Source organism: Pteronotus mesoamericanus, unplaced genomic scaffold, assembly GCF_021234165.1.
Source record: "Pteronotus mesoamericanus isolate MK-2021 breed Mesoamerican mustached bat unplaced genomic scaffold, CSHL_Meso_final scaffold_705, whole genome shotgun sequence".
Taxonomy (NCBI): domain Eukaryota; kingdom Metazoa; phylum Chordata; class Mammalia; order Chiroptera; family Mormoopidae; genus Pteronotus; species Pteronotus mesoamericanus.
The window spans coordinates 5,807,095-5,914,384 of NW_026555326.1; the positions used below are offsets into that span (position 1 = coordinate 5,807,095).

The 107,290-nt window shown below is 41.0% G+C and overlaps 4 protein-coding genes, 1 non-coding gene and 1 pseudogene across 8 annotated transcripts; 4 read left to right on the plus strand and 2 right to left on the minus strand.

The window, feature by feature from the left end:
- Positions 1–792: 792 nt before the first annotated feature.
- On the plus strand, positions 793–53,028 carry DSTYK (dual serine/threonine and tyrosine protein kinase). The gene is made up of 13 exons (XM_054563255.1): positions 793–1,117; positions 20,754–21,142; positions 32,510–33,179; positions 36,607–36,839; positions 37,236–37,319; positions 38,063–38,239; positions 38,808–38,937; positions 39,304–39,460; positions 39,888–40,020; positions 41,589–41,702; positions 46,105–46,219; positions 48,224–48,358; positions 48,712–53,028. The coding sequence occupies exons 1-13, from the start codon at positions 853–855 to the stop codon at positions 48,897–48,899; spliced, it is 2,790 nt and encodes a 929-aa protein (XP_054419230.1). The 5' UTR covers positions 793–852; the 3' UTR covers positions 48,900–53,028.
- Positions 43,991–44,752, minus strand: LOC129062337 (WW domain-binding protein 1-like; annotated as a pseudogene).
- A 16,523-nt stretch (positions 53,029–69,551) lies between the features above and the next one.
- RBBP5 (RB binding protein 5, histone lysine methyltransferase complex subunit) lies at positions 69,552–103,398 on the plus strand. 4 transcript variants are annotated; one of them, XM_054563303.1, is made up of 14 exons: positions 69,552–69,703; positions 77,970–77,995; positions 79,796–79,968; positions 89,378–89,518; positions 90,302–90,464; positions 91,577–91,686; positions 92,734–92,853; positions 92,942–93,095; positions 93,192–93,263; positions 94,103–94,220; positions 95,389–95,458; positions 95,851–96,080; positions 96,833–97,024; positions 101,499–103,398. In XM_054563303.1, the coding sequence occupies exons 1-14, from the start codon at positions 69,685–69,687 to the stop codon at positions 101,525–101,527; spliced, it is 1,617 nt and encodes a 538-aa protein (XP_054419278.1). In that variant the 5' UTR covers positions 69,552–69,684; the 3' UTR covers positions 101,528–103,398. The 4 variants fall into 4 exon arrangements, with proteins under 4 accessions (XP_054419278.1, XP_054419280.1, XP_054419279.1 ...); XM_054563305.1 differs by having other exon boundaries at positions 96,833–96,910; positions 100,870–103,398; XM_054563304.1 differs by having other exon boundaries at positions 96,833–96,910.
- Positions 82,577–83,158, minus strand: LOC129062357 (deubiquitinase DESI2-like). Its single transcript, XM_054563306.1, is given in 1 exon segment — positions 82,577–83,158. A coding segment is annotated over 1 exon segment (582 nt).
- On the plus strand, positions 99,018–99,121 carry LOC129062489 (U6 spliceosomal RNA). The gene has a single exon (XR_008528280.1). It is a non-coding gene; the product is annotated as a U6 spliceosomal RNA (small nuclear RNA).
- Positions 103,399–104,538: 1,140 nt separating the features above from the next.
- On the plus strand, positions 104,539–106,037 carry TMEM81 (transmembrane protein 81). Its single transcript, XM_054562888.1, has one exon. It carries the CDS (start codon positions 104,913–104,915, stop codon positions 105,696–105,698), a length of 786 nt encoding a protein of 261 aa, XP_054418863.1. The 5' UTR covers positions 104,539–104,912; the 3' UTR covers positions 105,699–106,037.
- The last annotated feature ends 1,253 nt before the right edge of the window (positions 106,038–107,290 follow it).

The window sequence follows — 107,290 nt, forward strand, 5'->3', positions numbered from 1 at the left end:
TAATTGTGTTCAGGGCTCCTTGGCAGTCTGTATGAATTCAAGTGTTGGCTTCAAGAAGCCAAGTTAAGGTCATCAGAATCTGTTTAGAAGGTTCAAACAGGCTACAAATCTTAACTTCCCCTTAACCAGCTGGGTCATTCTACTTCAAGAAACCAAATGAACGTCAGGTTAAAGTTCTTTAATGACCCTTTTACACCCCGCTTTTCCACACTTGGAGAAGGAAAGTCAGAAATGGAGGACGACATACAAACCCAAGGGATTTCCCTACTTCCAGGGTATTTTTAGCCAGTTCCCCAGTATCTACCGTATCCGGAATTCAGAGCCATTAGTGTAACCATGGAGATATCACTGGCCTCTGTCTTGTTTCCTTCCTTTTCTGTGCCGTTAAAATCTTTCACTCTGATTTCTGTAAGGCACCCCATTTCTGCTGGCGCCTTGGTCCTGCAGCTTCTTTCTCTGTTCAGGGACACTTATGCAGGGAGTAGAAACTCCGTTTTTAAGTGAGGAGAGCGTGTAAGCACCAGGAACGCGTGAGGTGTATACAAAAGGGGTATTAGCCCCATCCACAGTCTTCGGGTTCAGACTACAAGTCCCAGGAGACACCGCGGCCACAGCGCGGTCCAGAGATCCTTCCCTCGCTCTTCTGGATGGAGGAGATAAAGGTTCCGAGGCGCACTGCAGGCTGGTCTGTTTTTAACCGCGGTGACGGAGTTGGGAGCCCGGGGGATTGCGGGCGGGGACGTTAGGAGGCGGATTCCTCCTCTCTCAAGCACCCGGGGCTGGGGGTGGGGAGGAGAGAAGCCGTGCCAGCGGGTGGGGGACCGAGCGCCAGAGACAGAGAAGGCCGAGGAGATGGAGGGCGACGGGGTCCGGTGGGGGAGCGAGCCGCCATCGGGTCCTGGCCCGGGAGGCGGCGGAATGATCCGGGACCTGTGCCGGAGCTTTGGGCGCTACCGCCGCTACCTGGGACGGCTGCGGCAGAACCTCAGCGAAACGCAGAAGTTCTTTCGAGACATCAAGGGCTCCCACAGCCACAGCTGTCCATCCTCCCCCACAGGCGTCGGCGGGGCCCAGCGCGCCCCTGCCGGCGATGTCGCCGAGACCGGGCTGCAGGCGGGTAAGGAGGGCAGCCGCTAGGGAGAGAGGGCCGCAGAGGCGAGCCAGAGGGTGGACCGCACCCGTGCCCCGCACAACCCCCCTGGGAAGAGGTGGAAATGGGAGAAGGGCCGAGCCGGTGGGCCTGCATCGGCCCAGTCCAGATGCCTTGGCAGGGCATCGCTCTGGGTGGGGGGAGAGGCAAAGGGGCGGTGAGGGCTCGACTTAGGGGGCCCGGGGGCTCCCGAAGGCAAGGGTTCCCCAGCAGGATTCCGGCCAGGGGCTGTGCGCGGGCGGGCGCGCGGAGGCCGGCGTTTGGGGAGGGCGGGGGTCAACCCGGGGAGTGGGCAAAGTGGCTCTGGGTTGGGGGCTGGGTAGTGTGGCTCTGAGTCCCAGTTTAGGGATGGAGGGGTGGAGGAGGGGCCGGAGGCAGGGTGCCCAGGGGCTCAGGCCGGGGAACCGTGGTGGATTGCGCGCGTGTGTTGTGCGTGTTTGATTGTGTATGTGGAATGCTTTTGCACCATGACTCATGAGGTAACTCTGAAGAAGTAAGGAATGTGCTCGCAGTGGGTCTGGGGTCACTGGAGGAAATGATAGTTAATGGGCCGCAGGGGTTGTCAGAGCCGTTGCTTGTGCTTACAGTGTTGGAGAAGTTAGAGAGGGTAGGGAGCGGTTTTGGTCCTGAGACTTCTCGACAAGGTTCCGTCTGGGATGTGTTTAGAGGCCCTATGGCACTTGAAATCGTGCAAGGTCTTTGATCCTTCCTAGGTTCGTGATTCCTCGTAAACTGCGTGTTATTGATGGGGAACCGGAGGATTTGGTTTGTTAACTACTGTGTTAATTAGGAAATCAGCTAAGTTGAAGGGATCCCATATAGACATATACCTTGGGGATAACACAGCAAAGAAGTCAGTGGGTTTAAATTAGTGATTCTCAAACTTAAGTATGTATTAAAATCAAATTAAAATAAAAAATTTGTTAGGCTTTCTTCTACAGATTGAGTAGGTCTAGTGGGTGGGTCCTAAGAATCTAAACAAAAACATTTCTGGGGATTCTGATGCAAGTGGTCTGCAAACACATTTTCAGAAACACAAATTTAGAGTCTGACAACAGATTTGAACATGAAGCTCAGAATGGAGCGAATTGGTAAATTCATTGTGGTTTGTGTATTGGGCCCTTCATTTCCCAAGTTGCATGTTTAGTACCCTAGATTTGTCTGAGACTTCAGAAATGGCGATAAAAATAAGATCGTAAGATTCTGATATGGTCCTAAATGATACTATTACATTTAGTTAGCCTATATGTAAATAAAAACGCTTTTATTTTACTTCATGGGATAAGTGGGAAAAGGAGGATGACTAGTGTTGGGGAGAGGTAGAATCCGCCCCCTTCTTTAGTTCTTATGGCTGGACTCATAATAAAATAATTGACTGAATGGGGGAAAAACCAGCTTAATAGGTGCATGTGGGAGAATGATAATATGATGATCCGATCATAAAATGGGGCTCAAAGAAATGATCCAACCAGGCACCTTTTTGTACTTCTTAGACAAAGAAACAAATTTGTGACAAATTAACAGAACAAAGAAAGCACTTATTAGAAAGGAATCTAAGCAAGGTTTGGGTATTTGTCAGTGAGGAATCTAAGTGAAGTTTGGACTTGAGCAGTAAGTTAGTAAAGGCATTACAAGACTTGTTTATACAAGCTTTTGACTGGATTTTTTTAACTCTTGTGATAAGGTTGTCTTAGCCCTCTGGAGCTAGGAGGGCACCTGTCACATGGGAGGTTTAAAAGAGGGCAGAGAGGTCAGGGTTTTCTTCTTACACAGGCTGTTTCCTAAGTAACTTTATTTCAAAATACTTGCTATGCCATTGTGGGATCTCTTGGGTTGGCCTGCCTTGGGCCACGATACTATCTGTTCTGAAATTGCGATTTTGACGTCTTATGCCCAGAGATTTGCTGGTCTGAAAATGGAGCTATAGACGGGACGGATTCCTGTAAAGTTATCAGAGAACAGCTGGTGAGAAGAGCGAGTGTTTTTAGAGCTGACCCCCACAGGACGTGTGTACCTTCACCCCCTCTCCCTTAGCTCCCTTTCCAGGGGCTTTTCCCACTCCCAGGGTTTTCTTGCAGCTTACCTCAAACAAACAAACAAACAAACAAACAAAACCCTCTTGTTGTTATTTTATAACAACTATTTAGTTTTGAATTACCGCTGGGAAAAAAAATCAAGAGAGTAGATTCACCTCATTTTCAGAGTACCTTGGTTGGCTCTTGTTTTTATTCTTTAAAAGCCAACTTAAGAATACAAATGCGCCTTTGTATTTTGCCTCATTGGCTTTTCTAATTGACTTCATCATGAACTAATCTTAGTGTTTTTTAAAAAGATTTTATTTATTTATATTTTTTAAAGATTTTATTTATTTTTAGAGAGAGGGGGAGGGAAGGAGAAAGAGGAAGAGAAGTATCAATCACTTGCCTCTTGCACGCCCCCAACTGGGGACCTTTTGGTTCGCAGTCTGGCTGGCACTCAATCCACTGAGCCACACCAGCCAGGGCTCATTTATTTAATTTTAGAGAGAGAGAAAGGGAGGAAGAATGAAAGGGAGAGAGACATCCATGTGAGAGAGAAACATTGATCAATTGCCTCTTTTGCGTGCATGTCCAGGGACTGAACCCACAACCCAGCCATGTGCCCTGACCGGGAATCAAGTGGCAACCTTTCACTTTGCAGGACAATGCCCAGCCACACTGGTCAGGGCTAATCTTAGCATTTTTTTTAAACTCCCTTCACCTTCTGTCAGTCTTAGCATTTTTAACTCCCCACTTTCTTTCCACCCGAAATAAAAACCCAGAGAGGTGCAGGTGACAGGACTAGGAGCAGTTTGACTTTGTTCTGTGAAACGCTTCCATTCCTTTCAGTGTGGAGAGTATTGTCTTTGGAGGGGAAAATTAGTGAGGCGGCGCTTAATATGTATGTTTTTGGGATGCCATTTTTTTCAGCTGCTTAGGTAATTGTATTAGGAAGTAGAAACCACTGCTTAAAAGACAACTAGCTTTTGTTCTCTCCTTTTACAGGCTATCTTTGCAAGGTCATGTTCACTCAGAGACTGTCTCAGCTTGCTTTTGTGAATGTTGGTAGGAACTGGCAACCAGCTTGCTAATTTCTAATTAGTAGGAACTTGGAATGTTTAGAGAATGGGCACTCAATTTTTAACCTAACAGACCTCTAGAAGGTTGTAAGTGTCCTATCAGGATGGAGTGTGCTTCTCTGGGTTGGATACAGTATGGTATTTGAGCAACTGAAAATCATGGGATTTACTCTGTTTTTATTTCACTTTTAACCACAAATTAGATGGAAAGGACTCCCCCAAACTATGTTTTCTTCTTTTGACAATTTTGGATACACTGGGGGCAGCGTAGAGAGTACAGGGTGGGGCCAAAGTAGATTTACAGTTCGTATAGAAAGTAATATTCAATACAATAATTAATAAATAATAATACAAGACTAAACTCTTGTGTTTTACATAGTCACAACTGTAAGCCTACTTTTTCCCCATGTTGTATGAGATGCACATGATGTTTTAGAGATTAAAAAGTAGATGGAATAGATATCTACACACAAGTAGCTTGGCCTGTAACAAAGAAAACTGAATTATAAGTGGAATACCCTTGACTGAGCTCCTCTTCTGCCTTTTTTCCACTTAACTACAGGACATGAGAGCCCTTCTATCTGTCCATTTTCCTGTCAGAGGGCTCAGAAGTAATGAGATAAAGGCTTCATGGGCGCTTCCGGAGAAAGGCAGAATGGACTTTGACAAAGTAGCAAAGCAAAAAGTATCTGTCTTGCTTTTAGATCCACTGGCTTTCATAGCTTGTTGCAATGTATCCCAAACCTCTGAGTTTTAAGAAATCAGAATGACTCAAATGGGTCTAGTTGGAATGCTCTGGTCCTCCTGCATTCCCTCAATCCTAGTCCCCACTCCTTCCTGACTGAATGACCTTGGGCAGATTACAGCCTTGCTGGGCCACAGTTTCCTCATCAGGAAGTGGGGATTAAGATACTAGTACTTGTCTCTAGGACTGTTGGGAGCTATATGTGTTTAGAACAGTGTCTGGTACTGCTGTGTGAGTATTTGCTGTTATTCAGTGAACACTTGAGTGCCTGATATGGGGGATAAAGAGTCAAGTAACGACAATGGCCTTGGCCTTGGGTTAGTGGAAATCAGTTTTTCCCTTTTATACTTTTCTTCTAAGAAAGAAAAACATGTATATATAAATAATTATCAACACTATTGTGTAGATCATTTGTTTATGTTGGACGAGGGATGCAAAGGACCTGGAAGACCTCTAGAAAGGTCTAACCTAATCTCAACCACATACAATTCAACTCGTAAAGCAGAAAAAGAATTGCAGCAAGCTGAGGTATGGTTAGATGATAGGCATTTTATGTGTTAAAATTCTTAGGCTTTTAGAGCTCTTTGCCTTTGGTGAGCCAACAGCTTGATTCCCCCCACATTCTTCACCTTTTATTTTTTGGTCATACCTAGTATAAACTGGTTACCACAATTAAAAAGAAGAGGAAAAACACGAGTGTGCTTATTTAGAGTAGACATTTTTTCTTGGACTCTTTAGGCAGAAATTTGTATGGATAATAAGATTTTAAGTGGCAGAGTGACATCTGCGGAAGGGACAAAGTTGGGAGAGAAGAGATTCTTTTCAGCCTGGTTGCACAGAGCTGCCCCTTCATGGGGCTGAGGGTGGGGAGAAGTTGGGGCTGTGGTGTGGAACGGACAGAGACTGGCGTGGATGTGCTTTCTAGTCGTTTGCCGTGGTCTGTTTAGAAGAGCTGCCTCAGCATTTCAACATAAGCTCAGCAGAGATGGTGCTATAATTGTCGTTCTTATTAACTTGTATTACCTTAGGTGAATAAACCCCATTTCTCAAAGTATATCTGAAACTCTCATTTTCTCCCTCAGTTTTCTTCCTGCATGGAAGCAGCTTATAGTGGTCAAAAGCATTTGCATCAGATCTGGGATCCTGCTCTAGTTCAGCCTCTTATTAACTATGTGACTTGGGTCAAGTTACTTAACCTATTTGAGTCTTAAGTTTCTTCATATGTAAAATATGAGTGATATAAAATGCCACATGTTTTATGATTCCATATATATGAAATATCCAGAATCGGTAAATTCATAAAGATAGAAGTAGATTAGTGATTGCCAGGGGGTGGGGAGAGAGGAAAACGAGTGATTGCTAATGGGCACGGGATTTCTTTGGGGAAATGCAAATGTTCTAGAATTAGTAGTGACGGTTGCATGATTTAGTGATACATGAATTAGCTAAATAAATAAATGGGAGTGATAATGTCTGCCTCAAAGTTGTTGTGACCTATAAGATAATATACATCAAGACTTCCAATCACGATGGAGGTGTAGGTAAACATGGCTCACCATCTTGTACAGCCACAGCAAAAATGATAACTGAACTACAAAACAACTATCACTCAGAACTATCAGAAAATCGAGCTGTATGGAAGTCCGACAACCAAGGAATTAAAGAAGTCACATTCATTTAGACGGGTAGGGCAGGGTAGAAGTGCTGTTCGGGCTGGTCCCACACCCTTATGGGGTGGGTAGAAATCAGGAAGGATATCTTGGGAGGGAGAGATACCAGACCACACAGCCCAGGGTTCCAGTGCCAGGAAGATAAGGCCTTGTCACTTCTGGCTGTAAAAACCAGTGGGAGTTGGGGTGGCGGAAGAAACTGTGGGATTCTCAGGCATCTCCTCTTAAAGGGTCTGCAGCAAACTTAGAACTTACTCAGACTCACTCCCTCTGGACTCCAGCTTGAGGCAGCAGCTTGAAGGGCACCAGTGGCCTACAGGGAGGAAGTGAAGTGTCTGGCGTCGGGGTGAGAGCTGGGGGACAACTTCTTCTCAGACAGAACTCCAGAGGCCAGGCAGCAGCCACTGTCCGTTTTCTGAGCCCTCCTCCACACAGAGCCCCAGAGCAGGGGCACCATCTCTGAGACTCCATCAACCTGGTTCACAGGGGTTGCCGCACCCTGCTGATTACCTGAGGCTCAGCCCCATCCAGCTTACTTGTGCACTTTTCTATAATAAGCCACGCTACTAAGAAAGGGATTCAAAGCAGCTTTACCTAATACACAGAAACAAACACTAGGGAGGCTGCCAAAACGAGGAAACAAAGGAATATGGCCCAGGTGAAAGAACAGAACAAAACTCCAGAAAAAGTACTAAACAAAATGGAGATAAGCGATCTGTCAGATGCAGAGTTCAAAACATTGGTTATTAGGATACTTAAGGAACTCATTGGGTACTTCAATAGCATAAAAATGATCCTATCAGAAATGAAGGTTACACTAAGTGAAATAAAGAAAAGTTTACAGGGAATCAGCAGTGGAGTGGATGAAGCTGAGAATCACATCAATAATTTGGAACATTAGGAAGAAAAAAAAACCAATCAGAACAGCAAAAAGAAAAAAGGATCCAAAAAAATGAGGACAGGGTAAGTAGCCTCTGGAACAACTTCAAGTAAACCAACATACATGAATCACAGGGGTGCTGGAAGTAGAAGAGAAAGAGCAAGAAATTTAAAACTTATCTGAAAAAAATGAAAGAAAATTTCCCTAATTTGGTGAAGGAAATAGACACACAAGTCCAGGAAGCACGGAGAGTCCCAAACAAGATGGATGCAAAGAGTACCACACCAAGGCACCTCATAATTAAAATGCCGAAAGTTAAAGATAGAGCAAGAATCTTAAAACCAGCAAGAGAAAAACAGAGAGTTACCTAGAAAGGAGTTCCCATAAGACTGTCAGCTGATTTCTCAAAAGAGACTTTGCAGGCTAGAAGGGACTAGCAAGAAGTATTCAAAGTGATGAACAGCAAGGGCCTACAACCTGGAATACTCTGCCCAGCAAAGCCATCATTTAGGATCAAAGGGAAAATAAAGTGCTCCCCAAACAAGGTGGAGCTAAAGGAGTTCATCGTCACCAAGCCATTATTACATAAAATGTTAAATGTTTTCTTCATTTAAGAAAAAGATCAAAACTATGAACATTAAAATGGCAATAAAATCACAACTATCAATAATTAAATCTGAAAAATAAACTAAGCAAAGAAGCAGAACAAAAACAGAATCATAGAATAGATATGCAGATCATTTGGATGGTTACCAGTTGGGAGGGGGGAGGGGAGAAGGGGGCAAAAGGTGCAGGAATTAAGAAGTACAAATTGGGCCCTGGCTGGTGTGTCTCAGTGGACTGAGTACTGGCCTGCAAACCAAAGGGTCGCCAGTTCAATTCCCAGTCAGGGCACATGCCTGGGTTGTGAGCCAGGTTCCCCAGTAGGGGGCATGCAAGAGGCAACCACACGTTGATGCTTCTCTCCCTCTCCCCCCCTCTTCCCCTCTCTCTAAAAGTAAGTAACTAAACTCTTTAAAAAAAAGGGCAAATTGGTTGTTACAGAACAGGGAGGGGGACGTTAAGAACTATAAGAGATGGAGTAGCTAAAGAACTTATATGCATGACCCATCGGCATGAACTGTGGAGGTGGTTGCTGGAGGGAATGGGGGGTGCTTGGTGGAGGGGGGCAAAGGAGGAAAAATTGGGACAGCTGTAATAGCATAATCAAGATACATTAAGAAAGGTTATGTATATCAAAGCACTTAGTATAGGCATGTAGTTCTAAATATATGGGGCTGTTTTGAGTGTGTGGTGTGTGTGCTGGTAGTTGGTGAACATTAGCTTAAAACGTTGGAACATGGTGGATTAGGGGAAGAGTAAAAGAGAAGCAGAAAGATAGAATGTGGGACAAAACAGTTTTGAACAGGAACCAGATTTAAGCCCAGGTCTCTAAGCTCCAGTCCAGTTCTGCTTCTGTGACTCCTCCCTTGTTCTTTTCTGTCCTGGCCATGGGAACACAAAATGCACCCTGGCAGTGGAGAGGTTTTATTACAAATGAGTCATAACCCAGGCTCCATAGCTTGTCATGGAACCATAATTTACTTCAGTGGGAGACTTTATCTGATTGAGTGAGTATAATGTGACACTACGTACCCGCACCTCTTATTTCCATGTCTAGTCCCTGACACTTGGGGTGCCAGGCCCCTCTTTGTTGATTATGCTACTTCCATGTCCCTGGGAGGATATGGCCTCCCCAAACACAGTGGCTTTTAGCATGCTTTTTCTTTTCTTTTTTCTGTGTGTGTGTGTGTGTGTGTGTGTGTATTTTATTGATTATGCTATTACAGTTGTCCCATTTTATTTTCTCCCCTTTATTCCCCTCCACCCTGCACTGCCCCACCCCCCAGCATTACCCACCTTAGTTCATGTCCATGGGTCGTACATATAAGTTCTTTGGTTTCTCCATTTCCTATACTATTCTTAGCCTCTCCCTGCCTATTTTGAACATACTATTTATGCTGCTTATTCCCTGGACCTTTTCCCCCTATTCTTCCTGTTTTGCTGTTCATACTTTTTGATCTCTTTTTCTTAGATAAGTCCTTTTAACATTTCATATAATAAGGGCTTGTGATGATGAATTCCTTTAACTTTACCTTATCTGGGAAGCATTTATCTGCCCTTCCTTTCTAAACAATAGCTTTGCTGGATAGAGTAATCTTGGATGCGGGTCCTTGCTTTTCAGGACTTTTGAAAATTTCTTGCCAGTCCCATCTTGCCTGCAAGGTTTCTTTTGAGAAATCAGCTGACATTCTTATGGGAACTCTTTTGTAGGTAACTGTCTTCTTTTCTCTTGCTGCTTTGAAGATTCTCTCCTTGTCTTTCATCTTGGGTGATGGAATTATGATGTGTGCTTTGGTGTGTGCTTCCTTGGGTCCAACTTCTTTGGGAATTTCTGAGCTTCCTGGATCTCCTGGAAGTCCTATTTCCTTGGCCAGGTTGGGGAAGTTCTCCTTCATTATTTTTTCAAATAAGTTTCCAATATCTTGCTCTTCCTCTTCTCCGTCTGGCACCCTATGATTCACATGTTGGAACGTTTAAAGTTGTCCCAGAGTTTCCTAGGTCTCTCCCCATTTTTTTTTTAAATTCTTGTTTCTTCATTCTGTTCTGGTTGAATGTTTATCTCTTCCTTCTGCTCCCAATCATTGATTTGATTCCCAGTTTTCTTCCCTTTACTCTTGGTTCCCTGTATATTTTTCTTTATTTCACTTAGTGTAGCCTTCGCTTTTTCCTCCATCTTGCAGCCATACTCAACCATTTCTGTGAACATCCAGACTACCAGTGTTTTGAACTGTGCATCTGATAGATTGGCTGTCTTTTCATCACTTAGTTCCGTTTTGGGAGCTTTGATCTGTTCTTTCATTTGGGCCATATATCTTTGACTCAGCAGGCTTGTTACAGTGGAAGGGGTGGAGCCTTAGATATTTGCCAGGGCGGGGCAATCCAGGTCTCTGCGTTATGGCGCTGTATGTTGGGGAGGGGTCCAAGAGGGAACAAGGCTGTTTGCTTGGTTCTTGGCTGGCTTTCAGTTACTTCCTCTGCTACCCACAAGCAAATTGGGCCCTTCTGGTGCTGATTTCCTGGGTGGGTGGGTTTGTGTACGTTCTAGGACCCTGTGGGTCTCTCCAACAGACTCTCCTGTGAAGCTGGGAGTTTCTCCCACTGTCGCAACCCCCACAGGTTTTTACCTGCAGAGGTTTTGAGGCTTTCTTTTCCTGCACTGGAACCCTGGATTGTGCAGTCTGTCTTGCTCCCCAGCTGTTCCTCACAGTTTATCCGCAAGCAAATGTGGGACCACCCTGTCTGCCAGCCTCTGCCTTGCCACATGTCCTCTCTACCCCAGCTGCCTGTCTCTGCTGCTCCTACCGGTTGGATGAGTGTTTCTTCTTTAGCTTCTTGGTTATCAGACTTCCATACAGGTCGATATTCTGGCAGTTCAGGTTATTTTTTGTTTTTAAATTTGTTGTTGTCCTTCTTTTGGTTGTGCAAGGAGGCAAAGTGTATCTACCTACACCTCCATCTTGGCCGGAAGTCTGAACTGCACCCTTTTTCTTTAACACCTTTCCCCTTCCAAGACTTCCTTTCCTTGGAGAATCTGTTTTCTATGGCACAAGGAAGCCCACTATTAAAAGGGTTGGGATAATTCTGCCTGCTCCTAAAAGATTACCTTAAAATTATTATCATTTGCTATGTTTAGGTTATTCTTAAACATCATTACTGATTTCAGTATGGTTAATTCTTTAGCCTTGTAAATAGGTTTAAAGAAAGCACGGATTTAAATAAAAATCTATTCTGGTCTTTAAATTTTGTTTTGCTCTGTCCACTTTCCCAGCATCTTCTTTGTTTCTTCTTCTGTTACCTGTCTCACTCGGTTAAGGGAACAAATGATCTTCCTGCAATAAATGTGCTTCTCAAAACCAATCTTTTGAAAGCAAAGCCTCAAAATTATATTGTTGAAGTAAAGGGGAATGTGAATTTCACCTTATACCTACTGCTTAGTTCGTATCGCCTCTGGACATACAGCTTATGCTTTTATTTATTTGCTTGTTTGCATGGTAGCTATGTATGTGTTTATCTTCTCCTGCTTGCTAGATTGCAAACCTCTAAAAGTGAAGACTGTTTTATTCATCCTTGTTTCTCCTACAATTGTTACCATAGTGTTTTGTATGTAACAGACAATAAATATCTTTCAACTACATCCATGGCTGGTAGATTTTGGAATAATGTTTCTACTTCAGAAGGACATCTTCATGAAAGATAAGGCTTTTTGTAGGTTTGCTCCATTTTACTCTCTGGGCCCCTAAAAAAGAATAATAATGTACATTCGATAGATGACTGATTAGGCTAGAGTTGCATTCTTTGCCAGTATCCTAGAGAATGATTTTCAAGTTCCAAAGAATGAGTTGCATGCAGATACTTAGTACACCAGTGCTTCACCATGGCTTGAGAAGCGAACCCTTAACACTCATTCACTCAACAAGTCTTTACTAATGCCTGACTGTACTGGGTACAGGACACACAATGGTGAATCGCTGTCCAAGTAACTGACATTATTAGCTCCAAGTTGATGTTATTAAAGGATTAATATTTCATCATGTTCCTTCTACTGGACTTTCTACAAATTGGTCACCAACTTAATTTAGCCATTAGCTGTTTTGGAGGGAGTGGGGATAAGGCATATGGGAGGTTGTAAATTAACTGGCATTGATAAAATAGGAGTTCAAATGCTTTATCCACTTCCTGAAATAATACAAGAAAATTAGCCCCAAACTGTCTGATGGAGTAATTTTAGCTGTCTTGTTTGTATGGTTCAAAAGCAGAATGCATTCATGAAGATTATTATTAGAGTGTTTCTCATCTTCATATCTTCCTCAGAGGTTACTCACAAGGAAGCCACTGTGAAGAGTGTGAGGTATGTGGGTGCATATGGTTTTTTCCTAATGGTTTTTTAAAAATTTATTTTTTATTTATTTTTATTTATTAATTTGAAAGAGAGAGACAGAGACAGACATTGATTTGTTGTTCCACTTATTTATTTATGCATTCATTGGTTGATTCTTGTACGTGCCCTGACCAGGGATCGAATCTGTAATCTTGGCGTATCAGGACCATACTCTAACCAAATGAGCTACCCAGCCAGGGCTTTCCCAACGGTTTTAAGCCCTGAGGTGAAATTTGCTCCTTACTTCTCATAGGAAAATAGTTCATCCCTAAAGATGATAGGTTTTGCTTCCTACATAGCCTAGGGAATCTGAGTGGTGTCATTTATATAACAAGAGTAGAGGGGGTAACTCCATGTGGAAGGTGAAATTTTTTGTTCTTGACCTTCAAAAGTCTGACTGGAGTCCCTGTGGGATTTTCAGTCTAAGTATAGTCCACCTCAGACTTGAAAACGGATTCTTCGCCAAATGGGGAGTCTGGTAATCTCAGGGATCTTGAAACTTGATGTAGCCGTAGCTGAGAAATGGGCCCCCTTGCTTCGAGCTATAAATCAGCCATATATAATATTATTCCAAAGTCCAACCCAAAACTGAAGAAAAGTTGGTCAGCGCATTAGGACCCATCAGTGTCCCCTGTAGACTCACAATTGAAGTGCCTGTCTCATCATAGTGCAGTAGTGCCTTCTTCTGTCTGTAGTAGGCAGTCTGAGTGACTCATTCCCCAGCCTTGTGCCCTGTGGCTGTGGAAATCTTTCAGTTACAATTCTCTTCAGAGTTGGGCTCTACAATGTGCTTCCATTCCCTGGTATGGTGTTTTCTGGGCAGAAAGATGGGAAGTAGGACTTGAGGGTTGTTTTTCTTCTCACTTGTTAAATCCATCAAAACTATCCCAAAGAATTATGTAGTCATAAAAACTTTTGATTTTAAAATAAAAGCTTGTCACTTCTTTTTAAAAATGCTTTTATCTCTTTTCTTTAAGTTAGATATAAGATAGGCGTTAACCATAGTGGCTTCATTGGATTAAGAGCTTTAGTGACTTATTTATGCTGGACAGATTTTAGCTTAGTGTATTTTTAGCCTTTCTAGTTTACATAATGGGGAGAGAATTACATTTCCCAGAATAAATATAAATATATATATATATATTTTTTTAATCAGGACAAACTTTTCAGAGCAAAGACTAAGACTCTGTCATAAATGTAGATAGATTACAAGGCTTATTTGAATAAAAGCTTTCTTTTAAATTAGAGAGTGATTGAACCAATATGGAGTTTACTTTTTAATATTCTGTGCAACATACTCTAGTCTTAACTTTTAATATTATGGAATATATATGTACAGGAAAAGAATATAGGGGGAAATAGCTAATAGGAGAAAAGTCATTGTTTTTTGATAAGTAAGAACCCCACTAGCAAAACCCATTTCCGATTCCCCTGACCGCATGCTCTGCAGGCTTTCATTCCATGTGGTGAAGTTTAGTTCCACTCCTTCAACTTGGAAAGTGGTTTGTTAGTATAAGATAGAAGTAATTTGTTAGTATATGGTAAAGAGGAGGCATGAACTCCAGAAGAGGTGGGGGTGTATTCCCTACCTCTGAGTAATCAAAAGGGGCTACGTCGGCAGTGCAAAGTCAGGCTTCTTCTGGTGGTTTCTTTTTTCTCTCTCTCTCTCTCTGCTGTGTCTGCTGTCTCTCTCTCTCGCGCGCGCGCTCTCTCTCTCTCTCTCTCTCTCTCTCTCTCTCTCTCTCTCTCGACACGTCAGTCTGTTCTACTTATTTTTACTTATGCATTTATTGGTTGATTCTTGTATGTGCCCTGACCAGGAATTGAACCCTCAACCTTAGCATATTGGGACAATGCTCCAACCCACTGAGCTACCTGGCCAGGGCTAGTGGTTTCTTGTTTTATTAAATGGATGGTTATAGAAACTTTTATCAAAGCGTCCTAACTTGGAGCATGATGTTTGTCTATACTCCTTAGTCTGAGGATTTGGGTTCTAAATCTCACCCTGAACTACTTATTTAGGTTTGTGCCTTAAACTCCCCAGACTCTGACCCGGCAGTAGTAAACTATCACAGGAGGATTGAGGAGGCAGAAAGTAACATTTGGGGTAAAAGTGCAGACAGTGAAGAAATTTACTGTTTAAATTCTATTATTACTGTATTTGATGTATTTTTTACCCACTGTTTTTTTTTTTAGTTTTGTTTTTGTTTTTGTTTTGTTATGTCAAGTAAAATTATGTTTCTCACTGTTTCTCCTCTGAGATCCAGGACTGGATCACTTTGCTAGGTATCCTTTTGGCTCATTTTTTAAAAAGTATTTTGAAATAATTTCAAACTCACATAAATGTTAGTTTGAAGAGAGCTCCCATACCTACTTCATGCAGATTCGCCAGTTAACATCCTATTGCATTTTATTCGCTCCATCACCCCATGTCTCTCTCTCTATTATGTCTACTCCTTTTCCGAACAGTTTAAGAGCAGGCTATAGACAGGTTGTTTTAGCTCCTGTAAACACTCCATTATACATTTCTCCCAAACAAGTACATGCTTCCACATACCAGCACACAATTCCCCGAATCAGGATATTAACATTGATTTAGTATGACCGCCCAGTACACAAATCCTATTCAGATTTTGCTAGCTGTCCCAATAGTATTTCTTTTTCTTTTTGATCCAGTGTCCTGTCTAGGAATACATGTTGAATTGAATTGTCATGTCTCTTCAGATTCCTTTAATGTGGAACAGTTCTTCTGCCTTCCCCTGGCATTTACTATGTCTTTGATAGGTTTAAAGAGTAGGCTTTACATTCTGTAGGATGACCTGGGTCTACCTGTTGTTGCCTTGTGTCCAGATTCAGGTCATGAGCTCTTAGCAGGATTCGGCAGAGAAATGACACAGCGTACATCACATCAGAGTTACATGGTGTCAACCCATCCTACCCTGGAGATGTTAAACTTGATCACTGGTCGTGTTAGTATCCTCTAGGTTCTTCACCTTAAAGTCACCAGTCTTCTTTTTTCAATTGGTTAATCTTATGTGGGGAGGTTTTCTAAAATTGCACTGATAATTCTACTCCTGAAGTATCACTGGATGTAACATCTACTTGGCCTTGGTTTTGGTCTTCTTGGCAACTCCCATTTGTCTCAGTGGTCGTGTTTAGAGCTATCGTTCCTCCTGGATTTTGTTCTTTTTAAAATTCATTTTACAAAAGAAAGGGGGAGGGAGAGAGAGAGAAACATCAATTTTGTTCCACTTATTCATGCATTCATTGGTTGCTTCTTGTATGTGTCCTGACTGGAGATTGAACCCACAATCAGTGTATCAGAGCTCTAACCAACTGAGCTCTGCCTGGTCAGGGCCTCCTTCTGTGTTTCTTAGTTGACATTCTGTGTTAAAGAAGAGCTCTCCTTTTCCTTTGTGGTTTCTTGTTTGTTTGTTTGTTTGTTTATCTATATCAGTGTGTACTTGAGAATTTTTTCAGTGGATTATAATCTATTATCATTAAAAATGTATCATTACTTTTTTTAAGCTTGCATTCTTGTTTCGGTCAGTGAGTCCCCATCTGAGCTGGTTCCTGTGTCCTTTTGACACATTCCCATCATTAGATCACTCCTAATGGTTTCATTGTAAGATGCTGCCTTCCACGTGACAGAAACTAAGCCCTTGTAAACCATATAAATCTCAATTGCCCGACTGCCTGTGAGTCTTATATTCTTATGGGACCCCGGTACTCATATGCAGTTAGCCTTGTTAGTCTGTCCTATGTTGATTTGTTAGACTAGCCAGCGAATCTAGAAGGGTGGAAGGAAAAGTTTTCCTCCCCTATGCTGCCTGCCCCTGAGATCTAGGTATAGCTCCCGTACTGCCCTGTACGCCACCTTTTATTTGCTTAGATACAGGGAGAAACATGGGCGCTTTTTTTTTTTTTTTGAGATACCATTTCTAATAAATTCCTACTATTATCTATAAATGGGGATAATAATAGTCATTCTCTGGTAGAACTGTGAATATTAGATGGCATGGGACAAATAAGGTGATGTACTTAGAAAGGGCACAGTAAATATTGCGGGGAGGAAAAATAATTTTTTTCCTACCCTTATAGGTTCTTGGCTGAGACTTCCCTCCCCATTCCCATAATAAAAAGACATTACCAGGAGAAAAATGAACAGAAATTTAATAGTACGCGTACCTTCTGTATACATGGGAGATACCCAGGAAAACTGAGTAACTCTGAAATGGCCTAAGGTATTCCTTTAAATATCATCTCCGGTTAAAGACAGATGTTGTTGGGGGGTTAGTTATGGGAGATTACCAGGAAAAGCACAGTAAACCAGGGTTAGATTGTTATGCAGATTTAAGTCTTTCATTTCTGCATTGATAAAGAGTTTCTAAAGATTTAGAGTCATCTTTTTCCTGGTACTGAGAAGGAGACACCCTTACAAAGGGCAATTTCCCTCATAAATGTTTCTTACTAAAGGGTAACTTCTGCTCAGGTTTCAGAGCTTCACTTGTGTCTGCCGTTTATTAAAAATAACCAGCTTAAAATAATCAACATGCCAGATGTGTATTTTGGTGTAGTATATTTTGCTCCCCTTCATTATCTAAAACAAATAAACAAAATGGATTACTACTTCAGTTGCTCTTCTCCTTCTAGTTTGAAACCTCTGTTCAGAAGTACAGTTGACCCTTGGACAACGTGTGTTTGAACTGCATGGGTCCACTTATATGAAATATTTTTCAGTGGAACTGCGTGGGTCATTTGACCTGACATTTTGGACCCATGTTGTTCAGGGGTTAACTGGCAGGTGGGAATCCGTGCATACCGAGGGCTGACTAATTTTACAGGAATTTTCTACTGTGCAGGTTGTTGGAGTCCCTAATCCTGACGTTGTTCAAGGGTCAGCTTTAATTGCAATCAAGATAATCTGTATTTAAGAACCATCAAGAGAGGGAAAAAAAAGCCTTGGTTTGCACTTCAGACAACTTGAATTGACTTTTCCTGCAGCCAGAGTTGGCAGGGTTACTATGCTCCAGCTGAGAAGCCCTGCTGTTACCTTCTGGAAGCCCATATGCAGATGCTGTTATATTAATTACAAAAGAAAATCCGATTAACTTAGAAGTCCTTTAACTGTCAGTGGGGCCAGCTGCTCCAGTTTTGAAGCAGGTTTTCTTCCTTCCTCCTGCCAGCCTCTAGTTTTTCATCTCTTCTCTAGAGAACTGCACTGTCGGTCCTCAGAGCCCCTGGCTAGTTCAGTCACCTTTTTGATCTGCAGTTACAGTGGTAGCCCAGGGAGAGCTTGCATAATTAAACTCACATACAACTTAAGGTAAAAACAACCAAACCAACCACCCGTCTTCTCAATTACTTTTCCTTTAACAGTTAAAACCTGATGGCACCCTGGAATTTTAGAGCTGGAAAGGATGTTAAAAATGATCTAATCCAAGTCCCGTAGTTCAGCGCTGAGAAACACAGGCTGAGAAGAATCGAGCAGATTGCCGAAGTCCCAGAGCTAATCAGTGGCGAAGCCTGGGGTCAGAAAACTGCCCTCCTCTCCAGTGCCGTTGCCACTTCAGTGCTGCGCTCCTCCCTCGCTGAGCCGGGAGCCGCTTGCCGAGTGAAGCAAGGAGTGAAGCAATCTAGTTTCACCTTCATTTCTCCCCGTGCCCTTGTTCAAGTCTTGTAGGCATGTTGGAGATCAATAAAAAAAGCTAAGGGCTTGTGGGAGAGGCAAAGGGCTTGGATAATGAGGTATTGAAAAACCAACGGCGATATCTGTGTTGCAGAGCTTTCTTCAGCGCAGCTGGTTGCACACAGAGCCGTAGCAGTGCGTGGGCACAACTGGAACTGGGTTCCGTGTCAGCGCCCTCCCATTGCACTGGTCTCTGGTTGTTTGACACCAGCGGATTTACTTGTAGTGACTGTTTTGTCACTACACAGATGGCGGGGGTGATAATTTGGGTCAGATGAATGGGTGTGTCTGTTGTGGTTTTTAGCTCATGCAGAGCATGTTTTACTGGCTTTCCTATAGTTGACATTGTCTCGAGAGATGTTGAGATCTCTCCCTCTGGTTCTGAAAAATGGTTAGCTTGTTTTCATTACCTATTATCCACTCTTCTAGCCAGAGCAGCAGCAAAACTCATCTTGGTTTTATGTTCTTATTATGTACCAACTTCTGTTTTAGGAGTTAGGAAGTTTGTCAGAGTGAACTTAAAACTTACCGGAGGACCTGAGGAAAGCTAGCAAGTGTAGATGAGAGTGAATCTAGTTGGACTCCACGCTGCTCAGGCTGAGAGGTAGTTACGTTCTGCAAGGTGTTTGGGGAGGTCCTGTCCTCTTGTCCACATCTGTTCTCCCTGTTGAGACGAAGGAGGATTTTAGAAATGGTAGTTGATCCTGAATGATTCATCATGGTCCTGGAGTTTTCTGAGTCCTTAGTGGAACCATTTACAGCTTTCTATATAGACAGCATTCCACGATAAATGGATTCTTACACGGAGCAAATGAGTATGTAACATAAAGTACTTGCTGTCTTAGTCGTTGTGTTGGGTGTTTCAATAATTATAAACAGATAACTAGAGTAGACTGTGATAGTGTTTACTCGTGAACAAGATATGAAGGGACTCGGGACAAGCTCGTTGCTTCTTGCTAAGTGGTTTCACAAGAAGTTGGCTGTGTCCCATTGCTTTTGATTGTAGGTCAGAATTAGACCAGTGGTCTCTTGCTTTACTCTTATGCTTAGTAAATACCTTACACAAAATTAGGCACTTAGTTAGTGCTCTTTGCTTTTTTAGAGGAGCCCGTCTCTCCCCCAGGAGAATAGATTTCCTTGTTTCAGTGCCTGGTGTTGCTGATGTGCATGTGCAGGCCAGGCAATGCACTTAGAGACAGACCTGAAGAAAGGGCTCCATGGAATGCACAGAGGGATCTCAGTGAGAGCAGACGACTGTAAACCTTTGGTGGTGGGGGCCTTTGTGGGAGAGAAGGAGGTTTGAGGATTTGAAACAGTAAATTTGTGGCAGGATAGGTCCTCTCTAAAGTACAGCAGCCTCTTAATGAGTCTGGGCTCTCTTCATTTAATAGGAATAAAATAAATGGCTAATGGGTGGTTGAATAGAGCTCCTGGTTAAGTGACTAAAGCAAAAACTGATTCAGTTGGTACCATCCCAAATTTCAATCAAGGTGTAAGATCAGCCTTCTTTCAGCCGAGGAAGCGTGGTTTGTGCCTTTCTGAACAAATGCACAGGCTGCCCGAATCACAGACAGAGGCAGGCTCAGCGCTGAACGAGTTGGGGAATGGTTGCGTTCAGAATCTGAGTTTCGGCCAACTAATTTCTGGTTCCTTTTCTCAGACAGAGGCTTTCATACTTTGGGAAGTCTTTTGCTCTTTTTTGAATACTGTTTAACTTGTTTGTGGAAGTGTGGTTGTCCTGAAAGAATGTTTTTGAGATCACATCTCTTTCTAAACTTGCCTGGATTTCATCCTGACAGGCAGTTCTTCCCCTTTGTCTCACTCAGGGTTTTGCCATCCGTTGGCCGGAGGAGTGTGATTGATTAGGAGATACTGATCTTAATTGAGCACTAAATCCTTAAGAAAACAGTTGACTGTTGCCAGCTCTCAGAGAGGTGAACCAGAAAAGATTTTAGAGCTTATGTAAACTTAAGTTTTTATTTCAGTATATGTGTGTTTAGAAATTAGCTCATACATTTAGTTATAAAATATGTCATGTCATAAAAGGGGAAAATAAGCCAAAACTTCATAGGGTGGTGACATTTAAAAAGGCTGAATATGTTCAAGTATTAGGTCTTCTGTCACAAGGAGGGTTTTCATTTTGACATATTCATGTAGAGTTTCTCCTTGGTCTCACATCCCAGTTAGTGGCTTTGTCAATTTAATGATTTTGTGATTATGACTGAGTCCTTGTGAACTTCTTAGGCTGTCCCTCCACTGGATGAAAAAAGGAAGGGGGAGGGTAGATAAGGTCACCACCACCTTTCTGAGTAGAAACAACTGCTTTGGTGATGAGCCAAGGAACAGAATTCTGTTTGATGTTTGAGGAGCCTTTTCTGATTGAGGTGTTTTCCTGATACGCCCTTCAACCCAGAGCCTCCTAGAAATTTCATCTCTAGGACGCTGGTATCCTAATGGGGTCTCTGTGTGAGTCTCTCTGCCCTTCCTCACTCTTCTCTCTGTCCTCCTTTCCCTTTCTCCACCCTCCCCTTCCCCAACCAGGCCAGCTGAGCTGCATTTCCTTCCCACCTAAGGAAGAGAAGTACCTCCAGCAGATTGTGGACTGCCTCCCCTGCATCTTGATCCTCGGCCAGGATTGTAATGCCAAGTGCCAGCTATTGAACCTGCTGTTGGGGGTGCAGGTGCTTCCTACCACCAAGCTGGGCAGTGAGGAGAGCTGTAAGCTTCGGCGCCTCCGCTTCACCTATGGGACTCAGACTCGGGTCAGCCTGGCACTCCCCGGCCAATACGAACTAGTCCACACTCTGGTTGCTCACCAGGGCACCTGGGAGACCATCCCTGAGGAGGACCTGGAGGTCCAAGAGGACAGTGAGGATGCTGCCCATGTTTTAGCCGAACTGGAGGTAACGATGCACCACGCTCTCCTACAGGTACCAATCTCATATTTATACAATTGTACACACGTATACCAGCTTTTCTTGTGTTTGAGCTTTCTCAGAAAGTAATTTGGCATTATGTACCCTGGGCTCTGAGCATCAGCTGATGAAGTCAAAGGAACATTGTTTAGGAAGTTGAAAACAGACGAATGGTTGTAGCGGTGCCCATACCTGCCTCTGCTATCATGCTGCGCAGCCCTGAGCAATTGGCTTGTCTCCTTGCCTCCTACCTCCTTTATAAAATAAAGGGAATGTGATACTTGTATCTTGACGTTTTACAGAATAATTACGATCAGGATTAGAAATCTTTTTTCCTTTCTTAGCAGGAAGGTGTTGCTAGGATTGTCCCTAGTCATCCCTTTCTAAAAGGAACAATAAGATGATGCATAATTTATGTTCTTGTTAGAGTTGAGATGAGTAAAAAAAATTGTGAGCTTTTTCTTGGGCTTAACCATTACTTGCTGAGCTTAAGTGGGACAGATCATGTTTTACTTTCTAAGGAACTTGGGAATGTGAGGACAGGCCTGGCTCCATGTTACGAGATCTAGAGATCCCGGCACCTGAAGAATATCATTTGCTCCTCTTTTGCAGTAAACTTCCAAAGAGAACACAGGTCTTGTGGCATATCCTAAGAGATCATGTTGCCTGTTGGGTATTCCTGTCCCCGCTTAGGAAGGGCTCATCTTTTGTGCTAGGCTTTCTTTCCTGCTGTGTAGCTGGGACTGGGCTATTGGATTAGACTGAATGGGGATCAGCAAAGGATGTGACTATGCCGGAGGGTCAGGAGGGGGTAGGAATAAAAGAATGGAGACACTGTGAGAAAAGCGTCTATCACCTTGGTTAGCTGTGCCAGGAAGAAAGCTCTAGTTTGGCAAGACTAGGAGAGTCGTTTCTTTTTTCTTAAAACCTCTTCACTTACCCTTATTCTAAAAGACTTGATCTCCCAGTCAATGAAAGAGCCCTTGGGCTGTGGCCATGATCTATATAACATTCTTGAAGTAGAAACTGTCATTTCCTTCCAGAGTCCAGGTTTATTTTATCTTGATAAAAGCCAACAGGGGCTACATATACCAGGGGAGGAGGGTGCAGGAAACCCAAATTTATGTATAAAAAATTATGTATTTATTCTTATATGTTCAAACTTTAGTCACCTTCAAAGGACTCTCCATTTGATGCAGTACACTTATAGAGATGTTTTTTCCAGGGCTCAAAATAATTTTTGATCTCGTTGATTTTGATGCCTTTTAATGCTCCTGCCATTTTTTGTTTCATCTCTTCCACATCAGCAAAACATTTTCTTTTGAGGAATTTTTTCATCCAGGGAAACAAAAAACGTCACTCAGGGTGAGGTCAGGTGAACAGGGAGGGCGGGGCATGGGGGTTATGCCCTTTTTGGTCAAAAACTGCTGAACACTAAGCGCAGCGTGGGCAGATGCACTTGTAAACCACCCATGATGAAATGGGCAAACATATTGAAAGACTCTTCAAAAAAATTTTCACTGAAGCCAAATGCAGGCTCTCACAACAGCACCAGTTGGTACATCGATACAGGTGGGCTCCTAGAACACTCATCTAGTAGGGGAAGCCCGTACTACAAGGGGCAGCCCTCCAGAAGATAATTCTGGGTTTTTGGGCAACAAAATAAGGCAGCATCTTCTTTCAGGTCAGTTTCAGTGGTGGCTTTCCTGTTTTCAGACCTAGAGCTCACACTTATTATTAGCTCAGGGTACTGTGAGAGTTCTTGGATAACTCTGAGAGTAATTCTCGTATATTGACTGAGGCTCCTCAGTTGACCCACGAACTGCTTCACAGTCATAAGTATTTGATCCACACACAATCTGTCTGTAGTACACTGCCCTGGTCTGGTTCCTTCCAGTTTTCAGTAGCTCAGTGATTTTCATACTTTTAGGTTTTAAAACACTGTAAGAAATAACAGTTTATAACAGGACCCAGTACATATATGCACATATACATTTGAAATAAAGTTTCATGAAACAATACTTTTACTTCTTGCAAAACACACCGATATTTTCCTTTTTATTCTGTTGGACTTCATGTTGAAAAACTGAATGGTAGCAACCACTAAATTGATGCTATGACTTAATACCTGTGACCTATTTAGCAGCTTACACTGTTAAATAGGTGAAATGACTGCGCTAAGTTGCGTAGTGACTTTTCCTGTTTTGCCTTTTAAAAACAGTTTTAGAATGTGAGCAGAACATGTTGCAGGAGAGGCAAATTACTTGATTGATTTCTCTGTGCCCCTTCATTTTATTGGTTTTAGTTTTTTAATGTTTATTTATTTTATGGGTTTCCCTTTTTCATGCTCATTTACTTGTGTTCCATGAATTGAGGGGCACAAAGAAGGAAAGCGAGAGCCTTGTCCAGGCGCACACCTGAGCACCTCTCTCACCGGTCAGCGTGCCCAGGCCCTGCTCCTGGATGCATGCTGAGCTAACAGCTGAGGCAGCCATGGAGCAGCCTACCTGATGGGGAAGTTGAGATGCCAAGTCAACTTCCTCTCCATACAGTTGAAGTATATATTCTTTCTTAAGGAATAGTCTTCTCTTGAGGAATTCTCTAGTCTTTGGTTCTGTTTCATGTGGTTTCTGAGGCTTCCTTAGCCAATGTTTCTCCAGATCTGCTTTATTCTGACTGGTTTTGATGTCAAAATAGCAACGGACCCCAACGGTTCCCAGTTTAGAACCCCTCGATGCTGAGCCTCGGAGCGGCCTCCGCAGCCTTTGTGCAGCTCAGGCCCTGCCCTGTGTCTCCGTCGGGCTCCTGTCCCCATTAAATGCATCGGCCGTGCTCAGCTCACTGCTGGGGGCATTTCATGGCTACCTGGGAGATTTTTTATGACAGTGAGAAAGATCTTTTTGTTTAGCTCCCTTTATATTTAGGACCAGTGAGTTAGCTCTAAACAGCCCTTCAATATGGTGTATAAAAGGGGTGGTAAAGAAAGGAAACATTCAGCTAAAGGAAACCAAGATTGAATTAGGGGAAATGGATGTTCATTTTCAACTGTCAAATTATCAAAGCAGAACTTTTCCCTACCCTCTTATACAATGGTCATTCTTCTAATGCGTCGCTTTAAAGTCTTCATAAATTAGCCATTTTCAGTTTTTCTGTAATAGGCCAACTCACATGAACCCACAGTACTTGGTGTTCTCAGCTTTTTAGTTCTGGGTCCCCGGAGATTCTTGGTTCATAATTCAATATTAGAGGAACATGTCAAGCCATTAATTTCTGAAACCTTGTTTATTGTTAAGTTTAAAACATAATCATTTTCCAATGGGCAACACGTCTCACCATTCACCACATGTGTTAGTTCTGTCTTCGTGTACAGACATACTTCCCCTTCTGCAGCCTCATCCCCTTTCTGCACATAAATCTTCCCACCTCCTTTTCTCTTTTTTTCCTGTTATAAATCTAGTGCCATACAGTTGTCTGCCCTCAAAGTTGTCTTAATCTGATGTATGTGGTGTATGTGTAGTTTTTTTCTTATGAGCACCTGTAAGAAAAGGAGTAAGAAGAAGCAGAAATGATTAAACTTCCTAAACTTGAGGTGAGATTCCTGCATCCCAGCAGCAGCATTTTATTTCCTGTGGCAGTTCCTCTCCATTGTTCTGCTCTTATCGATAGCCTGTTTGGGGTAGCCAGGGATTCTTCGGTCCCTTCGGCAAATGTACACGTCACCTGGCAGCCAGACTGCCATATGCTGGCATTGTTTTCGGCTCATGGTGACGTCTGGTATGGTATATTTCAGGGAACTGAAGTAGATTGATGTTTCCAGAAGAGATCTAATACATTGCGAATAAACCTTGTTTTTTTTTTACTGTTTGTAACATTAACCAGTTGGAGTTACAAAGTTTTCTCTTTAAAACGCTCAACCATTAGCTTTCAATGGAAAAAAATCTGTTTTAAATGTTGTACAGACATCGATATTTTTAATTATCAACAGTTAACACTTTCACAAACCAAAACCATTATAAAGGATCTTACTTAAAATGACAAAAGTTTATGCAAAATTTTAAATCCAAAATGGTTTTGAAAAGTTTTTTAATAGTTTATCATCTATTGTATTTTAGTTACCAGTTATCCCCCTTATGCCTTTTCCACCTCCATCCGCCGCCCTCTGCCCCCGCCCCCCGCCCCCCGCCCCCCGCCGTCGCCACGCTGTTGTCCGTCCACGAGTCCTTTCTCCTTTTCGCTCGATCCCTCCACCCCCCAGCCCCTTGTCCAGAGCTGTCAGCCTGCTCTCTGTGAGCCTGCCTCTGTTTCGCTCGTTAGTTCAGTTTGTTCTGAACATTGTTTGTTGCTAGAAGGTTAGCTTCTCTCAATTTTTGCCTGGTTATCGGCATTTACTGCGGCTCTTTAGAGAAGTGAATTTGTTGTGTGTTACTTACCTTCGGTTAGATAACATACCTTCTCTTGAATGTATCTAAATTGAAAGGTAATGGTTGATTGGTAAAAAGTAGGAAAGAAATCTGAGTGAGGGTTCTCAAGGCAAGAAGATCCTTTTAGGAGAAGAAAGTATATGAAATTAGGCCAAAAACGGCTATTCCCAGGCAAAGGAAATGAGGTTGGGATAACATATATAAGGCAGAGAAATAAGGATATTCAAAAGACATTAAAACAAAGAAACCATGATTTTCTGGGGAAAAAAGAAAGGGAAACGAAAATGATATGTTAAAAAAAAAAAAAAAAAAGGAGCCCCAGTTGGTGTGGTTCAGTGGATTGAGTGCTGGCCTGCGAATCAAGGGGTTGCTGGTTTGATTCTCAGGGCACATGCCTGGGTTGTGCGCCAGGTCCCTGGTGGGCGGTGCACGAGAGGCAATCACACATTGATTTTTCTCTCCTTCTCTTCTCTCTACCTTCCCTTCTCTCTAAAAATAAATAAATAAAATCTTTCTTTAAAAAAAGAATATGGGAGGTTCAGGCAAATGCTAAACTATAAATTCCTTCTAAGCAGTAATCCTGCATCCTTTGAATCTAACGCCTCCCTTGCCTTTCCCCTAATGCACTCTAACATATGTAGAGAAATGTAGCCATCCTGCATACATTGTTCTTTGCCAAGAAACCTGGGGATATTTATTATAGGTTAACTTACCTGCTAAGGGTATGCGTAGTGTAGAGACAATATTAAAAAAAAAAAATCCCTATGCTCACTAGAGAAGCTTTGATATCTCTTAAGAACAATTTTCTCGGTTCACCTCCAGTGATTAATTTTTGGCCTTCCTAGGTCAGCTCTTGGAGAGAAAAATCTGTCCAAGATTAGAGTCTTTATCTTCCTCTTTCACTTCTCCCTTTTCCAGGATTCTGCCTCCTACCTGCACCAGATGCCTTCTTTCTCCCCTGTTTTCCCTGTCTCAGAAATCTGGTGTTTCCCTTTGAGTAGAGGATGGTGGGGGTAGGGGGTCTTGCCCAATTCAGAGAGGTTGGAAGTACTGTTAACATGTAGAAACTGTTGTTGGGACTATGAAAACTATTTTCTTTGGACTTCTGTGGTGATATTTCCCCCAGTCCTTGCAGGACTGTTTCATAGCAGGGCCTCTAGTCTGCAGCCAGCATATACTTAACATAGAACGCAAGGATTATTAGGATCCTTGAAATCATCCTTTATCCAGCCTTTATTCTTCTTTCAGAACTTCCCTAACAAATAGTTCCTGACATACAGTGGACCTCCAGCTACTGTTTAAACATGGTATTTGTAGTCAGGTGGACCTGGGTTTACATCCTGGCTTTGTCACTTAACTGGCTCTGGGACTCTGGTGCTCAGTTCCCTCTTTGATAGGAACGGAGTAGTTAGCCATATCTTTTAGGACTGGTGTGAGGCTTAAATGAGAAAGTATGTGTAAAGCACCAAGCACAGTGCCTGGCACATAGAAGTCAGTTCCCTCCTCCTTTTGTAGAAATTAACCAGGGTCCTCAAGAAGAGAATTGCTTATTCTCTCTGTCACCCATCCCTTCCCTGAGAACTATCCACACTGGAACTCCTTCCTTTTGACAAACCTAAGTCCTCCTGGTTCCAGGTTACTTACAGTTACTACTCTGCTCTAATTAGAGACCGAGTTCTTCATAATTCATTATGAAGTACTTTTGTAATAAAACGAAAGGAGAGAAATGTTATAAAAAGGCAAATAATACAAAAGATAAAGTCATAAATTTAAAAGATAAATTAAGTCTTCCATTCCTCTTTCTCTCTTCTGCATGCCACTAGTGTGTGTGTGTGTGTGTGTGTGTGTGTGTGTCTTTCTCTCTCAGTGAATGCAGTAAGTGGTAAAAGAATAAAGCTTCAGATTCCTACTTTATCTGTATCTGTGGATGTTTGGATATCCATAGGTAGAATGCATAGTATCTATTCAGTACATTTTTATTAACTTGTCTGTTACCTGATTCATCCAAGTGTGAAATACAGAGAAGGTAGTTCTGATCCTTAAGGGCTTCATGCTTATCAGTTGAGATGCAGAACCCCTGTTTTGGGGTGTTTGGGATTGTAGATATATTCCCACCTTTAGTATGATGCTTTCTGTGGCTAGTTTAGGGATTTGGTTGGAATCGTGTTTTTTCCCAAGTGTTGTTTCTGCCACCTGAGTTACCACACTGATAATTTTACTAGGTGGGGAGATGAGCTTGTATCCATTCCATGCTGACTGCTGCATAAGCTCTGGGTTGGCTTCAGACTAGTCCCAGGTGCTTAAAAGACAGGCATGTCATAGCCCTGGAGTGGCAGCTCCCCTTGAGAGTGTTTGTACCAACAAGAGTCAAGGTATTTTCTACAATGTAATAAGGGTAAAGAGATATTTTCCTTAGTATGTAAATAACATTTGAGAGTGATAGTGAGTTCAAGGAGCTATATAAAAATGAAGAATTAACTGTGTAAAAACAAACAGGAAAAACCTTTCAGCCGCCCTGGGAGAACTGCAAGGGAGAACTGACAGTAAAAATAGGGAGAATTTGGGGCAGGGATGAGGTTGAGGCTGTATCCACTGGGGAGCAAGGCAGGACAATTATATAGTTGTGTACTTTTCTTTTGTGTGATATAAACCTGAGGTTTCAGGACTGCAGAGAAAACAAAGACAGCTGTGACCTACCTGAGTACATAGCTGTCTTCTGTGTGAACCAGCAATCAGTGCAATCATTCTTCGCTAATACTGAGCGACAGTCATGTTCCATGAGTGTGGAGTAAGGAGTGGTCATCAATGAGAGCCAGTATTCTTAGGATGTGGTCAGGCTTCTTCAGCAATTGAGTGATTTCTTCTTGGCATTTAATACAGTGTCATTTACATCAAAAACAAAACCAAAGAGGTGAATTCTGGTGTCTGCAGAGTAGCAATCTCCTTTCTATTGCCTCTCAATCTTGGCCAAGAGAATTGACGGTAACATCAACTTCTGTAGATTCCATAGATTTGTACAGAATGCACCCTACAAAAGAAATCTCTGTAGGAATCTACTGTGACTTAAAATGGAATTATGGGATACTCTCATGCTTCCCTGAGAGTCTTGCTCCTTGATTGAGTTAGAAGCAGAATGCTTACTCACTGCTTCATTCTTGGAGTAGAAGCAAACAGCAATTCCAGATAAATGTGTGGGATACGGGTTGAAAGAAAATTTTACTCATGGTTAATTGAAAAAAAAATTTATTGATTGATTTTAGAGAAATGAAGGGAGAGGGAGAGAGACATCAATTTGTTGTTTCACTTATTTTATTCATTCATTGGTTCCTTCTCGTACGTGCCCTCAGCAGAGATAGAACCCACAATGTCGGCATATCTAACCAACTGCCCTATCTGGCCAGGGCTACTCATGGTTATTGAAAGTGGTTTTGAGCAAGTAGTAAAGGCATCATTTATTTATGCATTCCTTTCACATTTATTATGGAATGCTTACCAAGTGCCAGGCACTGCTCTAGGTGCTGGGAAGGAATACAGCCTTCCATGTTACAGGCAGTCTGAGGTCAGACTTCCCTCGCAGGTGGTTATCGTAGGGCCCAGAACAGGTCTGGCTCATCCTCTAGCAATTATTTTTTTATTCCCTGTCTCCAGGAGACAGTGCTGGCTTCCTTTTTGTTTATAACTGTGAGGCATGAGTCATCCCTTCACCGTAAGTATTGCAGAATCTCATATCACTTTCCAGTCTAATTTGTAATGCTGCCAGGGGCTCAGCCAGCAGCTCTTTTCTCCTGTCCTTTAGAAGTTATGATAGAACAGGGAGACCAACTGTACAAGTTCATTAACTGAGGAATGGGGAAGGACATGGTACTTGTTTCCTATCCATTTTTGTTTAGTACAAGATATATGGAGGAATAGACAAGTTCTTTCTGGGTGCCAGTATGGCAGGCAGTACCTACCATTACAAAACCTTGAATCCATTTAAAACAAATGAATTTGCATATCTGAGCAAATAAAGTCAGCTGTGTCTTAGAAAAGGCTATTGAGTCTACAAATGGACTTGGCAGCTTTGGCCAATGGTTCTATTACACACACAAAATGGTCCTTTGAGGAAAACCTGAAAATTTATTTTAAAATTTTAAGAAAATCCATCGAATAAACAGCAAACAAAAATTCTTCCTGAAAATTTTCTAAACAACACTTAATTTGGTTTTGAATAGTTACGCTTTCTGTCCATAATACTCCTGATACTCCTGTAATAAGTTCTATTGACCTATATTATTTATTTTTTTAAAAAGATTTTATTTATTTATATTTAGAGAGAGAGGAAGGGAGGGAGAAAGAGAGGGAGACAAACCCTGATTGGCTGCCTCTCAAACACTCTCAACCTGGCACGTGGCCTGCAACCCAGGCATGTACCCTAACTAGGAATCAAACTGGTAACCTTTTGCTTCAAGGCACTACGCCCAGCCAACCTAGCCAAACCAGTCAGAGCAACTTATATCTTTCAAAATGTATATATTTAAGACAGCTTTGCAATTTTAAAATAAATATTTTTTAGAACATTTTCATTTATAATTCTTTACCATATTATATTTTTATGTCTTGGGATTTTCTTCTAGTCTTTTTCTAGTTATATGAAATTATTATGTTGACATTTAGGTAGTTGTATGTTCTCTTTTACACATTAGCAGTTCTTACCCACTTTTTGAATATGTCTCATGAAGTGATTCATACTCTAGCAGGGTGACTCAGTTCCCATACTCAGGGTAGTGAAAGTGGGTTTGCTTTGAACAGCATGGTGAGTGTTGGATTAATCTTCCAATCAGAAAACATTTCATACAATTCAAGGCACAGATGAAGCAGCAGATTTCTTCTTGGCCTAGGCTTGGATAGAAAATAGGTGGATTTATGTGGTGTTTGCTCAAGTATAAATGGTGAGATACTAAAAGTACTTTTAGCTTTAGCGAGTTGTAAGTGGCCAGCCAAATGACATTTATGTGACCTACCTTAGAATAAGACTTGCTAGTGCTTTGTTGGGGAAGGTGACACCTTTGTGCTTTGCTGGGAATGGGAAATCTCTCTCTCTCTCTCTCTCTCTCTCTCTCTCTCTCACACACACACACACACACACACACACACACACTATGTGAAACAATAGGCTGGCATTTCTTAGTTCTTTCTTACTTATCTAGAGAAGGAGATCAAAAAAAGCAAGAGGTCCTAGGTTTTGATTTTTAAAAAATCTTCCTTCAGAAATACTTGTTGCTCAAATAAAGTAAGGAACAAAAACAGAATATTAATCTGAAAGAAACTAAACAAATTGTGTATTTTTTAGATTTCAAATAGAGTAAGATTTCAACATCTGATAACTGTTAAGGACACAAACTTGGGCAGATTTGGGTTGAGTTCTTTTATAACTCAATGTGCTAGAATGTTCTAGAATGCACTGGAGGATTGATTTGTGAGTTTGTAGACCCCTGAAGACATCGGGAGTTGGTGGGGCTCCAAAGGTGAGACAGGCGTGAGTCTCCAGGTCAACCCTTAGGTTTGGAATGCCAGGCACAGTGGCCAATTTCAGAGATAGAGAGGAGCAGCATGTGGTGGATGGAAAAATATGTTCCGAAGTGCGTCAAGGTCCTCAGGAAAGAGGTAAAATACAAAGCAGAAAGTGTTGGCTAGGAAAAGGACCTGTAGCAGGTTTGTTTCTAAACTAAAGGTCATTCTTGAAACTTACTTTAGGAACTTGGTAAAAGACAGTCAGAAAAGCAGGGGCGTGTTGAAATAAGACACAGGGTAATTTTTTTTTCTTCACAGAAAACAAGTCTGGAGCTAGGCAGTTTAGGGCTTGTGTGGCAGCTTCGTAGTCATGAGGTTTCCAGGTGCCTGGTTTCTTCTTGTTTCATGATCCTTGAACTCTGGCTTCCACACTGAGGTTTGCCTTATAGCTGCTGTGTGACCACTTCTGCTCTAGATATCACATCTGTGCTCCAGGCAAGAAGCGCAAGGCCAAAGGCATACTTCCTGGTAGAATCAAATCTCTAAAGAGCTTTCCTGGAAGACGCAGGTACTTAATTGGATACCCTGTCTGAGGAGGACATTGCCTTCCCAAATAACGCAGAGGCTGAGTATTGGATAGACAAGCTTGAGTCTCTGCTATATCAAGTGATCATAAGAATAAAGGTATTTCCAAGACTTAAATGGCTAAGACTTTGGGATCCCTACAGACTCTTACAATAGGACAGTAGTAATGTTTGGCAAACCTGGTTTTAGTTTGTTGTAGCTTGATCGCCTCAACAATATTGAAGACTCACTGTGTGGTGGACACTGGAGTTAAACTCATGAATGAGATAGACATAATCGCTGCCCTCACAGAGTTTACTGGCTAATGGGGGAAAATGTGTTTTAAATAAATAAATTATAGATGTGTTAAACAGTAAGAAAAGGAGAGGTAGAGAAAAATGCTTTGGGGTTATGTCATAGGAAAGCCTCTGTAAGGGTATGGCATGACATATGCATCAAGATTTAAAGGATACTTGGGAGTTGGCCAAGTTAGAAATGTGGGGATGGGGGCATGCGAGGAGTGCGGGGGGTGGGGGGTGGGGAGGAATGTTCCAGGCAGACTCACTCTCAGTCTGATAACTTCCATAATAGTTCTTTCTTCCATTATTTGTCTTATTTCTTCATCAAAGAGAATCATGAGAGTTTCCAAGCAACAAAGGAAGGGACTAAAAAGTATTCTTTTCATATGAAATGGCTAAAGGGACTGCCATCCTTCCTACTTACTTGTTTTTTCACTCTCTCTAGATAAGTATTGGTAACTGATGGAGGAGGTGGACAGATGACTGGGGCATACCAAAGTCCCATTGCCCCATTATAGATCTGCATTTTGGTCTCAGTGTGGGACTTTGGGGAGGCAAGGATTGGTTGACTCTGAAGTGCTGATATGACCTCGTTACCCTTCCAGGATGTGGACATTGTGGTAGCGCCCTGCCGAAGCCTCCGGCCCACAGTGGATGTTCTGGGTGACTTGGTGAACGATTTCTTGCCTGTGATAACCTATGCACTCCACAAAGATGAACTGTCCGAGAGGGATGAGCAGGAGCTTCAGGAAATCCGAAAGTATTTCTCTTTTCCCATATTCTTTTTCAAAGTACCGAAGCTGGGCTCAGAGATAATTGACTCCTCCACCAAAAGAATGGAGAATGAGAGATCACCGCTTCATCGCCAGCTAATCGACCTGGGCTATCTGAGCATCAGTCACTGCAACTGTGGGGCTCCTGGCCAGGACACTAAAGCTCAAAGCATGTTGGTGGAACAAAGCGAGAAGCTGAGACACTTGAGCACATTTTCTCACCAGGTGCTACAGGCTCGCTTGGTGGATGCAGCCAAGGCTCTGAACCTGGTGCACTGCTGCTGCCTTGACATCTTTATTAACCAGGCCTTTGACATGCAGCGGGACCTGCAGATTACTCCCAAACGTCTGGAATATACGCGAAAAATGGAGAATGAGTTATATGAATCTTTGATGAACATTGCCAACCGAAAGCAGGAGGAAATGAAGGACATGATTGTTGAGACTCTTAACACCATGAAGGAGGAGCTTCTGGATGATGCCGCCAATATGGAGTTTAAAGGTAGGTCCCAGAAAACTTGGTGGGTTGCTGGGACTACAGGAGCCTCTTCCCTTTCCAATTGCAAATGGAGAAACCTCAGGGTTCTCTCATCTACGCCACTGTCATCAGCAGGCACCTCCTGGAAATCATTTAGCCAAGGTGGCCTCTTGTTCTCAGAGACCTACCTGGAAGATACCGCTGTCATTCCTTCCTGGGACTGTCAGCCCAACTGCTGATAAATGCATCCTAAAAGTGCTTTTAAATCTCCAGTGTATATCGGGATCCCCTTGACCTTCCTGGAGCTGGAAAAGAACTGCATGAAAACTAAGTCATTCTTTAACCTTGACTCCTTTGGCACAGCTCATTCTTTATTGGTTCTTTTTGTGTGTGAGTCTCCATTTTCTTTTCAGGCTGCTTTTGAAGCCTGACTTAGGAGGATTTCCCAAAGTAGCGTTTTTAGGTTTTCTGGTGGTCCCATTCTTAAAATGGCTACTAACAAAATTGGACCACAGGGGTTAGTCAGGTCTTTTGGTATCTGAAGTTCTAGATGCTGCTGACTTTGTATACTGACAACTTTACAAACTCCCCTGAGCAAACATTAACTCTAGTAATCACTCTACTACCCATTAGAATGATATGGTTTGCAAGTTATGCTTTAGGTTCTCAATCATGGCTGTATATCCAAATCACCTGGGAGGGTTTTTGAAAACATAGATGCTTGAGACTCCTATTTCCTCAGAATTTTTGTCCTGGGACCCAGCATCAGGTTTTTTATTTGTTTTTTTTTGTTTGTTTTTTCAAAAACCACCTCCCTAGGTGAATTATACTTATTGCCATTTTCTAGATGAGGGAACTGAGGCTTAGACAGGTTAAGTGATTTGCTCAAGGTCACACAACTCCAAAATAGAAGAGGCAGAATTTGAATCAATGTAGTCTGATTCCTGAGCCCATACTCTTTTTTTTTTTTTCCCATGCTTCACCGCTTCTTAATCTGTTCCCAGCTACGTGATGCCACTGTCTGCCTTGTAACCAGCTTCAAAACCTCAGCACTGTCTTTTAACTGTTTTCTTTCTCTTATGCCCACATCCATTTGTTTGCCAGGTCCTGATGAGTCCTCTTCATATTTTATATCTGCCTTTGCTTTTCTATTCCCTCTTCTTTAGTCTAACTGAACTATTGTTACCTGATTGAGCTCACAAACATCTTTTTTCCTTTCTCCAGTTCATCTTTATTGGCTTCCTGTTCCTACAGACTAAGTTTAGACTTCTTCACCTAGTATTAAAGATTTTTCCAAAGTGTAGCCCTTACCAACTTTTCCAGTCTTATTTCCTACTATGCACCTTCATGTAATTTCTGTTTCCCTTGCTCTCAACTGTTTGCTTTCTTCTATATGCTCCTTTTACTTTTTCTTTGCTCATGCTGTACCCTAAACCTGAAATGTCTTTTATCGTCTGTGAATGCTGCCTACTCTTCAAGGCATCTTTCAAGTAACATTTTTCATAAAGTTGTCTTTAATGTTCTTAGATAATAACCATTGCATTCATCCTAACTTCCAAAGCATTTCATTTGTAATTGAAATGTCTGACATATTTCACTTTTGACCTTTTACTATAGTTATTAACAATTACATTCCTCTGTTTTCTAAAATCCTAAAGATGAAGGAGAATAGGATCTGGGCCTTATTATATCCCTTGCAGCAAATAACAGTCTGCTACAGTATCTCTTGGAGAATGAATGAGTATGACAGTGGTGTTAATTGACATAGGCTGTTAAACTTACGGATACAAAGGAAATATGGTTGGCTTTAGCAAGCATAGGAGGCCTCATTTCTTACTGGTTTTTGTAAAGATTAACAAAATTACGTCTTTGTAGAATTCTTACAGTATGGAGGAGTTGCTGAGAGATGCTCAGTTGTGGTGGAAATCCTAGGAAGCCTTCTGAATAATTAAAGACACTGGAGTGGCAGCACTGACATCATAAGACTTATACACAGGGCAGCTGGGTTGGGCAGACAATGAAATGTTGATTGTCCATCATGTGCCAGGCACACCATGTTTGGTATAATGTTAGTTTAATATATGTGGGAGTAACTGGGAACAAGTAGATCACATATCTGGCCCTGTTAACTACATTGTGTTTTGTGGATCTACTTACCTGATTGGCTATATATTAGACACAACTTACATATCTGCTTCTTACCTTGTTCTGTGTCTTTTTCGGGTATTTTTGAGGCAATGAGAAATAGATTTAGAAGAGATCTACCACATATTCTGCGGAGCCAGATTTCTCTTAAATGGTACATGGTACTTAACTCAAAAGTATGAAGATATTATCCCCCAGGCATCCGGTTTTCCTCCACATCTACTGCCCTTTGCATTTTCACTTAATTCATATCTTAGAGATCTTTTCATAAGTGTGCATACAAATTTGTCTTCCTATAATGGCTATACCTGAATATATGTAGCTGCTCCCCTACTGATGAACATTTAGGCTATTTCTTTCTTTATTTCTTTTAGTTATTTATTTTCTTGCTATTACAAACTGCACTGCATTGATCATCATTATACATCTCTATCTTTGGGACTTGTAAGGGTATATTTCTAGAAAAATAATTTCTAGAAGCAAAGTAGTTAGGTCAAAGGTTATATAGTAGTAGTTGTTGTTGTTGTTGTTTAGCTCAGAATTTTGATAGATATTGACAGATTTCCTCCAAAGAGATGATACTGAATTTCTATCAGTAAGCACAAGAGTGCCTTTTTAGGAGTGCAGTTTTTGCAGATAATTTATCTTCTGTTAACTTCTGTCCTCTGGCTTGCAAAACAGGGTTTCTAATCCTGAGAAGAGGTAGTGGCATGGAGGGGACAATCAATGTTCCAGTTTTACTTTTTATTTATCTTGTAATTGATTAGAATTGAATTCCTGACTCTGGGATTTTTCCCAGTATGCTAGGTGGTATCAAAAACTACAAAGATCAAAGGCTTTGAAATTCATGAGCTTTGGGTTCAAATACTTCCTGACTGTACCATCCCTTCCCAGTGGCCTACTGTGTCCTCCCTTTGAGGCTGTTTCCTGATCAATAAACTATAAACAGTAATACCCACTTGACAAAACTATTGTGAGGATAAAATTAGACTACATGTATAAAATACTTACTGTAGTGCTTTCAAAGAGTCTGCTCAATAAATGTTCCTCCCCTCTTATAAATATGACCCAAAAAACTAGAAAAACAATAGGCTTATTCTAGACATAATTTCTCCTTCTTAGGATTCTTAACTCCCCTAAGTAGTTGAGGGTTCCATGGCCCCTGATCATCGTGAGGGTCAGAGTTAATGAGCCAACCATGTGTTTTGTAGCTGTTGTGATAGCTCCTTGGCTTGGGAGATGCTTTTATTCAGTGTGTCTGCCCCTTCTCCTCACAGCCAACTAACTTATTTCTTTGTTCCCATAGGCATCATTGTCCCTGAGAATGGGGAACCAGTAGGCACCAGAGAGATCAAATGCTGCATTCGACAGATCCAGGAACTCATCATCTCCCGGCTGAATCAAGCGGTTGCTAATAAGCTGATCAGCTCAGTGGATTACCTACGTGAGAGTTTTGTCGGAACGCTCGAACGGTGTCTGCAGAGCCTGGAGAAGTCTCAGGATGTCTCAGTTCACATCACCAGTAATAATCTCAAACAGGTACTCAGAGAGTTTAAGGCACCATGTCATAGACAACACATGAAACAGAATCCACACAAAAGCCCAACTTCAAGTCAGCCAACAATTTCCCTTTCAACTTTTTGCTGATCCACTTAGAATTTCGTTTTGTTTTCCTCTCATACGAGCATTACCTATAGGAGGTGCTTGCGCACTGTACAAGTGCAGTTAAGGCGGTGAGAGCAAGAAGAAAGTGAAGAAAAGGGGCCCAAGTAGTCACAGAAGAGATGGTCAACTTGCATTGACTCTGCACGTATATTGAGGGATGGATTTGAGAACCTTGAGACCAGACTATGTTCTTGAAGTAAATATCATTTATTGCATTTTTTAAAAAGCCACTCAGGGCATACTGACTTTCTTTTGTGTGTACTCTTTCAGATCTTAAATGCAGCCTATCATGTCGAAGTCACATTTCACTCGGGGTCCTCAGTTACAAGGATGCTGTGGGAACAAATCAAACAGGTAGACACTGCTTAGAGAAAAAAATTTTCAGTCCTTAGTTGGCTCAAATGAATGTTAGCCACTCTCATAGTATCTTCTATTAGTGTGAGGTGGCCAGGTGTCCTTGTTTTTCTTCCTTGGAGAATTCTGGTTCATGCTTATTCTGACGTAATTGTTAATATTGCCACCCTTAACTCCTGAAAGTGGTGTGCTTAAATGCTATTTTATGGAGCCGTAAGACTGCCTCACTAGCTTCTTCATATTTTTTTGTCCCGACCTAAATTTTTTCTCAGAACCAGGCTTTGTTGCCAGAGGCTATGAGTGTGGTTCCATTTCTGGAATTTGATCTGCCTCTTTTTTTACTAATCTCACAAAGGGATTTGTCTGGCACACCCTGGCACTGGATATAGTGTATTGAGAGTCTGTGAGCACGTAGACTAAGCCTAATATTCTTTAATGCTTAAAGAATATTTACTAATATGTGGAGTTATTTACTAATCTCACAAAGGGATTTGTCTGGCACACCCTGGCACTGGATATAGTGTATTGAGAGTCTGTGAGCACATAGACTAAGCCTAATATTCTTTAATGCTTTCCTTTGGGCCAAGCCCTGATCCTGAGGTAGATGGAATTGGAGAGGAGTCTTAGACTTCATATGGCTCCTGTCTTAAGAATGGATAACCCAGAGAGGAAAGAGCATTGGCACTTTCTAGTGGTTTTTGTCTCCCATCTCTCAAGTGTTCTCAATGTTCCTGTTCTGGCAGATCATCCAGCGCATCACATGGGTGAGCCCACCAGCCATCACACTAGAGTGGAAGAGGAAGGTGGCCCAGGAAGCCATTGAGAGCCTCAGTGCCTCCAAGCTGGCCAAAAGCATTTGCAGCCAATTCCGGACCCGGCTCAATAGTTCGCATGAGGCTTTTGCAGCCTCTTTGAGACAGGTGGGTATGTAGGAAAGGAGATACGGCTGGATCAAGCAGAGAAAAACCTCATCCACTGGGTTATGTTTTACTCTGCTCTCCACTTAATGTTTTAAAAATCAGTAGTATATTTTCTGTTCCATTAAAAGATAATATCATGTCACAGAAAATTTCATCAATAAATTTTTCTTGTTATTTTTTAGTTAATTTCTCCCCATTTCATTGAGTAAGAAAAAAATCAAGGGGCAGGAATTTTATGTAGTATTTTAGGAATGATTGACGGAAAGAGATCACTTTCCAACTTCCATACTAGTTTGCAGTTATATGACATCTGCTTGTCCTTTTTTGGGGTGTGTGTGTGTGTGTGTGTGTGTACACGTTGGTATAGATATGGTATGCATACAGGAGGAAAAATTATTACTTGTTGAGAGCTCATTGTGACTAATCTCTGAACTGAATAGGTTACATACATCTTATTTAATGTTCACAGTCATCTTTATGAAGCAGATATTGTTATTCCTAGATAACAGGGGAGGAAGCCATAGCTAGGAACTTAACAGGTCATGTCTTCTTTTCTGTGCCCTCCCAGCTGGAAGCTGGGCACTCAGGCCGGTTGGAGAAAACTGAGGATCTATGGCTGAGGGTTCGGAAAGATCACGCCCCCCGCCTGGCCCGGCTTTCTCTGGAGAGCCGTTCTTTACAGGATGTCTTGCTGCATCGTGAGTCCTTGCTTTCTCACAAGTAAATTGGAGGAAGGTTCTCCTGTTCCGCTTGGGAGGGTCCCAGTGCACAAAGCTGCTCCCTTCAGAGTCTATGTAGTACTTCCTGATATGTTTTTGATTTCCTGAAGTGTGTGTGGCTCTGCTATTTATATAGTTCAAATAACATAACCAAAGTTGATTTAAATCAAACCAGTTAGGTTACTTTATGCTGGTTTAGAATGACATCAGAATCCACCCCCAACCCCCCACCCCTACGTAATTATGACTTCCTGTCTCTAGGCAGGTCCACAGCTAAGAATCTTAGGGAGGTTGCCCAGCAAGTTCCCCTTCTTCCTTGCCTTACCTCTGTCTCTGTACTTGTAGGTAAACCTAAACTGGGACAGGAGCTGGGCCGGGGCCAGTATGGTGTGGTGTACCTGTGTGACAACTGGGGAGGACACTTCCCTTGTGCCCTCAAGTCGGTGGTTCCTCCAGATGAGAAGCACTGGAATGACCTGGCCTTGGAGTTTCACTACATGAGGTGGGTAGGGTCTCATTCACCTTTGTGGAAAAAGACCCAGAGAAGAAGCCAGAAGCCTAGCATAAATGTTGTAACAAGAGCTCCAGCATGCCTTGTCCTTCCACACCGAGGTCTCAAAATGTTGTAGACCCAGTATTTCTGTGTCTGGCCTAGAACTGTTCTCTTCAAGGCGTTTACTGTCTCTGCCTGCACCTTCTCAACATCCTGATTTCTCACTCATTCTTTCATTTGACTTTCTTCCTTAGTATAAATGCCTATCAATTTTTAGATTCCATAATTATTTGTTCTTGTTTGAGAACCCATTCTCTTTGCCCCCTTTCTGTACTGAGGGCAGTTACCTGTGCGTCTGGACTAAGCATGGTCTCAAGGTGATTCCTTTGCACGTGGTGGCCTGCACTATGGCCCAGACCTCTCTCCTCCTCATCAGGTCTCTGCCGAAGCATGAACGATTGGTGGACCTCCACGGGTCTGTCATCGACTACAACTACGGTGGCGGCTCCAGCATTGCTGTGCTGCTCATCATGGAGCGGCTCCACCGGGACCTCTACACTGGGCTGAAGGTGAGGCGAGGCCGGGAGAGAGTCAGAGCCAGCTGGCGCCCAGATCAGCACATTCCTGTCAGGCCTTGCATCCTTTCTTGTTCATTCAGAGCTTCTAGCTTTTATAAGACATTATTGGAGCAATCCAACTTCAATACCCTTATTTCCAAAAAAGTCTTAAATTTTTTCAGAATTTAATTTTTTGATGTAGTTCATATCCAGAATACTGTAACTTATCATTTTACCTCCTGTGGTGGTAGGAAAAATCTAGACTGCTCAGAAGCGCAGAAAAGCTTCCTGTAACCCTGCTGTTCTCTCTCTCTCTCTTTTTTTTTTTTTTGCTGTCAATGTATAAAGCCAGTTTTTGTTTTTAGTCAATGTGTATATTTATTACATGTGACTACTTTGTACAAGGCCCTGTATTAAGGAACATAGAGGGATGTCAAAAACTATAATTGCCAGGAGCTTTAAAGAGAATTATAGTCAGTGAATATTCCATGAAGGTGGGGTGTTTTGAGTTTGATAAGTACACATTGATGGCTAAAATTTGGGCAGTTGGAAAGAAGAGGCTATACCACGGGAGGAAATAGCATAATGCCAAGAGCATTGGAAGGCCATTAGGGACACTTGTCACCGTTGGAGCAGCTGGTTCATTTTGGGAATGGGGGTGGGGGGGGCGGGCGGATAACATGCCAAGAAATGTTGGGAGCAAATTAGAGAGGAATGAAAATTTTAAGAGTTTCCATAAAATTCAAATTCTGTTATAAGACAATGAGAAGCTATCAAAAGATTTTATTCAAGTGAAAGTGAAATACCCTCAGTTGAATGCTGCATTTCCCTCATCTAAAATAACCACCAAAAAGGAAGTAGAGAAGTTTCTTTTGTCTGTTCACTGGAGCCAAGTAGAAGGGGGGAAACGCTAACCCCAGAATGTCTGGGCAGGTCCCTTTTCACAGATTTCTCGTGTACTAGTTTATTTGAAAGCCTTAGAAATGCTTTCAGGAGCCATAAGAAATCAACATGATAAAGAAAATGACTCTCCAAGTGATTTTCCTTCTTTCCAGAGGAATTGAGCTCAGCACTGTTTGATGCTTCTCCACAAGTGGGCTAGAGTATGTCTGAGGCTTGGTAGAAGTAAGATGAATGAACGTGGTATTTGAATAAATAAAACCCAACTTAGCCTAAGTAGGCCTACAAACCAGTGGATGTAAATCTGCCTGAAGTACCCAGAAATGATCCTTTGAGCCTTAAGGGCAGTTTCAGAGTTGGTTTAGGGGTTAGAATGAGCTCATGCATTTACTCAATTGGTTGCACCTCTTCTAGTCACATTTGGGGGTTTTTCAGCTGGTTTAAAAGCAGCCTCCAAAGGATTTTATCTGACCTGGAGAGCTTGCCTTTCCTTGCTTTTTCTCTACTTCCCTGTCCTAACTGCTTTCCTCTTTTCTTTTTTCCATCCACTTTTCTATCCTTGTGTACCCTAGTACAGTCAGTCTTTTAGACCCCACAGAAGGAACTTTTAGTTGGTGTAAGCAGGTTAGATTTGATGACCTGTCGTGTGAGTGACATACAGGCTCTTTTGTTTCCCCAAGGCCGGGCTGACCCTGGAGACACGCTTGCAGATAGCACTAGATGTGGTAGAAGGAATCCGTTTCCTCCATAGCCAGGGACTTGTCCACCGTGATATCAAACTGAAAAACGTGCTGGTAAGTAAGAGCTCTTTCTCCAAAATAACATGCTGCCTCTGGGTTAAGTGATCTTTCTAGGGTACAGTTAAATGTGAGTTTGGTCACAGGAAGAGACTGGAGGAAAAGTAATAGAGTTAACAGCAGAATAGGTGGATGGTATCTTGGACTTAAAGCTTAGGGAGGAATTGCATCGTAGCCCTAGTTCATATTGCTTAAGGTTTTTCTCTCCCAACGCTGTTTTAAAAAAGTTAAACTTACAGAAAAGTTAAAGAGCAGTACTGTGAAAGCCCATGTATTGTTCACCCAGATTCACAGTCTCAGTTTTTCCTCGTGTGGTCTGTCTCTCTCTCTGTGCACACACACGCACACGCACAGTTTTACTGAACTGTATAAAAGTGAATTGCAGATAGCACATCATTCCTAAATGTAGGCATACCTTATTTTATTGTGCTTTGCTTAATGTGCTTCACAGATACTGTGTTTTTTACAAACTGAAGGTTTGTGGCAACCCTGCCTTGAACAAACCTGCTGGTGCCTTATTTCCAACAGCATTTGCTCATTTCATTTCTCTGTCACATTGTGGTCATTCTTGCTTTCAAACTTTTTCATTATTGTTGTATTTGTTATGGTGATCTGTGTTCAGTGACCTTCGATGTTCCTATTGAAATCATCGTGGGGCACCACAAACTACGCCCATATAAGACGGCAAACTTAAGATAAATGCTGCATGTTATTTTGACTGCTCCACTGATTCCCTGAGACACAACAGTCTTGAAATGAGGCCAGTTAATAACTTCACAGTGACCTCAAAGGGTTAGAGTGAGAAAGGAAGAGTCTTAAGTCTCTCACTATAAATCAAAAGGTAGAAAAGATTAAGCTCAGTGAGGAAGGCACGTCAGACATTTCTTCTGCAGCTCCCTGACCTCTTAACGCCAGTTAGCCAAGTTGTGAATGAAAAGGAAGTTCTTGAAGGAAATTAAAAGTGTTACTCCAGTGAACGCACAAATGATAAGAAAACAAATCAGCCTTATTGCTGATGTAGAGAATGTTTTAGTGGTCTGGATAGAAGAGCCAACCAGCCGCAACATTCCTTAAGTCAAAGCCTAATCAAGAGTGTTGACAATGTTCCTGGTCACCCAAGAGCTCTGGTAGAGATGTACAACGAGATAAATGTTGTTTTCATGCCTGCTAGCACAACATCCATTCTGCAGTCCATGGAACAAGGAGGAATTTTTAATTTCAAGTCTTACTATTTAAGAAATACATTTTGTAGGGCTGTTGCTGCCAACGATAGTGATTCTTCTGATGGATCTGGGCAAAGTAAATTGAAAACTTTCTGGAAAGGATACTCTATTATGCCATTTGGAACACTTGTGGTTCGTGGGAAGAGGTCAAAATATCAACAGAAGTTTTGAAGAAGATTCCAACTCTCATGGATGACTTCGAGGGGTTCAAAATTTCAGTGGGAGAGTTAGAAGTGGAGCCTAAAGATGTGACTGACTTGCTACAATCTCATGATAAAGCTTTAATGGGTGAGGAGTTCTTCTTATGGATGAGCAAAGAAAGTGGATTGTTGAAATGACAACAAAGGAATCAGAATATGACATAACTTAGTTGTTAAAGCAGCAACAAGGTTTGAAAGGGTTGACTTCAGTTTTGAAAACAGTTCTGTGGATAAAATGTTATCAAACAGCATCACATGCTACAGAAAAGAAGAGTCAAATGAAGCCCTGGCCAGGAAGCTCAGTTGGTTAAAGTGTCATCCCCATAAGCCAAGGTTGCAGGTTCAATCCCTGGTCAGAGTATATACAAGAATCGGCCAATGAATGCCTAAATAAGTGGAACAACAAATTGATGTTTCTCTCTCACTCTTCCTGCATCTCTCTCTCTAAAATCAATTAAAAGAAGAAGAAGAAGAAGAGGGAATGGATGCTGCAAACTTCATTCTTGTCTTACTTTAAGAAATTTACTACAGCCACCCAGCCTTCAGCAACCACCACCTTGATCAGTCAGCATTTGTCAACGTCAGAGGCAAGACCCTCCACCAGAAAAAAAGATTACAACTTACTGAAGGCTCAGATGACGGTTAGCATTTTCTTTTGGTTTACATCTCTTTAATGAGCTCAAAGGCTCCTGTGTATGTCATTGTGGGTAGAGCTAGCACAGTTGCCCAAACATGGCCCCTCTCCTCAGGACTCCAGCACTTTCGTGCAGATTCTAGGAGGGCGGGGACAGGCCAAACTCAAGGAGTTGGAGCCAGAGCTATTTCTAGTGGGCAAGTGACTCATCTACCCTCCCAGAAGTGCTTATGGGATATCTCCTTCACTGGGAACTAGCCCCACAGAAGAAACTTGGGGTATGGGATCTAGTGGCAGTGTACAAGGGGAGTGGTCCCCCAGATCTGGCCAGATGGCACTAGCCCTCACCTCCTTGACTGGCTTGCTCTCGCCTGAGTCAGGACAAGGGCAAAGCTTGACACCTAAGTCACCAGTCAGGCGGCAGTAGCCACAGGAGGGGAATGTGGAGGTAGGGCTCACCCACCTGATGAGTGGGGGGCACTCTGATGGGAGGAAACACCTTCATAGTGGGCAGGGCAGCCTGAAGTGGAGGAGCAGCAGATACATGCCCTGGAAGCAGTCACGGGGCAGCAGTGTAAGGAGGTGGGGGTGTGCCTGGGTGGCGAACCGCATCCTCATAGGCTGGGGGTTGAAGGCGCCGAGGAAGTCATTGTTGAGCAGTGAGCTGGTAGGAAGAGGGCCAGCCCGTGGCGTGCCCCGTGGTAGGCCAACAAGTCGATTTCACGCTGCCGCACCTGGAGTTAAGCTCATCGATGACGGAAGACACAGCAGCAGCTGAAGAGGGTAACAGTCCAGAGCAGCCAGGACCACCAGGGCTCAGAGCAGTAGCTGTAGCAGCCGGCCTCGCTGAAGCAGTGAGCACTGTGACAGAGGTGGGGCTGGTTGTTCACCTGGGCAAAGTTCTCAAAGCTGCTGTTGTGACACCTTTAGTGCTGCCCAGGCTTTCTTGCTGCCGTTCCTGCTGCTGGCCCACGCCATGCCTCCACCTACAGCCCCCTGGAGACTACAGCCTTCTCTCTACCAGCGGCCGCCCTGCCCCTGCTGCCTCTGCTGCCACTGCCATGGTCCCCGCCTGGCCCATCTTCGCTGCCGCTGCCCTCGCTCCATAGCTGGAGCTCCCATCCCAAGGGTTAACGTTTTTTAGCAATAAAGTATTTTTTAATTAACGTATGAACCGTGTGTTTTGGGGTTTTTTTAAAGATATAATACTATTGCACACTTAATAGACCACAGTATAGTATAAAATAACTTTTATGTGCACTAGGAAATGAAAAAATTCATGTGATTCACTTTGTCGGCTTTATAGCAGTGTTCTGAGACTGTACGTGCAGTATTTCTGAGGTGTGCCTGTACTTCAGCTCGTGTCGACTAAAAAAAGGAACATCTTCTATGTAATTAAAATGCCACTACCACACCCAAGAAATTTAACACTGATACAATCCTGTCAGTTAATATCCTGTCTGTATTAACATTTTCTAATTGTCCCAAATATGTCCAATTTTGCCAAATGTGGTCTATTTGTTTGATCCCAAATCCAATCCAAGGATCATGCAGTGTGTTTTGTCGTCATGTTTCTTTAGCTTCCTTTAATCTAGAATAGTTCTTCTGCCTTTTTTGCTTTTGTGACATTGATATTTTTAAAGATTCCAGGTCTTGTTATTGCTTAAGGTTTGATCAGAAATCCTGGATGAAGACTGAGATGGGTAAATGCACATTGAAAGGTCTTGAACCTACCAGGTCTGTTAATGTAAATTATAAAGAATCTTTTGACATACTGCTCTTGAAAATATATTATTACTGAGTTGTCTCTGGCATCGCTTAAGTGATGTATAAAGCTACAGCAAATTGGAGGAAAGGAAAGATCTTCCTGAAATTAATAGGCTGAAACCTGAGAGGCTTATCAATTATCAAATGACACACAGATTTATTCTCTTGGACCTTTAGGGAAGGAAACTACAGGGAATTTCAGAAACTCTCTTTAGCCGACCAGAGGACCTCAATCTTCTTCCTTAGCACTTTTCTGTCCTGAGGTCTGGAGGCCAGAGGAGAGTGATTGGGAACTGAAATGCTTTCCTCAGTGCTCTTCACTTACTCATTCTTCCAAGTTCTGTTAAGCTCCTGATAGTGCCAGGCATTGTGCCCAGTGCTGGGAAGCCAAAGATGGAAACGGCAGTCCTGCCGTCAGGTTGCTCACAGGAATGAAGTTGGAGACAGAGAGGCTGGAGGCAGGATTAAGTACCGCTGTGGGGTAGACACCTGCTTGTGAGCTTGGGGATGCAGCGGAGCTGAGTGCTGTGTGCAGACTCAGATGCACGGCGACTCTTACCCTGCTTTGTTGGCAGCTGGACAAGCAGAACCGAGCCAAGATCACTGACTTAGGATTCTGCAAGCCGGAGGCCATGATGTCTGGCAGCATTGTGGGGACACCCATCCATATGGCCCCCGAACTTTTCACAGGTAAGCTCGAGGGTAGGGAGTGGGTTTGGGCGGGGCTCTATACTGTAACACTGAGCTCTACCCCTTGAGCTAAGAGTAGTGTCCACAAGTAGTGCTGGCTGATCCAGCACAGACAAGGGAAAAAACAGTACAGGGAGAAACTAAGACAAGTAGGGGGAAACGTAGACGTAAAGGGGTCAGAAAGAAAAGTGCAAATGGGAGCCACCAACTATTCTTTTAGATATCGCTCTGGGCCTTAATAGTCATAAGCAACCAATTATTTAATCATAAGGTATTGATCAAATAACTCCTATACTATATTAGGAGTTGTCCCCTATCATTTAAGAACTTACAAATGACAAAGATATATTAATAGAGGTAAAATAATTAGGAGGATGGTACAAGACAACATGTGATAAAGTGGTAAATTAAATGCTACAAAATGCAACATTGATATTCAGAGAAGGGATAAATGAAGAAGTTGAAATGTTTGATGGTTTTGTGGTAAAGGTAAGATTTTAGGTAGAACTTGAGTCCAACCTGGAAAAATTAGTAAGTGGGAAGGGAATTCTTATTTATTAAGTATATTCTTTGAGCTAGGCAGTATTTTTTTTCCATATATTTTATTCCATTTAACCCTCATCAGAATTCTGTGGTGATATTGATTCATTTTTACATTTCTATCATGAATGAAGAAGTCAAGGCCAGATTACTGAAGAAGCCCACCCCAGAACACTGAGCTAGAAGTCATAGAGCTAGGCATGGAATGTTGGTGTTTTAGTCTCTAGTGTCTAACCATGTATCATGAAAGAATGAAAATTCTGGAAGCTGGAGAATGGGAAATATGAGGAAAATTGGAGAATAGAAATAAGCGTGATAGGAAAGAAATCCATATGGGGAATAAAATGCAGTGTGCTTGAAATTCACACAGAGGAGTGAAAGCTTAATGTAGAAGAAGTAAGGTGTTATCGTGCTTTTGAGCAGATAAGGAATAGAGAATGCTTATGGAAGATTAGGTAGAGGGAACTTGAGTGGCAAGAACCAAGGTAGAGAAATGGTGGCTGTCTTCATGATTAGGTTGGTGGTGGTGCTAAACAAACAAAACAGTGACAGATTTGAGATAATTCAGAAGAAGAATGGGTAATTTTTTTTAAGTTGATAGGAATGATGAAAGGATTACTGAACAGTGGCTGCAAGGTTTTGAGCCTGAGTAGATGTGAGGAGAGGTTGTCTGGTTGATGGGGAAGATGGAAAGGTAATCACAGGTTACTCGTTAGTATTGGTAAGAGTTAAATTAGCAATATATTTGAATTTCTCTCATTAGCCTCATGCACAAGTCCTCCCCCAACCCCTCTGTGTGTGATCCATGTAAGAATTAGGAGTTAGCCAGAGAGCTGCCCCACACACACTGGAACAAAGTACACAGTCATCACTTTTCTTTCTCTAGATTTACTTTTGTTAAATTAAACTTCTACTCCCCCTACTACTATTATTATTTTTTTTTTGCTACTTCATATTTAAATTGCTTCGATTGTTTCTACTGCAGTTCATTTTAATGCTGTCAGAATAACCTTTCTAAAATATTTTTCTCCATGTCACTCCTGCTCTAAAACATAAATAACTTCTGTTGTCCACTCAATTTTGACTCTTTTGTCTGACTTTAAAAATCTTTATATTCTGGTTTCAACTTGCCCACCCACCTGTGTTTCCTACCTGTTATTTTCCTAATAAGGACCTTTCACTGTTAATCTTTTTGATCCTTTAAAATAAGAGGGCTGTTTTCCTTCTCCTTTGTCGGGTTCTAGTCTTGGCTCTCTTAATAGTAGGTTTGGCCTTGGATGCCATAGTTCTTTTTATTATAAAATGGGCATTATGAATGTGTCCTGCCTAATCAAGTTGTAATGAGAGATAATGGATGTTGCAAGCTTTAGAAAGAACACGTAAAGACCTCTGCAGACGCACGTTCGTGGCGATGCCGTTGATTTCTGCCCCTTGCTCACTGAATGTCACCCCTTCTTGTTGTAGGGAAGTACGATAACTCCGTGGATGTCTACGCTTTTGGCATTCTTTTCTGGTATATCTGCTCAGGTTCTGTCAAGCTCCCTGAGGCATTTGAGAGATGTGCCAGCAAAGATCACCTCTGGAACAATGTGCGGAGAGGTAGGAGCCACAGACCCCGCTTTGTCCCAACTCCCCGGCTGAGGGCAGGCCGAGACCAGGGACTGCAGCAGGGGCCTCCCATCAGGCCTTCGATTCCAAGCAGCATTGTACTGAGCTGCCTCAGTAAAGCTTTTTTCTTTAAAATTTCCAATTCTTCAAGTGTGTTGCAGTTTATCATCACTGTTACTATTAGATTCTAATCTAGATTTTTTGCGGTTGAAGCCCATGCTTATTGTATTCTTCAGCATCCCGAGCCCCAGCAGGGTCATTAGCCCAAGAGCTAAGCATGCCTGTTGGCCGTACTGGTCGCTCTCTCCCTGACTCTGGCCTTATCTCCACGCTGCTCTCTCTAGGGGCCCGCCCAGAACGCCTTCCTGTGTTTGATGAGGAGTGCTGGCAGCTGATGGAAGCCTGCTGGGACGGTGACCCTTCTCAGAGACCTCTCTTGGGCATTGTCCAGCCCATGCTCCAGGGCATCATGGACAGGCTATGCAAGTCAAATTCTGAGCAGCCAAACAGAGGACTAGACGATTCTACTTGAAAGCAAAGACCTTTCTCTTTCACTCTCCATTTCTTTCCTTCCCCTCATCTTTTGGCCATGGGAAGAAGTTGACAGTTGTTCATTACTGAGAGCTCCCAGGAGAATCGATGCTTGCTGGGCAGCTGGAGACCTCCCCAGGCAGAGGCGTCTCCTGGGTGGTGCCGTTGGATGGCTGATCATATTCAGCAGTTCACTGATGCCTCAAGCTGTTTCTTTAGCAAAGGATTGCCTCGGACATGGGTAAAAGGATGAAGAAGGCCATGTTCTGGCCTCAAAACTGAAAAGGGGGTAAATGTTACCAATGTCTGTTCATTGTACGTTTCTAAGACAAGGGGACACTGCCGTGGCAATAGTATTAAAAACTATAATTTTCATAGTTTCAGCTCTAGCTAGGAATAGTTTGGTTCTATCCAGTTGTCAGAACTCTTAGAAAATATATGCTTAGTTCTGGAATTGTGAAAACATAGGAGCAAAAAAATAGCTTGAGGATAACTCTCTCCTGTTTTCTGCACCCAGAGATCTCAGGTTGCAATATAGCCAGAGGCCCCAGTGATGAAGCTAGAAACAAAGCTATCTGTTCTTACAGTACCAGTGTGTTTACATTTATAGGACCACATAGCCCTGGCTTCTGAGGGAGAGTTTCACAATTCATCACCAAGAGGCCGCAAAAAGAAAACCGTGTGTGCATGTGTGTGTGTGTGTGTGTGCCGTTGGATTTTGAGTTACTGCTACACGTAGAACAGACTTTTTTCTTCTACCCCTGTGTCTTTGTTTTCTTTTTTTCTCTATTTGGCCTCAAAATGGGGAAGCTCCAGTTAACATGGTCGTTAGGGGTGAGTGTCTGAGTACAGCTGAGCAGTGTGAAGTATTTGGTGAGACCGAGAAGTGGACAATGATCTGAAGGCCATGGGCCTCCATACAAACCCACTAGAAGCATACTAGTTTCTTTTTTAAAACTTAAATAAAAATCAGGAACTCTTCTTTTGTGTTTGAATCTAACACACTGGTGTTTTAAACTTGACCAGTGAGCTTTTTAACTAAGCTTTTTTTGCCACTCGTCCCTTCTTTTTACCTTATTTTAAATACAATGGTAGAAGAACCAGATGAAAGAGAAGAACACTCTTTGTAGTTCTCTGTGTGCACCTCATCCCTGTGTGGTAGTGTCTGGGAAGAGTCCTCTCTCTTGGATTGGAAGGCGGGGGGGTGGTCTTTTGGAGAGTTTGTCATGAAGTGTATATAAGAAGGTAAATTCCTATGCCAGTCAAAGGAAGGGGAACAATTTAAACACTGGTGCACCTCAGATCTTGACTGTAAGCCTCCCTCAGCCAAAATGCTCCATTAGATTTAGAAAAACATGTAGGTGAAAGAATGGACAGTGGAGGCAAGTGGCTTCCTCCATCTGCCTAACACCCAAGCCCTGTTGTCTGCCCCCTGCGCCTCGTCCCGAACAGGGAAACAGGTCCCAGAGTCTCTAGGTGTATGAGATAATGGTCAGATTTGCTGCTAGAATTTTCTAGGGTATTAGTGATAGAATGACCATCTCTTAAATATTAACAGGGTGTAAATGGAGTCTACAAAACAATTTTCCATATAACTTTTAAAGTTCAATTTTTAACTTGGCTATCCTTGGCTCTGATCCTGATCTATACAAGCGTAGTAGCCCCCTGAGGACTTGTAGCTCTTCAGAAACGTCATATAATGCTAAAAAACTTCCTACTTGCAATAGATAAGTTTACTGACCCAGTGTCTTTGGGTTCTGTGGGCTCCAGCCTTGTTTTGGTGGAATGTTCAGTTTATCTCTTAGAATTTTTAACACTTAGCTTTACATCAAGACACGCTATTCTGATCGGCATGAACTTGTCGCCCTTCTGGGGACTATGATGGGCCTTCTAGGAAGCCATGTTTCACGTTAAAAAAGTAGAAGTGAGTAGTCTCTACTTGACAAAAAACCAGTGCAAGTCTTGTTCCGTATGAAATTTCAAGAAAGCTTTTATATAGTTCCCTTTCCCAGACTGTCTCGGTACCTCTGGCTATAATCAGGAGTCAGTGCTCCCACTATAGAGACCACATTCCTAACATTTTTGGGGAGTCTTAGCTCACACTCCCATTCACACATGGAAGGTTAGGTTTTTCTCCACCCGGAGTCCCTTTTTGGTTTATCACCTGTGACTTAGTCTGCTCTCAGACATCAGTTTTCTAGGAGATTCCCACATTTTTTGCCTGAGAAGGGAGGGGCTCGTGGATGAGTAGTTGTGTTATAGTTCATTTAAAAAAAAAAAAAGATTCTGAGAAAAGGTGGAGAATATTCCTGAAAGTCTGCAGGCCAGCCAAAGCCCACATGTAGACATTTGGAGGTGTTATTTAAACACTCAGCAGGCTGAGTGCAGGAATATATATCACGTGTATACTTTGCTTTTGTTTTACAACATTGTCAGCAAATTTTGGATTCTTTGTTCCTTTGGCAACCATTATTATTAAAGTGATGGAATGCCATGAAATGTACTGTATTGTGTATCACTTGGGAAGATACTAGGTTATTAAAGAAGTTTGGTGGCACTTGGACTATCAAGGGCTCAGCAAGACCAAAGTCTAAAGATTTTACCTCCTTGCTTTGGCTGTATGTGCTCCCTAGCGTTGAGGTGAGATCGTGGCTGGGGGAGGAAGAAGGATGGGATGAAAGAAATACCCTGTGCTCTATCCTTCTGGTCAACTTAATTAGGGCAATTTACCCCAGCCCCCAAATGATCACCTGGCTACTTTTAATGCACTTGAAGCCTGATCACTTATGTTGCTTCAGAACTGAGTGGGGGACCTTCCTGCAGTGCAGTCGGAAGATGGTGGAGTCTGGAGCCAAGAGCAGCTGACCCTGTGCCTAGGGTCAGTCACGGGCGGAGGGATGCTCGTTTGGGTAAGGTTTCCACAGGCATGCCCTTGTTCCCTTGATCCTCTTGCAGAGAGTAGCTCATGGGTTGAGCAAGCCTTTCACTTCTCTGGAAAGGAGGACTGTGCTGGTTCTTCCCAGACCAAAGAGAGTCACTTTTGACTCCATCAGTTTCAGGGGGACCGAGCCTAGGCAGCAGCTTCTCCTAATTTTTAACACTAAAAGTCGAGGAAACAGTGAAGGAAAGGATACATTACTACCACAGATAGAAATAGGGGAATAGTAGAACACTCAGAGTTTTTTTTGTTGTTATTGTTATGGGAGAAGTGGTTTAGGCTGCAACATGATAACTGCACTGAACGACACTTTATTTTTGTTTTAATTCAGCACTGACAAGCCAAGGGGGATTGGTGGTTATAGTAGCACTTGGGGGAATAGAGACTCCCTCTGGCCTTGCTGGGTGTTCCATCTGGCTAAACAGGGACCTCCACACTCCACCGTGCGTCAGAGCAGGCTGAACGGCCCTCCGAGAGTCCATTGCCAAAAGGGGAGTTTTTCTCTTTGAGATTTCAAAGCTTGATTTTGGGATTTGCTGGATCAAATAACCCACTTTCTCTTTAAAAGAAAAAAAAAAGGGTTTATCTTTCTAATGTGGAGGTGGGGTGGGTTAGGGCTAGTGTGGATGTTAATAGGTAAGGAGGGAGTAACCTTGAAAAACTTGTATTGCAAACTCCCTTGGGGGTTTCAGATATAGCACTACTGTTCTTACATGGGTTTTATTTTTAACTTCATCTGCTTTGTTAACATCCAGTCCAATTGAGATGATCGCAGAGACTATGTGAACACCTGGGACTGGGTGGGCCTTCATCCCCAGAGGGTTGGAAGGAAAATTGGTCTGGACAGCTTGTTGTCTTGTGTCTTTATGTAATATTTTTGTTTGTTTTAAAGCACTAATGTTTATTACAGTGTTAAGTAAAAATGTAACATACTAAGGGTGTAGAATAAAAGTGCAATAACAAGAGAAATTACTTTGGCACAAACTTCAGTCCTTACACTCTCCTTTCATGTCTCTTTCCTCATTGTTACATTTCCACATTGTTACAGCAGGACCCTGTTAATTGTGTGTATTTTTAAGAGACGTAATTAAGGGATAAGCCTTCATTTAGTGTAATTTTGAAAGGTTGGGTCTGGTTTTATAGAATATTCTGTATCATTGTTGGGATGCACAAATACCCGATGTGCTGTATAATAAAGATCACATTAACATTTTAGGTTTACGTGTGTTTTGGCTTGTGTTTCCCCTGTGTTAACAGGACATTCTTTACTCTATTCCATTCCTACTGGGACCTCTGCAGTCAGATGTCTTTCAGTTTGCCTTAGAGACAGATGGTATATACCACTCCACCATAGATTGCTCTTGGTTTCCAGGTGACATTAACACTATCAGAAAGAGGGCAAGGGAAGGGAAGATGGGCCAGTGAAGAAGAGGGGGGCAAGGTGTGGTGACAGCAATTTATTTTTCAGAGCCCTTTCTGGGTTTACACACTCTTCTCCAGCTTCTTTTCACCACGAGCTTGCAGCATTCTGAGCTGATGCGTGAGCCTAGCTATTCTTTATTACACTGTGAAAAGATCTAGAGATGGAATCTATATACTGACTTATTTGTGTTTAGAATATTTGAATCTTCTATTTAGGCTCATCCCACCTTGAGATTTGCTTGTTATGCAGTGCCCAACAGGCACCATCAGAGGCCACTACCAGCAGAGTGGCACTATCTGTAGTGACCAGGAAATGTCAGCAGGCAACATGCTGCCTTTTCGCTAGGGTGTGTTTGTTTTGTTATGTTTTGGGTTGCCATACCATGCTTGCAAGGCTGCATCACTTATTGCTGTAACTGTGAGTTGGCTGCAATACAAGTTTGGCCAGAAGATGGCAGCATACCTTAAACAGCTGCTGTGTTTTGGGTTGAGGCAAAGGAGAGACCAACGTTGAATCTCAGTGGTTCTCTGCCTACTCCTGCACAAAAGTCATTTAACGCAGATGAGCCTCTTACTCTTGTGAAACTCTCCACTAATTCCAGCCACCCTTCACGGCCCGGTAGATGCCATCTTACGTGCACATACCATGTATTCTAGTACACATTTCAATATGAGTTTTTTAAACTTCTTCTTTAACTATTATTGCTTTGGAGAAAATAGCTTGTAGTATATATATTTGTAGATTGGGTATGCTTTTCCAAGAACACATCCCTCCGCAGGCTCGTCCCTCGAGCAGGGCAACTGGGGTGACCTTCCTGGTCCTGTGATTGGGTGGGGTTCAGAGTAAAGAGGCCACCAAGTTTCTGAACGTTGTTAAATTTAACTTAGATATTTTTACCTTTAGTAGGATGCCAAGGTTTTCCATGAAGTGTTCATTGAGTGGCCTTTGAAGTACAGTTATGGGTGGCCATGAACTAGGTTAGGTCTCCCAAAGCCCTCCTAGAGACAACCTGTTCCTTAGTATATTCTAAAGGTGGCATTTCAAATCAGTGGAAAAATAGACTATTTTAGAAAACTGGCTATTCACCTCAGGAAAAAGGTGAATACTTTTAGTATACTTTAGTATACTAAAGATCAAAATATAAAAAACTATAAAGAAACTAGATAATGGCATACACATTGAAAAAAAATTAAACAGTATACTAAAGATCAAAATAAAAAAACTATAAAGAAACTAGATAATGGCATACACATTGAGTATTTCTTATGTACTAGGCAATATTCTAAATGCTTTACATATATTAACTTAACCTTCACCAGAACCCCATTTTACCAATGAGAAAGTTAAGTACCAAGGTCATGCAACTGATAGATGCCCAAGCTGGCATTTGAACCTAAGAAGTCTAGCTCCAGAACCTCCAGTTCTACAACTAACCACTGTGCTGTGCTGTTCCACTGCAGGGGAAAATGCATGTAAGTATGTTCATTTGTAGCTTGGGGGAAGGGAGAACTTTTTGGGGTGTGATTAGGAACCCAGAAACCATAAAGAAAAGTAGAAATTATAAAGAACAGCCCTGGCTGGTGTGGCTCAGTGGATTGAGCACTAGCCTGTAAACCAAAAGGTCACAGATTTGATTCCCAATCGGGGCACATGCCTGGGTTGCAGGCCAGGTCCCTAGTAAGGGGCGTGCAAGAGGCAGCCACATATTGATGTTTTTCTCCCTCCCTTCTCTGTCTATAAATAAACATATAATCTTAAAAAATGTTTTAAAAAATTTAAAAAAAAATTATAAAGAACAAATATGAATCCAAAGACACCAAAAGCAAAATTTAAGACAGATCACTAATTTGGTGGGAATAATTACAATATATAACTGAGAAAAGATTCATATTTATAATATATGCAGAAACCAACAAAAAATGTTTAATAAATTGGCTAACATATTTGAAAAATATATTTATCCTCTCTAGTAATCAGGGGGAATGCATGTGAAAGCCAAAAAGATACTTCCATCTATCAAATTCCTGAAGATAAATATTAAAAACCTCTATAAGTGTGGGTGATGAGCACATCTTCCCTATGTTTTTGGGAAGTGGATACAGCCATGAAAGGGCAATCTGGCAGTACCTCAATATAAACATCTTAGATGTATATATCCTTTGTTCCAGAAATGATTTCTAGCCAATCCCCTACCTACAGAAATATTTACACAGGTGTGCAAAGCCATGTAAGTATAAGAATGTTCATTACATCATTACTTTTTTCATTTTCTACTAAAAGCTTGGATAAATTTATTTTTGAAATCCTATCCTAAGGATTTATTAACCACTTCATTTTACAGTAGTAAAGAAAGCAGCTAGTTAAATTATTTGCAAAGTTAAATGTATTTTTATTGAATTTATTGGGGTGATATTGGTTAATAAAATTGAATAGTTTTCAGGCGTGTAATTTTATAGTACATCGTCTGTATATTATATTGTGTGTTCACCACCTCAAGTCTCTTTCCATCACCATTCATTCCCCCCATAAGCCTCTTCTTCCTCTCCCTGCCCTCCTTGCATCATTATTTGTAATACTAAAACGTTGGAGACAATGTTGATATCTGACAAGGGAAGATTAAATTGTGGAGCTCATACCATGGAATACTATGCAGCTATTAAAAGGAATGACAGATCTCTATGTACTGACAAGGAAAGATGTTTATACTATATCATTGGGTTAAAAATAATTTATATAAGAGTATATTTGTTATGACCCCTTTTATGTAAAAATCCCTTCCATCCCCTATAACCCCATATTATCTAGAGATCCAGCCCATTTCTTTCTCTATGTATACAGTGCTAGAAAAAAGTTTGTAAGGATATGTATCAAACTGGTACCAAAGATATTCCTAGGGAGAGAACTTTCAACTTTTAGTGTATTGAATTTCTGTTACTGTATTATTCACCTGCTATGAACATCCATTTTTCTCATATTTTAAGAAAATGAATGAAATGGCCAATTTAGGAGAAAAGTATGTTTTGGAAAGATATTAGGGGCCTAGAAAATCAACAGGAAACTGGAAGATCAGGGTCGCAGAATCAGTGGGTAGGATCCAGAGGAGATTTGCAGACTACTGAAAAGGACTCACTATGGCTGCAAAGAACCATCTTCACTCAGAAGTTAGCAGGCAGGGAAAACTTCCTCAGCTGGCCCAGCTCAGGTTGCAGGCCCATCTGCCTTGGCTCCCAGTTGTGTTGGTTCAGAACTGGAAGGCTCTGTCCAACCCCAGATACCATGGTGAAAGTTAGATCTTCCTGCTCACTAAAACTGTGCTCAATTGGAGAGATGTAATTCCTAAAAGGTAATCAAAGAGCTGTTAGAAAAGGGACCTAGATTCAGGACAGGCCCTAGGTGACAGATGTCCACTATAGTTCACTGCTTGGGCTTATCGACCGCATTCATTCTTCTGGTTCTTCTGGGGAGGCACAGTCAGTCGTGAAAGTAGATTTATAGACTGGAGCCATAACGGGGTTTCAGAAGAACATTTCATTATCTCTGGAGTTGTTTTTTTTTTTTTTAATTGAAAGAAGACCCCCTTGGCTTCTATTTCCTTTCTTCTCCCTTTTTTCTCAACATGGCTTCCCAAAGAAATTAATCATAAAGATGCATGCCCCGGCCAGTGTGGCTCAGTTGGTTGGGTATTATCCCACAAAGCGAAAGGTCCCCAGTTTGATTCCAGATTGTGGGCACATGCTTGGGTTGCAGGTTCAATCCCCAGTCAGGGTATGTAAGGAAGACAGCCAGATGATGTTTCTCTCCTCTCTCCCTCTCTCTAAAAATCAAAAATTAAAAATTAAAAAAAAAAAGATGCTGAAGCATCTATGAATATGCTGAATCGGAGCCTTTCTATGTGTGAAATCCAGGAGCTGAAAAAGCAAAAGGATGAGGAAATGCCAGGTTCAACGTGAAGCCACAGCCTCTGGAGATAAGGGGAGCTGCTCCAGGGTCCAAGCTGGGAACACGGGGAAACAATACGGAGTTCGTCTGAGACATTTTACTGAGCAGGATTTGCTTACAGTTTTAAGAAGTTATTATTACCCTGGCCGGGTGGCTCAGCTGGTTGGAACATCATCCTGTACACCAAAAGGTTGTGGTTTCAATTCCTGATCAGGGCACAAAGCTAAGTTGCGGGGTGATCCCCAGTGGGGGGCGTGTATGGAAGGCAACCCTATAGGAGGCAACTGCTCATATTTCTCTCCACCTTCCTCTCTAAAATCGATTTTTTAAAAAAAGTTGTTATTTACCCTTTGATATTTGGAAAAAAAAAGCATATGTATCATCCTTGTAGGTATGAAACAATTTTAAAAACGTGAACTCACCATGTAATTTGTAGACCAGAACATTACCATAATTTTGAAGCCCCTGTGTGCTCTCCCAGGATGCCAGCCCTTTGCCCTTCCTCCCCCATGGTTCCTATTGTGCTTATCGTTCTCGGGTTTTAAAAAAAAGTTTTCCAAATGTATGTGTACCCTAAACAATATATTTTAGTTTTGCATATTCTTGAGGTTTATAAAAATGGTGTTACCTGTACTGTATAACTTTTTCTTTTTACTCATTAAGTCTCTGACTTTTTTCCAGGCTAATTTCTAGTCACTATAGTACATTTTTTTCCCACAGTGGTATATTATTCTAATGTGTGAGTGTACTACAATTTAGCCATTCTCTCATTTTCCCAGGGAACCAACTTTTGATTTGGTTGTTTCTCTCATAGTACCTCTGTTTTCTATTTTATTAATTTCTGCTCTTAATTATCTTCTTTGTTCTCCTTGTTAGGACTATTCTAATATTCATTGTTTCCCCCCTATCTTTGTAAGTTGGATGCTTAGCTTATATTTTTTTCAAGATTTCTTCTCTTCTAACATAAATATTAAAGTTCAGAATTTCCCTTTAAATACTATTGCTGCATCCCACAAGTTTTAGTATGTAATGTTTTTGTTATTGTTCAGTTTTAAGTGTTTTCTAATTGCCATTGTGATTTTTTCTTTGCCCTGAGTTTTACATAGGTATGTTTTAAAATTTCCGAGTATGAGGATAAATTCGTTTTTATGTTTTGGTTTATGATTTACAACAATTACATTGTGGGCAGTTAACTAAATCTGTATGATGCCAGTTTTTAAAAATTTGTTGAAACTTGATTTAATGTGCTACCTCATGGTGAATTTGAGTTTTATGTGTTCATAGAAATAATGAGTTTTTTTTAATCACTTTTTATGATTCACTGATGAGAGTCAGTTTTCCTCTGCAAGACTGTAAACAACATGAGAGCAGATGCTGCTGTTTTGTTTGGTGTTTGGCACACAGTAGGGATTATGTGAATGCTTTCTCTTTGCCCTTCCAAATCTACCTTCCCTGCTCCACCCAGCTCTGTGCCCCAGCATGCTGGCATCTGTGGACTACATCCTTTGCTCTGGGGCTTCCATTTAGGTCCAACTGCACTGGTAGGAGCCTGGACGCTGGTAGAAGAGAGAGGTTGGGGAATTTTTACACGAGTTCACTTCCAACTGGGCTGGGTTGGCAACGGCTGCCTTTCCCCTCAAGGTCGTAGCTCCCGTCGCAGCTATCTCCTACAGCGACAGCTTCCACAGCACAGGGTCCACGGACTGCTCTTCTCTCCACCCCATCCAAGCCGAGCAGCTTCCCACGGCTACTGGTCCAGGGATGCTTTGTTGGTTTTCCCATAATCCTGCTTACACCTTTGATTGACTGATTGATTGATTGGCCAGTTTTAGTGAGAGAGAGGTAGGAGGGAGAGAGGAGAAACATCAACTTGTTGTTCCACTTATTTATGCATTCATTGGGTGAGTCATGCTTGTGCCCTGACCAGGGATCGAACCCACAACCTTGACATATTGGGATGATGCTCTAACCAACTGAGCTACACAGCCAGGGCACATCTTTTAAATAACCCCTTCATTAAACTTTCTAGTTTCCCCTTTTGAGTATGTCATCTCTGCCCTGACAGGACCATGAATGATACAGCAGGATAATGAATATTTGTTCAGTGAGTTATGTGAAAACATGCACAAATTTGCAAGAGGGGAACTTGATGTTTGGAGGACTGAGAGTCCAATGAGGCTGAAGAATAGAGGCAAAGGGACCCTGGAGAGAAATAAGACTGGAAAGGTTGGCACGGGCCAGATCATGACAGACCTTGTGGGCCATGTGTCATGTTTCCGCAGCTGTAGCTCTCTGAGAGACATTAATATGCAGGAAGCTTAGGGAGACCTCTAGACCTCTTAGGATCAACACCTTAGATAGTTGAAGGAAGAATGAAGGAGCAGAGGACAATTTGAAGAACAACGAATTTGCAAAGTAGGCCTCAGCAGATCCTGTGGGGAGCTGTGGGCTTGAGATAATTTCAAAGTTGTCCCACTTTGAGGTTGCGGGGAAGAAGCCCAAGGTCTTGGCCCTTTTAAGTGTTGCACAACATTCAGGAGATGGCACAGCCCATGTCTTTGGTCCGAGGCTGCAGCCAAAGCTGGCAGGTCTTGGCGCCTGCGTTCTTCAGCCCCAGCGTCACACTTTCCCCTCCAGCTTCTAGAGCCATAACCAGCTCTGGGCGTGCTTCATCGGTTGGCATCGTTAAGACTTCATTAGAGGAGAAAGAAGTGGAGACAAAGACCTCCACTGTTTCTTCTTTTCCCTCCGAGAGAGGCAGTCCCTGGGCAGCAGCTCAGGAAGCTGTCAACGATAGAAGGGGAGTTGGAAAGAACTTTTAAAGCAGGACTGTCCAGCTTTTCGGCATGGCTGGGTCACCCTGGAAGAAGAAAAGTTGTCTTGGGCCACACATTAAATACACAACCACGAATGAAAACGAGCAAAAAAAAAAAAAGTCCATGTATACTTTTCGTGATACCCGCCACCACAGATAAGCAAAAAATTTCCTCACATAATAGCCCTAATTAAGCAGCAGCCCTTTTAATAATCTTTTAAAATTGTCAAGCAGGTCCCAAGTTTACGATCACTAATATAGAAAATGTATGTATCTAAATAATAAAACAGTATAAAACTTAATAATACAACTAAGTAATGTTTTAAATAAATTCACAATTTTTGTGTTGGGCTGCATTCATAGCTATCCTAGGCTGTGAATTGGACACCCCTGTGAGCATCTCACTGAAGTCCCTTTCTTCCAGCAGAGGACACAGATCCAGAGAAGGAAGGATATCTCACAGCTGGTGGGAGGCAAGGACAAGACTAACTCCCATGTCCCCTGATTCCCAGGCCAGTTTTCCTTTCTTAATTATGGCTCCTGCTGGCCTCTGAGTTGAAGAGGAGGCTGGCAAATGGGCTCCTTCATCTCCCTTCCAGCCACAGGGTCTGGCAGAGCCTCATGCATGGAACCTCCATCCCATCCAGGCACTGAGGAGGAGTCTGTGGCAACTGATGTCATGATGCAAATGGCCCTGGGATGCAAGAATAATTTTGGGAGAGCTTGCTGGAGCAGAAGCTAGGGTGAGGGACGCAGGCCAGGGCAGGTGAAAGGAGAGGCAGCCTGAGGAAGCGGGGAAGACCAGCTGGGCCCAAGGTTTTCCTGAAGTGTGACTTTGATAACTTGTTGCATTTCAATGGCTACACCCAAGGAGGGTTTGCTCCAAGAAGCAGAAGCCACTGTGATAGTGGGCTTGTTAAAGAAGAAAAAAAAATTCAAGGACAGCTGTTTAAAATGGACCATCGCGATAAGCATCGGGACCAGTGCAGGGGGCCTTTACAATGGAGAGGGGGAGGGGGCTCAACTCTGAATACAGTTTGGGCAGTGTATAGCCAAGGAGCAGGGCTAGGGCAGTGGGTGGGAAATTACCATGAGGAAACAAGGGGGTAGGGAAGCTTCTGGCTAAGCCAACCTAACAGGATTCTCGATGAAGACAGGCCAGGGTGGTCAGACCATCACCTGGGGTGGTGATGGAGGAGGAACCTGATCACTTATCGAAGGAGGGAAGGGTTCTGGTTAAACTGACTTTGGCGGGAGTTTTGATAAAACTAGATTTTACAAGGAAATGTGAACATTGGCCTGGGAGAAGGTTCAGGAAACTGACTAAAGTTTAGTCAAGCAAAGAATCTTTGTCAGGCCCCATTCAGGTAGATTTGAAGACTTGCATCCATTGGGGATGGCAGGTTCCCTGGGGAGACCTCTGCCCCTCACTTTGTGGGCTGTGATCACCACCGGGTTCTTGAGGCTGAAGAGAAGTCCCCCGTGAGGGGGAAAGGGAGCTTTCTCCTTGGTGCCCCCACCCCACCCCAACAGATGTCAGTTTATTTATAGAGAACACAGACATCAGTGAAAAGGTGGAGCAGGGTTGCAGGAGCCCAGGGCAGCAGAAGAGAAGCGAGATGGGGGCAGGGGGCAACACGAAGGGCAAGGGGTGCTGCTGCCGCAACAATCCCCAGTGGAGACCCTGGAGCAGTTCTCACCCCCGGGGAAGTGGAGGGGAGCTGAACTGCAGAAAGAGCTGGAAAAGGCCTGCAGGCGAGAACAGCTACAGCAGCTCAAAGACAACGTGAGAAGACAAGGGACAGTCTCAAGGCTGGATGCGGCCCTGGACTTCGATAGGGACACTGGCAGCTAGAAGCTTTGTTCAAAAGCATGTATGTGGTTGGTACCTTTCAACATTTGCACCCAGTTGGGCTCATTTGTAATTTAGGTTCTTTTCTATTTATTTTATTTATTTATGTGTTGTGGCTTAAATTTTTTTTTTTTTTTTTTTTTTGGCTTAACATCATCTTATGAACACATTCCCAGGTTTTTACAGCATCTTCGTAGTTGAAATTTTAATGTGAGCCCGCCCGCCTTTCCCCCCGTCCCTCCTTCCCTCCCTCTCTCCCTCCCTCCCTCCCTCCCTGCCAGGGAGACAGGTTTTGTCTCCTCAGTGGCCTATTTGCTCAAGGCCTCTTTGCTCAGCTCCAGCCTTGGGGCCCTCTCGCCTGTCAGCGAGGCTACAGTCCCTGAAACCAGGCGGGATGGTTCCCAACACCCAATACCTCCATGTCTTTTCTTGGCTGATAACTCTCTCTCTCTCTCTCTTTTATTTTTTTAGCACTACATAATATTCCATTGTCTGGATGTACCAGACAATGTTTATTTATTCATTCACCTATGAAAGATATCTTGGTTGCTTCTGAGTCTTGGAAGTTATGAATAAAACTGCTATAAACATCTGAGTGCTGGGTTTTGTGTGGACATAGTTTGTAGTTTCTTTGGTTATATACCAAGGAACATAATTACTGGTTTCTATGATAAGAATATGTTTAGATTTACAAGAAAACACCAAACTGCCTTCCAAAGTGACTATCTTTTGCATTCCCACCAGCAATGAAGGAGCGTTCCTCTCTTTACACTTCATCAGCCTTTGATGTTGTCAGTCTTCCGGATTTTGATGGTAACTCTTGTTTTAATTTGTATTTTCCTGATGACATATGATTTGGAACATCTTTTCATATCTTTATTTGCCATCTATATATCTTCTTTGGTGAGGTATCTTCAGATATTTTGCCCATTTTTAAATCAGGTTGTTTATTTCCTTATTGTTGACTTTTAAGAGTACTTTGTCTATTTTGGCCCTGGCTGGTGTGGCTCAGTGGATTGAGTACTGGCCTGAGAACCAAAAGGTCACTGGTTCTATTCCCAGACAGGGCACATGCTTGGGTTGTAGGCCAGGTCCCCAGTAGGGGGCACATGAGGCAACCACACATTGATGTTTCTCTCCCTCTCTTTCTTCCTCCCTTCTCCTCTCTTTAAAAATAAAATAAATAAAATCTTTTTTTAAAAAAAGAGTTTTTCATTTATTTTGGATCATAGTCCTTTATCAGACATGTATTTTGCAAATATTTCCTCCCTTGTTTTTTTCATTCTCTTGACAGTGGTGCCACAGAGCAGAAAATTTTAATTTTGATGCAGACCAGTTTATCAATTCTTTGATTTTAATTTTGATGCAGACCAGTTTATCAATTCTTCTGTTCAGGGATCATGCCTTTGGTGTTATATTTAAAAGTCATCACCATACCTGAGATCATCTAGAGTTTCTCCTATGTTATCTTCTAGGAATTTTACAGTTTTGCATTTTACATTTAGTTCTGTGATCCATTTTAAGTTAATTTTTGTGAAGGGTATAAGTTCTGTGTCTAGATTTATTTATTTATTTTTCACATGTGGGTGTCCAGTTGTTCCAGTACCACTTGTTGAAAAGGCTGTCTTTTCTTCATTGTATTGCCTTTGCTCCTTTGTCAAAGATCAGTTGACTACATTTATATGGGTCTATTTATCTGTTCTTTTACCAATACCACAGTCTTAATTAATGTAGCTTTACAGTAATCTTGATGTCAGGTAGTGTCAATCCTCTGATTTTTTCTTTTCATTCAATATTGTGTTGTCTATTTGCTTCTCCATATAAACTTTATAATCAGTGTGTGATATTCACAAAATAACTTGCTGGGATTTTGACTGGGAATGCACTGAAACCATAGAGCAAATTGGGAAGAATTGGCATCTTGACAATATTGACTCTTCCTATCCATCAACATGAAATATCTCTCCACTTACTCTGCTTTGATTTCTCTCACCAGAGTTTTGTAGTTTTCTTTATATAGATTGCTTTCTTTTTTGGGGTGTTAATATAAATGGCATTGTGTTTTTTTAATCCTCACCTATGATTTCTTCCTTGACCCATGCGTCACTTAGAAGTGTGTTGTTTAATTTTGGAATTTTCCAGCTATCTTTCTGTTACTGACTTCTAGTTTAATTCCACTGTGGTCTGAGAGCAGGCATTGTATGATTTCTAGTCTTTTAAATTTGTTAAGATATGTTTTATGGCCCAGAGATGATCTGTCTTGGTGAATGGTCCATGCAAACTTAAGAATATGTATTCTGCTGTTGTTGGATGAAGTAGGCTATAGGTGTCGTCGATTGGTAGTGTTATTGATTTCAGCTGAGTCCTTATTGATTTTCTGCCTGCTAGATCTGTCCATTTCTGCTAGAGCAGTGTTGCAGTCACCTACTGTAATAGTGGATTCATCTATTTCTCCTTGTAGTCTATCAGTTTTTGCCTTCTATATTTTTACTATTATTATACGTAATAATATTACATACACATTAAAGATATTATTCGTGGAGAATTGACCCCTTTGTCATTATGAAATGCCCTGATAAGTTTCTGTGCTCTGACTGAAAATAATATAGCTACTCTGGCTTTCTTTGATTAGTATTAAGCATAGTATATCTTTCTCCATCCATTTAATTTCTAAGCAATGCGTGTCTTTATATTTAAAGTGGGTTTCTTGTAGACAACATATATTTGTATTGTTTGTTGTTTTTTTTTTTAATTTTAACCTCACCTAAGGACATGCTTACTGATTTTGAGAGAGAGGGTAAGGGAGGGAGAGAAGGAGAGAAACATTAATGGGAAAGAGAAACATCTATTGGTTGCCTCTCACATGCGTCCTGACCAGGGACTGAACCTGCAAGCTAGGCGGGCGCCCTGACCAGAAATCAAAACTCCAACCTTTCATTTTATGGAGGAAAATGATGCTCCAACCAACTTAGCCATACAGGCCAGGGCAGTTCAATCTTGCTTTTGAATCACTCTGACAATATTTGTCTTTCAATTGGTGTATCTAGATTGATTTTTAAAGTGATTATTGATAGTTGGATTAACATATTCCATACTTATTATTGTTTTCTATTTGTTGCTCTTTTTATTTGTTCCTATTTTTGTCCTCCACTTTGTTTTGCCTTTTGTGGTACTAATATTCTCTTTCCTCTCCTTTTCAAGAATATTGGCTGTACTTTTTCTTAAAAGATTTTTAGGGGTTGTCCTAGAGTTTGCAATATATACTTAACGACTAACCCAAGTCCGTCTTCAAATAACATTGTACTTCTTCACAACTAATGAAAATACCTTGTAGTAGCAAAATAATCCTAATTCCTCCCTCGGGCTTTATATCATTGCTGTCAATCATTTCACTTATACATAAACATATGTATGTATATATATTAAATTGTCACTTATTTTTGAACAAACTGTTATCTGTTAGATCAATTAAGAATAAGACAGTTAATACTTTTTCTTTAACTTCATTTATTCCTTCTCTGATGCTCTTGCTTTCACTGTGTGGTATCTGAGTTTCTGACCTATGTTATTTTCCTTCTGTCTGAAGAACTTCTTTGAACATTTCTTGAAAGGCGGGTCTGCTGGCAACACACATTCCCTCATTTTTTGTTTGTCTAAGAAAGTCTTTATTTCAAGCCAGGGGGCAAAAGACAAATACCATATGATCTCACCTATGTGTGGAACCTAACCAACAATACAAAGATGCAAGAAAAATAAGGCCAGCAACACTGAAAGGAAAAGAAACCAACAGAGACAAGAGGGAAGGAGGGAGGGGGGGGCGGGGGAAAAGGAAGGGAAGGGGAAAGTCAAGGAACATATAGCAAGGACTCATGGACAAAACCAAAGGGAAGAGTTGAGGGAGGGCAGGAGGGAGGGGGCAAGGGAAAGTGGTGGGGGGTAGGCAGAGACAAATGTATTGGAAAAAATAATTAATTTAAGAAAAGAAAATCTTTATTTCTCATTCACTTTTGAAGGATAATTTTGCAGTGCAGAGAATTCTAGCTTGGTAGGGTTTTTTCCTCAAATACTTTAAATATTTCACTATTTAGGATGGGGTGGGATGGGAATTTATTCTCTTTGGTGTCCTCTGAGCTTCCTGGATCTCTGATTTAGTGTGTGACATTAATTTAGGGAATTTCTCAGTCATTACTGCTTCAAATATTCCTTCTGTCCCATTCTTTTTCTGACATTTTCATTACCTGTATGCTATACCATTTTTAGATGTCCACAGTTCTTGGATATAACAATCTGTTGGGTTTTTTTTTTAATTCTCTTTTCTCTTTGCTGTTCAGTGTTAGATGTTTCTACTGACATATCCTCAAGCTCAGAAATTCTTTCCTCAGTTGCAACCAATCTACTAATAAGCCCAGCAAAGGCATTCTTTAATTCTGTTACTATGTTTTTGATCTCTAGCATTTTTTTTCTCTTTCAGAGTTTATATTTCTTTGCTTGCATTGCCCATCTGTTCTTGCATGCTGTCTACTTTACCTATTAGAGCTTTTAGCATGATAATTACACTTATTTCTAATTCCCTGTGTGATAATTCCCATATCCCTCCCACAAGTACACCTGGTTCTGATGGTTTCTCTGTCTCCAATTTTTTTTCCTTCTAGTATGCCTTGTAAATTTTTCTTGATAGTTGGACATGATGGTAAAAGGAACTTCAGTAAATAGGCCTTAGTAATCTGGTAGTACGTTGTTGGGGAGGGGAAGTGTCCTCTAGTCCGAGGTTTAGAACTCAGTCTTTTAGTGGGCTTGTGTCTCTGGATTGTGAACTTCACAAGTGCTTCTCGTTTGCTCACCTACCTTCCTCTCTACACCCTGTGACAAGATGGCTAGAGTGGGCTCCAGCTGGATATTTCCAATCTCCCATATGGAAAGCTAGAGTCAGTTGGAGTGGGCAATGTCCCTCCTCCCAGGTTTGTTAGGCTCTAAAAACCCCCAATAGCTTAGGTTTTGGTAAAAATGATTTCTCTCGGGGGCAAGCTTTGTTAGGAAGAACAGAATGTTCTGGCATATTTCAAAATGGTTCCTTTCCCTTCCCCCTGGTGGAAGCACAACGGGATTCTTCTCCCATATTCACTGAGAGAACTGGTTTAGCTTCTGGAGGTAAAACCCACAAAAGTGTAGCGGCACCCTTATGACTGGGTCCCCCAGGAGTTTTTAACTCTCAGACTTGTCCATGCTGAGCCTCCAGTAGTTCATCCATTACAGTTTAGGTTTTCATACCTTGATACTGATTCTTGCAGAGGTTTCTGCTCAGGAGCTTCTGCTTTGGTAAGTTGCAATTCTCTCTCTCTCCAATTTTGGGGCGGTGGTTTGCCCTGTGACCTTACTTCTCTGATGAAGCTACAGTCAGGCACTGCATAAGGATGTTTTGGTCAACAAGAGACTGCATATACAACGGTGGTCCCATAAGATTATAATAAATTATAAGCAGAAAGTTTGTTTGCAATGTTGAAAGAAAAGGGTGGACCCAGCTACCTGATTTTTACCTGGAGAAAGGCAGGTACCAACTGACCTAATTTACAAAGGATTTGTAAAAGTCTTAATGAGATGAAATTTTGGCCTAGCTAAGAAACAAGTTCTTTCTCACATAGAGACTGGATGACAGGTATTGCATAAAGTTATTTTAGACCAAGAAGGAAGAATATTAAATTTCCTTTTCTCCCCCTCAACACACAAATCTGGATAACTTCCTTTGAAGTTGGTAGTATTAATAAGCTCCAACTAACACCTATAAAGCAAAGTTCACCGATTCTACTGCTTCTCATCAAAGATTCCACGAGTTATAAGACACACAGTTATGTAGCACTAAGAAAAAAACACTGCTAAATAATTATGAGATATAATCAAATGTAAGATATATCCTTATTTCAGATTTTCAAATGTGGGAAAATGTCCACATTAGAATATAGTAGCCTAGATCTCTTCTTTGAACTCCAAGTCTGTGTGGTCACTTGAATTTCTCACAGGCTCCTTAAACCTAATGTGTCCCAATCTAGATTCTTCATCTACCTTGTTAAAGCCGTTTCTTTTCCTGCATTCCCTATCCGGGCAAATGGAGCCACCCCAACTAGAAACATGTTAGACATGCCAGACTCCTGACCCTCTTATCAGTTCCGTCTCATACATCTCTTTTCAAGACATTGCCCTCTCTTTTCCCCTCCACCGTGGCTTTGAGTCAGGTCTTCCTCATCTCTCCACAGGATTACAGCAGTAATCTCTAAATTGCTCTCCATTCCTCTAATGAATTCCTACTCTACACTGTCCTTCTTTTCTTTTTTAAGTATCAATCTAACATTATTCCTTGCTTTTAAAATCCTACAAGATGAAGGCTCCATCCAAAAAATAGGCACAAGACAGGAAGAGGCCACATCACACAAGTGAAAAATACATTTACACATGTGAAAAGTTGTTCATCTTCATTACAAACTAAGTGTAACAATGACATTTTTTTCACCTATTCAATTGGCAGTTTGTGAGAACTGATAACAAGGCATGCAAGAACGTTGAGAAATACTCCTATATATCATTGCTGGTGGACAATATTTTAGATGACATTTTGGCAAAGTTTTGGATATGTGAAGGAAATCAAACTGCCTATTATCTCTAAGCCTCAATTACTGCATTTGGTCAAATTGGGCTGATATCTGCACTACTGGCCTTAAGGAAGTGCAATAATTTAGGGGGAAGTGATTTTTATAATGGTAGCTAACATTGACGGGGTACTTGCTGTTCTAAGTGCTTCATATGTGTTACCTCATTTAATCTTCACAATAATCCTGCAAGTACTACTATTATCATCCCCATTTTACCTCTGAGAGAAGGCACAGAAAATTAAATATTGCCCAAAGAGTGAAGCTGGGATTACTGGCATTAAATGTACAAAGGGGGCTCTAGCTTTTTGCAGCGACCTACACCGCTGTTGTTTTATGTGATAGCCCATAGCCATCCATAGTTAAAACCAGTTTATTTAGTTTTTTTTCCTTCGTTAGTTACCATCAACTGGCTTTCTCTAATTGCTTTGTGTCCTGTCTAACTGAGCTCCGGAAAACAGCCCACCTCTCACTCCAATTCGTTGTCAGTGAGTACCCAATTCGATCAACATTGGGTACACGGTAAAGCCTTAGGTAGAAGCCTCACAAATGCTATCGCGCATTTCTGTGGGACCAAAGGCCTATCTTTACAAATGTGAAGTAATTTCCACGAGGCTGAGGCAGATACACAATAACAAGCTGGATACAGGTGAGTAGGCGCCTTGATGATCACAGCTCCGCTCCACATCTGAGCTCTGAGACGGACCTTTCCAGCTTTCCTGTGTCAGTCGTATTTCCCCGGAACCTTTCCTGCGGATTCTCATGCAGCCGGCCGGTACAACGCCACTGAACACACAACATAGCAAGTACTAGTAGTCTAACTGTATGCCTGAAATTTCTAGCTCACTTACATAACCTGGGGGAAAGCACCCTCAGGTTCTTGCACTTTTTAAAGTACTGGGTGACGAAAAAAATTGTATCCCTTAATTAATATAATAATTAAGTGACTTCGAGAAAGTTTGTTCTTCTTTTTGGTTAGGCGTATGTACGGACAGCTCATTTGGAACGAACAGGGAAGGCGGGGGAAGAAAGCGGAAGCCGCAGGGTCTTCTAAACTAGAAAGTCTACGGAGGTAACGCCAGGCGATCTGCTGCGCTCTCCTTTTAGACGCAGCGTTAGAAGCAGGCAAGGGGAAAGGCGTCGTCGCTGGAGCTGAAACCAGGCGGCCAGAGTTCTCAGGGATGAACCTCGAGTTGCTGGGTAAGGAGGGCTATGGCTGCGTCTTAGAGAACGTTTTGGTTCTGGAAAAGGGGGCACTGGGAAGGGAGAGGATTCAGGCTGCAGCCTTAGCTAGCTAGCTCTGCTGTGGATCACTGGGAGCTCCTGATACGCAGCAGGAGGAGAAAGCCCAGCTTCTGCCTAAGCAGAATGCATTGCCTTTCCCAAGGCTATTTTCCGATCAGTTTTGGATAGGGACAGTTTGTGACTTAGTTTTGATGACAAGCATCACAGGTGCTAAAATAGCCCAGAACAGGCAGGACCAGAGTTACTGGAGAAGGAATCTGAGGGAGAGAGGCTTGAAGTGAAGCTCCGAAGACTTGTCAGGGATTTGAGTGTCTGGACAGGTTAAATCCTTTTGTAGAAATACGGGATGCCTGAGGAGGGGAACTTGGAGATCTTCTAGTTGAAGTCCCTCGTTGACCAGATGAAAAAATCCTCAGAGGGTAGTGACTTAAAGACACTAAACAAGTACATGGCATAATTGGCACTGGAATCCAGTTGTCTTGGCTTAGTATTTAAGCTTCGTAACTACCAGGGATGGTGTGTAAAACACTGAGGTGTGAACTACGGAGGCATTTGCCTTTTGCCACCCTCTCTTTAAGTCATTTCCTCCCTAGGCCTTTCCCAAGTTGTTTAAACACTGTGGGTTCTTTCTTCTAGGCTTTCATTAGGTGTTTAGCATGGTAGCCTAGGGATGTCTAAGGTTTTCCAGAACTCCTAAACGACTCGCTGTCTTTAGTGGATATGTTTCTCTTTGAAAAAAGATCAGAAGCTGTTTTTGGCTGCACAAAGGACTACAAAGATATTTAAGAAATGGTCTTTACCTGTAAGGAGCTCTTTCTTATGCAGAAAAATTAGGATGATTATGTAAATAACCATAATGTATTGCAGAACGTAGGAAGGCCTTTAAGAGTCATTACAAAGAGCTAAGAATATTTAGAAGAGGGAATTAATATCATTGGAGCAGGGGAAGAAAGACAATCAGGAACAAAAAGGCTGTGGAAGAGTTGGCGTTTTGAGTGGACATTTAAGATTGGTAAAATATTGACAGACTGTAGTATGACGATTTGGGGAGGGGTGCTTACGAGGAATGTTTGGTATAAGATATCAGTGAGAGAAGACCTGCTTGGTTGTGGGTGCTGTGAATAAAAAGAAGGTCAAGAGAAGGGGTTGGTGCCATCAATTTTGTGGAGGCTGTCGAATGTCCAGCTGGAAAGTTTGTGCTTCTTAAAAAAGGTATGGAAGATATAGTGAAGGGTTTTGACTTGGTAAGTAACTCAATCGGAGCTATGAATTTATTTTTTTAACGATTTACCTGACAACATTGTTTAGTTGAGTCTTGGAGGGTACGAAACCAGTTTGTAGGGCTGGAGTAGATGAGTGAGATGGAAGGCCTGAGCTAGGAAATAGGAAGAAAAGACATCAAGAAGGTAAAATTGACAGAATTTGAGAACTTACTTTATATGAAGGCGGTGGTGCAGGTGGGGAGGAAGACACTGAAGTGAAAAATGATGGCAGCCAGTGGTGGTGTTACTGATAAACATTTAAGGACGTTAGTAAAAGATGGCATTAGGTTATGTGGGTTGAGTGTGGATCTGGGGTTCAGGAGGTAGGTGTGGCTTTATGAGGGAGATTTGTTATCCTCCTACACGTGGTCTAATTGAAACCTTGTGCATAGATGAGACCAAGGGAGAAAGTGAGAGGGGCAGAATAGAAAACTACTGATGACAGAAGCTTGGACTTACCTACATTTAGGGGATAAGAGGATAAATGATATAATGATAAGAAGTTAACTAACAGTTATATAATACTCCGAGCTAGTCGTGTTTTTAAGTGCTATCCATATATTTATCCAGTAGAGGAAGAAGAGAGTATACAGATTGGTGTGGTGTGATATATTCCAGAGAAGCCAACTGTAGAGCATTTGAGGCTGAGCGCTGGGAAAGGGCTGCTCTGTTTAGTCCTTAGGCATCTTGGGACGCCCTCAGCCACATGAGCAGAAACCAAATTACAATGGTTTTAGGAAGGTGTGGGAGACAAAACGAAGGAAAAGAGTCGGCCCTTACTGTTCAAAACTTAAACTATGGAGGAAAGATGATAGACTAGTACATTCAAAGAAATAGCAAAATCATAGGAAAGGTGTTTTTTTTAATTATACAGAAAATTCATAAGGGTGAAACTTAAGAAGGAATATTTAACATTGGAAGGCTAGACAGTTTAAAAGAAGGCTGGGTCCAAAAGATAGAAATCTCTATGGAAGTGACTCTGAGTTTTAAAGTGGAAAGTTAGCGATTACAGAGAAAATGGAGAAAGGAGCAGAAGTGATACGATTGTGGGAGCATACTAAAGGATGCCTGGCCAGAAAAAGGAAAGGAGTGATAATGTGTTTTTAATGTGGACAGGCAAGATGCTACATCTGCAGCCACTTTATGAGCCCTCCCTGTCTATCAAGCAGGATGCACTAGAGATACAAAGTTACATAAGAGTTTTTCAAACTCACTTTTCTCACAACTCATAATACAAATATATTTTCTATCACAACCCATTATATATACTCACATATATAACTGAGTTTCTCAAAATTACACTTAATCCTTGTTATGCTAAGTGTCCTCTGGTATCTTCTAATCTATTAAAAAAAAAACCTTGCGGCTCACTAAATTGATTTATCCATTTATGGTGGATTGGGTTCTACTGTTTGCAAAACATTGAAATAATATACAGCCGTTGCCCTGGAAAAATACATAGAACTAGGAGAAGAGAGACATAAACAAATGATAAGCCAGTGGCAGTTTAAATCTAGAAAGCTCATTGAAGTTCTTTAATTTCATGCTTTTCAAATGAATAAACGCATACTCATATTTATCACCACAGTGGAAACAATATAAATATGTGTGCAGAAAACATGATCTTTCTCCCCGACTCCACATGGTAACTGTCTGGAGTTTCTCCTTTTATACCCATTTGCTTGCTCAGATAAACACGTATAAAGAAATGTCTAAGGGCTTTGTTTTTGCTTTTTCCAGCTATAGAACCTTTATAGATACATTATTTGCACCTTGCTTTCTTCACTTAATAATGTAAAGATACTGTACCTACACATTAGGAGATAATAAATCTAACAATTTTTAATGTATTCATGTAGATACACCCATGATATGTAATTTTAACTATGGATGCTTTTTTCTTTTAAGATTTTTATTTATTTTTAGAGAGAGGGGAAGGTAGAGAGAGAGGGAGAGAAACATCAATCTATAAGAGAAACATTGATCAGTTGCCTCTCACATGCCCTCAGCTGGGGACCTGGCTCGCAACTCAGGCATGTGCCATGACTGGGAATTGAACCAGTGACCTTTCAGTTCACAGGCCCACACTCAATCCACTGAGCCACACCAGCCAGGGCTGGATTTTTTTTTCAGTGTTTTTTTCCTTGCTCCATTTTCTTGGTAATCACTTATGTTTTCTTTCACATTTTTCTCCCTGCCTATACTTGTATTTGTATTTATACACATTAACCAAAAAATGAGACATTTTATATACTTTGTTTTGCTTTTTTATTCACTTAGTAACAAGTGAAAATTTTTCTCAGAGAATTAGTGTAATTTATCCATATTTGAATATTTTTTCTTGCTCCAAAATAGCCTGAATAACACAATAGTTACCTGCTTTTGAAATTTTTTTTTTTTGCTCTTGAAATTTAAGATAAATTGCTCACAAAATCATGTGCCTCCTGCCCTTTTTCTTTTTTCTCTTTTTAAAATAGTAGGTCTTTAACAGCCTTTCAATGTGTTTACATATTGATTGATTCATTGAGGATTTTTCTCTGTTATTCATGTTTTTTGAATTATCAAGTATATTATGAGACTGGGCTGGCATGGCTCAATGGATTGAGTGCCAGATTGCAAATCAAAGGGTCACCGGTTTGATTCCAAGTCAGGGCATGTGCCTGGGTTGCGGGCCAGGTCCCCAGTGGGGGAGGTACATGGGGGTGGGGGCAACCACACATTGATATTTCTTTCCCCCTCTCTCCCTCCTTTCCCTTCTCTCTAAAAATAAATAAATAAAATATTTTTTTAAAAACAGAAGAATATTATGAAGTTAAATCTCTTTGGCCAGGGTTTATTTTTCTTTGTCATTCACATCTTTAGGCTTCTTTTTTTCCCCTTAACTGTCTTTAAAACCAAGGCTAAGTAATCTAATTGTAATACAAAATGGTAGATGATGGGAAGATGGAAAATATAAAAGTGGTCTTGAGCATTCTGAGGAAATTGCCTTGTGCCCCCATAACCCTACTTCACAGCGTTCTTATTCAGGCCCTACAACTGAAGTGTCCTAAACTAGCTTCGTCTTTTTTAGATGTCATTTTCTCTTTGTGCTCCTTTAAACTCATTATTGTAACCTTGTTAACCAGGATGACCCTCCAGAAAACAAAAAAAACAAAAAAAACCTCAACGCAAAACATAATACAAAATTGCGGTAATCTCTGTTGAGTGGATAATCATACATTAAAATGGTCCCTGGATTCTGCATTCTCTCAGAATCTTTTCTTTTTTTTTTTTTTAAGATTTTATTTATTTACTTATCTTTTTAGAGTAGAGGAAGGAAGGAGAAAGAGAGAGAGACATAGGTCTTGCATGCCCCCAACTGGGGACCCGGCTTGAAACCCAGCCGTGTGCCCCAAGCAGGAATCAGACCAGCCAACAACCCTTTGGTTCGCAGCCGTCGCTCCGTCCGCCGACCCACACCAGTCAGGGCTGCGTCCTCTCAGAAACGTAGGTGTGGCTTTCTCTTCTCCCAGCACAGCACAAGTCGCACTCTGCTCCTTCCTGAGTACTTTATGTTTTTAGGTTGTATTTTTAAAATTTCTTTTGTTTTTAACTTTTAAATAAGTACCCCTTTTAATGTTTCTTAAACATGTGACTATTGATCTGTATTGTTGATTGGAAAGATGTGTAGGATATGTTGTTAAAGAAGCAAGTTATATAATAATATGTGTAGTATCTTGTTTTGGTTTCAACATTTCATTTCTTTTGAATGCAATCAGCCACCATAAGTCTGGTGCACACTAGATAAATCAAAATAATTACCCTTTTTGGCAATTATTTACCTTGCGTTTCATCTTTCTTTTAGTTTTCTTAATTATAGGGCCTCTTGGGGGGGTTGATGTTTTAATGTTTTCATTCTTCAGTTTTCTGTTAATTTTTTTAAAGGACAAAATGTTAAAGTCGGTTTCAGGCTCTTTTTTTTTTTTTTTAAAGCATATGTCTTTTTAAAATGAAATCTTATTTGGATGCCCTATATGTAAAACAGCTTTCTTGGACCACTAGTTCTCTGAGTATAGTTTAAAAACAATTGTAATAAGCCCTGGCTGGTGTGGCTCAGTGGATTGAATGCTGGCTGGCCTGCGAACCAAAAGGTCGCTGGTTACATTCCCAGTCAGGACACATGCCTGGGTTGCAGGCCAGGTCCCTCGTTGGGGACCTGTGCCAGGCAATTGATCTATGTATCTCTCACATATCAATGTTTCCCTCTCTTTTGCCCTCCCTTCCCTTCTCTATAAAAATAAATAAATAAAATCTTTAAAAACCATTGTAATAAAATTGTCAGGTAATTACATAAGTAAATATTGACAAAGATGAGTGTTGCTGCTGAAATTAAATTTCTGACAAGCAGGCAGTTTCATATTCTCTGTAACTTGAAATGTTTATTACTACTGATGTATAAATACAAAATTTAATATAGGAAAAGCATTCAGGAATTTTTAAAAAAATATATTTTATTGATTTGCTATTACAGTTGTCCCATTTTTTTTCCCCTTTATTCCTCTCTGCCCTGCACCCACTCTCCCTCCAGCATTACCCCGCCCACCCCACCCCCCAGTTCATGTCCATGGGTCAAACATATAAGTTCTTTGGCTTCTCCATTTCCTGTACTCTTCTTTACCTCCCCGTCTATTTTGTACCTACCATTTATGTTTCTTATTCCCTTTTCCCCCATTTCTCACCCCCGCCCCCTCCTAGCTGATAACCCTCCATGTGATCTCCACTTCCATGATTCTGTTCCTGTTTTAGTTGTTTGCCTAGTTTGTTTTTGTTTTTGTTTTTCAGGTTTAGTTGTTGGTAGTTGTGAGTTTGTTGTCATTTTACTGTTCATAGTTTTGACTTTTTCTTAGATAAGTCCTTTAACATTTCGTATAATAAAGGCTTGGTGATGATGAATTCCTTTAACTTTACCTTATCTGGGAAGCAGTTTATCTGCCCTTCTATTCTAAATGATAGCTTTGCTGGATAGAGTAATCCTGGATGTAGGTCCTTGCCTTTCACGACTTTGAATACTTCTTGCCAGCCCCTTCTTGCCTGTAAGGCTTCTTTTGAGAAACCAGCTGATAGTCTTATGGCAACTCCTTTGTAGGTAACTGTCTCCTTTTCTCTTGCTGCTTTGAAGATTCTCTCCTTATCTTTAGTCCTGGGTAATGTAATTATGATGTACCTTGGTGTGTGCTTCCTCGAGTCCAACTTCTTTGGGACTGTCTGAGCTTCCTGGACTTCCTGGAAGTCTGTTTCTTTTGCCAAATTAGGGAAGTTTTCTTTCATTATTTTTTCAAATAAGTTTTCAATTTCTTGCTCTTCCTTTTCTCCTTCTGGCACCTCTCTGATTCAGTTATTGGAACATTTAAAGTTGTCCCAGAGGTTCCTAGGCCTCTCCTCCTTTTTTTGCATTGTTTCTTCATCCTGTTCTGGTTGAATGTTTATCTCTTCCCTCTGCTCCAAATGGTTGATTTGAATCCCAGTTCCCTTCCCTTCACTGTTGGTTCCCTGTGTATTTTTCTTTATTTCACTTCACATAGCCTTCTCTTTATCCTCTATTTTGCAACCATATTCAACCTTTTCTGTGAGCATCCTGATTACCAGTGTTTTGAACTCTGCATCTGTTAGGTTGGCTCTCTCTTTATCACTTAGTTGTGTTTTTTCTGGAGTTTTGATCTGTTCTTTCATTTGGGTCATTTTTCTTTGTGTTGGTGCTCTTGTGATGTTGTAAGGGACAGAACCTTAGGTATTCACCAGGGCGGGGCAACCCAGGTAGCGGTGTTGTGGTGTTGTGCCGGGGGGGGGCGTCAGGGAGGGAACAATGCTACTTGCTCTGCTCTCTGCCAGCTTTCAGTCACTTCCCCGTCTACCCACAAGCAAATTGGGCCCTTCTAGTGCTGATTCCCAGGTATGTGGGTTTGTGTACATTCTAGGACCCCATGGGTCTCTCCAACAATCTCTCCTGTGAGGCTGAGAGTTTCTCCCACTGCTGCAACCCACACAGGTTTTTACAGCCAGAGGGTTTGGGGCTTTCTGTTCCCTCGCTGGAGCCCTGGGTTGCACAGTCAGTCTCGCTGTCCAGTTGTTCCTGTCAGTTTATCCACAAGCGAATGTGGGACCATCTGGTCCTTCAGCCGCTGCCTTGCTGTATGTCCTCTCTGCCCTGGCTGCCTGTCTCCACCCCTCCTACCTGTCTGGATGAATGTTTCTTATTTAACTCCTTGGTTGTCAGACGTTCGATTTTCTGGCAATTCTGGTTGTTTTTTGTTTTTAAATTTGTTGTCCTTTTTTCAGTTGGGTGAGGAGGCAAAGTTGGCTGAAGTCCACATTCAGGGATTTTTGTACCAAAATGTTTTTTGCTTAAGAAATGGAGAGTTGTGTGTTTAACCAGCTGCTAGATTATATCATAGCCTAAATGCTATTATTAATCAGGGGAATGATTGCCGCTGGTTGGCTGCTGATAATAAAAGTTTTAGAGAATATTTGGGACTTAAGATAATTTGACTTGATTTTTAAAAGTTTGTTATTTAAAAATAACCATAATAACATCATTACATGTTTACATAAGTAACACATTTTTATGAAAAATAACTATCTTCTAAAACAAAAAAAGAGTGAGAAGAGTAGCATAGTTTTACATTTTTACAAAGTTCTGTAATGTTTGCCTAAACAGAAGTTGGCAGAATACTTACTTCTGCTTCTGCATTCATTCTGTTGCAATATCATAGGTCATATAGCCTCAGGAGAACTCATCTATAAACTTAAGAGATAATGAGGATAAAAAGGCAAATACCATTGTGGTATAATAATGAAAATAAGAAAGGGCTTCAGTTCCCCATCCATACTTTGCAGATTATTGTTATATACCATTCATGGGCTGTTGGATCCGCTGGAATTTGCACATGTTCAATCAACTCTTTTTCTTTGTTTTGTTGCAGAGTCCTTTGGGCAGAATTATCCAGAGGTAAGAGTGCAGTATTGTGATTTTATGAACATTATAACTCACTAGCATTTATGTTTGAGTGGAAAATACATTTTGATCCTTTTTTTTTTTTTTGACAACAGAAGCATTAAATGTAATGATACATCTTTTACTATAATAAGGAACAGAATGTTCAGTTTTGAGGGTGGGGGAAGATAGGCAATATTGCCTGAAAATCTCACCATAATGTAAATCATGTAAATTTTACAGTTCATCTCCCTTTAAAATAAAAAAAAAAGACTCAATTAAAGGATCACAGACAATGCCATTGCCTGTATATAGATTTTTTCTAGTTTTGATTAATACTTTTACATAGTAATAAATCAATATATATGTTATAGGTGTGCTTTACTTTTTAAAATATAAAAATGTTTTATAATACATGGAATACAAAGTCTGTGCAGAAGATATCCAGGCATGTAATATGAAAAATAGAGACATTTATTGAAGAAGACACAAGATACAAGAAACATTGGACATAGGACGATGTACAGTCCCTTTCAAAGCAGGCACCTTGGGACCTCATGTAGTTCTCCCAGTTGCCATCAGCTTCGCTGTTGTGTTTTCGTGAATCACATGATGGTTGGAAATCTCTTCCCTTTCAAAGATGATTTTGGTTTTGAGAAAAGTTACAAGTCACAGGATGCCAAATCTGGGCTGTACAGGGTCTGTACAGGGTCGGTACACTCACTGGGGAGATTTGATGTTTCACCAAAAAACTCTGCAATAAGACATGAGACATGATGCATGAGCTTGGGTGTTGTGATGAAGCTGCCGATCACCGGTTGCTGATAGCTGCGGTCTTCTGAATCACCCTTTCCGCGAAGGAATGTGCAAACGTAACACAAAATTTGATGCAGATTTGTTGCTCTTCTCACTCAATTGTTTTTACTGCAACAGCCACACAGTGCACGTGCTCACTCAACGGCATCTACTGCCCCCACTGACAAGTACAGTGAGATTGTCATTGTTTATGCATGTGCATTCCAGTCCCACTCTCCTTGGCTGCCAGGTTACATTAATGTCACACAAACCATTCTCATAATATTAACAATGGTTGAACTTTTTCCAGACAGACCTTGTATGTTTCAGTTAAGTGGATTGATATTAATATAAAATAATTTACTTGGCTTTTCTAATATTATATAGGCTGTTCTAGGGTTTTTTGTTTTAAATTATTTTTCTTGGGATAAATTTCAGAAAATATGACTACTGGGTCAGTAGGATGACGCTTACTGAGTCATGTTATATTTGGCCTAATTGACCTCCAGAGTGTGTACAAAGTTACAGTGGTAACGTAAGGGAGCGATCATATCTATTTCCAAAAATTTTGTTAACATTTATAAATATTTTCATTTTGACTAGTTTCATAGGTATAAGAACATACATAGAGATTATTTTGGTGTATGTCATGATTTAAATTAAAAAGAAGTGTCATAGATGGTAGAGAATCTTTAAAAAATAATTTGGAGCCCTGGCCAGTGTGGCTCAGTTGGTTGGAGCATTGTCCAGTAAACTGAAAGGTTGTGGGTTCAGCTCCTGGTCAGGGCACGTGCCTGGGTTGCGGGTTCGGTCCCTGGTTGGGACATACACAAGAGGCACCCGTTCGATGTTTCTCTTCCTCTCGCACTCCTTTCCATTCTCTCTCAAATCAATAAGCATGTCTTTGGGTGAAGATAAAAATAAAGAAAAAAATAAAAGGTGAATTTTATTTAAAAATTAGTAATCGTTTGGATACCTGGGTATTATTGTATATATTCTTGTGTTCATTTTAATTTTTAGGAAGCTGATGGAACTTTGGATTGTATCAGCATGGCCCTGACTTGCACCTTTAACAGATGGGGAACGTTGCTCGCAGTTGGCTGTAATGATGGCCGAATTGTCATCTGGGATTTTTTGACAAGAGGCATTGCTAAAATAATCAGTGCACACATCCATCCAGTCTGTTCTTTATGGTAAGAAATTTTAATGTTAATACGTTTAATGTGAGTTAAAGTAGGGGGATGAATGGTGACTGTGCAGTTGGCACTCTCATTGAAGATATTTTAATATGTAGAGTATAAAATATCCAGCCGTTAGTAATGTACTTGCTCATAGCTTATATAGACCCCGAACCCATGCTGTCCTCAAAGCTCCTTTGTGATGAGAAATTTAGTGTAATAATGGATCTGTATCGGGCTCTGTCTGATAATATTTCAGTGCTGAACAGACACCTACTAATTGTAGCTGTAGTAGTATTTGTGATAATGACGTTTTATTTAAAATAAAAAATCTTGGTTAGAAGAGAAGCTTGGAAGTCATCTAGCCCAGCCTTGTCCAGGTTCTTGAATTCTAGCAATTGTAGTGATCACAAGCATGTCCTTTTCTTCATTGAACTATATAGTTATTAAGGCTTTCTGTCAAATATTTGAGTAGAACATTGGTTTAATATAAATTCCCATTGATTTCTTTCTTACTATGTTAGGTGACTATTCAGAAAATTTATTTTGGGGCAGAACTTCTTTTAAATGAATTTGAGGCCAAAAAAAGCACCTAGTGAAATCTAGATTTACTGAATTGTAACATACTTCCTTTTGTCTAAAGAGAAGCAGCAGAGGTATTGTAAAGCACTGGGCTGGGAGGGGGCCTGAATGCCAGGCTAGGTTTGGCAACTGATGAACTGGTTGTGTTGGCCAAAACCTTTCTCTGATACACAAAATAGAGCACCAGCCAGGATGATCTCTTGAGTCCCTTCCAGTTCCTTTGCATTTCATTTATTTTTTATTTGTATTTTTACAATAAAGATTTAGATACATATATTTTTAACAGCTTTATTAAGACATAACTCACAAACTAATGTTAGAACTCCTGCCTATTAAAAAATATATTGTATAAACTAGCGTATAATCATTTATAAAATTATGGAAAATATAGCAAAGTAGAAAGAACTGATATCTCCCATAGTTCCATCACCCAGATATTACTACTGTAAAATTTTTGATAGGTTTCTGTATATAGATTTTAAAAAGCAAAATTTGTAATTGTGCTGTATTTTTTTTTTTAATGGAAAAGTTAAAAATGTAGTTTACTGAAAGGTGTGTTTGCAAAGAGAAATAGCACTAATAATCCAATCTAGAAGTTTAAAAGTATTACTTATTTATTTTTAGAGCAACGGGAATAGGAAGAAAGAGAGGGCGAGAAATATCAATGTGTGGTTGCCTCTCATGCAACCCCAGCTGGGGACGTGGCCTGCAACCCCAAGCATGTGCCCTGACTGGGAATTGAACCGGCGACCTTTTGCTTTGCAGTCCTGGCGCTCAATCCACTGAGCCACACCAGCCAGGGCTCATTCTAGAAGTTTAAATGAAAGTAGATAATTTAGCCCTGGGTGGTGTGACTCAGGGGATTGAGCACTGGCCTGCAAACCAAAGGGTCTCAGGTTCGATTCCTAGTATAGAGCATATGCCTGGGTTGCAGGCCAGGTCCCCAGTAGGGGGCGCGTGAGATGCAACCACACATTGATGTTTCCCTCTCTTTCTCCCTCTCTTCCCCTCTCTAAAAATAAGTAAATAAAATCTTTAAAAAGAAAAGTAGATGATTTAAAACTAACAATATATATAAAGCTGGAGTTACTGCCTTGGATAATTTTCTTTATACACTGTATCCAATATTTTACATGGACATTCATTCTTAAGGGAGAAAAATTGAATTTGACATGTTAATGACTTGGCTCTTACATCCAAAGGATGTAAACTAGGAGTAGACTTGAGCAGACAGATTCCTTGCTATCTATGGTGACAAGTCCATCTGTAGAGTTATGTAACAGACATACATCTGAGAGAACAGAAAAAGATGAGTTTTAAAATATACAAATGTGATTTTTAAACAAGAGGTCAATGAGACTACCCTTTCTATTATGAGGTGAAACTACTCCCATAACTGACTGACAAACTCAACATACCATTTCTGATATGGTACATAAAGTGTTTGAAGTATCAAAGAATTATCTTTTTGAAGTGTGTTACTTTATAGACTAGTTTTCAAGGTCTAGTATAAAAGGTGGCCTGAATAGTTAAAAGCAGCTGAATGTCAACTCATCCTGCTGCTCAGAAGGCTACCATTTAGGATATTCCTACCCCATCAACAAAATCCTGTGCTGGTTAAGTACTTTTTTGTGTGCCTATTATTTATGCCATAACTCTGGCAATTGTCAGAAGCGTACCAAGATTACCTGCCTAATATTTAAAGACATAAAGATTTTCTTTCATGGTGGCAGGAGTCCATGCAAGATTTGTAAACAGCAATACAAAATACTGTAAACATAACTTAACAGAGCTTGTATAAAACAGAAGTAGTAAACCCAAATTAACAAGTGGGTTAAAAAAACCCAAGGGCAGCTTCATACAAAGTTCTCCCTCCTGTGCTAAGTAATTTGACTACAAATAAAATTCTGAGCTGATAAATCTAGGATTTGGGGGAGAGCCGTCTTTGCACACAAAATATCCAAAGAATGCTTATCTTTTACTTTTCTCTAGTGATACTCAGCTGCCAGAGACAGTTCTGTCTATGTGACCTTGGAGACAATTACAGTGTAGTGTAGTGTCTGGGCCCAGAGCCTGCGGCCCTCTTGGCCATGGCAGCCATTGAAAAAGCATCCCCTGCCTCCTGCAGGTCATCCTGGAGCTCCTGGCTCGCGCTGGACTTCAGGGCTGCAGGGGTGAGCCACTCCTTTGGGAGGCAGCTCTGTAGGAAGGGGATATAGAAGCTGAAGTAGGCACATCGATTGATCCAGTGAGGAAGCTCTTTCCCACAAAGAGTCTCTGATAAAGCTGAAGGAAAATGATTGTAGTTTTTGTGCTTTAAATGATGGGCATTGCCTTTGTATTTTTTTCCCAGTTCTTCTATAATTTCTGTATCATCTTCTAGGAAGTCAGTGCTCCCTAAAACAATAGCTTCTTCAAATCTAAATGTTTCTCCTAGTTCAGAAGTATTTACTGGGGAAATTTTGCATATTCCAGAAGAGGAGTAAGGATGGGCACCGTAAGCAAATTCTCTGCCATATACTTTAGTTCCTGAATGCAAAACTCCAAATCCAAAGGATTAGGTGTACTTGTTCATCCATTACATGTCATACACTTTGAGCCTCACTAACCGGTTAACCCCCATCCTCCTCCCTGCCACCACCACTGTCTCATCCCAGGCTGCTCCCATTTCCATGGACGCATCAGGGGGCCAGAGCCGGGCACTAAGCGCACAGCCTGGCCCGCGCCAGCTGGCACGTGACCATCGGGAAGCTGGGTGGCTCCAGGGTGCCGCTGACAGGACTCTGCGCCGTCAGGGCTTACCGGTGGTGGACCCGCTTGGGCTCCGGCACCACTCCTTGGTGTATTTTTTTTTTTTTTTTACCATATACTACTGTAGACTTTAATTTTTCTTCAACCTGAAACATCTTGATTTTCTTTTTTCCTTTTTTTAGGTATATTTTATTGATTATACTATTACAGTCATCCCAATTTTCTCCCCCTCTGCCCCACTCTGCATGGTATGCCCCCCTTCCCTCCAGCAGTCCTTCCCCTTAGTTCACGTCCATTGATTGTATGTGTAAGTTCTTTGGCTTCTCCGTTTCCTATGCTGTTCTTAACTTCCCTGTCTGCATTCTTCCTACCAATTATGCTTCTTAATTATGTACCTTTTCCCCATTCTCCCTCTTCCCCCTCCCAGATGATAATACTCCAAATGATCTCCATATCTATGATTCTGTTCCTGGTCTGGTGGTTTGCTTAGTTTGTTTTTAGAATCAGTTGATGAAAGTTCTGAATTTGTTGCCTTTTTAATATTTGTGGTTTTGATCTTTTTCTTTTTTAAAGATTTTATTTGTTTTTAGACAGAGGGTAAGGGAGGGAGAAAGAAAGGAAGAGAAACATCAGTATATGGTTGCCTGTCATGCAGCCCCTACTGGGGACCTGGCCCACAATCCAGGCATGTGCCCTGACTGGGAATCGAACCAGTGACCCTTTGGTTCCTCATTCCACTGAGCTACACCATCCAGGTTTTGTTTCTTCTTTTTGTTCGGGTTGAATGCTTATCTTTTCCTTACATTCCAAATCAGTTTAAATCCCAGCTTCACGTGGATTATTCTTTATTTCACATAGTGTAACCTTCATTTCTTCTTTTATTTTTTTGCTGTACTCAAGTTCTCTGAGCATCCTGATAACCAGCGTTTTGAACTCTGCATCTGATAGGTTGGCTCTCTCAATTTTGCTTAGTTCTTTTTCTAGAGGTTTGTTCTGTTCTTTTACCTGGGCCATATTTCTTTGTCTCTTCAATTTTGCAGTCTCCCTGTGTTTGTTTCTGTATATTAGGTGAACCCCAGAGTGGATGGTTTTGTGTACATTCTAAGACCATGCTGGACTTTTAAGGTGAAAATCCAGCAGTTTCTTCTGCTGCCCCAACCCCTACTAGTTTCTGTAGCCAGAGGTAATGGGTCTAACCGGTGCTGGAACCCTGGGCTGTGTGGCCCGGCCTGGGGCTGGGATCACTGGCTCCCAGGGCATCCCTCCCGTCAGCTCCGTCACCGTGGCCACACTTCATGCTGTGCTGCCTCTCTTCCTATCTCTGCAACTCTGCCCCCTCACCTCTCTGGATGAATGTGTGTTCTTTAAGTCCTTGGCTGTTGGACTTGCATACAGCTCGATTTTCTGACAGTTCTGGGTGTTACTAGTTTTGAGATCTGGTTGTAATTCTTTCTATGGTTGCATGAGGAGGTGAAGCGTGTCTACCTACACATCCACCTTGGCTGGAAGCCCCCTGTATTCTATTTTATATTTGACTTTTTTACCTTCCCGTCACTGTCCAGGCATTTTCCTGCTTTCATAGCCATTAACAAAATTTTTATGGCTATATATTGGTGGGCAAAAGTAGGGTTATATTTGTTTATATGGAAAATAATACAATAATTAATACAAGAATAAATTCTTTGTTTTGTGTACTCACATATGTAAACCTACTTTTGCACACCCCTGTGTATCTTCTGAAAGATAAGCCATAATTTACTTGACCATTTTTGTTTGTTTCTTTGTTTCATAATATTTAGTGGATGGCTTTGTGCATAAAGTTTTTCTCTCATATATTAATTTGGCAAGCATTGAATATGAATTATGTGCCAGGTGCTGTAGGCATTGGGCACACAGAACAAGGAGAACTAGATTAGTAGGGGAGGTGTATGTGCATACTGGTACATCACTGAAGCTTTATAGGTCCAATACAAGAGCTGTATTTGAGATTTAGTGGAGTATGTGTGTGTAATACATAGCATATATGCATTATAATTATTTAACTGTTCCCTAATTTATGTATAAGTCTTAAAGACCATTTATTTACTTATTATAAACTTACACAGTATAGTTATAATTGGTAGTTACATGCATTTTTATGTTCTTCTTTGATCAGCCTTATTTAAAATATAACTTTATTTAATACGTTGTGTAATGTTGGACCATATTAGGAACTAAGAAAGTTTCACTAAGAGAAGTTTTGGGTAGACACGATAGCCATTTTCAACTACTAAAGAGCTGACATGTACAGGACAGAAAAATTGGCCCAAGGAGTAGAAGCAGGACTAGTAGCTAACAAACAGAAGTTACAGGGAAACAAACGTTAACTTAGAATAAAGAAGAGTTCCTAAGCCGAGGTGTCTGTGGATGGGATGGACTGCACCGGAAGTCATTTATCAGCAGGACTGCCCCTGCTTGGGCTTGCTGCCGTCTGCTTGGGTGCGCTACCTAAGGCATTCAGCACGGGGTGGGGGCCATAGGAGGGACTAAATGGTCTTCCAGACTAAGACATTAGGCTTAGTGAAGACTCATCTGTCTTTTGCAAAGAAATTTGGAATCAAAGAATTATTAATAGGGGAACACCTCTTAGTTTTTACCTTTGTTTAATAATTGAGTTTTTAAAATTAGATGTTTCTATTATAATACAACCTTGCTATGAAAGAAAAAGATGTGCAAAAGCATTTAAATGAAAAAATGAAATCATAGCTAACATTATGTTCTTTAGTAAAGTTGTGCTAAAAGGCTTACAAGAACAGCAACAAAAGCTGCCCCTTGTTTCTAGCCACTCCTAATACCCTTTCATTCCTAATGGACTTCCAGTTTTTTGCCTGTTTCTTCTGATACTTCCATATTTTTAAATAACATACGTAAGTCACTTTTCTTGGTTTGTTTATTTCAGAAATTACCCGTAGACTTCCTGTTATAGTGTGAGCTTTAGCTCAGGCTCTTACCCTCCCATCATCTCCTGATAATTAGGTGGTCTGCTGGTTTTTTTGTTGTGAACCTTCAAGTTAGAGAATCTGTAGGCCTCTTCTTCATAAGTTCACATTCTCTAGGAGGAGTCTCTAATTGCTTTTCCCAGGGGTAAACATGACTGCACGTGCAGTCCTATTGTAATTAGACTTGAACTTAATCCTTCAGTATTCACTTCCTCATTTTACCCCTGCTTTCCTCTTTCCCTCAGGTCCTGAGTCTGGGAATACATTTATCTTGTCTTTGATTCAAATAATTGCTAATGTTTTTTGAACACACATTATTGTCAAGCAGTGGGCTAAGAGTTTTATATGTATTAATTTTAATTCTCTCAAGAGTTTTCTGTGGGTAGTAATTGTTATTGTTTCCATGTTAAAGGTGAGGAAATTGAAGTTTAGAAAGGTTCTATAACTTGCCAAAGATCAAACAGCTTTTAGAAAATGGTTATGTCCAGGCATAAGTCTAACTCTTGAGCCTATGTTCTTAACCATAGAGGTATACAGCCTGCTAAGTCCTTAATAATAACTTCTCTTTGTTGCAAAATTTGGATAAATACTGGTTTGGGGTTTGTTTGTTTGTTTCTTCTCTTTTTCACTTTTTCTTGCCTTCCTATGGGTTTCTTGGACATTTGTTAGAATTCCGTTTTGATTTATCTGTAGTATTTTTGAGGGTATTTCCTTTGCTTTTTAGTGGTTACTAGGTATTATATATACATAACTTATCACCTCTACTGGTGTTGACATTGTACCAGTTCAAGTGAAGTATAAAGAAACCTTACCTTCATTTATCCTCCTTAGTTTGTAATACGACTGTCTTAAATGTTTCCTCTATATACATTGCTATCCAAATAAGACAGTATTGTAATTTTTGCCTCATGTCAAAACTCAAGAAGAGAAAAAATTCTCTATTTACTGATATTTTTATTCTTTTCATTGTTCTTTCTTCCTGATGTTCTAAGAGTTCTTCTTTTATCATTTCCTTTCTGTTTAGAGAACTTAATTGAACCATTCTTTTAGGGTTGATCTGCTGGTGAAAAATGTCTTGATTTACCTCTTTGTACCTGAAGGATATTTTCACTGGATATAGAATATGGGTTGACAATTATTTTCTTTCATCACTTGAAAAATGTGTCACTTCCTTCTGACCTTCAGGGTTTCTGATGAGAAATCTGTTGTGTGAATTGCTCCCCGTAGGTACAGTGTCGTTTTCCTCTTAATGCTTTCAAGACTTTTTACTTTGTCCTCCGTTTTCAGAGGTTTGTCTCTGTGTCTTGGAGTGGATTTCTTTGAGCTCACCCTGTTTGATGTTCATTCAGCTTCTTGAATCAGTAGGTTTTAAATCTTTTGCCAGGTTCGGGAAATTTTCGGCCATTATGTCTTCAAATACTTTGAAGCCCCACTCTTTTTTCTCTCCTTCCAGGACTCTAGTGATACAGCTTTAGATCTTCTATTCTAGTCTCACAGGTCCATAAGGCTCTGCTTATTTTTTTTCAGTCTGTTTTCTCTCTGTTGTTCAGATTGGAAAATTTTTACTTTATTTACTGATCCTTTCTTCTTTCTTTATTGGCTGCCGGATCCATCTCTAAGTTTATTTTAGTTATTTTAATTTTCAGTGCTAAAGTTCCCATTTCAGTTCTTCTTTCTCTACAGCTTGTATTTCTTTGCTAAGACTTTCTGGTTTTTTCATTTGTTTCAAGCCTTTTGGTTGCAATTGCTTATTAAAGCATTTTTATGATGGCTGCGTTTAAATCTTTGTCAGATAATTCTAACATCTGTGTCATCTCTTGTGTTAGTATCTGTTGATTGTCTTTTCTCATTCAAGTTGAAATTTTTTTTTGTTCTTGGGTTGATAATGACTTTCAGTTGAAACTCGGGCCTTTTGGATGTTGTGAAACTTTAGAGCTTATTTATTATTTAAATCTTGTGTTTTAGCAGGCCTCCTCTGATACTGCACCAGAGGGAAGGGAGGGCACCATCTTGTTATTGCCAGGTAGGTTAGAAACCAAGTTTCTCATTTGGCTGCATTAGGCTGGGTGAGTTTGGAAGTTTAGGCTTTCCACTGGGCCTCCTATGCTGGTAACGCCCTGGCTGGGTAGGATAGAACTGCCTTGTTTCTGTCCCCCACCTGGTCTCCACTAATACTGCTTTGGGGATCCTCATTACTGCCTGGTAGATATAAAAGTTGAGCTCTCCACTGAGCTTTCTCAGATACCAGTCAGGAGGGAAGGGTGCTTTGCTGTAACGGGGCAGTAGTGGAAGTCTAGACTCTCTATTTAGACCTTGTTGACTGGGGTTGCAGTTTTTTCTGCAGAGGTTGCTGGACCAGAGTGATTGTTGTCTACATATTTTCTGTCTCTCTGGTTTATCTTTTCCTGGTCCTTTGGCTAGAGAAAGTAGGCTCTTCAGCTTTTGTATGTGTGCGGCCATTGATATTACTGTGTTGTTGGCTTCTCTTTCACCTGGTCCAGGACATTTGGGTCATAGGAGGCAAAAAGAACATCCAAGGCACTATTGTGTCATTTCTTTTATCCTGCATTCTCTAGCCAGTTGTCTCTCTTTGCCTTTCAGAGTGTTTTTCTGTTTGTTTATGTACAATGGCCAGGGTGCTTAGCTATAGTTAGCAGGAGGAATTAATTCCTTTCTTATTTTAAATAACAGATAATTATCTTTATTATTTTATGTTCTGAGGAACAATCTCAGAAAGCTCAGATACTCCCTCCCCATCTCCAAGAAAAAAAAACGTGTTTTTTGTTATATCAATACTTAAGGGCTCACTGTTTGAGCCCTTTAAACTCTAAAATGTTTTAATGTTTTAATATGTGCTTTCACAGAGCGACTTACAGTGTTATCTTGAACTATTAAGAGCTTCTGGTACTAGATATGAAAATGTCATAAAAACATTCGTATTTATTGCTTAGTTGGGAAAGCAGGTTGTGGATTTGAGCATATGTTTTAAGAAAGAAATAGTATTGGCCCATGTAATTAGGGCAGTATTTGTGACTTGTGCATTTTGTCTGTAGGAGTGGTATGATGCACTTTACCTTGGAATATGTGCTAAGTTACCCATTTCTCCTTCTCAGCTGGAGTCGAGATGGTCATAAGCTCGTGAGCGCCTCTACGGATAACATAGTGTCACAGTGGGATGTCCTTTCAGGCGACTGCGACCAGAGGTTTCGGTTCCCTTCACCCATCTTAAAAGTCCAGTATCATCCACGAGATCAGTATGTTTAATCTGAGCTGTTCTTTCCTGGGGTGGGGTCTGACTGTGTACGGATTAGCTCCAGGCTCATATAATTTCAGTTTAAGGTTTTAGGAGGCAAATGCACACATTTCTTTAAACCTTCCACATACAAAATCTTTTTGTCTAGGTTGGCTCTACTGAATAGATTTTAAGGAGAGTGTTATATAATTAAAATCTGTCCAAAATTAGAACTTTGAAAATGGGCAAAGGTAGGAAAAAGTATGATAACTAGTTCTTGACCTGACCCTTCCCCCATTATTTGAAATTTTTAGTAGGGGAAATCGTTCAGTATTAAAACTACATTTAAGAGTTATCCATCATTCCATTACCCAGACATAACTGCATTTCTCTAGATTCTCTTTTAGGCAAGTTCTCTTTACATACAAAGATCGGTATATAATGCTCTATAGCTCACAGAGCATGGATATGCATGTTAATGCACATAAATATGTATTTTTTACATGGCTCTAATCAGTATCTTCTTTATTTTTTTATTTCATACATATTTTACTATTTTATTACAGTTTTATTTTTAATGATTACATTTTGTCAAGGTACAATAGTATTCCATAACTTTACTCAGTCATTTCCCTCTTAGTAGCCATTTAGATTTTTGGGTCTCCCCCTCCCCCACCGCCATATTCATTTTGCTTGGGCTGGAAGAGTTGGTGAGGGTAGTGTATAGGAACCAGGGAAAATGGCAAGGGAATCAGCCTACCGATATCAAAGCAACGGCCAATGTACTATTCATATTTTTAAACAGGAACAAGGTTCTCGTGTGTCCCATGAAATCTGCTCCTGTCATGTTGACCCTTTCAGATTCCAAACATGTTGTTCTGCCGGTAGATGATGACTCCGACTTGAATGTGGTTGCCTCTTTTGATAGGCGAGGGGAATATATCTATACAGGAAATGCAAAAGGCAAGGTAAGCCTAGAAGCCCGTGAAATATGCCCTAGTCACTCTGTGCTTTGGTTTATTTTTATATATACTTGTGCTACTTCCTTTGACATTTCTTTTACCCCTGCACTAAGCATGCCTCCTGCCTATGGCAAATGTAGTTATTTTTCTCTCATGCTTAGTAATTTCTGTCTTTTGGGTTTAGAGTGGTTAGAGAGTGTGTTGCCTAATAAACGATGGAAGGTCCTTTACTGAATGCTGCTAATGAAGAGCCATTACTGAATTGTAAAATTGAAAAGTCATTATAAAATAGAATACTGCTGATGAAAATACCTAGTTCTGTAAATATTGTATAATTCAGGCCAGTTTAACTTACAGTTTTGCAGAGTAAGAAGTCAGGTTAGGTGAGCATTAAGGTCCCTTTTAAACTTAGAGTTTATAGTTTCATTAGGTACCTTTTTAAACATTTTTTTAACTAGGGCACATGGGCTAGTATAATTTTATGGCTACTTTAGAAAGTGATAATTTAAAAAAATCATAGTAAAAACCATAAAATACAGATAACATAAAACTTACCACCTTAACTATTAAGCACATATAGGTCATTGGTATGATGTACATTCACATTGTTCTGCAGCCATCTCTGAAACTTCGTCTTGCAAAACACGAAACGATAACTCCTTATTCCCTGCCCCCGTCACCTGCCTTGGGCAGCTGTCCTCCTTTTTCCTCTATGAATCTGGCTACTCGAGGTACCTCACATAAGTGGATTTGTACAGTATTTGTCTTTTTATGAATTGGCTTATTTCATTTAGGGTAATGTCCTTAAGATTCATCCACGCACTGCATGTGCCAGAATTCCCTCCTTTGCAGGGCTGAATAATATTCTGTTGTATGCGTGTACTACATTTTGTTTATTCATTCATTTTTTTTTTGATATTGGGAATAACACTAAACATATTTCTAGAATAGATTAAGACACTATCCTTTATTTGAAGAGGTAAAAGGCAATACCAGTTAATCAGATTGAATGCTTTGGGAATAAAATGTTTTTATTCTTACCCAGTCTTTGCCCAGTTTTAGAAACAGAAGCCAGATCTAAGGATACTTATTTTTTACTTTTTTTTTTTAAACTCTAGATTTTGGTCCTAAAAACAGATTCTCAGGATCTTGTTGCTTCCTTCAGAGTAACAACTGGAACAAGCAATACCACAGCCATCAAGTCAATAGAGTTTGCTCGGAAGGGGAGGTGAGACCTTGTCCTTTTAGAGGAAGTTTTAAAATTGAGTGGAATGCAAAAATACACCAAGATTCACAGTGTTTGTGTGTATTATACTTCACAAATTTTTAAGGTTTACTTAAAAAATAGTTAATAGAAACTGTCAGTATCTGGTTCTTAAGTTCATAAAATGTATTACATTGAACCAGCATTCACATCTTCTTTGACCGGAAGTTATCAAGCAATTTCCTTTACAGAAAAGATACGTGATGATACATGCTTAGAACCAAAAATCCTGGCACGTGGTTAGGAGTGGGTAAAGATACTGTTATAATCAAAATTGATGTCACAGAATTCACATAGTAACTGAACATATACTTTACTTACATAAAGCCTATTTATCCCTGTAGTTTCAGGTGTTTTTCTGGTAAGTTTGGTTACCCAATTAGAAGGAGATATATCAGCAAAAACAAGAAGAAATAGGTTGTCAGTAGAAGAGGTAACAGTCATCCTGTTTCATACAGGAACCCCCGTATGTGCGTAGGGGACATTCATGTTCAAAATTCTCTTAATTAAGGAAAGGTTAGTGCAGTCTGAAAGAAGGCATGAAATGGTGTATTTTAACAGGTTTCTAATGTAATTACAGTAAAAGAAAAAGGAACATCTTAAATTGAAATAGTTTATGAATTCATTAAAAAGACTATCTTGTATATAAAACGGGCCAGAGAAATGAAGTATTTATATACATTTAACTGTACCCTTGAGAATTCAGCAAGCTGGTTTCAGTTTACAGATCTTGGATCTCAAATACTGGTGATTAGTTTGTTGGTTTGCACGTACAAGGTTCAAGTATACACAGGAAGTATATAACGTATTCTCACTTCAAATTTAATTTTGGTGTGGGAGGTGGCAAGTAGATGCGTAAGTATTCCGGGTTCATTACTTTGATCTTTGCTCAGTCTCTCCCCAGTTTATTAGTTCTGTCATGGTACTGTTTTAAGTAACAGGTTGTAATAGAAAATATTAATGGAAACAGATTCCTGAACTCTGGCATTGACATTTTTCTCTTTTCTGTAGTTGCTTTTTAATTAACACAGCAGATCGAATAATCAGGGTTTATGATGGCAGAGAAATCTTAACCTGTGGAAGAGATGGGGAGCCTGAACCTATGCAGAAATTACAGGACTTGGTAAATAGGTATGTGTCACAGCCTAGAAGACCGTGTGATAATCCATGACCTGGGCTCCAGTTCTAGTTTGCCTTGGGCTCTTTCTTTGTCCTTTAGGACCCCGTGGAAGAAATGCTGTTTCTCTGGGGATGGGGAATACATAGTGGCAGGCTCAGCCCGGCAGCACGCCCTGTACATCTGGGAGAAGAGCATAGGCAACCTGGTGAAGATCCTCCACGGGACGAGAGGAGAACTCCTGCTGGATGTAGCTGTGAGTAGAGTGAGAGGCTGCTGTTGTTACCTGTGTAATACAGGAAAACCATGGGTTCGTTTTAGAACTGATTGTTCTTTCCTCCATTAAATTTAGTGGCATCCTGTTCGACCCATCATAGCATCCATTTCTAGTGGAGTGGTATCTATCTGGGCACAAAATCAAGTAGTAAGTATTTGTCTGGTTTAACTGCTTTGAAACTAGAAACCTTTCTTTTTTTCAAAGAATTTTACAAATAGTAAGCTAAAAATTACCTTACTTTTTTTGGATATGATTTTGATAACCTAATTAAATAGGCTCAGTGTATCTAGCTGTGCTTTATTTTGATGGGACGGTCTTGGGCCATAGCCAACTCACAGTGGACTTTGTGTTACATCTTTCTGTTTCTTAGCTGAGAAAGGTTTTTATTTTGCTTTTGTATTTTCAGCTCAGTTTATGTTTTATATCTTCATTTTGTTTTGAACACCTTTAACTATATTTGTAATCAGTGTACTCATAAAAATCAGTCACGTATATAAAGGATTTGAAGATGTAGTACCCTAGAATTTCCTTTACTTAAAGGAAATTAAAAACAGTATTTGTTAACACCTTGGAGAATGGTTAATTAGCAGCCTAGAAAATGTATGGAACTCTGATCATTTTGCCTTTTTTGCCCTTCGGGGCAGAACTGAGAAAGTATGGGGTGCAGGTTTGGGGTTTGGATTATTGCTTCCATGAAGAAGAGTAAGTTGGAGTCAGAGTTGGTTTTACCTCAGAGTTACATCTTAAAAAGATTAAAGATGGCAAATTTTTGTGAAAGAACAATAGTTAATAATAACTTGGAATGTTTAAATTAGGAAATATCTTAACATAGTAAAACCTATAGATAATTTTTATTATCCACCAAATTTAATCTCAGAGTTCTAAGTAGCTTTCATGTTCATGTCTTTCATTTATGTCATTAATGTCTAGATTACAGGCTTTCGCTGTCTTAAATGGTTACGTAGTATATTTTGTTTGTGGTGTAGGAAAATTGGAGTGCCTTTGCACCAGACTTCAAAGAATTGGATGAAAATGTAGAATATGAGGAAAGGGAATCAGAGTTTGATATTGAAGATGAAGATAAGAGTGAGCCGGAGCAGACAGGTAATATTGCTTAATTGCAAACAGTGTTTCCAAAAGGAAAAATGATTGCTTTATTTGTTCTTAATTTGGGATGAAAATTTACTTCATCACAGTCAAAATGTCACTTTTTTAATTGATTAAGGGCTCACATGGGCATTATTACTAAGGTTCAACAGATCTCTTAACATTTTACTTTATATTTCCTGATAAACTATAGATGATTACATGAGGATTTACCAGTAGTGCTTAGCAAAGCTCCCACACAGACTGGGTGCTCAGCTGTATCATGTATTGTCACTCTTTTGTCAGTAAGGTGACAGGAAAGAGTATGGGCTCTAGAGTCATACTGTCTTGGGAAAAATACTTTTTAAAGCTGAATGTCCTTATCTGTGTAATAGTGGCTACAATAGAACCTTCCTTTTAGGCTTGTGGGGAATAAATGAGCTACTTCACTTGAAGCACTCAGTATAGTGCCCAGGTGTAACAGGCATTCTGATGTTAATTTCTATTCTGTTCATGATCTTTGGTATTTTTATCTCATCGATATTTTCTCTCAATGAGACTCCTTGAGAATGAAGATTTGACTTTTTACCTCCATTGTGTCTGTCTAACACATGGCTTTATGTCTAGTAGAGGTTTGCGTGTGTGAATGCTTAGTCTCACCACTTAGCACTGTCAGTGAATAATCAATGCCACAGATCAGCCTGATGGTGCGGGAATTAGGTCCTTGTTTTGTCATACTAGATAACTTACAAGCCTCTAAGGTGGTTTTAGGAGGGCCACCAGGGGTGCGGCCTGTGCTGGACTGTATTGGTATTATTGGATTATGTTCTGTGAAGCCTTCCCAGACTTTCCCATAAGCTGTTCCTCATTCCCATCCACTTAGTACATGGAACATATCTTTACTGTAGCACCTGTTAAATTGAAATGATCCGTTAATGTCTGTCTTCTCAATTAGTCTATGACGCTTTTACTGAAGAACTGTTCCCAGCTTTCTTGGTCATCGCTGTAGTCCCAGTGTCTAGCACGTGGTGGACATTTAGCACGTATTTGTGGAATGATTACGTAAAATGAACTGTCTGGTTTTCCTCCTCTGTTTCTTCTGAATTTCAGCTTATGAAAATCATTGAGCTAGAAGTAAAAGGCTGTTTTGCACTTTTCACCCCCCTGCTGTGTTTCTGTGCTGCAGGGGCTGATGCCGCTGAGGATGAGGAAGTCGATGTCACCAGTGTGGATCCTATTGCTGCTTTTTGTAGCAGGTGAGCCACAGGACTTGGCCTTGGATGCTCCTCCTCTTCCTCCTCCTTGTTGCTAGTGTTGTATGTCTCAGTTTCCCACGGCTGGCCCTTCAGTCCCGTCTGCTTATTAGATCCGAGAGCCAGCTGCTTTGTTGTACAAGAAATCCCTTTCTTTCTCCCCTGATAGAAAATCTTAAACTGAAATAATTCATTTATACTGTTTAATTTTAGTACTGGTTTTGTTAATCATGTCATCTGATTTTCTTTCATTCACATTGGCTTTCTTAAAGCTCTAGATCCATACCTGTTGCTTATGGTTAATATAGGTGATTCTGTCCTAGAGGAAGGGCTATTGTTTTAAGCAACTGTTTCCTCTCTTTTTCCAATCCCTTGTCTGATCTTATTCCAAATAGTGATGAAGAGCTGGAAGATTCAAAGGCTCTATTGTATTTACCCATTGCCCCTGAGGTAGAAGACCCAGAAGAAAACCCTTATGGCCCCCCACCTGACGCAGTCCAGACTTCCTTGATGGATGAAGGGGCCAGTTCAGAGAAGAAGAGGCAGTCTTCAGCAGATGGGGCCCAGCCACCTAAGAAGAAACCCAAAACAACCAATATAGAACTTCAAGGAGTACCAAATGATGGTAAGAGCCGCATCTCCTCTCTTTTGCCCAATAGACAGCACTTTTTATTCTCTAGCACAATCTGGTAATTTCCTGTTTCTTTGATTTACCTTCAGGGAATTTCCCCAGTTGTTTTTATAGCCCTTTACAACTTTGTACTGATTTCATGTACTTTCACTTTTCTTTCAAAATGGGGAGATTCTGCCCTCAGTACTTTGCCTAAGGTGACAGCACATTTTAAGTCTTCTGACACCTGGTTCAGAGTTTCTTTCTTTAGGCCACCCCCGACCCCCCAAGATTTTGTTAGGTGGTAAAGGACTGGTCAGACTTGGACAGTCTTTTCTTTCTTCCTCCTTACTTTTTATAGTCTGACACTGGAAGCCTTTATAATCACATATTTGAATCAGGACTTTTACCCGGGTCTCTAGTTTCCAAAGCGCGTTTCCTTTCTGTTCTCACATGGCATTGGGGATGTGCACTCCAGCTCTGCCTTGCTGTGGATAGTATCCGTGTCCTTCAGCTGCTTGTTCACTTCAGAGCTGCTGTGCCTTGGTACAGGCACATAGGCTGTGTGTGCCCTTTAGCCAACCGACTATTTGTCAATGACCATTCTTTTTATAGTTTAATAAATAATAAACAAAGCAAATTTTTCTCCTTGTATTAGTAGCTCTGGGACACAAGGGCAACACTCTGCTCGTGGATAGGGGACATGCCGTGTGCTTACCTGGATAATGGGAGTGGTAGTGTTTCCATGCCTATCTGTCCTTTTACAGAAGTCCATCCACTACTGGGTGTGAAGGGGGATGGCAAATCCAAGAAGAAGCAAGCAGGCCGGCCTAAAGGATCAAAAGGTAAAGAGAAAGATTCTCCATTTAAACCGAAACTCTACAAAGGGGACAGAGGTTTACCTCTGGAAGGATCAGCGAAGGGTAAAGTGCAGGCGGAACTCAGCCAGCCCTTGACAGGTAAGGACACATTGGGAGCGCTGTCTGGCTTGCTTTGTGGCCTTGCTTTGTACAGCCCCTGACAATGTTTACCTGTAGCATCTTTTCTTTCCTTCCCTCCTTTTTCCAAGTGGCGGATATTCTCCGAGTTTTAAGCTGCTGACAAGGGCAGGCTAAACCATATTGGCTGAATTTGGTGGCTCTCAACCTAAGGTCCCTAAATAGTTTTCAAGAAATCTACAGTCCATTGATATTTATGCAGAATATTGTGTGGGAAAGATGCCTATACCTAGAGTCCTAGCGGAATCCATGACCTGCAAAGGGATAACAACCCCTGGTTTAATTCATTCCTTCATCTGTATTTCCTCCTAGATATTTTGTTTTGCCTCAAATGAAAGAGCCACACAGATAACCACAACTATAAGCTTGCTTTATGTAGCCCCTGTCTGTTTAACTGTAGTATCTCTTCTCTCTCTCTCTCTTTCTTCAAATTATTCAAATCCCAGAGCTTTTTCTCTCTCCCAGTAGTCTAGAAGCAATAATGAAGTTGTTGGTAGTACTTTCATGTTAAGAGAGAAGATTGAAAAGATTATTCTAACAGGAGGAGATTACCAAAAAGACAGAAACTGCAGTGTCTGTGTAGCTTGTTAAAACCTAAGCCTTTTGAAACTTACTGAGTTTTCTGACTTTTATATGTTGAGGGATTTTTATTGGGAAATAGAAGAACAATTTTAATTTTCTATAAAATATTTGTGAACCTAGGAAGACTCCTTTTCTATTCCAGCATTGTTGGTTTCTGGAAACTTTCTGTTTTATGTAGAAGCAGTACTTTAGTTAATACTATACTCTCAGTTTTTTGCAGCTAGGTCAGTAGACTTAGAGGCCGGATTGATAAAATAGGTGGTTGTATTCAGTATTTTTCCCCTTTGCTTTAACATTTTAATGTAAATACGTCAATCCAAAAGTGGTGACGTGGGGCACTGAGTGTGAAACAGAATTCCTTGTTTATTCTGAAGTCAGTTTATCATTATGCACATGAATTCTCTTCTACAGAGAAGCTGAAGCAGACTCAGTTACTCATCATTTTGAGTATTCTGCTTCAAATTAGTTAGACTTCAGTTTTTCACAGTCCAACACGATACTACTGAGCACCCCATGTTTCCCAACAACAGTATTTATGGTGCTTCAGAGATGATCAGTTACAACCTCCACATTCAGTCACATAAGGCTCTGTTTGTATGTATTTAAAATAGTCTGAAAGAGTTATCTGGATATCACCAACAAAGACTGCAGATTAGTAAATGACTCATTAAATAAAAATAATTCTTTCATAACTCATTTCTTGCACAAACTGATGCTACTACAGAAGAAATACAGTTTAAAGTCTAAATAGATCTTCCTAGCCCAAAGTGCTGAAATGCTTCGGGGTGCTTTCAAATTGTGGCCAAACATCTTGAGTTAATTGAAATATCCTAGGACAGTCTCCTAGCTTCTTTAAAACCTGTCTGTAATTAATCATTTGCTTTGTAATAGTAAATGTACGGTAAATAAACCATTTAAAGCTTTCAAACCTCACTATTTTTTAAAAATTCAAAAGCTACTATTTTTCTCTATTTAGTACAGTGATTTCAGCTTTTAATTTTGGTTGATGTGGCCACTAACAGTAACTAAATATCTCTGGCATTTGCCAAGCTGGGTTTCTGTCAAGGATACCATGAGGTACTTTTAGGTTTTACAACTCAGAGCACAACAGCCGTGCTGTTTCTCAGCTGTGCTTCAAAACTGTCTGAAAGAGTAAAAACCAGCTCTGACTGGTGTGGCTCAATGGGTTGGGCATCATCCTGCAAACCAAAAGGTCACCAGTTTGATTCCCGGTTGGGGCACAATGCTTGGGTTGTGGGCCTGGTTAGAGGTGTGCTGGAGGCAACTGATTGATGTTTCTCTCTTTCTCTCTCTCTCCCTCCCTTCCCCCTCTCTGAAAATTAGTAAAGTCTTTGTTAAAAAATCAGTTCACGTGCTTGCCTCAGGAGCACATGTACTAAAATTGGAATAATACAGAGACTAGCATGGTCTCTGTGCAAGCATGACATGCACACACCCAAAATTAGTTCAGTCTGAGGATTATATTTGTAGGATTAAGGTTTAGTGTCCCTTCCCTCCCCTACAATGCTCTAGTTTTGCATTAGAGCTAAATTGTTTGAAGGCAGGATTATAGGTATAGGCTGTGTTACTTACTGCTCAAGTTATATAAATGACAACTGTATGTTAATATCTGCAATTGAGCAGTTACTGGAAAAACTGCAGTAAGCCCTGACAAAGCTGCTATAGTGTGTTTCATATTGCAACAGGACATTATGCAGGAAGATTGGAAGACACATAGACCACTATAGAAATAATCTGGCTATCTGGAATCTAGGGCTACAGAAGATTCTTTCCTATCAAACAGCTCAGCAGTATTGGATAGCACCTGTGGACCAACATCCATGAAGACACACTTTCTGTAATGAGGGAGGATCCGTCAGTGAAGCATGGTGAGGGTGACCCTGACCTTGGGGCTTTTTGGAAAGGCCAGATCAACATAGCACCTCTCAGGTTCCCCACAGTTACCTTATTGGATACCCTCCAGAGTGCAGTCCTCAGAGCAGAAACTTGAGGTGTGCGCAGAGCCACCAGTGTCCCTGTTGCCCCGTGACTGCTCGAGGATTGCCCGAGAACCTGGGCTCTTTGGCAGTCATCATCCGCAGCAGCCTGTGTGACAGAGTTGTGGTCTGCCAGCATACGTGAGACGGTGGGCATGAAGGGGGTGGTGTGCGCTGAGGCCTTGTGGGGCTGGCAAAGGCCCAAGTGAGCAGAGGCGCCGCTTCTGGGGGCGGGCAGGCCCCGGGAAGGTTCCCCGGCATTTGGCCCCCCACTGTCCTCCTGCTGCCGGACAGGTCTGCGGTTGTTTTGGATGCTTAGTATTGAGGGTTTTAATTTCCCTCTTCTTCCCTTTTTAAAAAATGATCGGTCAGTCAAGACTAGTTTATGAATTTCTGTTGAACTCAGACAACTATTTGCATATTCTTTTTTGTTTCTTTGTGATTTTATTAGCTGACCAAGATAATGTTTAAAAATCAGGATTTGGTATTTTCTAAGGCCACCCTGTCTTGGGTTGCTATTGGGAGGCACCAGTAGCAGCTGTTCATCATGAGGTGTTATGGTAGATTCTCTTTATATTACAGCTAAATAACACGTGTCCTTGGAGCAGACTAGCCGGGAGGCCTTCTGTTGTACTGCTGTGTCTGTGTATCTTTTCTCACTCGTTGTATGATTGTTCTGGTTTTGGTTTTTCTGTCGTGATTTAGGCTTAAAATGTCCATGTTGTAGTCATTTTTAAGCTGTTAAAACAAGATTGGTTAGAGTACCTAAAAGGACAGTCTGCAAAATTAACCATGAAGTGTTAAAGGCCTGATAGTGAATTCTGTGGTGTAGATTCTTCTGTCTCAAGATTTTTAAAAAATAAACTCAAAAGGTTAATTATGTTTTTTGAGAGCGATCTGCTTAACAGGTGCCTAATAAACTTTTTACCTCACTGAACTACATAAAGTTTAAATTTGATTTTTGACAATATAGCATCCATGAGAGTTTGTAATTTCAGGCTTGTTCTCAGGCAAATGGGAATATACTTTTATTGCCATTTTTCATTTTTGCTTTAATTTTTACTGTAAAATTCAGGTTAAAAGCAGAGTTTATAAATGGGTATTTTTCTTTTATAACTTGGGCAATTATTTTTTTAACCATTTTACCTTCAAGTGGCATGTTCTCTTCCATTCCCAATGATACCTGGGAGGATTTTCTTCACCTTGTTCTCTTTTTACACTTCCTAGTTAATATTTCACAGCAGCCCATCTAAGGATGTCCATCAGAGGTTGAACAGCTTCTATGGAATAATCAGGAAAGTGTTCATTTGATTTTATTATTGAGGATTTTATTTATTGATGAGTCGTTGGCACATAGAAATCCCAACACTAGTATTCATTAACATTTCATCATATTTGGAATTCTAAGGTGATGAGAATGTCACTGAAGGAACAGGGGTGCTTGGAAAAGGGTTTGTTCCTCACTGTTAATCATTTAGTGACTAATCAGCCTAATATATGAAAGATTGGAGATGTAGTACCTTAGAATTAATTTCCTTTACCTACTGCGCTATTTGTTAACACCTTGGAGAATGGTTAATTAGCAGCCTAGAAAATGTGTAGAACTCCGATGATTTCATCTTTTGTGCCCTTTGGGGCAGCACTGAGAAGGTATGGGGTGGAGGTTTGGGGTTTGGATTATTGCTTCAGTGAAGAAGAGTAACTGGGAGCTGGAGTTGGTTTTAACTTAGAGGGGGAGATTCTTAGCCCATGTGTACTTGTCATGCATCATCCAGCATCCATCAGTATTTCTGCTCTTGTAAGTAACAGGTTTAAGTTGATACTAAAAGAAACCTTTTTGTGTCTAATCTCTTTAGCAGGGGGAGCAATCTCTGAACTGTTATGAAGATCCTTGAAGTGCTTCGCTTTTTCCCACTTTTCCATCATGTGGCTTCTGGACACTGTTCAGTCCTTTGAAATTGACTTTAATTTAAAACAAATGCCTCTGCTTCACCCAGGAGGTGGAAGGAGTGAATTTTATGTTTGAATGAAGAAGTGAATTATGAAAGAAGAGTATACGTCCCTTCCCTTTCAAGCATAAGTCCAAATAGGCTCTCAGGAATGAGGATTTGTGAAGACATCAAACGGGAGTTAGACTCATTTAAACTTTAACACTGAGTCATGTTGCTGGAGAAAAGATACCTGTTTTGCTCATCTAATTTTATTGTACCCAGCATCATCATTTCCTGTCTCCTATCGGCTTTCTGTCCTCGGTGCATGTTCTTGAATAATTTGTTCTTATCTGAAAGTCTGCTACCAATATCTTTGGAAAACTTCTGTTGCATATTCTCCCATTTTGAAATTTACCCTCTCATCAGATACCCCCTATATTTCCATATTGTATACAAAGGATGGGTAAAAAGAAAGTGCTTGAAATATTTGAGATTTTCAGAAAGGAAAGGAAGGTAAGAAAGTCCCCCTTTTCCTAATACACCCTGTTTTGCTCAAGCTGGGCTGTAAGAGGGGTTTTTGTTTTCCTTTCACTGCACGTTTCCCTCCAGTATTGGTTCATTCTCATTAATCATGGTTTTTTGAAGGTAGCTCGTTTCATCCGTCTCCAGCAAAGAATCATCAGTAGTTTATATTGCATCGCCTGTGCTGGCTTCCACAGATGAAAACAAACCAAGCTGTCTCTCAGCACGTTTCTTTTATATGGGGGTAGGGGACTCTATGCAAGGACTAAAAAGTAAATCCGTCCAAAATCAAAGCAGCAACAACAGTTCAAATCACAGATGAAGGAACAAATTTTTTTTTTTATCATTGCTTGTGGATATCTGTCCTTCCGTCAGTCATTGCATTTTCCCCTTCTTGTATCCAAGCTCCTTTTCCTTATGACATGTTTCATTCACTTCCTTTCTGTGAAAGGTTGCTTAGCTTTTAAAATTTTTTTTTTTTTACATTTTGCTCTTGCTGTTCTTTTATATAAAAAGTAGATTGAATGGATGTGCACATTAGGTGTTTGAAATTCTCTGAAAGTCCAGAGTAAAGAAACCAAGTGTGGGGAGGGCTCACTAGTTGTCTGAGGAGAGCATTCGCTGACCAGAAGTGCTTAACCTGGATCATCATTTTCACAGTGTTTTCAGAGGAGAGTTTAAACTCTGCTTATTGTGAAATCTCTATCAGCTGGTGGGTGCTCCTGCAGGTAGCCAAACAGATTGCTTACCTTTTGGATTTTAGGATAGAAATCAAAACAACACATCAATAGGAGCCTCTTTCTCCTATTCCATCTTTTAGAACAAAACAGTAATTGAACTCTTCTTGAGTCAGTCACAACATATCTATATTTTTAGATGCCACTATTTTTTTCTCAAATGCTTGTTTTGTGAATTTCACTTCCTATTTCATCTCACATCAGTGCTTGAGATTAATAGGGGGCTCACTAACATATTTTCATTTGCAAACATTACTTCCATTCCATATCTCTGTGCTATAACGCTGCAATAGTGTAAAACTGTGTGATACAAAGGTTCCTGGCAGCAGCTCCTAATAATTATTTATGCTTTTGGAATTTTTTTTCAGCTCATTAAACCTCTGTCCATTTCAGTTTGGTTTTCTCAATTTGTACAATATAAGCATATTCTCTTTCTCCCTTTTGTCATCTCCCCCTTTTGTTTTTTAATGTTCTGTAGTTTTGTACAAGACAAGACTTACTAGCCTTGGGTATTTCTTGCTGAAGCTTTAATGCTTTGTCAATAAAATCGGATGTTTATTAAAGAACAGGTGTAGATGCTTGTTTGTAGGTACTGATCACTTTGGAAACTCACTGCCACTTTGTGTCATAGCAGAGGCAGCTTCTGTGCTGTCAGAAGGCCTTTGTGGACACACACAGCTGGGATGGATTAGGGATGGTCAGGCAGTCCAGGTTTCTGCCTCAGGACAAGATTACACATAACTCAAACAAAGGTATTAAATTGAAAAGAATAGGAACGGTCTCTCCCCAAGTGTTTAAATTCATGTAAGTGTGTATCACTGCGCTGTCGCGGCCCCCATGCTGGGGGTGTTCTGGAGGCTGTGCAAACACATGCAGAGCTTCCTGCCTTCGTGGAGCTTTCTTAACCTGCAAGTACAGTTAAATTCCTCTTTACTAGCCTTTGTCCCACACTAGATTAAATTAACTTTAGAACCCATTGAATGCTTACTGCCCCCTAAACAACATATCATAAAACCTATTTAAGTCTTTGATTTTAATCATCAAATCTGAGTGTTTACATATTAGTCTTTTCTATTATGTGCCTGAGAATCTGTCTTTGACATCATAGCCGTTTCATAGCAACACTGGCCAAGTGAAAGATGAGCACCTCTGTTCTATAGAGTGAAGGGAACAGGCCAGGCCGAGAGGCAGGGACAATTAGGCATCCTCTCCAGAAAATTTCTTTGGTGCCTTTGGGAAGGAGAAGTGCCTTGAAGGTGGAGAAGAGCGGCATTTAATATTGCCTACCTTGCTGATAAACATTTGGACTCTAAAAGGGCTCTTCGCCCTTGTCTTCATGAATTTTCAATTCTATTTAAAATTCCTGACACACGAACAGTGTTTCACACTTTACAAAGTATTTTTATGTTCGCTGTCATTTGATGTTCAAAGTGACCTTCCTGAAATAGGCAGGAAGGTTTTCATTTACAAAGGAGGATTTAGAAATAGAAAATTCAGGCAGGGTGTCTCTTACCTTCCAATCCAGAGTTCTTAATCCTTTTTTATAGAAGGTTTAGGAGCATCGAGAATCAAAAACTTAATTCACTGTAATTCTCATTCTCTCTCTCTCTCTCTAATTGTTATTTGATTTCTTATTTGGTTAGATTTAACTGGGGTTTTAAAACCCTTTAAATTAGATCCCACAATTTGGTAGGGACGGGAAAGAGTGAGGAAAAGTCTAGCTTCAATGCATTTGAGGTAATTTGGAAATTCAGCTTCTAAGGTCTTCATCTTTGTCTCCCCAAGGGGTGAATTTAAATTCATTAAAAGGATGTGGAAAGAATGAACACTGGTGAGGTGGTCATTAACTAGCAGAGATGGCAAAGCAGCAACTGTGGCTTTTTTTCCTGCCTTGTGGCCTCACCTGTTAATAAGGATTGGACTTTGGTTTGTTAAGTGACATCGTTTTATTGACAACGCATGCATCATATCTTTTGACTTTGAAGGATATCTCATGTAGAAGGAATTGAGTTAAATCATAGAGGATTGAACTGGAATACCTTGGCGTGCAGGCTGAGAGTGGCGAAATGTCTACTGAGACATGAAGACTTTGGCCACTAGTTTTATCCTTGGAAGTCTGGTGCTGACTTTCTATCTGCCTTTGGTGACGACTTTACCTAAAACACTGGCCATCCCTGAGAAGCTGCAAAAAGCTGTGGGGAAAGTTATTGTAAATGCCACAACCTGTACTGTCACCTGCGGCCTTGGCTATAAGGAGGAGACCGTCTGTGAGGTGGGCCCAGATGGAATGAGAAGGAAGTGTAAATCGCAGCGCCTGGAATGTCTGACCAACTGGATCTGTGGGATGCTCCACTTCACCATTCTCAAGGGAAAGGAATTTGAGCTGAGCTGTCTGAGTTCAGACATCCTGGAGGTTGGGCAGGAAGCTTTCCGGTTCACCTGGAGACTTGCTCGGGGTATCATCTCAACTGATGATGAAATCTTCAAGCCCTTCCGAGGCAGTTCCCACTTCGTGAAGTTTGAATCTGCTCAGGAGTATGACTCTGGGACCTACCGGTGTGATGTGCAGCTGTTAAAAAACTTGAGGCTCGTCAAGAGGCTCTATTTTGGGCTGAGGGTCCTTCCTCCCAACTTGGTGAACCTGAATTTTCATCAATCCCTTACTGATGATCAGAAGACGGTAGATGAGGGCCTGGAAGTGAATCTGGATACCCATCCCAGGCCTTACCGTCCACTATGGAGAAAGAAGGTGGCGATAGCCTTGGGACTAGGGATTGCTAGTGGAGTGATTGGCGGTATGTTGGTGAGCATTGTCTTGTACAGAGGATTGAGGGTGGTCAATAGCAGTGCCAGCCTGAAGACCTAACAGGCCTTGCTCCTGAAGGGCTGGCTGCGCAGGCAGCGGGACTTGGCTGCTCAGGAAACCAAGCTCGATTTTCAGGGGAGTGTCCTGGCTGCCTGATTGTGGTTCAGCTAAGAGGGAAGGGTTCCAGGGCCGAAAGAGTGAATGGGAGATGTCAAGAAGGGGCTACATCGTGGTAGCTATGGGCAATAATCTCTTAACTTCTTTGTGTCCAAGATGGATCTCTTCCTGATCTCCCCTGCCCGCTAGGTACCCAGCTGACCCGACTGCGGGCATCTCCCCTGCTGCCGGGAAGAGTTCTGTCTTCCAGGCCTGCATCCATTTTCTGCCCTTTATAGCCTGTATGCCTCCCCACCCCTTCCTCCCTTCTGAGCAGCATGCTCACATAAATGGGCATGGTAATAATAGCTTTTCTAATGAAAACATTTTTTTCCTCTTCAATAAAAATAATTGACAGTGGCTGTATGGAGACTTAATCTTTTTTATTCTTTAGTTCAACATTTCTTGCATTCATTTAAATTGTCCCATAATTGGTCTGGCTTTTGTTTTCCTCAAATTTCTTAGAATAGACATTGAACAAATTGCGTTGCAATAGGGCATAGGCCCGTGTGTGCCAGAACCAAGGTTAGCTGTGACAACTGACTTGAGTATGTAATAGACCCTCACTAAATGTTAATAATTTACCTGCCCCCCCCCCCCGCCATTCTCCCCAGGTGAATCTTCAGTTTTCAGTGTTACATTAATTTCTGGCAAAACTGATAGGCTTCCCCCCAAAAATCCCTTGGCTTGCCCCCTGCTTCTCTCCTGGCTCTATCAGTGCCCTGAAGGTCAAATGTATTGGTTTCTTATAGTAACCAAGACCCCTTAAGGGAGGACTAGTACCTTCCTCTATGGGAAATCCAATATTAAGACCCTCAGAGGCCATTCAGACTCTGAGATAATTGGCTTGTGCAACCATCAGGGAAAAAGGCTCTCGGCCACTGGCCAAGCTAATTCTGAGAGAATTATAGCATTTCTTCCCCTCACTTTTCTCTGGCTACAGAGTGGGTAGTAGAAACCAAGACTTGGACCAGTGGTTCTCTTCTCCAGCTGTGTCTGACCCACTTGGATGAGCTTTTGAGATTCCTGAGCCCCAACTCTGAGGATGTTAATTCAGTTTCAATTATGGCCAATGGATATATATGATTTCCTCTACTTTTAATTTTTAAAAACGTCAAACCTGCAGAAAATTTGAAAGAAAGATTTGGTGACACCCATAGACCCTTTACTTGGAGTCATCAACTTTGAACATTTTGCTACAATTATCTTTCTAAATAATACTGATTTTACTGAACAACTTGAATGCTAGTCAGAGACATTGTGATGTTAGTCTGAAATCATGTATGTGTCTCCTGATAAGGGCATTCACCTATATAACTGCAATATCTTCATCACATTTAAGAAAATGAACAATTCCCTACTCTGACATAGTTCATTTAAAAAATATTTCCTAATATCTTAGAGATTTTTTTGTTTAATTATTGATCCAGGATCAAATGAAGATTAACATACTACATGTGGTTGTTTCTCTTATATCATATTTTGTAACAGATCCC

Coding starts and splice junctions, on each gene's coding strand:
- RBBP5 (XM_054563302.1), top strand. Junction 93,264..94,102: donor TCTGGGCACAAAATCAAGTA/GTAAGTATTTGT, acceptor TTTGTGGTGTAG/GAAAATTGGAGTGCCTTTGC. Junction 94,221..95,388: donor GAGTGAGCCGGAGCAGACAG/GTAATATTGCTT, acceptor TCTGTGCTGCAG/GGGCTGATGCCGCTGAGGAT.
- TMEM81 (XM_054562888.1), top strand. CDS start 104,913: ATGAAGACTTTGGCCACTAGTTTTATCCTTGGAAGTCTGGTGCTGACT.
- DSTYK (XM_054563255.1), top strand. CDS start 853: ATGGAGGGCGACGGGGTCCGGTGGGGGAGCGAGCCGCCATCGGGTCCT. Junction 36,840..37,235: donor CCAGTAATAATCTCAAACAG/GTACTCAGAGAG, acceptor GTACTCTTTCAG/ATCTTAAATGCAGCCTATCA. Junction 46,220..48,223: donor GGCCCCCGAACTTTTCACAG/GTAAGCTCGAGG, acceptor TTCTTGTTGTAG/GGAAGTACGATAACTCCGTG.